This window comes from Crocodylus siamensis, chromosome 3 (assembly GCF_052110815.1).
Source record: "Crocodylus siamensis isolate JL-2025a chromosome 3, ASM5211081v1, whole genome shotgun sequence".
NCBI lineage: Eukaryota > Metazoa > Chordata > Crocodylia > Crocodylidae > Crocodylus > Crocodylus siamensis.
In genome coordinates, this window is record NC_143397.1 from 169,770,996 (window position 1) to 169,915,174 (window position 144,179).

The window sequence follows — 144,179 nt, forward strand, 5'->3', positions numbered from 1 at the left end:
GGAAAACAAGGGGCTTCAGACATGCTGCCGAAACCCTCTCCAACCCGGCCTGATCCTCTTCTCTCCCCCTCCCCCCTTGCTGCAGGAACTGGAGGAGCTGTAGGAAGTGGAGCTGCAGGGAGCCAGCCATGATCGCCACCGGAGGCCTCCTGAGGATCTCTGCCCGGAAACAGGACCCCCTGCGGCCTCCAAGCCAGGTGGCCAAGCGCAAGCACAAGGCCAAGAAGCGCAAGAATGATGTGGTGGTGGTGAAGGGCAAGCTCAAGCTGTGCTCGCTCTCAGGACTCATTGCCCTGTGTGGTATCCTGGTGTTGCTGGTGGGCATCGCCCTGGCCATCATGGGCTACTGGCCCAAGTCAAGCCTGCCTTACCGCCAGGGCAGCTTTGAGGATGCCAGGGCCCTGCTGCCTCTGGGTAGTGCTGTCAAGAACCGCTCCCGGGAGTTAGCAGGCATACACTCTGACACCGCTGGGGATGACTCCTCGGGCAGTGCCAGGAGACCCCCACCACCTCTTGACACTGCCTCTTCCTCCTCCTCGGCGGGCTTCCTCCTGCGCCTCTTCTCGGGCTACTTGCACTCAGACAAACTCAAGGTGTTGGGCCCACTCATCATGGGCATTGGCATCTTCCTTTTCATCTGCGCCAATGCTGTACTGCATGAGAACCGGGACAAAAAGACGAAGGTCATTGACCTACGGGACCTCTACTCCACTGTCATTGATGCCCACAGTCTGCGTGCCAAGGAGGTTGCTGGCACTGTTGTTGCCCCACCTGCCGCCCCAACACCACTCAATGGCTTTGTCAGCTACGCAGCACCCCGCGGTGCCTGGCCCCCTGTCCGCCGCCCCTCCAGCCCTGGCCCCCCACCGCCGCCACCCAGCCTGGCTGAAGCAGTGTACAGTATTTCCTGCGAGCCACCGGACAGCATGGCAGGCTCCCTCGTGGGGTCCACACTGAGCGCCTTCACACTGCTGCCCCTAGCGCAGGGTGAGGAGGACTGGCGGCCACCAAGGGGTGAGCTTGAACGGAGCCTGACTGACCTCCGCGGCTGCCAGGGGCTGGCGCTGGCCCAGGCCAGCCGCCCACTGAGGGTCCTGAGGCGCCAGAGCACCAGCTGCCTGCCCGACGTCTGGGGAGTGCCGTCCCCTGAGCTCCTGCCCCGCCGCCAGGAACAGGACCGTCTGCCACAGGCTTCTTCCAGCCCCTCCCCATCCCCTGAGGTGGGGAGCTCCCCTGACCTCAGCCCCCCTGCCATGCTGGGGGGGTCTCCCCCCTCTGAGCCTTCCAGCAGCAATAAGGGCTACAGCCACCTGGAGGAGGCAGGCACCTCCTTGGAGTCTCTTGCCAACACCCCAGCCAGTAAAACCCTAGACTGTGAGGGGGACCCCAATGTGGAGACAGGGCCCCAGGAGGTGCCCAGCCCACCTCAGACTGCCGAGTCCCCTCCACCAACACAGAGACAATATACCAACAAAGAGAAACTTTTCATGATCTCCAGATCCCACGCACCTCTAGGACTGGAGGACGGGGAGCTAGAAAGCACTGGCATTTAAAGGGAGAGAGAAGGCACCAGGACATCCCCCTTCCCTTGATTATTCCTACCCCCCACTCTCTCCTTGTGGATGTGGGAAACCCGGTCAATAGCCAAAGAGCTGCAGTAGGTTAGGCTTGAATTGCTTTCAAGAAATTCCTGTAGAGGAGGCCAGAAGAGAGAAAGAGAGAAAAAGCAATGTCTTTTCTGTCCCCTTGTGATTGTATGATCCCTGCAAGCCAAATTCTATTAAACATCCAGCAACCAATCCAGTAAATCCTTGGGAAGAAACAAATACACATTTTGGACAAATTGACTGTGCACTTTATATACTTTTTAAAATTATTATTATTATTATTATTATTATGATCATTGCCAAGTGCCCCCTCCACTCCTTTGGTTCTCTCTGCTGCTCATTTGCCACTAGCCGCTTGGAAACTATGAGCTCTTTCTCCAGCTCCAGAGCAACACAGTAGCTAGCTCAGTAAAAGCTAATCTTTCTGTCTCTCTCTTTTGTTTGTTTACTTGTTTGATCACTCCAAAAGTTTGCAGGGCCTTACCCACCAATATAACTTGAAAACAGCCACACTTGTTTAGATTCTGGAGTATGATGACTGAGGAGAGACTGGAGCAGGAAAGAGCTCTGATAATCCAAATTCAACTGTTACATTCCTAAATCCAAAATACCTATTAATACATGACACTTTATTAAGTATTATTACACATGTATTGACTAATAACATTAAACAGGTTTTTTTTTAATAAAATGTTTACAAATAAAAATATCTTCTTTAAACAGTTTTTTCCTCCCCTGCCTCTCCCTCCATAAATGACAAACCAAGGACAATTTTGGTTTTCCAAGTTTTAAAAATTAGAGACAAGGTTTTAGAACAAAGGTCTGTTTCTGTTCTTCCCAGAATAATGATGATTTAGCAGTATGCTGGAAACATGGATACTCTGAGCAAACTCTGCTTCAAGTCAGCCAGCAGATTGTCTCTTTTTAACTTTTCTAGCTACAATTTTGACAATTGAAGAATCTGAGATTTTGCCATTCTAAAGAGAAAGGTTGATTGTGGTTTTACCTTGTAATACAATTACATTTTTCATGAGTAACATATTAGTCTTTAATGGTAGCTTGTTATTTCTGAATCTTACTTTCTTTTAAAACAGTTGCTTTTAGAGGCTTTTTTCCTGCAATTCAGGCTCAAACCTTGCACTTAACTTCAAGCATATTATTCAGAGTATTAAATTTCCGAGGGAGAAATCATGGCTTCCATTGAAGTCAATGGGATTTTGTCATGGCTTCTGATGGGGAAAAGGATTTTTCCTTGAATAAGTGAGGAAGCGTTTCTGAATATCAGATAATGGGTGAATAAATCAGCATTTTGATAATTGGGAGACATTTATTTTTCATACTTAAGATATGCAAGTGATTACTTGCTTGACCATAAAAAGACATCTAAGTATTAAGATAATTTGCTATTATGTGATAATATATCAAATATATATTTAATAGGGATAGGACACTTATTTTGTTAATGTAGAATAATTAAAGTTAAAATAGATGTAGATAATAAATTGGCCTTTTTCTGTGAAAGCTTTTATAATAGGCTGTTATTTAATACCTGTTAATTATATTGGTATGTAATTAGATTACAATACATTGTAATATTCAACATACAGACCATGAGAATTAAGCATAAAATGTAATCCTGCAAAAATGCTTACAGAATAGAAAAAATAATTTTAAAAGATATCAAACAATAGACTGCCATCTTGAGGCTCTAAAGTATGAATTCTAGGGAATGCACTTTTCTTTTTTTTTCTGCAATTGCAAGGTACAGGCATCAGAGTCTCTCCTATTGTCAATGCCAATTAACCATATAATCTTTATTTATGCACTGTTCCTTTTAAAACTGTTCTCTCATTGCTTGACCTAATAGCCTCAAACTAGCCTCAGTATGTAGAGTTTTTTAGAATTCCTACCTGAGCATTTTAGTTTTCTATAGAAATTTAGGTTACACATTTCTTTTTTCAGGTGGGGTTTCATAGTTTCGAGGGTCAGAAGGGACCTGAGCAGATCATCTAGTCTGACCCCCTGCCATGGCAGGAAAGAATACTGGGGTCAAATGACCCCAGCAAGGTGTTCATCTAGCCTCCTCTTAAAGACCCCCAGGGTAGGAGCCTGCACCACTTCTCTTGGAAGCTGGTTCCAGACCCTAGCCGCCCTGACCGTGAAGTAGCGCCTCCTCATATCTAACCTAAATCTACCCTCTGCCAGCTTGTGACCGTTATTCCTGGTCATTCCTGGTGGTGCTCGGGGGAACAGGGACTCCCCCAACGCCTGCTGATCTCCCCTGACTAGTTTATAACAGGCCACAAGATTCCCCCCTCAGCCTTCTCTTTTGGAGGCTGAACATGTTCAGGTCCCGTAGCCTTCCCTCATAGGGCCTGCCCTGCTGCCCCCTGATCATGCGAATGGCCCTCCTCTGGACCCTCTCCAGGCTGTCCACATCCCTCTTGAAGTGCGGCACCCAGAACTGGATGCAATACTCCAGCTGTGGCCTGACCAGTGCTGCCTAGAGGGGGAGGATCACCTCCTTGGACCTGCTCGAGATGCATCTGTGGATGCATGCCAAGGTGCGGTTGGCCTTCCTGACTGCCTCTCCACACTGCCGGCCCATGTTCATCTTGGCGTCAATGATGACCCCCAGATCCTTTTCCGCCTCCGTGCTGACAAGAGGGGAGTTCCCTAACCTGTAGGTATGGTGCCGGTTGTTCCTCCCCAGGTGCATCACCTTGCACTTGTCTGTGTTGAAACCCATCCTATTCTCATCGGGGTGGGAGGACTAAGTTCATTTGAGTGACAAGGTTCTTATTTGAACATTTACTTCATTAGTGCCAAAATGTATCTGGTGCAGCTCAGTAAGGATAACCTAATCCATTCCAGTGTTAAAACAAACAAACAAACAAACAAACAGGTATCACTTCTTTGTATATTCTCTTCTCTAAGAGTTTGCCCTCTGGCTCTTAGCGTCCTTCCCGAAACTGCACCTAGATCTAATCCTTCTACTGACTTTCAAGGCCTAATTTGATTTATTTTGGCTTCTCCCCTACCCTTGTCCTTTTCCAAACCTGCCTTCTTCCAGACTGGACATCCCACTTCTCCTTCCAGCCTCTTCCTCCACACCTTGCAACCACTTCTTCCACAGGCTTTGGCAGTATAGTCCCATAATATTGCCCATCTCATATTTACCCTGTCTTCTGACTGACCTCAAACTAACATGGCTAACCACCTCTCTCTCTTTCTTGCATACATTTTGGTATTTTCAAAATATGTGCATCTCAAATGCATCTACTGAACTGGAAAGAGGAAGAGGTCCACAAAGACCTATTGCCCCAACTGTTATATAGAAAAGTTCTCAGGAAAAATTTGGTGTCTGCCTCAACTCGTAGGACAGATCGCTCACAAAAGCGCAGCTGCTTAGAATGCAGGTTTTTGTTTTAAGTTAATCTGCAAGACAGAGACTAGTTATTCAGTTACTTAAATGCAAGGAAGATTTCATAGCACTTCATATCCATACCTTTTTAACTTCCTTTATATCAGCCTATGGGTCTGATATAAAGAAGAAGATAACTGCAGGAGGGTAAACGTACTGGGGACTGACATTAACAGCTGAAGTGTATACAGACAGACATGAACACTATAGGTTTTGAAGCCTTTTATATTATGTTTTAGCCTTCGAGAAGATATTCAGTATATAAATTTAATGGATGACTTATTTACATTATGGGTGTTTGTTTTGTTTTACCTATTTTCCTTTTTTTTTTCTTTTCAATCAAAGCTATAAGCCATCTGATTTCTAGGTAAAACTGTTAATACAGCGCACATCTGCTGTACTGTGGAAGACAACATGCAGGCTTTATTTAAACTGTTTTACATTGTGGTTTGGTCAGAACCTTCTCCACACACCATACCCACAAACAGTGAGTCATAGCCTGTGTACAACCATTGACCAACTTACTGGTAATATAAGCAGTCCCTTTTTATCCCTACACTCCATGACACAGAAGCTGTGTTTGTAATAACCAGCATAGAAAGGGAAGCAACGGGTGACTTAAAAAACCCTACACACACAAACAAGAATCTTCGCATAAAAACAATTAAACAGGGCATAATATGCAGGTTCATTATTGATGATCTACTGAGTTAAGACCAGAGTTATTATGGTATGAATGAGAGCTTTTAATGGCATTTTCTATTATTAGTTAACATTTTCTTTCTTGTTAGACAAGTCTATAATAAACAATGCGATGTATTTTCACTGCAAAGGTTAGTTTTTAATATAGAAATAACCTCCTTATGTTAGTAAAAACTTATGCTTTTATATTTATAGTAAAATGAATACAAATTAGTGTTGTCCTTAACATTATTTGCATCTTAACCAGATCACCAATTAACATCTTTCACTAGTACCTTGTTGACTCATTCAAGTCCCTATTTATTTCAGTTTCAACATGAAAAAGAGAAAAGAAAATACCCCAGGCTCCAGGCATACCAAATTAGAACAAAGATAAAAATTAGACCTTGCTAGGCGCACATCAAAAATATATAATAGTTCTCAGTAATGGCTGACAATTAACATCTTAAAAAATAAATGAGGGAGAGCACTCTATAAATGTCAACACAACTCATTATTTACAAACTTTCTCTTCAAAATAAACTGATTTTCTTTCTGACTTCTTCAAAATTGTCAAAAGCAATCATCAAAAGACTTTATCTAGCCTATGTAATTGTTTTTTGTCTACTAATAAAGACTCAACAATTTGGGCCCACAGACTGTGAGCAAAATGCAGCATTTGCAGACAAACATCTCTGACAGGATAAATAAGGGTCTCAGTTTCTTTTCTCAGTGACAGAAAAGAAACTGCATTTAAAAAGTGTGTGCGTGTGTGTAATTTATTAACAAACTACACTTCTTTCAATTTACTAATTTTGAAAATGTTAACACAGTAACATCTAAGCAGTTTATAAATCGCTCACAATAAAGGCCAGGTAGCAGAAGAGAAGAAGGCTACAATGACAGAAGCAAGGAGACAAATCATGCAGTCCAGGGGTAGGAGAGAAACCAAAAGAGTCATGGGAAAAACCAAGTGGAGGAAGAAGGCACTGAGGATTTGAGGGCATGAAGAGCAACATCACTAGAAATGATTTGATGGGAGAGGGTGTGACAGGTACAAGGGCACTATAGTATTCATATACACATTTCAGATTCAAATTTTTATGAATAGTCTTTTATAATCCACAATTTTTGACAAAATTGAAGCAAATGATGGGAAAAAACCTAAAGGGACACAAACCCAGGAAAAGTCATTTCAATATCGTATTTAATATTTTATTTTAGTCATTAAAAATGACTTGAGGGGTTTGCCCACTTTTTTCTGTCTTTAGGTTCTCTTATTTATTATGTAAAGTGTTCCTATCACTGTAGCTTCTAAATATTTCAAGTAAATTAAGTTATCAAGGCATATTTCCACACTAAGATTTCCCAAAAAAGCTTCACTGCTTGGGCACTAAGGAAGAAAGTTTTAGAGTGGGCCCAATTTTTAGAGTACACAATTCACAAAGCAAATTAGGCCATTTAAATTACTTTCAGGTTAAGAACATAACATTTGAGATATTTAAAAAAGAAAAAAAAAAAGAATCACAGACTTTGATCCACAAGAATCTTCCCCTTTGGCTTTTTGTTCTCTTCCATTCCCTGGCAGAGAATGAGCTCTGTTAGATACAAGTGTGGGGCTGCTTCTTTTCTCACTACAGTGAACATGGCTTTGGTGAGACTAAACAGAAATAGCCCCCAATTCAAACTTTATACCCAACCATCTAGCCCTAAACTATGGGATTCCCAAATAAATTTTGCAGATCAAGCCAAATACAGAGTGGTGTGGTAGTAGTATTTAAATGATTCTTTCTTTTCAAAGGGTTAAAACTTGAATTCTGAAGGGAACAAAGTTAGTCAATGAGATTGTTAAAGAACAGGAAGCACCATCAGGTTGTTTTATGGAAATGCATAAATATATTAACAACATATTTTTAACTGTTCACCAGGGAGTAATAAGACCCTGGAAGCTACGCTTATACAGCTAGGGAATTTGAATAAGCAAAAACAAAAACAAAAAAAATCAGAGTAGGAGGTACTTGCACATCCTAACTACTATTCAAACAAGCCATTGTATTTCCTCTTAAATTATGGGCATCTCTTACAAGAGCCTGTCTTTGTCCTTCCATGTAGGCTACAAGTTGTTCAAGTACGAAGTTATCAAGTCTTTCTTCTTTAGCTCAAGTTCTAGCAATACATTCTTTTTTTCTATGGAGACCTCCAGGTTAAGCCCCAGTGTATCAGTCAAAAAGGTGGTTATCATATACATAAGGTTCAATACCTGGATAAAGCCACTTATGAAAACAGATGTCTCCCTGTCCTAGCTTCATTGAAGTAGACCTTCTGCTGGTAAGTCTCTATGGATACAGGGAATCCAACTCATTGTCTGAAAGCAGGGTAAAGGTAGAGGCTTTCAAAGCTGTGCAAGATAAATTCAATTTTTTTTAAAAAAAATTCAGCTTGACCAATATTTCTTTAAAAGTTACAGCTTACTACAACCATATTGTATCTATATTGGGGTGAAATCATTCAGCAGCTCCATGAAGCTACCAATATATATTATTACATAAGACAAACACATTTAAAATGGTGGAATGTTCAAGGGAATGGTGTATTAAGAGTAGCAAGCAACACATTATTTTGGGTTTAACTCAGTTTTAATGCAGGGAGGGGAAACACACTTTCCTTTGTCAGCTAAATCTGATACTGATTATTAGTTTACTGTGGTAGTACAAGAAAAAATAATTTTTCAAAAAGATGAAATCTTGGATACTTTATGAAGTTCAAAAATAGAGTACTTCAAGAAAAGAGAATTCTAAGGTGAACTAAATGCTAATGCTAACACTAACCGCACATCACAGATTAGAGCTGTTTGGAGAACTAAATAAAACTCCTGGGCTAAAGATCCTTGCATATTTGCTTGTGCAATTCTTTCCATTCCAATTACTATTTTAATTCAATCTATGCTTGAAAAAAACCTCCCGATGTATTGGCATGGTTGATTGATCTCAGTTTAAAATTCTGATACACCGGTATCAAAGGAAGAAAGTCACTTACCTTCAAAATGTGTTGTCCATATACACACCTCCCTTGCAGGTACATGCATTTTAGGTGTTATACCACAAGATGGGTTTTTTTTTGGCCAGGGGCTCATCACTTTGGCACTTATCATTCCATGTGTTTTGCAAAAAGAGTGGAACACACATACTGCACTTCAGTTTCTTCCCGACTATGGAATCTGTATGTCAAATGTGGAGGAAGAGGGAATGGAGAGGGAATAAAAGGAACATTCACATGGACTGCACATCTCCCAAGAACTCTGGCTATCGGCAAGGCATTTGTATTTCTCCTTTGAATGGATGGCTATATTCACATTTCCCAGTGAGATATCGCCAAGTAGGGGCTACTTTTTTGGGAGTAGGGATTTCAGAGTCTCAAAAGACTAGAGAAGCACTACCTTGCTAAAAGCATTATCTGATCTAGACGCTTCAGAAGCTGCATGATGTTCTGTGAATACATGCACAGAACTCCAAGGGGACACAGGAAGCTCTGCGCTCCCATGTGGCTTCCCTGGAGGGCTGACAGTGCACTGCTCCCAATCCACACACCACCAACCAGGTGGGCACTCCCATGTGCAGCTTCCCCCAACACCTCCCCACTCCCTCAGCCCCCAGCCACACACCTGCACCTTTCCCCCACATCCGGCTCTTCCCCAGCCCTGACAGTCACCCACATGCACACCTACCACCCAGGGCCCCCCCCCCAGCTCTCCCAGTGCCCCCCAGCCATGACCCACAACCCCCCAGCCCTACCAGAGGGGGCCTTCAGCCCCCTGTGAACTCCACTTACCTTACGCTCCAGGAACCAACAGTGAGCCTGAGCCAAGCCTTTGGTGATGGAGCCTCAGGCCCTGTTCCTCCCCCTCTGGGCAGGGTTGGGGGTTTCCTGCCCTTCCTGCAATCAGCTCTTGCAGGTCGAATCTCTGCCCCCTGCACTGCTCTTTGCAAAAGGGGGAAATCCACAAGTATCTCTGCCAAAAGGCAAAATCCACTTTTTCTCTGATAAAGTCAGAAAATCTGTGGTTTTCTCCGTTTTCCCATCGGAAATAGAAAACCCAGATGCCTGTTGATAACAAACTGAACAGACATTCAGCGTTTGGCTGGCCAAGACTGGCAGCAGCCTGAACTGGCCTATGCCAGGGGGCTGGGGGCACTCATGCACACCAGTCTTTGTGCCAGACGCTGCCAAAAGCTACCGAACCCAGCAGGTCACCAGCTCACACCTGATTAGCTGCTGGACACAAGCCCCCCTGTCAGCCACAGGGAGGGGGAGAGTCAACAGACAACCTCTTTCCAGCTCCAGACCCTCCCACCCACCTCTTCGAGAGGCAGGGGACAGGGGGAATATACCCTCTGGCCTTGTACCAGTCCCCCAGCCAGAGTCTGCATAACACTGGGGGGGAGCAGGCATAGGAGAAGCCCCCACAGCCCCTTCAGAGGCAGGCAGCTGGCAATGGGCCCGGGCTGGGGCAAACCCAATCTGGCTTATCAGTTGCAGAGGGATGAAAAGCCCCCACCTCCCCTTGTGCTGTGCAGGCCCAGGCTAGGGTTATGGGGGGTCTATTCCCCTGCCCCTCTCCTACCGCGTTGGCAGGTACAGGCAAGAAATAGGATAGTGAGCAAAGGCTTTACTGCCTCAGCTCTGTGACAGCAGGGGGCAGGGCTGGAGCAGACAGCCCATCCCAGGGTTGCAAAGCATCCTAGGAGGCTGGGACTGTGAGGTAACTTGAGCCCGGAGGGGATCTGGGACAGAAGTTCCATAAACCGGTTTAACCTAAATAAGTTAACTCCATTCAGGTCTATCATCTTAAACCAGGTTAGGCCTTTCTGAAACCAGTTTATGTGCACTGGTTTTCTGTTCTGCTATAGGCTTTAACCAGTTTGGGATCACTTGAACTGGTTTGCGTGCAACTTCTGCCCCTAGCCCAGGTGAAGAAAGTTATGCCCTTTATCCTCTCAACTCTCAAAAAGTTGAGAACAACTATTTTGTCCATGGCACATTTCACAACCAGGCATGAAGCAAGGCCTCTGCAGGAAGTTGGGGGGGTTGTTTTGTTTTGTTTTCTTTTCTTTTTTTTTTTTTTGGGGGGGGGGAGATATTCAAAGATTAATTTCAGGGCTTAGGTAAAATTCTGTGCCTAATTACCAACCAGGTATTTTTAGTTTGTTCTTAAAAGATACTTCATCCAGAAGAAAGGCTCTATAGGGTGGCATTCTGCTATTACTTCTCAGATCTTCCCCAGCCTGCTTACTGAGGTGATGATCAAGAAAGCAGTCATTGACAAATATCATGAACACAATGACATTGGTATGAATGGCAATCCTATGACTGCTGGAAAGACCAGACTGCATTTATACTGTAGGCCCAGACCTCATATTTGTAAAAAAATACCTCATTCAGACTTTAAGCATTTTAGCTGAATGGTGCAAAGAAACAGCATCTCACAGCCTATGAGGATGGCAGAGGAAGAGAGGTTAAGGCCAGAATTTCTGTTAGCTGCAGCTTAAGAAAACTTAGGGATAAAATGGTCTCTCTGGGGTTCAGCAAGTAGTCCATGATGACAGGCATGAAGTTTTCTTCTGGTACTAGAGAACTTGTACTACACTCAAAAAGGGATCTCATCTACTTTCTCCAAAGTTTTCCTGTTACTGGACATATCACAAACCAATTGAAGGCAGAATTGCCTTACACTCAGCTATCCAGCTTTCAGGCTTTAAGATAGAGGTATTTCAGGTCTGAGCCAAGAATTTTCTCCCCACCTGGGATAAAATTTATTATGGACTTCATTTATAGCCAGGGCTACTCCACCCTCTCACCTCAGTGACACGTACTTTGATTCCTTCCACAACAGTGTGAACAGTGATAACTGGCCTCTTCAGAAGGTCTTAAAGCCCTCTAAAACCATATAGCTGTAGCATGCTTTGCAGTTATTGGTTCACTTAGGAAGCTGTCATGGGAGAAAGTCAGAGTAAGATTTCCCATGTATAAGCTAGATTGTAGTGTGAGACATATCTTCCTACCTTAGGCTAGGCAAGGTAGGCAACCAGAATGGACAAAACTCTTGAAATCAAGGGACTCCGGGGAAAGTAGGATTTGTCCTAGTTGTCATCTCACCCCTTGCAAGTTCAGTGGTCAATATAGCTATTTGGCAGGGTGCATACAACCACAGCCATGACAGATTAATCACAGCCTCCTTCACCTCTAACATTTGGACTTTACTTTTCTCTTCTGCCAAATTTCAATTTTATCTAGCCCCTAATTTTAAATTACTTCACTTCCTTACTGCATCTCTCAATCTTGGTATTCTTTTTTCATTTCTTTACATCGTAAACCATCTAAACAGACAAAAAAAAAAAATCTTCCTATCGATGCCCTCTTATCTCCCACAAATCTAGTCTGCTGCTAACGTTTCAGAGTGTCAGAAGATATAAAGAGGGCAAGTGAAGCCACAAGAACAGGAGCATGGTTGTTTTGCCATAGTAATAGAAGGAGAATTTTTATTTCTGAATCTTCATAAAGGATCTTGATAAATTACAGAACTTGGCTTTAGACATTAAAGTGAAATCCAAAAAGGTAAATGCAAGGTGCTACACATATGGAAGAAATAAAAAAACTAGCACATACAGAATGGGATATTAACTGACATGGAAACAGCACTGTCCAGAAGACCATAGTTTTTTTTGTGGGTCACCAACATGAGTGAGCAATATAATGATGTCACAAAAAAAATAAAGGAAATTTTAGCCTGCATTAACAAAATACCGTGTTCAAGACATACTGGGTGAAAGTACCACTCTACTCAGTGCTGATTAGGCCTATGTCCAGTTCTGTGAATCACTCTTTAAGAAGAATTAAAGAAAAAGTAAGAAGATCCAAATTGAGAGCAACAAAGATGATGAAGCAGAAGGCAAGCCATATAAGAAAAGACTGAGAGAACCAGGTACATTTAGTTCAAAGAAAAAGAGATTAGAGAAGAGGGTGTGGGGGGGGAAAGGAGCATCAAGAAGAGGCTGAATAAGCATCTTTTTGGATGAATGTAGAAATAGCACATTCTACATTTGCATATAGACTACATGACACTTGAGGTATCTTCCATCCCTAGGATTCTGTGTTAAAGGTAGGAGGAATGATAAGTAAAAGGTGTTTCACAGTAATGTTAGCAACCCAGTCAGAGAGGTTGTCTTTTTTTCCTTGGATGGAAAGTGAGTGTAGACAAACAAGTACCAGAAACATCAAGTGAGAAGAGAGGGAAATAGGTATGTGGAACAGCTACATGTGCCACTATCTATATGCTGTGGCTGCTTCATAAGCGTGGACCCTATTTGCCTCTTTTTCAATAAGAGTTGACCAATCCCTGCTGTGTTTACCAATACATGGTGATAGGCAAGGATTTTTTGATGTGATATCTTTTGTTGGACTAACTGTATAGTTGGGATACAGTTAGACAAGCTTTTGAAATGCAAAGCATTCTTCTTCACTGTGACATTATCACTACATGGTGATGACACTTCTGAACCGTTATCTTCATGGTTGCAGCACATTGCCTTTGCTGTGTGCTCCCTGCTCAGCCATAGTTACTTTAATGCTAGCAGAATACAGAAATGGAGCTTTTCTGCCTGCCTCTCCCACACTTTTTAAAATTGAATTGTAATACAGTGGATGAAATGCAAACACCAAGCCTGCTTCTACCCAATTATACGTGCTAAAACTGGTCCATCTGCACATCACACATGTCATCAGAGGCCTTTTGTTCTGGAGTGCCAAGTTGTTTGCACTACTAACTCTCTTTGCTTTTGCTTCTCCTGCATTGAGGATCCAAAGGAATGATGCGGCTGCCCCCAAAAATAAATTAAAAAAAAAAAATACATAAATAAAAGAAACTTGACACGTTTAAAACTAATTATCTTTTTTGCAGAAATATTAAGATAAATGTTTACTGAATTTTTCATTCCACCAATACATTTGCTTATGTCTTAAACACAGACATTTGTCTATATTTAAATCAACATTTTATACAGCTTAATGATAAACCAGCAAGTTCAATCCCATATAGGCAATATTTAAGACATTTTTCAGTAAGCAATGATTTCTGGCAAGCTACTGTAATTAGGTTTCCAAAATGTTCAACACAATATTATGTTTGGTTTTACAGTTGTACATAAATTACTCTGGTATTTTAAGTATTTTTAAGTAACCCAGCTACCATGAAACAGAGTGATACCAAATTCCATCTCTGCCCTCCTTCCCCCCATTTTTTTTGGAAGTGGGAATAGGAAAGGGGAGGGAGGGTTGTAGAAGGGAAACTATTCTATGTGACAAATAGGTGTTTGAAGTGCAGGCCCTATAATTGAGGAGATCTGGTAGGGTAGTGCTCTTCTGTAAAGACAGCCCATCTTTGCATGGGGTATGAAAACCTAATGCTAGGACTTATGGAGAGATTGTATGGACACTAGAACACATCCATGGACAGATGGACGTGAGCAGTGTTACGTATGAGGCCTTTAGCCATTTGTCAGCTCCTGAACAAACGCTAATCTACAGATGTTACCCCTCCTGATAGCCCCCTTCCCCTACAATATCTCCACACCCCTGTAGTATATTTACAGTTTCTTCCATCCCAGTCTCCATTTTTCCACCCATGCACAGAAAATTGTATATACATTTTTGTTCAGATTTACACACACAAATACATTTACTATGTATATGTCTTCCCTCAAAACTATTGCTGCCTAAAAGATAGGATGGGCCAGCCATAGAATTTTCTAAATATGGTTGTCATCGTTAAAATTCAATATTTCGTGTCCTTTCAGAGGCTGGAAGCAAGGATTTGACCCCAGTGGGTTTTGGAGTTTTCACTTCAAATGCCTTTGGAAGGATTTGGGCTGAACACATTATAAACTTAGGATACTGGGGACAACACCCCTGCACGCTTTGAGTCATTGTGAGATGATTTTATGGCTTCCTCTGAAGTTTGCATTTAGAAAACTAGTAACTTACAAAAGAATGAAACACACAAAGTGTGTTAAAGTTTGCTAAAAAAACATGGGGTTTTTTTCTGTAACACTGGTCTGCCTGCGTTTGGAATGCCCTGCATAATTCAGTGGTGACCGACATTTGAGCAGCATGCCTATTTGAAACACATGCTGACAAGACTATGCCCTCCCACTTAATCACCGATTATATATTCACCCTGTCTCACACCCCACAGACACACAACTTCATTTGAATACATGTTGATCTCATGTACTAAAATCTACATCAACAATCAAAACTTGATTTAAAATAGAGTATCATACCTATTTTACAATAATGCCTTCAAAAATATGTAAACTGGGGGAGAAGGGTTGCTGGGGTTTGTTTGATTTTTTTTTTGTTGCTATTTTGAACTAGGCCTCTCAGCTGGCAGTATAATTTTTACCCCCTTACAAAACTACTGATTTCTGAAAATGTGTATAATTCTGTTATGAAATTTTCAACAATGAATAAGTTGTAAAATTGAATAGAAATAATTGACTCAAAGTGCCTTATGCTCACAGCAACAATAATGGTCAAACTTCTTTAACACCTGATCCTACTTTATTAGTATTACAGCTAATGCCCAAAGGCCTCAATCAAGCTTGGAACTGTGTAGTGTTAGGAGCTGTTCAAATAGCCAGGGAATTCAGCACCAGAACAGAAAATAACAGCCCAGCATTTTCAGAGAGGCTACAACCTGACTGCCTTGGTGCCTCAGCAGCATGCACTTAAAACAAAAATGTATGTACATTGTAGCACAATTGCCAATTGTTCCACAAGTGAAAAAATAACTTGTGCCAAAATGTATATGCTTGAGAGAGACTGTGTATGCAAGTCATCATGTTTATGCACAATGGTATATACAAGTTTTGTATGCTGCAAATGACTAAGCCAAGTGTTGAAAACTGTGGTATAACACATGGGATAACATATGCACTCAATGTAAAACAGGTGTCTTAGATGCAGTAGGAAATGAGGGAATGGCTGTTCCCATCATAGCAATGATTTAAAGGCATAAACATGGTATTTAGAGAACCATGAAAGATATGTTGATGTACTGTATACCTGCCAACATTTACAGAATGAGCAGTAACATACAGCCAAAGCCAAGTGCCAAGCCTTCCAGAGCTTGTGAAGCAGCAGGAAAGCCTTAAAGGAATGGAGACCTAAAACATATGGAATAAGCGTCTATCACAGCAAACTGCAGCTATGGAGGCCAGACATATGGCTACTACTCTGCATTAACATTGCTGCTATAACCAAAGCCCAAAAGTACAGACAACGTGCTGCTAGCACAAGTTTCAAATTAGAAAGCATTGTTCTTGTGCGACTTGTGTGCTGCTGATCCTAATTGTTTGCTGTATGCATTCCATCTTCAGGGACCTTTGGGTATGTCTTGCACAGCCGTCTGAAGGGCATCTGATACACAGTTTGTTTTAAAAGACCTAGCTCAGATGCTAGAGGCTGCCTAGGCATAGCAGAACAAGTCTCACCAGAATCATTTAACCTGCCCTTTGGCATAGTACGTTGCATTGTAGTCCACAGCAGTCACAAATCCTTAGCGTGAGACTCCATGTTCTGGAAACTAACAAGGGGTACAAATAATTTGTTTGTATTCCATGTCACTTAATAGATTATCATCAGACACATATCTATAATATTAGAACCAAGCCAGGACAGACGAATGGCATATAACGTCAGATCCTGCTCTTCTGTTACCAGAATCAGTTGCAAGACATCACACAACAGCTACAGCAACTACTTGTATGATTTCTCTCTTATTCTGTCCTTTGGTCCAGGCGATTTTTTTTTCATTCTACTCCATAAATTCCTTGATGCATACTCAGTGGGACACTTGCCACAACCCCATTTTGTGCTGGCTCTTACTTTTTCAAGCAGCATTCCAGCAATACACTTTAATATTGCAGCACACCAAAAAGCCCAATTCTAGGCCTCAATCCCATGGTATTTAAATGGGGGGGGAGGGGAGAGAATAAAGTTCCTGCTCAAGAAGCTTACCAGCTAAGCACAAGACTAAGACACAACAGATGGTTATAGACAGAGAAATAAACAATAAGACAGTGTAGTCAGCACAGCAGGCAGTAGCAGCAGAGTAGTCACCCAAGTATTTCCATTTCTTTCTGTAGGTAATTCCAAAGGACAGCCTACAATGAATTAGCTTTGCATGTGCTTACAGGGAACCCCTTTCCACCCATGAAAAAACCAGCATGGGAGGACAAGCATATAGAGCCCTTGTACACATGATGGAGGGTGGAGTTTCCACAGTCTCAGTCTGTCTCCCTTACAGTGACACGAAGGGTGTCAATTTATGCTGTCACTGTTACAGGTACAAAAGAAAAAAATCTCCAAATTACATCATGTGCTATTTAATGTTAAATACGGTAGGGGGTGTCATGTAACATTTCAACCCTGCTTACCTCTTCATACTAAGTTACAGCAGGGGGCACTAAACTACAGCTTGCACAACACGATATGTGCAGGTCAGCAACAGTTGTTTAATTTTATTAATTGGCATTTTACGTGCATGTAATTTCATAATGAAAGTACTGATTCTCAGGAATGTAACTGTGCTCCTGTGATGCTACGTGCCTGGCATAGTTCAAGCATCCCAATCCTTAACATACCAATATACCCTAGCTGTCAGTAGAGTGAATTTGGAGACAACTAACACAAAAAGGTTTCTTTTAAATATTTATTTAATTTAATGAGTGAACTTTAAAAAAGGAAGTCATCACAAGATTGATTCATGTCGGGCTTTGCAGCTAGACCTGGTGTGCTAAAACATTCATTACACAAAAATCCTGCAAATTACACTGCAAATTACCTGAAAGTACTAGTGAATTTTAGCAGCACCTGGTGGGCAAGGGGGCTCAAAACATGTACTTTGGTGAGTTGACGTGTACACCACAGATTTTTTTTTGTCCACAATGGCACAATTTGCCACAATCAAACTAAAATACATCGGAGCTGGTCTAAGTTGCCATGCTCCAGGACAGTTGGACATAACAAAACCTCATGCATGTATACATGGTGATGTCATTATGCTAGCCAAATGGTGATTTTGTCACATGTACATGAGCAAATCCTTATGTGTACAAATGCCCATAGGCACTTATTTGAGAATCTCATAACCAGTATACAGAGGCTAGCATCAAATGCAAGTTGCAAGAGAGAGTTCTCACATGCAAACAAGAGATGATGGCCAGTGGAGAAATATCCAGAGACAGGAGTAACGGGGCACAGTGCCAAGCTAAGAAAATGATCTGTATATAGGAACATTCTGAATGGATACAAGCATGATAAACTTATATTTGTCGTAGCCAGAGAAAAAGATATTGTAGTGACTCAGATCTGAAGGAAAGATGGGGAGCATGGTGACCACAGCCAGGGCAGGAGCCAGAGCCCCAAACCTACATGTTAACCCCTTGCAGGCTGCATGCAGTCCACAGACCACCAGTTGGACAGCCCTGATCTAAAACTTGCCAAGGAAGCAGAGTCCACATCATGTCATGGCAGCTCATTCCAGTGTTTCTAATTTAGTCTGCAGCAAAGACTGGAAAAAAACTGAACTGATTTCTTCTTCGTTTCCCTCCCAGTACCCACAGAAGACAGAAGACACCATGGCCTTTTTAAAAGCCTTTCACACGTTGAATAGCAGTCTTCTGTGGTCTTCCCCCGCTCCCTCCCCCAGAGAAAAAACAAACAACACACAAATTTCTTCAGCCTTTCCCAATAGGAAGGCTGGATTCTAAACTTCTTGTATTTTTTGCCCTCATGTAAACTCTCACCAGTTTACCTTTTTAAAAATGTGGTCCTAACACTAGACATTGTATCCTAGTTAAAGTCTCACCAAGAACAAGTAGAGCAGAATTATCAGTGCATCTTACACAAATAATTCCTATGAATACTTCCCCAACTGACCTTTGCCTTGTGTTTTAGTGGCAGCACCACTCACATTAATCTGTGGTCCAATATAGACTCCAGATCTTTTTCTGCTCTACTGTTGCCTAGCCTGTTACAAAAATCAGGAATATAGAGAAATTTTAAGCCATTTAAGTGTAACACTTTGCCCTTGTTGATTTCAGACCATCTCTCCCATTGTCAAAATCATTTTGAAATCTGACCCTGATCCCCAAACGGCTTGCAAATTATTTCCCCCACCCTGGTATCATCCACAAGTTATAAAACATACTCTCTATTTCATCACCTTTCCTGAGGTTGCTCATGAGAAAGTTTGGTGGAACAGTTTCCAAAACATTATTTAAGTCAACATGCAACATACCTACTACTTTCCCCTTATGTACTATACTGGTTATCTTGTCAAAGACGACAATTAGAGTTGTTTGACATGTTCAATTCTTGACAACCCAGGGTGAATGTTTCTTGTCACTTGTCTTCCAGATACTTGCAAACTGGTTGTTTAATCATTCATTCTGGTAGCCTGACTTTGATCTGTCCCAAAGGATATTTGATCTATAATCCAATAGGCCATCCTTTCCAAGTTTGCCTGGCTTCCCCATCCTCCACAAGTTCTCAAAAGATAAAATCACTAATGGTTCAGAGAGGTCTTCTTTCTAGATTGTTCAAGAAATAAGCTGAATTTCATCAGGCTCTGCTGACTTCAACACATTTTCTCCCTTAGTTCATATCATATATATATTTTACCCCTTAGTTCATCCTTTTCTTTTAAATTCTGGCCTGCAGGCTGAGTTCCTTATTAAAAATTAACACCTTTAAAAGTATTCAGTTAGTTTTTTTTTCTTTCCCCAAAACTAACACAGAACATTGAGTACTTCATTGTTCCATGAATCATCTCTTATTTTGCTTTGCTTTCCTAGCTAATAGCGGACCTACATATCCCTTTGGAGTTCCCCTCCTTTTAAACTGGTTTAAATGATTAGAAACTGGTTTAAACCTGTAACAGAACAGATATTCAATATGTATAAACCAGTCTGAAAATGGCTGAAACTGGTTTAAAATAAACCTGGTTGAATATAGAATCAGACTCAACTAATTTGGCTCAAACGGGTTTATGCAATATCTGTCCCAGCCCCCTCTGGTTTAAGATAAACCAGACACCCCCAGCATCCTGGCATGCTTTCTTGGCTGGGCAGGGCTCTCTGCTCCACAGCAAGGCTGGCCCCTCCCCTCTGCTCCCTGGCTGCAGCACTTGAGACTGCGGACTACTTCCCCTCTTCCCTCACCACTCCCTACTAAGCAGAAATGCCCCCCTCTCCTCTGCCTTGCTGAGGAGTTGTCTGTGTATTAGATAGTAGACCACATGCTGGCTACAGTTAGTGCTGAATCAACAGGTAGAATCAACATGTAGCTGGTATTGTCCTTCTGTTGTTTTCTTAATTGGATGATAAACACTGTTATCAATTCCCTGCTGGGCTAATCAGAGCTCCTGCTGGAGCCACACCCCTCTCAGCTGCATGCTGTGGAAGGAAAGGAGAGGACTTCTCTAGCACCCCCTAGCTTCTAGCCTGAGCCACTGCAGGTATATGCTTGCATTCCTGGGATGTCTGCCCAGTTAGAAAACTGATTTAGCCTAGCCAGGTTAGACTAACCTGCAAAGATTGAATCACCTCAGGCTTTTTGAATGTCTGTCCCTAGCCTTAGTGTATTTACAAAACCTTTTCTTGTTGCCTTATTTCCTTAGATAATGAAAAATCATTTTCCACCTTAGTCCAATTTTATCCCTCCATGCTTGTGCTACTCCCCATTTCATAGTTTGTAGGGTCAGAAGGGACCCGAGTAGATCATCTAGTCCAACCCCCTGCCATGGCAGGAAAGAGTACTGAGGTCAAACAACCCCAGCAAGGTGTACTTCTAGCCTCCTCTTAAAGACCCCCAGGGTAGGAGCCAGCACCACTTCTCTTGGAAGTTGGTTCCAGATCCTAGACGCCCTGACCGTGAAGTAGCACCTCCTGATATCTAGCCTAAATCTACCCTCTGCCAGCTTGTGACTGTTATTCCTGGTCACTCCTGGCAGTGCTTGGGGGAACAGAGACTTCCCCAGTGCCTGCTGATCCCCCCCAACTAGTTTATTACAGGCCACTAGATCCCTCCCCATAGCCTTCTCTTCTGGAGGCTGAACAGGTTCAGGTCCCGTAGCCTCTCCTCATAAGGCCTGCCCTGCTGCCCCCTGATCATGCGAGTGGCCCTCCTCTGGACCCTCTCCATGCTGTCGACATCCCTCCTGAAGTGCGGCACCCAGACCGGACACAGTACTCCAGCTGTGGCCTGACCAGTGCCGCATAGAGGGGGAGGATCACCTCCTTGGACCTGCTTGAGATGCATCTGTGGATGCATGACAAGGTGCGGTTGGCCTTCCTAACTGCCTCTCCACACTGCCGGCCCATGTTCATCTTGGAGTCAATGATGACCCCCAGATCCCTTTCCACCTCCATGCTGACAAGAGGGGAGTTCCCCAACCTGTAGGTATGGTGCCGGTTGTTCCTCCCCAGGTGCATCACTTTGCACTTGTCTGTGTTGAATCCCATCCTATTTCTCATCCGCCCACCCTTGTAACCTGTCTAGGTCCGATTGCAGCCTATTCCTCCCTTCTAGCATGCCCACATCCCCCCACATCTTAGTGTCATCAGCAAATTTGAACAGGGTGCTTTTTACCCCCTGGTCAAAGTCACTGATGAAGATGTTGAACAGTGCAGGCCCAAGGACCGAGCCCTGCGGTACCCCACTGCCCACATCCCTCCAGGTTGAAAATGACCCATCCACCACCACTCTCTGGGTGTGGCCCTCCAGCCAGTTGGAGACCCAATTGACTGTGTGGGTGTCAACACCACAGTCCCCAAGTTTCTTAATGAGAACAGGGTGAGATAGTGTCAAAGGCCTTCCGAAAGTCCAGGAAGACTATGTCCACTGCTACCCCTGCATCTAATGGATTTGGCGATCTGATCATAGAAGGCCACCAGGTTGGTCTGACAGGACCTGCCATTAATGAACCCGTGTTGGTTGCCCCTAAGCATGATCTCCCCTGCTGGCCCCTCATGGATATGCACCAGAATAATTCTCTCAAAATGCTTGCCCAGGATCAAGGTAAGACTAACTGGCCTATAGTTTCCGGGCTCCTCCTTCTTCCCCTTTTTGAAGATGGGAACCACTTTGGCCCTCTTCCAGTCCTCTGGCACCACACCAGAGCACCACGAGTGCTCGTAAAGCCGTGCCAGGGGTCCTGCAATGACCTCAGTCAATTCCCTTAGTACTCTAGGATGGAGATCGTCCAGACCAGCTGACTTGAATACATCCAGTCCCTCCAGAAGTTCCCTAACTCGTTCCTTACTGACCTTTGGCCTAGGTGTGCCTCCCCTGGGGCCTGAGGGGGGCCCCAGCAGGGGGGTGACTGTTCCGGTCCCTGCTTAGGAAAATGGAGGCAAAGAAATCATTAAATATGTTGGCTTTGTCGTCTGATGTGACAACCAAATTTCCTAACGTGTCCTGCAAGAGCCCCGCATTACCCGGAACCTTCTTTTTACCCCCTATGTATTTAAAAAGGAATTCTTATTGGCCTTAATCTGGGAAGCTTGTCCCAGTTCCATTTCTGCCTTGGCCTTCCTGACTGCCCCCCTACACCCTCAAGCAACTGCAGTATAGTCATCCCTTAGGATGGCCCCTCCTTTCCATTGGGTGTATGTCTCCCTTTTAGCTGGGAGACATTCCCGGATGCTTTTGGTGAGCCATGGGGGCTTGCGTGCCCTCCTGCTCCCTTTGATCCGTATTGGGATTACTTCCCTTTGGGCTTGGAGGATCGTCTCCTTAAGGAGCGACCACTCTCCTTCGACACCTGGCTCCCCTCCCCTCCAGGACCTCAGTACTTCCCCGACTATTCTCCTTAGCTCACTGAAGTCTGCCCTCCTGAAATCTAGGGCTGCTGCCTTGCTGCAGGCCTTTGCCACCTTGCGCTAGATGGTAAATTCCAGCAGGTGATGATCATTGTCACCCAGGTGGTCGAGCACCCACAGCCCCCTCACCAGGTCCAACAAGGCATCTCCCCTGGCGGGGCTGTACACCTCCTGGGATGGATGGAGGTCCTGCATTCTGGCTAAGAACCTACATGAGCACTCAGATCTGGCTGACTACTCTTCCCAGCAGATGTCCGGGAAGTTCAGGTCCCCCATGACTACCACATCCTTTGACTTCACTACCTCTGTGAGCTGACCCAAGAATTCCTGGTCAAGCTCTTCCCCTTGGTTGGGAGGTCTGTAGTAGACCCCCACTGTTAAGTCTCTTTCCCCTTGACTGCCTTGTATTCTAACCCAAAGCACTTCAGAGTACCCTTCCTCTGATTCTTTGTTAATTGATGAGGATGGGTATTCCTCCTTAATGTAGAGTGCCACGCCCCCACTTTTCCTTCCTATCCTGTCCCTCCTTTACAGCCTATAGCCCTTGACATTCACCACCCCTTTTAGTTACGCACCTTGTTTCCACTTTCTGTATAATTTCTTTGGAAACTGAAGTCATTGAAGAACTTCTGGAGAATCCATAATGGTCTCTTAGTATACTTCCTATCTTCTCAGAAGACTTTATTATTGTGCTTTTAATATAGCCTTTTAGTAACCACCAGCTCTCCTGCTCTCTCTCAAATCATCTTCCCAAGAGACCCTGCCTGGTTTCCCGAGACCACCTTTCTGAAGGCCATTATCCTTATTCTTCTACTATTGTACCTTCTGTCCCTGAAGAGAGTGAACCTTAATTCTGCATACAAGTAATCATGAATTAATATCCACCATTAGATTTTCAATCAATTAATCAGTATCCACCATAAATGAATTAAAAACTCCAGCTCCCCTATAACCATATTAATTCACTTATGAGGCTTTTTCCCCAAACAGTATGGGGGGAAGGGATAAGCCACCCATCTTCTATTCACATACAATGACACCTCATTAAAATACATTGGCTATCATTAAACTACTGCCAAAAGCAGCATGTGCTCAGCAATGGAAATCAACTATGAAGGTGATTAAATGAACTCAACACTGAGCACAACCATAAAACACATGGCCCATATTGGGCAAACAGGCAGTTGTTCCCCCAGGACAAAACTGACACTGGGACTGGTGTAATACCAGGATGGCTCCGGGAGGGCCAGAGCCAGCCCTGACACCCTCCCTTTGGTGCCAAAAATGTTCCATCTTAGCCAAAAGACTTGATGGAAACATACCACAAGGATAGGTTAACATATCCCATCTAAATAAGATATGCAGTAATGCCTATTGAAAGCAGTCCCTTTCAGTACCAACTCTTTTTTTTTTTTTCCAAGTCATGTAGTGGTTCACCATGGAATGCATTTAGACTTCCTCTTCACTCCCACAGCTGAAACATGTCTTTCTTTCCCATTTCCAATGGTTCCTGTTTCTTCACTAACTCAGAAGCCCTCTGCTGCCTTTGCTTTCAGCCTGTCACATAATTAGCGTGGCAGCACCCTCCATGTGGTGAACCAGATCAGGTTGCTCTTTATCTGCATATTATATCTGTATATAAATTTTGGAGGATCCCTGGACTTGCCTGGTTCCAGACAGCAGGGGAGAGGGGGGGGAAACGACAGGTAATTAGCACATGGATCTTTTGTTGGAGGTGGGAAGAGAGGTAATTTGGAGTATACACATACAGCAGTGCTGAGCTCTGGAGTCACCATGGCTTGAAACACTCTGCTAGGGCCCAGCCCAATAAACTATATGGTAAATTACAAGTCTTTTGCCTTTAGTTTAATGTCGTGCATAGTTTGTACTACATACAAGTAGGTACAAAAATGCTCCTTAAAAAAAGTGCATTTATAGAGTACCTGCGCTAAAATGTGCAACAATTAAAATATAGAGAGAGAGTTAGTTCATCCAGAATGGGGGCATATATATATAAAAATGCCCCCATTCTGGATGAACTAACTCTGCAAATTACTAAGCATATTCATTTCAGTCAGTGTTTTCAAATCTGCTCCTCACTGCCATGTGCCCAGGGAGAGCAAGGTCTGATGGTAAGGACAAAAGGAAAAGGGCTGCCAAGGGAGAAAGTTGGAGGAAGCGGAGAGCAAAGGGCTACCCAACTCCTCAGATCTATTTTCTGTGCTGCAGCAGTTGGGTAAGAACAAATACAAGGTGAACCTCTGATAGATTCTACACCTGGAAAATTATATCAAGTTTATAAATTTTCCATATATGGAATCATATTGTTCAAGGGAGGGACAGGGCTGTTTTATATTTGACTAAATAAGGTAGTTTCCCCCACTTCAAGGAGAGGGAGCAGGGGAAAAAGAAAGAAAGAAAACCCACAGTTCCCTACCCGTTGTAAGAGTTTGATAGACTGTGTCATGCCATATTGTTTTTATAACAGATATCTGTGTAGTTAGTGTTCCCCATTAATTTATCAGAAGTATTCAGAGGACAGGACCCCATCAAATCACCCCTTTATTAGGATGTACTCCTTTTCTTTCCCATCTACTGTGGCCTCATTTTACAGACCATGTGGCTTGTGGATACCTCCTACCAAAAAATCACCTCCATCTTTTCCCTCTGTCTTCTCCCAGAAATACTCTACAGATATACAAGCTCTTTCTATACCCACACACACAACTGTTCAGCAGATTGGTCTGTTATTCTTGTCACATCTCACTTTTGACTTCCTTGCATTCCATGGTTCATAGCATTCATAGATGTTAACCCTGCACAGTGCCTGAACAGATGACAAGTTAGGGAGTGGCGATTTTGTGAAACTACATTATAGCATTGTAAAAAAAAAAAAAAAAAAAAAAAAAAAAAAAAAAAAAAACCACCCTGTAAATTTTCCTGATACCAGTCAAGCAGTCCTTTTGAGGTGATCACTCCTAGTTCAAGAAGGAATTCATTTTCCATGCAGGATGAAATTCCATTACTGAAAAGCCATTTGGGACTGGCAGCTTTGCAGACCCAAATCCTCTTCCTTTGCAGACCCACAGAAAGTTCCACCTGGTCTTAAGTTAATCCTTCAGTTCTCTTGTTCATTGTTGCAAAACTGTAGATCAAGAACACTCAACCTCTAAACAGGGAGTAAACATAATTTCTTGTCAGCTCTTCAGCTATTTGCTCCAAATGCATCCTACAGTATGCTGTGATTGAGTACATCCCACCCCGACCCCAAGGTCAAGACTTTTATACGTGATAAGCTCCTGACTCAAAGTACTTCTGGGAAAAAACCCAGGATCACTTCTATTCTTTTTTAGAAGAGTGTTCAAATTGCATATGCAATTTCCAACAGGGAAATCAAGCAAATCTGCCAGTGAATGGTGTTCCATTTATAAAAGACATTTTGGTATAAACAATGTCTATTTACACTTGTAGAAACAATTATAAACCTGCCATTGGAGAAGGCACTTCTATCTATTCTGATGAGACAGAAAACTTAACTGATCAAAGCGCAGGATATGAACATTTCCGATTCTCTGTTAAAGCACAGGTGAGAGAGCAGACTGGCTATCATCTCTAAAGCACCCCTCACCCCCCACCCCACCCTCTGTTAGTTCTCTGCCTGCAGCAAACTCTGTGGACCATCCACCAGCTGGGGATAACGAGATAGCGTTACATACCACTCTCTCCCCTTCCCTGATGGTCCTGCCTCAGGAAACAGTCCTTGTAATTTTCTATATGCAAAGACACCCCCAGAGTCAGGAAAATGCCCACCAATGGAATTGTAATCAGTCTCTGTTCTCTTTACACCAGATGAGTGTCAGAAAAATGTGCCTCTTAAAGTCCTTGAAGCTAGCAAAGATGGTTTCAATTTATTCTTGATTTAACCCCAGTGTTATTAAAGCTTAAACTATTACATTATTTTCCTCACTTCATCATCTTAGTCAAATTGACTCTCATATGAGAAAGTTAGGTTGTACTCCCTCTGGCCCAGACACCAAAAGTAACAGAAACCTTCTTAGAAGCTTCTTCTCATCTTAACCATACACTTTAGTTTAAGTTCTTCAGGGTATGTGCAACATAAAAACACAACCAACAGGCAATATTTCATACAAGTTTTTTTTCCCCTCGAGTCACACTACCATTTCTATAGCTCAAGCCACAGAAGAAACTGAATTCAGTTTTAGCTAAAAGCAAAGTATTGTGTTTATCCTCTATATGAGCACTAGTGGTTATAAATAAATAAATAAAGTCACAAAAGGGAAAAAAACCCAGAGAATTTAGGAGACTTAAAAGGGATAATTATATCTGTTATGGATCCAGATAGAAGAGTAAACGCATGGATCATTAAGAATGAGTGAAACTTGCTTCAAGACCTAGATTTTGTAATGTAATTTTCAAACAGTTGCCATAAACTGAGATAATTCATCAGCTTCAGTATTACATAATTACTTAAATTTTAAGCTGTCTCCCACCTGCCCTGCCCACATCATAAATGTACAATAATCAAATGCATTTCCAATTAATTTAGTGCGAGAAAAATACCAGAGTGGGAACAAGAAATGGGTATCCACAGCTAAAACACAAAATAAAACATGCCAATGAAATTCAATGTTTGTAATAGCATAATTTCATTACAGGCTGTAGAAAGTGAGGAAATGTGGGCAGAATTATGTAAAAGAATTGACACAATTAAGCAGTTCAAGCCTGTACATGATAAACATTTTGCACTATACAAGTTGCTCTGAATTGTCAAGAATAGTAATATTTATTTTAAACTCAATGTTCCAAAATAAGAGCACTATATTTCTAAAAAAGAAGGTAATCTATTTTCAGCTCAGCCAGAAATGTCATAATAAATCAGAGGTAACATTTAAAAAAACACCCCAAACCTTAACTATAAACCTGCATAATCTACATAACACTTAAAAAACAAACAGAAAAAAGCAGCAAATCTTTCACAAATACAGTGAATCACAGGTTTCAACACACATTTGCTACACTCCACTGCCATCTGTCTATATAAAGAGATAATTAGTATTTTCAGGAACAAGAAATAGAGTTTACAGTGGAGTATGCTGGGTTCCAAATCACGTTCATAAGATGCATGAGTATAGCATTTCTCTTTCCAAATATGAATCTCAGTTCCTCAATGAAGGTTATATATTTCTGAAAAAGGGCCCACATTACTAAAAAGAATCTTTTGAGGGAAAAAAATGCTATATATGGCTTTCATATATAAAATTAAGAGCATAAGATACTCAGAGCTTAAATTCCTGAAAATTAGTCATCCTTTTCTTACACAATTTTATTTAAAACAAAAGCAGCTCTTTTTCAAGCGTATTCCTACTAGCATGGTAGAATACAAATCACACTTCTGAGATACTTAACAAGAGAATTTGGGAATGAAATAGAAACTTCACACATTTGGCTCAGGTTCATCCTCTGTTGTTACTTTACAGCTTCAATGGAGTGATCTAAGGGTGAATCTAGGCCCTGTTCAGGAGAGAGACCCAATAATATAGAACCAAGGAGGAGGGGCATCTAGTACAAAATGACACAAAATGGCTGCATTAAGCAAAATCTCTCTCATATACAACATCCTCTTGCTGCAGGAATCATTATAGATAATGAGTAGTACTTAAGTCTAATGACAAGCAAAACATTTTATAAACAACAATGTTATTTTGATTCATCACAGGCACTATATTGCCCAAAGATGAGCATTTTCACACTGGGCGTGGAATTACAAACACCCAATGCCTAATTTCCTCCCCTTCCCCCAAAGAAAAAAAATCCCACAACCTCTGAACATATTTCACTTATTTTAAGTAGCCATATACTGAGAAACAGAGCTTTGACAAAACCAAATAATTCTTTCATGAGCACCCAGTGCAGAAGTAGAGGAGTATCTTATTATACAAGTGCTTTAATTGATCTATTCTCTCCACATTCATGACATCCTCCTTTACAGGTTTCTAAAACTAAGAACTATTAAATGTTGTAAGAATGAAATTCTCACTTGCAAATCCTTAAGCAGTTCACTTCCATTATGTTTCACTTGCAGCTATTTTTCTGTTAGTGCCATCTACTGGTTTAAATCTGTCATTAGGTTCTAAATCTTTGCTCATGTAAATTAAACATCAGGCTTTCTATAAAACAAATCTTATTTACCTTATTCATGGAAATCATCATACACCACCATTAGTGGGCCTTCATTAAGGCAAGTAAGGATTTGGCCCATAGACTTTTACTATAACATCCCAAGAAAGAAAGTTAATATATTTATTCCCTTTTTAATACAAATTCTCAGTCCAGAACACCACTTTTTTTTTTTTTTTTTTATTTAAAAAGGTAAATGCTGTGGACCTCCTTTACCTATACTACCTTTGCAAAACACTCTATTAAAGATGGGGTGAGGGAGAATCAAAGATTTTGGTGTTTTTGTAGAATTTAAATGTGCTGCTTGTCCAATCCAGAGTATTTTCTCAAATCACCACTATCCAAAAAAATTAAAAAATAAAATATACATTTCAAACTTCATACAAACTAAAATCACCTACCAAATATGGGCATGACATTAGTGTTTATCCATGTAATGGCTCCTTCAGAATGATATCAATTCACCACTTGTAAAAAGGGCCAAGTCCTGCAAAACTGTCTCGTCTTGAAAAGTGAGAAATGTTTGAGGCTTTCAGTGTTTGCTGATCAAGCCATAGGTTTACTTCAAAACCCATTTTATTATTTCAAGGCAAATGTTCAGTCACATATCGCCTACAGAATTCTTTGTTCAAGTTTTTGTTAAATTATTTAGAAAGATGTATCCAACTTCTGATGAAAAGTAATTCACCATCCAAATGGCATGCCGAGCAGGTAAGTTATCAAAATCTCTCTCTTTATACAGCAGTTTTCCTTGATTGATCAACATCACTGATTATGGAAACATTTACATTTCACCAAAGATTGAAACAGCCTGTCTTATGCTGTGAAGTCAGGCTGACCAAATGCCATTTCTGTTATATGAACTCATTGCAAATTACCATCTGTAAGTTTTGTTTCTCCTTGTCCCTCATCCTTACCTTGTAATGCATCAGGATCTACTGGCAAGTGATCAGGCATCGACTTAGAGCTGAATTCTCTCTCTGCAAGGAATGTTTCATCTTTAGCTTCAGGCCATACATCTAGCTCATTGATTTTCTTCTCCTCACTTGTGACTGGAGCTTCAGCAAGATTTTCAGATTGTTTGTCATCAACTTCTGTTACACATGCTGCAGATTTATAGCCTGCAGTAACTGTTCCAGTTCTGACCTCTGCAGCACTGCTAGGAAGAGTGTCAATGGATCTCTCCCCCAAATCTTCTGTCTGCACTTCTTGCTCTTTATTCTCCTCTATATTGCTGGAGCCTACATTAATTGAGCATTCACAGTGATAATAACCAGATTCCTGTTTCTTCTTATGCATAGCACAAAGATCAATTTGACTGAAGACTTCTGTGCCAAAAAAGCTATCTTCATATTCCTTATATAGATCCGAATTTATTTTTCTGAAGCCCTAAATGTTAAGGAAGTATTTTAAAAAAGATGCCAGTATAACGTTAAGCGTATAAGAACATTAAATATTTAATACAATATGAACAATATTTTCCCCCTCCAGGACCTGGTAACATTTAGTTATGTTTATAAATATTGGAAAAAAGCAACATGAAAAACAAACCTTAGAGATATAAAAAGTAATGAAATAGAGGCCTCGAGTAAAACAAGTTATTAGCACCGCTTATACATTACAGACACATACACTTTCTTCCCCCCCAACTCCCTGCCCCCTTTTCTTCCCCAAACAGAACATTATGGGGTCATTTCCTCAATGTCCCAGATAAAAAAGCATGAAACCTAGATAAAATATAGTCTGTCACCATTCTTTAAATGTATTATTCTGTCTAGTTTTAAAATGTGCCTTAAGTAATTTTGCAAAAGTGATGTCCATTGGGAAACTATTTCTACCATCTCCTTAATCACCTTCAGGAAGGTTTCTCCATTTCACCTGAAGTTTTCTTTGCTCAATTTCCCCCCATTACCACCTTGTACACCTGAATAATTCATCTCCCTCCTTGGTGTTAACACTTTACAATGGTACGTAAATAGTACACCAGAGATAGGTTACAAAGAAAGCTCTTTCCCTTTCACCCAGAAGCAGAAAGTGTTAAAAATATTCAGCTCCATAGCCTATTGTAAAAGCAAACTCATTTCAGCAAGCTGAAAATGAAAAAGGGGTGGGGGTGAGGGGTAAAACCACAACAGCACCATCTCTTAGAAAAAAGTGTTCATCCCTGCTGATGTCTTGGCAGCTGAATCCTACAGCAGTCAGTGTATAAATGGAAAATGTCAATATATTAGAGTGCTTCAAGGAATAAGTATGTTTTCTTCAGACCCTTATTAATAAAAGTAATGACTGCCATTTTGTCACGATCAAGTAGCATGTTCAATGATCTTTGTAATTTAAGACTTGATATTAAAAATGTTTCAGTCAACAGCCCCCAGAATCTCCACTGACAAAAAGTGAGTAATTTTTCTGCAATTCTCTTTAATCGACAAATTCAAAATATAGCTGTTAGTTCCCCTTTACAAAGGCTAGTAAGAAGGTTTGAATAATTTTACAATTATTCAGTCCCTCAGGGTTTTAAGTCATTCAGTGATGTGCTGGCAATATTTTAATAAGGAGCTCACAAGAAAGCTTTTAGCCTTTAACAAACCACATGTGCATCAGGAGTGCATGTGCAAATGAAGCAAGGGGTAGATGAATTAGTGAAGTCAGGGCAGTAATCCCAACCTTTCCGTCAACCTAACAGGAGAATTCCAACAGGACTCTTGGGAGCCCTCTGTAGAGCATTCACATGGGGAAGTCTGTACCAATTTCTCTCAGCTCAGTCTGAACATCAGTAATATTAAGACAGTAAAATAACTATGAAAATAAAGCATTCCTGAACCTACCACTAACGGTAACATTCTCGTTGAAAAATTGCCTAATTTGTAACATGGAAATATCATGAAAACTGTAAAAAGAGCGTCAGTGCCACAATAATGCTAGAAGTGGTTTCAAAATTTGACATAATGTTATGATATTTAAAACAGAGAGCAGACAGTCATAAACTTGCATCTATTAATTGTAACTCCTTCCCTGTGATCACTTATCATACCAAATTACCCATTTAAACTTGGAGCTCCACCACCAAGAGTGCACATGAAGGCTTTCCAACTAGGTATAAAAATTGTGGTTAGGGTTTTGTGTATTACTTTCACAAACTTTATGCACATATAATTTGAATATCTGTATGAAAAAGAATGTGTTTGAGAAATGTGACCAATATCATCACTAAACACAGACAAAATTCATACCTAGGAGGGAGCAGGCATAGGATTTCTCTTTCAATATTCAGCATTGTGATCTTCTGCCATAAAAGTGTTTTGCACCAGAATAGTAGAGTTATTTTACCAAGTTGTATAGAGGTAGCTAGCCATGTTAGTTTGAAGTTAGGCAGAAGGTATAGTAGGATGGCACTGTATTCAGATAAGCCAGGCTTTCATAGGCTACAGCCTACTTTGAAGGAATTGCTATGAATATTATGTGATGTATGGATTTGTCAGATGTATTGGTAAGTCCATTCTCAGAATCTGACAATGTAAGCTATAGGTAGTAGAAGTTCATGCCTCTCTGAACAAGTGAACCTATTTATAAGGTGCCATCTTGACCTGCCTTTTTCTATCGACAATGGACACATTTGAATCTGGATCCTAGATGGATGGTTTGTAACCCAGTTAGTTTGCAAAGGGCCATTAAATTAAAAGAGGAGCCACTCAACTTCTTTACCGGAGCTTTCATTTCAAAAAGAGTGCCATTTCTCCAATTAGATGGAGCATATCAACTGTTCGACCCACCTGACCAAGGAATTGGCAAACTTTGAAATAAAAAGTACAAACAACTGGAGTATCTTACCAGTCCAAGGCCCATGTGCAGACATTAAGTTTCTCCTGGAAGAACCACTGCTCTCCCAGGAGAAACCACAAGTGTACAAATATTCATGATTTCTCCTTCAGCAGAAATGACTGTTCTGAGAGAAAAATAACCAGAGGGTTAGGGTTAAATCACTCCCAAGAGAGTTTCTCCTGAGAGTGTGAATTTCCATACACATCCTCTTCTGAGAAAAGCCACAGCAGTGTTCCAGCATCCCAGGGTGCTTTGCTCCCATCTCACTCCTTCCTCTGGGAGACAGCATGTCACTTGCTAGACTCTACTGCTCCAGCCAAGCAGGGAGAAGAACACACCCTTCTCTTCACAATCCTCATATTGCACTGCAGAGAGATGCAGGCCGACTCTGAGCAGTGTAGGTCAGCCAATCAGGTCTTCCCCATGACACTGCTGCCATATCATCTTTAGGTAGACTGAGGGAGTCCGCAGAGCATGCTGATGTGTGTGCAGAGGCCCCCTGGCTGCACAGCATCCATGTCACAAGCTCTTTACTCTCCAGGGGCTCAGCATCTGAACGTTGCTTCAGATGTCTCTGGGTAAGTTTTTCAATCAGATCAACCTGGAATAATTTTCCCAGATCATATGAACACATATAACAGTTTATTCTAGCTACATATTCCCCAGCTGTTCATAAATCTGATGGAGGAAAAAAAGGTGGTGGCAGGGGAGGTAAGGAAAGTAACTGCAGGAAGCATCCAAACTCTCCTGTATTCACTGTTTTGCACTTTATAACTTAAACCTTAGCAAAGTAGATGTGAAGTGTTAATAAAAATCAGACTAGTAGCACTTTACAAATTTGATTTAAGTGACTATACAAATGTAAGACAATGAATAATTAAGATTCTCAGCAATGGGGACCCTGTCCATTTGCTCATTACATGCTGTATTAGTACTCTTACTATGTTAATTGCAACCTTTCCCTCAACCTTCGTCTAGCCCCAAACTAACTTCAACAGCAATTAGATCAGGCCTTAAGTCAAGTTAAATGAGATGATTCTTATCGTATTTGTCATGTGTAGTTAAAGGGGAAAGGTAAAAAAAAAACAACAAACCAAACAAGATCCATGCCCATTATTTTACATTCAGATTAAAAAGCTAAATTAGCAAATTCACCCAGTTGACAGCACATTGGAGACTTAGTTTTGCCAAATAGCACACAGCTAAGATCAGCCAATTGACATGGCATGTTGCTTATTTGGTTAGTTGGCTGTGTGCTGCTCAACACACCCATCCTGTTTCCCAGACTCTGGATCCGCTTTACTTATAATACTCTGTGGAGATAAAGCTTAATGCTTGGAAAAGTAATTTAAAGAGGGTCAAATACGCAGGTCTTCAATAGCTAGAATCATGCCACACATATGGACTGTTGTCAATAGAAGTTTTTTCCACATATTAAACAGAGAAAGATAACAAGCATCTCAAACTTCACATAAAAAACCCACTCAAAGTGCATTTCTATAACAGTGAAGTGGCAATTTACTAAAAGAAAATGTAATTATAACCAGTAGATGGCATCATAATAACTAAAATAATATTTTGTCCTTTTTAAAAAAACACCAACATCAAGTTGTTTTTTTCTTTTCAGGCTGTAATCTATGCCCTTTCCTTTGCCACTAAGTTTTTTATACATAAAAATAATTTTTAACCATTCTATTCTTTGGCTGATATGTAATTTTTATTTATTTTTTAACATATGTAGAACCTGACCTCCCAGTTTCATTTGCCAAAGCATATGCTATCTGTAAATAACACTTAATTGTAATACTACTGCATATAAAAGAGAGGCAGTGTCAGAAAGAAACAATCCCAAGTGCCACAGACATATCCTGATATCATGGTTTCTTTTAGATTTCAATAGTATGGTAAAGAGTGTAGTTCACTCCTGCTAAAGCTGCTATTTCATAAGATTGTCAGATTCAACTATGTATCAGTTCAAGGTCAGCCCAGCTTATCTGGTCACACAAGGTCTGTCCAATGCACACAGTTTGCGATGCCACAGCAATTAATGCCACCACTATTCTACCATGACCAAGTTTCTGGACCCAAGGTGAGCCTGCAGCTAAGATGACGACATCTCTGCAGGCCAGATCTGGCCCACAGGCCATATTTGGTCACCCGTCTTCTAAAAAGAAAATTAGAGATTCTGATGTCATTCATTGTTGGAGGAGCTTAAAAGACATTAACACCAGGCCTACAATGTCTAAACCATGCAGTAGGAATCATCCATACAGAGCAGATAAGATCAGGGCTTTAGAGTCATGTCCTGCAACAGAATCAACATCCTCAACTGCTACTGAACTAACCAAGCACCCTCAACACTTTTCCAAACAACATTCAGCGTTTCAGAGGATTGGACCTTTAAGTATCTTGAAATAAACGCATCTTATAGAAGTCCTTCAAAAGGAGACGGGGAGGTGGGGGTAGGAAAAGAGGGAGAAATTACCACAGGCATGTCATTTGGAAAATTCTAGTGTTCATAGAATCAGAGAAGTAGGGATGGAAAGGAACTTCCCAGAGGTCATCGATTCCAACCCCCTGCCTGAGGTAGGGTCATCCCTATCCAAACCATCCTATACAATCCATAATCTAAACTCTACATAAGACTACCATGAACCCTGACAACACAGACATAACACCTTAACCTGCCACAGGTAAAGCAAGGGAACCATGGCAGCCAATGTCCTGCTTTTATATACTGAAAACCTTAGTGTGCATGCATACAAAAATGGCAAAGATCCAGTTCACATGTGTAACTGGCCCTGGGTCTGACCATAAACAGCAACCAACAGGAGGGTTTGTGGCAGTGTGGTGGGACTACTCATGACAGGGTTGCTCGCAATACCACAATATTGCAACTTCCAGAACAAGGCAAATATAGGGTTCCCCAAAACCCTAGCCCCCAATATCTAGTGGGCATTCCTCGGTTGAAAAAAGGCTAAAGGACATCACCCCGACAAACACGCCTTCGCCGAGATATTTGGCAGTCAGCAACAGCTGTTAACTGCTGCACTCTGGCAGAAGCTACAACTATCAAAGCACTGAACATCTAGACAGAGTCTGAAGACCAGACCAAGTCTCAATGGTCTAAAGGAGTGTGTGTGTGTGGGGGGGGGGGGGGGGGAAATAGGTGTGGACAGCCTCCACTCCTCCATACTCTTTCCTAGGCACACTGAAGGTCTTAGTGTGACCTACACTAGCCAAAACAATAAAAGCAGCTTGCAAGCTGGAATATTCAAACTCAGATTTATGGAAGACTGCACTATTAAACTATGAATTGGTTAGACTTGGAACGGACATCGTCAGAACTGCATTATCAGAAACTCAGCTCTCAGATACAAGTTCTATCCAAAATAGAGTTTACACCATATTCTGGCATAGGAAACCAGCAGGAAAAAAAATGAGAGAACAGGTAATAGGCGTTGCTATTAGAAACAGCTTACTATTTTTCTGTGAAAGCCCCATTGCTGTATCTATTCAACTCATGACACTCAGAGTGCATACACAGGAGAATGACTTCATCATGTTGTTTAGCAGCTATGCATCTCCCCTTCAAGCTAGCAATGAAGACAAGAATGCTTTCTACCAACAACTTGGAGAGAGACAAAATCTCAGAGAAATGAGACCATTCTAATACTTTACAAGCTCAATGCATGAGTTGGATGTAGTTTTAAGAATTGCCCTGGTATTCTAGGCAAAACACAGAGTTGGTAATATGAATGAAAATGGCCAGAGAGTGCTAGCACTTTGTACAAGTCAATGTCTATGTGTTACCAACACCTACTTCTCTGGAAAAAAAATTCATAAGATAGACATTGTGTGCGAGGGTAGAGAAATCACAAGACAGACAGCCCAAGATCAGGACAGTGGTACCAATTAGTACAGGTACCAATTAGTGCTAGTACTGAGCAGATATAACCAACTGAAAGAAATCCTGCATACGAGGTCTTATCACAGTTCTGACTGTGACAGTAACAATGCCTTAAACTGCTTCCAAGTCAGAATTAGTGTCAAAAGGATCCACCGTAGCAAAACAACCAATCATCTTCAGATAAACATCAGCCAAAACTAAAAAAGACATAGAAAAATGCATACTATTCAGATGAATATGTTGTAAAAGCAAGCTTACCTAACAACTCAGACACTGAAGCTTGGGACAGTTAAAAAAAAACTAATATGTACAATACTGCTGTAACAATATATGACAAAAAATGTCATAAAAATACAGATGGGTTTGAAGTGCACCCCAAAATACTTCTACCACTGGCTGAGAACAAAAGGACAGTGTTAACCAACTAAAAGAAATTTCCCAACACTATAACTGTAGAAAATCTGAGAAAGGTTTAAAGAGAAATGCAAAGAGAGGCTAAGGTGTGCGCCAAGATTTTTGTCCAAAACTCTGTAATGATATTCAGAAAGCAGCTGACACAGGTGATAGGTTGTGGAATATACAAAGGCATGAAATGAGCAATTGGTCCAGTCAAGAAGAAAAACAGCTCTGCTAAAAGACAAATAGGAATGCTATTACTGATAAACAAAAACAACTTGAGCATCAGATTGAATACAATGGAGTTATATACTCCAGTGAAACTCAGATCAAACACAAAGAGCTTGAAGGACTACCACAGTTCAAAGTCTACATTAGAAGATTTGCAAAAAGCCATTAAATCAATTCCTGGGAACAAGGCATCCAGCAATGACTTTTTGCCTGCTGAAGATCTAGAAGTGCGCCAATTAAGAATTACTTTGAAACTTCATGAAGTTATACTACTTTGCTGGAAAAAGGAAGTTGTACCACAAGATTTCAAAGATGCTCAGTTTGTCCAATTATACAAAACAGAATAAATAGAAGCAACTGTCATAACTACAGAAGTATCTCCCTGTTGAACATCATCAGAAATTGTTACTCGCATCATGCTCCCTAGGTTGCAATCTCTGGGTGAAAGAATCCATCATGGAAGTCAATACAGTTTTTGTTCAGGATGCTCCACCATTGATATATTTTCAGTCAAGCAACTGCAAGAGAAGTGCAGAGAAAAACAATGAATACCACTCTACATAGCCTTCATTGATCTGACAAAAGCCTTTGATATGGTCAACAGACAGACCCTTTATATTGTTCTGAAGAAACTGGGTCGTCTCCCCTAACTGTAGAATATCATTTGCCCATTACTTAAAGATATGAAGGCAACTGTAGTGTTTGAAAACAAAGAATCAAACACCTTTGTTGAGGTAAAAAAACAAGGGTGCAACTTAGCCCCCATACTTTTTAATGTCAACTTTGAATTCATGAAGAAGTGGGAATGAAGAGACAGAAATTATGGCATTTATCTTTGAAGCAGACTAGACAGAGGCTTGTTCAACATCACAAGGTTTAGAGCAAAAACCAGGGTGAAAAAACTGGCTCTGAGAGATTTCTTGTTTGCAGATGAAGCGACCTTGGTTACCCACAGTCAACTTTCCCTGCAAAATCTCTTGGGCAGATTTTCTGAGTCATGCAAGAGCTTTGGAATAGTCATGGCAATTAGTCTGAAAACAACCATGATCATGTACCAAGGGGTGAAAGAGCCAATAGCTAACATCATTCTGAAGGATAAGTCTCTTGGTGCTGTTGACAATTTTTGCTGCCTGATTCTATGATCAGCAGGAATCTTGACCTTCAGACTGAACTAATAGAATCAGAAAAGCAGCTAAGAATTTTGGGCTATTACAGAAACGTGCATGGATTAACAGCAAACTAACAAGAAGATGTGAATCTATGAGACTTGTGAGATGTCATTCCTGCTTTATGGTTCAGAAACATGGACTATGTATGGTAGGCATATCAAGTGACTAAACAGCTTCCACATGAAGTGTCTGCTGAAGATCCTGAAAGTAAAGTGGGAGGACAGAATACCAAACAGAGGTACTACAGCATGCAGGATTGATGCACTTAGAAACCGCTATCAAGAAGGGGAGGTTACGATGGATCAGCCAAGTCAGGAAGAAGACTGTATCCCCAAGAATATTTTGTACAGTGAGATTCAAGATGGTTCTAGAAAGCAAAAGTCACCCTCTAGGGTGGTGCCAGAATGTGTGCCAAAATTATACGAATAAGTCATTCAATATCAAGGTAGAAATCTGGGAGGAGCATACAGAATCCCATCCAATCTGGAAGGAAAATCTGGCATCATGTGCAGCTCAGCATGAAGCCACTTCAAACCAAAGGATGGAAGCAAAGCAAGCAAGAAGCAAGCAGCAGGCTGTAAATTTGCATTCCAACACAACACGTGGATCTGTGAAACTTGTAACAAGCTGTGTCACTCTCAAATTGGTCATCAGCCACAAATGGATTCATCAGATTTCTGACTAGACCCGTTATGTGTACACCATGATCTGGAGGATTGATAGTTGCCTACTACAGAAGAGTGAAATTGGCTGCCATGGTTCCCTTGCTTTACCTGTGGCAGATTAGGGTGTTATGTTTGTGTTGTCAGGGCTGAGGACAGTCTTATGTAGAATTTAGATTATTAAAAATATAGGCAGCGTTCCCTCTAAGCTGTGCGGCATACACGGCCGCTCAGGCGCGAAGAATTAAAAAGGTATTAATATGCAGACATACATACATACATAATGCAGAATTAGGTTGCTGAAAATAGACTGTTTACATTGAGGAACATATGCAGTAGATTCCATTTTAAAACTAAGCTTGCTGCTAAGCAAATTTCAGTTTTAGGAAAGAAATAAACTATGATGATTATATTTTCTTCCTGCATTAGGCATCAATGGTTCCCAAGTTCAGATAGTTCCCCACAGATAATAAAAACCTTGATCACATCTCTCATAGGGAAGGCAAATATCAAGTCAATCTGAAGAACCTGACGGGTGCAAATGCAAGGTCGTTTTCTTCTGCTATTATAGCATTTTCCGTTTTCTTTGTGCATGTAATTTTAGTTTGCATTATATTGACCTCATAAATACAAAGACTATTCCTGGAAACTAGCAGGACAATATTCCACAAGGGAAAGAGCAATCTAATCACAGAGTTGTTTTTTACTTTAATTGTAAGTGATAAAAGCAGTCAAATCCCCTACCATACCGCAATAAAGGTTAGATCAGCACATCATATATTTATATTGCAAAAGAAACCAGCAGTTTGGCTTCCAATGTGACATTAATCTTGTTTTCAGCTAAATACTTTACAAAAGGTACCCTGCTGGTATGGAAGCAGTTCAGTGTAGCTCTCTTTTACAGACAATATTGGACATGGCAGAAAAAGCACACTATGTTTTCTACAATGAAGACAGAACAAACGGTTTCTCTCAAATGTTTAGGAAGATAGATATGTCCAATATTATTCCCTTTGTACTAGCTTACAAACTAGCATAGTCAAGTGTAGGAAATTATGTATTTCAAGGGATGCAATGAAAATTGCTTTTCCAGTAGTCATTAAAAGCCTCTTCAGAAGGGAAAGCAGCTTTAAAACAAAGCCCAGTGGAAAGAATTTGCATCAGCTTAAATTACCTTCCTTCTTAGTGCAGGTGCTTTGGAAAGCTTCAGAAAAGTAAGGTGTGGCTTGAAGTCTTTGCTCCCAGAAATATTCAGATTCATTTCACCAAAACACTCTTCCACAATTTCTAGAAAACAAATCATTGGAAAGACAGAGATACAAGATGTCAAATAGAAATAATTTTCATGAATGTGGCACGTGCATGGAAAATATAACCTGGGGACATTGGCTTACCATGCTGCCATGACTCTTCGAATTTAATATATTTTTAAGTTAAACATTTTGGTGAATAGAAAAAGTACAACAGGCCTGGGCTACAATACACAAAGCAAGAAAAAAGGTGCTTTGTTATGGGAAGTCTGTGTATAGAGTCCAAAGTGAGTTCAAGGAGCCATGTGTCTACAACTACCTTAAGAAAAAACAGTACACAGAACTGAGCAGCAACAAATGGAGAACAGAATGACATAGATATATTCCAAGATCCCACATGAAGAAAAAGAAGGGGTCAGGATATTTTCTGTTTGCAAGAGATTGCAAGACAAGGCAAGGAAAAAGTAGCAAAATAAGAGTAATATCTTATGGAAGGATGCAACATCTAGAAAAATTGCAATAGAGAAATCTGCATGACGACTACACAGTCTTTTCTAGCTCATGTTTCCTGTTCTTTTCTAGTTTGTCCTACTGAACAGTGAAGCTGTCTAATTATAAGATAGTTTGCTATTGATAGTAATTCCACTAAAATGCATTTCTGGTTCACTGGCTTCATGTCTATCCAGTAAATCAAGTCAAAGCAGACCTTTATAAGAGCATCACAACTGATTTGATAAGTTTCTTGAAGAAAAGGAATATACAACATGACTATACCTTTGAATCTCTTATTAGAAAGCAATACAGCATTTTATTTTCTGATAACGGGAAAGATTGGATAGGAAGATGAGACGACTGGCCGGGTGGGGTGGGGGTGTTTAAGATCAGCTACGGCAAATTCAGAGGCATAACGACCAGGTTCTGCTCCCTGGACAGCAGCAGCAGCCACAGTGGCATCAGCAGGGGCACCTGGGCCAGCAGCTGCCATTCTTGTACTACCACCCCCACACACACACACTATGTGGGGGCTTGGGGCTGGTGCATGATTAAGTGAATATTTTTTTCTTGCTCTGCAAAACAATTGTTCAAAACTAGATAATTCTGTGGAACGTGACATGCTTTCATCAATAAGAAAATAAGTCCAAAGCAACACTAGCTTCAGCTTTTTCCTGAACCCTTGTTGATTCAAAGGCTGTACACGGACGAACCAAGCATATGAATTAAAAAAAGGAAAGGGGACTTGCATGAAATAGTTGCAACAGATCAGCTGACACGCACTCTTGCCTGGTATCTACTCCTATTCCACAATAAAAGGAAACTTAACCAGACCAATTTAGCCTAGAATCAAGCAGCTGCTACATTATTACATTTACAACTTCATTTCCACTAACCACAGGATGAAGCAGACAAAATAGATATGATGTCAGCCTGAAATGCAGCATGTCCTCCCCCACTACTAAATTAATGTTTTGTCTGTCCATAATTAAAGATCCACTTCTAAGAACCTGTCTATCCTAGATTACATCTCATCCTACCAAAGCAATTTACCCCACCTCCTCCAGATGACCACAGTAGAGTCTGAGGATATCTGCAGAATTCAAATGCCATTTCTTCCAGGCTTTAAAATCTGGTAGAAATGTTGTAATAAAAGCCATATCTTACCTCTAAACTCTGTCAATCATTAAATTGCTGTAGTGCTAAGGCTTTGATTAGGGGCAGAGATGGACCATTAAGTAGTTAATACCATAAAGAGTATTTCACATACCTCCCAAGTACATTCACCAATTTTCTTTCTTCATCTTGCTGCATTCACCTCAGTCACCATCAGAAACAATTTAACAGCCACCTCTGCATATTTGGAACTGCTTGTGTATCATTTGTTGCCTTATACCCTTGCATGTAATTTAATCTGAATGGCAGTACCTAATGCATTCAAGTATCCTATCCCACGCAGGGTATTTATCCTAACTATGCTCTCACCTCAGTGTCTGCTCATTCTGCAAACAACTGTACTATGTTCTGGAGTTGGAATATAAATAAAAAGGTCAAATGACCGATTTCTGTACTGTACCTCTACTCCAGACATTTTCACTTCCTGCTCTTCATTGGGGCTGATCAATATTTAACTGTTTTTTTTCCCCATTGTCCAGTCTCCCTCTTTCCCTTAACCATCTCTCACAAACCACAAATCGAAAAGCAGGGAACATGTGGGAAAGCTCTTCCAGTGACAATATACTTACCAGGGGTGTAGGTTGTAGCCATGTTGGTCTAAAGACATAGGCAGATGAGGTTCTTTGGGTGAATCTGATATCTTTTTAGACCAACTTAAATAGTTGGGGAAAAAATGTTGGCAAGCTTTTGGGTTTAAAAACCCTTCATCAGCCTGAGGAAGTCTCTGCAGTTGCTGTGTGCTCTTCCAGGATAGAACGAATAGTAAAGCCGAACGAATAGGGGCTAGGCTGGTATGCATGCAAGACAGGCAGTCAGTAAAGATGTGAGTTGAGGAGTCAGTGGGTGAGAGTCAGTTACTTTGTCTTTCCCTCCGATTTCCTTCAAAATCCTTCCCCTTTCTTTCAAATGTCGTATCCTTAGCCCTTCCAAACCTCACACTTTATTAAACTTCTCTGCTCTCCCATAATAATATACCAGCAATTTCCATGCCCACTGCCCCTTCTACCCTGTCCCATATAGGCCCATCCTCTGCAGCCATTTCCTCACCCAAAGTCTGCAAAAGTTTCCCATTTTCCCCACTTTCTTCTGATGCTTCCTTCACCACCATTCTAACATAGCGTGCATCGATAAATGACGTCTCTGTCTGGCAATTCCCACCCTCCATGCTCTTGTCCCTTATATAATTCCTTCCTGACAGTCTGTTCCTTCTGGGGTTCTAAAATGAACAGACAAATCAGTCTCTGGATTTTCCTGCTTTGAATCCACAATGGAGGATATACTATACTCACAAACACCACAATGGGTTGCAACACCCGTTTCACCAGCTTCACCTTTCCTGCATATGACAAACCTCTTGTGCTCCAAATCTCCAAAATTTTCCTAACCTGTGACCCTCTCTTCCCATGCTTTGATGCCTTTTCCCTTCTATATTGAGAACCACTATGATTTTTATCTGATTCTTAACCATTCACATGCTAAACTTCCCTACATCTCCCCAATTTCTGATCCCCAACACCTCACTCTTAGCCTTGTTAACTTTCGCCCCTGAAGCTTCCTCACAGTCTTCCATGTTTCAGGATTCTCTCTAATGAGACTATCCATATACAGTGAGCATTTCACTCCCCTCCTCACCTCCAAAATATTAACTCTACTGATTATTTTGTACCCCCTTATCCTCTGTGCCAGAGGTTCCATGGTGCATATAAAAGATCCCGGGTGACAAGGGCACCCTTGCCTCACCCCTGTTTGTATCTGAAAGGCATGACTCAAGTCTCCCTTCCCCAGGACCTGACTGTGCTATGTCATATAACAATTCCACCCAGACCGCCAACTTTTCCAGGAATCCCGTTTTCAGCAGCACCTCAAACAAAAAAAAAAAAAGCAAACCCAAAACGTATGACAGGGTAACATGAGGCTTTCTTGAGATCAAAATTTGCTAGCACCATATTCCATTTTCTATCTTTCACGTATGCCAGCGCATCTCTCAGTACCCAGCGTGTTTGCACGATTCTTTTCCCTTCCACTGCACGTTTGATCTTCTCATATGACCTGATCCAGAACACTTCTCATTTGTATTGTTATGACTTCTGCCAGGATTTTATAATCTGTATTCAATAATGTGATCGCCTCAAGAGCTGGAGGCCATTCTTAAATCTCTCATCTTATATAGTAGCATCACTACTCAGCCTGCAAAGCCCTCCCCAAATCCTTCTTTCTTCCATTCGCTCTCTGAAGAATTCCACCAAATCCTTTCCCACTCGCAGACAGAATTTCACATAAAATTCAGCTGGAAGTCCATCCTTTCCTGGTGACCTGTTTCCTTTTAAAAGTTCGCAAACATTTTCCTACTTCTATTATCCTTATTTCCCCTCCGAACTCATACTTCCTTTCATGCTCCACCTTCTCCTTGATGTCCACCAAGAAGACTGTTCACTATCAATTTTCCACTTTCTGTACAAATCCTCATTAGAAGTCTGCCACAGTGTTTCATACCACCTTCTGGCCTTCCACACAGTCTCCATTCTTCTTTTTCACTCCCCTCCCTTTCCATAGGTGTGTATACGTTAAACAAAGCTACCTCTATCTCTTGCACCTCCAACAACACCCTCTGCATTCTTCCTTCTACTGGCACTTGCACAACTTTAACCCCCAGTTTTTTTAATAAACATCACCAACCCTGCCACCTGGTTTGCATTTGTCCCTGCACACCATAACTGCCCCAAATGACATCTCTTTTTTAGATAGCCACTCTTGATCTGAGGCCACAAGAGATCAAGAAGCAATATGCTGATTGAGAAACTACCACAAGGATAGGCCAGTACAGCCCATCTGAGCAAGCTATTCTATAGTGCCTATTAAGCGCAGTCTCCCTCAGTCACAACACTTTCAAGCATGGTAAGCCACAATATTGCATATAGTTCACCCAGAATCCCTTCTACCCTTTCTCTTCGCTTTGTGCATATGATTAATGTGGCCCCATCCTTCATGAGGTGAAGCCAAATCAAGTCTGTATATACATTTTGGAGTTTCCTAGGACTGGTGACAAGAACACCTGGCTGCAGCATTATTTATTATTAGGGGGATAATTAAACACATGCATCCTTTGTGAGTAGGGTATCTGAAATGCACACACACTAAACAGTGCTGAGCTGTAGGGTCACCATGACCCAAAATGTTGTTGATCCTGTTGGGGCCCAGACTAATTATGTGGTAAATAATGAACCCTTTGGTTTCAGACTAATATTATCCATAGTCTGTACTATATATTAGATAGATCTCAAAGTATTATTTAAAAATGTGTTAATAGAGTACCTGTGCTAAAACTTGCAGCAGTTTCAAAAAAAGTAACATACATCAGTTCTAGACAAATCTGTGTGGGTTCTGTATGAAAATTACTACAGCTGTGTTTAATTTCAAGGCTATTGTTTTCAAAATTTTCTCCTCATGTCCACGTGCTCAGAGAGGAGGGCATGATAGCAAGGAAGAGGAAGAGCCTGGCACGGGAAACAGCTGGAGGGAAGCAGAGAGCAAAGGGACTACCTGACCCCCCCAGATTTATTTTCCCTGATATAGCAGTGGGAAGGGGACAAATTAAAAGTCAAATCTCCAGTAATTAGATTTTATACCTGGAAAATTATAACAAATTTATAAATTTTCCATATACAGAACCTATGGGGCGGGGTGGGGTCATCTTATAATCAGAGTTGTTTTCTATTCAAGTAAATACAGTAAACAATGCCCTGCTCTAAACAGTTTTTGTTCACATGAATATTAGGATGTATATACAGAAGAGAATATATGAACTTGGCCAAGCTGATTTAAAAACAAAACAAACAAATAAACAAACTTGTGACATTTGGAATTGCTTCTTCCACCAGTTACCCACAGATTTATACTGCTGACTTGAAAGGATTGGTAACCAAGATGAAATGTATTGCTACAACAATTTGGTAGTTTATGAGTTGTTTTTTCACAAAGGGTTGGGTTGCATTTGTTGCAACAAGGAACCCTTTTGCTAGCTGCAAAAAGAAGATTGGCGATTTGAGGGATATTGAGATTGGGCAAGTCCGGTCAGAAGAGAGTACAGCATCATGGTGGCAGTCTTTTTAGGAGATTACTCCAACATGTCTCAGGCATGTGTAAGCCATTTAACAGTGAATGTCACATATACTAGATTTCATAATAGCACACTGGTTAAGGGCTATGTTGACCTTCACTTCTGGGCTAAGTACAAACAGTCAAAAAGCCTGAGGCTGAATTGATTCAGTCCTTGCAGGTTAGTCTGAGCTGCAAAGACTGAACCAACAAAGCAAATGAACAGACATTCACTTTTGATTCAGGAAATGTAGCCACATGCCTGCAGTGGCTTAAGCCAGGAGGCACTAGAGCATGGCTCTTTGGCATATAGTCAGCATGGGCTGTATATTCATTTCCTCTTCCTGCTGCCCCAGAGGTTTCTAGGATTTGCAGTCCACACATCACAGCAGCTGGACTCTTCAGGGTTGCTCATCACTTCCTCTTCTTGCTTCCAGGTGCCTCTGGGATTTGTAGTCCACAGTCACAGCTAGCACTGACCAAGTGGGGCAGGGAAGTTTAACTCCTTCCCTCCATTACACAGGGGAAAGGAAGTTTACAGGGGCAACAAGTACGGGGAGCACGTATACCCCATGTGCGTGATGCACTCCCTGCAAAAAAGGCACTGCTGACACTGTCAGTGGTGCCTGCGGGTGGTCACCACTCACTGATGCCAACACCATCAGTGGCATCTGCAGGTAGTCCATCATCGCTGGCTACCACCGCTGGTGCCTGTGGGTCGCCAGCCCTTGGTTGGCACTTGCAGGCCCCACCCCCGCCAACAGTGCCAGTGGTGTCTGCAGGCACTCCACACTTACTGCCACCATGCTCCCACCACTGCCAGTACAGCATGCCCCCCACAGCCACCAGAGTCATGTGCCATTCATGGAAGTTTAATCCCCCTCCCTAGCCCCAGACCTGATCCAGGTTTTGTATGGAGAGGCTAGCGAAGTCAGTGAGCCAGCCCTCACTGTTCCAGCTAGGGAGCAGAGGGGTGGGCCCAGCTCTGCTTTCTAGAGCAGATACCACAGCCCAGCTCAGGGCTGAAAAGCAAGCATGCAGGGGGACTTCAATTTAACTAAAACCAGGAAGGGGTCTAGGGTACAAGTTTCATAAAGGAGGTTTGACACCCCCCCCCCCCCAAAAAAAAAAAAAAAAAAAACCATCAGTAGTCTGATGCTACATTCAACCAGGTTTCTCTCAAACCAGTTTCAGCCATTTTGAAACTTGTTTAATGTGCACTGAGCTTCTGCTCTGTTACAGGTTTAACTCTATTTCTGATCACTTAAAACCAGTTTGCATAACTTCTGTCCCTAGCCCTGAGGATTACTCAAAAAAACCTGTCCAATTTAGAAAAAATTCTACTTAAACCTACTTTGAAGAGTTAGTCATTAGCTCTGTAATAACTGCTTGAGATGACTGTAGCATAAGTTTTAAGTAACCCACAAAAATGGAGATTTTATAAATAGTTATTTATTCACTTCATAAATTTCATTTCTACATAATATGATTACTTGTTGTATGGAGCTGGGGGAGGAAAACCAGTTTCCAGAACAGACCCAGAGATCTATGGCTGCTTACAGATGTTAAAAAAAAAGAGCTTTATTTTCAGCTCAATACCCCACTACCCCTCCCCATGCACTGAGCACAGCATATGCCCAGAAGAAGCATTGTGTTAATTTGATTCAGCTCACCCAACATCTGTATAGATTAGGTGCTTCAGCAAGGCTTTTTGGCACTTTTATGTAGTAGCTGATTGAATCACCTTTACATAAAAGATGCCAAAAATCTCTGCTGAAGCACCCAATCCATACAGATGCTAGGATGCTGGGGAAAAAAAGAGTCAAACTGATGCATTTCCTTTTCTGGTAAAGCACAGTTTGTTTGGTTTTTTCACATCTGTTGGCAGCCTATGGGTACCAAGTTTTAAGGCATTAGGTTTTACATCAAAGAGACAAAGTTTATTTTAGAGGCCAACTCCAGAATATAAATACTAGAGAAAGGGGATATGTAAATATTTGTTTCCATGTGTTACAAATCCTCTGAAAATTTCACTAAATTCAGAATTACATAATGCTGACCCACTCCGACCAAAAATCACTATTGGTAAGACCATTCCAACTCAGTGCTTAACCAAGCTGGTAGTAAGCTACCTGAACAAATCAATCATTCTTACCGAATGGATTTTCCTTCTGGAAGCCTGTCCAAAAAGCAATGCTTAATCTACGCCCCACTCAAAAGAGAGAGAGAAAAGAAGTGGGGCGACAGAGAAACAGAGAGGATTTGCTTTTTGTGTTTGCAGGAATTGCTTTGTACTGGGATAATCAGCTGGGAATGCATTTAAGTCAGAAATATATTTCAAGGAAGAGACTCCAGGCTTGTCTTCACTGATCCTGGTACTGTGGCAGAAAAAACACCTTAGCCACCAGCTCAGTGGGTAAGTCACAGAAATTGGGCAACGTAGCCAGCTTCAAGCAGGCCTGAGCACTACGGCTATGTGAAGTTTTGGTTCCCAATTTGATTTGGCGGAGATTCGTCCCAATTTGGTGGCCAGATCTCCAAATCTGAATCAAATCAGGAGACCCTTCAATCTCTCCAAATCAAATGGGAACCCTCTGAATTGATTCAGAGAGATTTGGAAAGATTTCACGATTTCAGACGTAGACACAGCTTTAAAATTTTTTTTTTTTTTTTTAAACATACCTCAAGGTACCAGGCAGCTTGTGAATGCTGCGATGGTGGGGTGCATGGAGCATCCCACAGGGGCACAGGGGACTCCCCAGTACACTTGGCAACAGACCCAGAAGCACTTCATCCATTTCTGGGTCCACTGAGGAGTGAGGGTCCCCCCTGCGTGCCACCCAGCTGGTGCCTCTTGGCCCCACTTGGATTATTGCCGAGCTCGGGGAACATGGACAGGCTCCCCCATGGGCTCGGCCCCAAAAGCAAACTGGAAATACTTCCAGTCCACTTCCAGGTTCACTTCTGAGCACACGGTTCCACCCCCCCCCCCCCCCCCGGGGCTTCTGTGGGATGCTCCATCTGCCCCAGCATTACAGCATTTACAAGCTGCACCTGGTACCTCAAAGTATGTAGAAAAACAAAAACAAAAACAAAAAACAAACATTTAAAGCTGTGTCTATGTACAAATTGCTGATTCTCTGAATCAGCATCAAATCTTCAGATTTCAGCCCAATCGAAATCGGGGACAGTGATCCAAATCAACAAATTGAATCATCATCCCCAATTTGGGCCAAATCCAAAAATTTAATATAGCCTGTTTCACACGCCCATACTGAGCACATGTCCCAGGACCACCCCTGGCTTTGTATCCTGGTCCTGCATTTTGGAGCTTACTCAAGGGTCAGCATAAACTACACCCTTTGTTTTTTGTATCCTGCATGGGAGCAAATGGCCAAGACAGGCATCTTGGTACTGGTCCTAAACTCACAATGGAGACAGTACAGTCGAATTGGCATGACCTTTGATGAATATTTTCAAGTCTCATTATGTGCTTAGAGGATAAAGAGAAGGCATACTACATTCCTTGAGTGTTTTCTGAGTAGCAAGAGCACTGGTAACAGAGGTCATAGTTCAAAAACTTGCAGGCTGTTTCATGGGCAAGCAAGTTTTGAAGTAGTACAGGCAATCAATGAACAATCATATCTTAGAAACCAAGCACTGAAAGCATATGCCTGGGGTTTGCAATCAAAATTATTCTCATCTTGATAGAATGGGGGAAGGATTAATATCACTGGGACTAGATCCTTTGTTTCCAGAACTCCTGAAGTTTCTAAGTTATCCAGGCAGGCAATCCAGGTGGAAGTTTGTGCCCCTATATTGTAACCAAGTTTTAAATTACTGCAACTTCAGTTATCTTCTATGACAACTATATATAGGGTGCACAGTCCTGGAACAGGTCAAAATTGGGGGCTGGCTGGGGAAGCCCCATGCATCTCTGCTTGTATGATGTGGCATAACTGATTGGCAGTAAAAATAATACCCCTCTGTAAAAAAGATAATGGGTAAGGGATAAATGGCAACAATGGCAGGGGGACTTTGAGAAGAGAGTCAGTTTTACAAGGTTTATTTGGAGGGGTATATTGCAGAGTACAGTATATGCAGCGTTTATTTTGATAGGCGTTCAAGAACATGCTGTAATATGTTGTTTTGAGGGGATGCAGGAGAGCGTTAAATTTAGAAAGTACCAGGATTGGCGGATGAATAAGTAAAAGGGGCACATGTTGTGGATTTATCCAACACAATCAGGATAATTTTGTCTTTAGACAAATGTATCAAGGGCATATCAAAAAAGAAATAGTTTGGGCATAAAGAAATTTGTTGAGGTTCTATTCCAAATAAGCAAAGACAGTGTCAGACTATTTTTAACAAAAGCACAGCTGGCTTGGTCTAAAATTATCTACATCCATACCAGAGGATAATCAAAGAAGATGAAGGCTAGAGTCCAGCAAAAGGTAATGGATAGAAGTGCCAAATTTTATTTAACAGAGATGCAGAGACAAACAGTTTAGAGAGACATTTCCCACCTAGATACAATACTATCCATTTATTAGAGAAGGGGAAAAACAGTTAAGAGGGGAAGAGCCAGCATAATTTAAGAATTCAAGAATGGGAGAGGGGGGAAAGGAAGGAGTGGAGGAGGGGAAAAAATAAATCTTCTGTTTATGAATTAAATATCATAATGAACAAATGTAGTAGCTAACTAAATAGCCTTAATACTCAAGCAGAAGTTTACAAAAAACATACACCTCACATTTGGTTTTTGGTAAAGTGTATGCATTATCCTCTTATTCATCACCAATTATGGAACTCTGTTTTCCTTTAAAGAGGGGAAATATTTTGACAGAAGTCAGATACAAACATATGGCCAATTCTGTGCTGAACACGTTTTGAGAAACATTTGTTGGAAGAAGCTATTTTTGGCCAAGTATGAAGTTGGCAAAAAATGCCATCATATATTGATTATTTCTGCTCTGCTGGAATTGGGACTCCAAAAGCTCAGACTAGGCTCTGCACTGCAGGCTAAAATAGCTTTTAGAAACTTAAGAAGAGACAGTCTGAAGCCTTTCTGAATGCAGAAAGCAAACAGAAATGCTTATCAGACATTCTTCCCTGAGAATAAAGATTCCATAGGTTTTCTGTCATTTTTTTTCCCATGAATTAGTTTCTAGCTATTTTTGCTTAAATAAATTAAGTATTCTTAAGAATTTTGTACATGGTAAAAGAGTGAACAGTAAATCACATTCTTGCATGAAAATTAGGTCACACTTCTATAGCAACTTCAGTCTAAAGGATCCTAAAGTGCTTCACAAACATCAGGCAAGGTTGGGTAGATGTGATCTCTTTTATTAGACCAACTAAATAGTTGGGGAAAAAGTTCTTTGCAAGCTTTCCAGGGACAAATACCATGCATCCCAACTACAGAAATGCAGCCATCTCTGGGACCAATGATAGCAGGCAAGAATTACCAGCATTTTTTCTGCAAGTTAACTCAGCATGGGGGAAGCAAATACTCACTTGCAGAGCAATCTCATTAACATTTGGAGATTCTACACTTTCTAGTAAGCCTTTTTAGTCTCCTCTTTAAAAGACACACACATGCGCACAGTCTTGAAGACAGAATACTTGAGAATATTCAACAGCTCCCGTTTCCTCTTCTCCAACAGACTTGTTGAATTACCTTTACAACTTAACTGAGGCACAGAAAAGTTTCCCCATACTTGTGCATAAAAAACTTATTCCATCCCTCCCTTGAGAGGAAGCCATGATTAAACTATATAGAAAAAAGGGTCTTAAACAACAGTGGGGAAAAGTGTCTGTTTACAAAGCAAAAATAAAAATGTGAAAACCTCCCCACAGGAGTCCCAGCCATCCCTGACTATTTAAGATGACCCTAAAAATATTGGGGGAAAAAATAAAATCATACACAAGTGGCAGGTCAGTTTAAATAAATGCTTACCTGCAATTTTACTTAGCATTTGTTGTTCATCCTCTGACATTTTTACATATACCACTTGGTTGTTGAATTGCCCAATTCCATGAAAGGTCATGTTAAGGAGTTCACCCTGTAAGATGGCTTCTATTTTAGCTTTGCTCTGTTTCAGTGCCAAGACAGCCCTTAAAAATAAATAAAATCAACACCTTAAAAGGGAGATTCACTTGACAGGTTAATAATCACCCAGAGAGTATAACACTAGAGCTATGCGAGATTGCTACGATGCTTCTGATTTTTGGCAAGGAGGCCATTCTTCAGCATTACAGAAGGTATGAGAGCAAAATGCATTTTTGCTGTAAGGTTCAATACAATCACTTGGATTACAGATAGAAGATACGAAAGTGGTTTGAGTAAACCGAGATGCATTACACCCTTAAATAGCCTTTTCAAGCACTTAGAGTTTGATACATCTACCGTGTTTCCCCAATACTGTTAGTACATCAGAAGTATACTACATTGTTCTTTCAGACTGAAATCACACAAAAGAACGAACTTTGATTTTTTGTGCTATCATTAAATGTTACTGTTACAACTTAACCTATTTTTCTGTAGTGTTAAAACTAAAACAATCCTTGATCCCAGTGGGAGATCGTTTAACCTATGGATGATGGACAGAAGCCATTACAAATCCAAAACAATGTTTTTGGAAAGGCTACAATAATTGGGCAAGTGCATAAGCTGATATTTAAAACAACTTGCTAAAGCTAGGTACCTTGCATATTACATTGCTAACATGCTTTAATTACCTTGCTAAATCAGGCACTGATGTTTAAACAAGAGGTTTGTCATTATTCAGGGGGTTTGCAATTTAGATGCAACTGAACTGTCAGTTACAGTTTGTCCTCTAAATGCACATCCTGCCTCTTTAAAAACTCAAGCTGTATAAACTCATGCTGGAGGTCACTGGTATGTCATCCAAGATGGCAGCTGCCACAGGTAGAAAATAGGGTTAAGGGACACCTACCTGTCAATTACATAAATTTTTAGTGCATTTGATTTATAGAATCAAATTGTCCAAATATTTAGTAAACTATTGCATTGTATAATCTATGGTTAGTCTTCAGATGTAGCAAATGTGAATGTTAATACCCCTGACATTGTTCTGTGCATGCAGAAGGCACTTAATATTTTACTGACACCATGGACTGTCTATATTAGAGAGTCTTCCCTACCAAAGGACACTATTGTTTCTGTTTCAATACAAAAGCTGCTAATCTAGGACTTGCTAGAAGACAAGAACTTTTGGAGGGGCTACTACACAGAATCTCTCACCATAGCTACGGATGTGACATCATTCAGATTAAGGGATAAAATCACCATTCGGAATAACAATGTAATGAAATTTGCCGGAGGAATTTTTGCTCTACAGTGAGACATTTCATTTTCCACAGGCTCAGCTTCTGCTTCAATGATTTAGGATTGAGAAGTAAGGCTGTGTGTAGACAAAATGAGGGGCACATGTGCACAACACTTTAAAGCAGATTAAATGCTTTTGCACCTCTTTAATGATGTTGGAGTTTGCGCATGTTGGCAGTGTATTGTGCAACAATTCCAGCTGCTGTAGCAAATTTGGCAGTGTAATGGACCTTAAATGACTTGGGGCACAGCAAACCAAAACACTCCTCAAGGAGCTTTAGTTCACTGCCTTATAGCTGCAGAGTGGAGCACTGGGCTCCATGCAGATCTGGGACTCTGCAGGAAGCCCATGCAGGCAGCCTGGCAGCAGCCCAGGAAGGCAAGCTCCACCCAAGAAAACAAAACCAGATTGTGGCTTTTTTTGTTTGTTTGTTTTTTTCCTGGAGCCTGCCTGCCTGAGCTGCACAGGAGCCTGATACTTCCCTCTGCAGCTGTGGTACCCCCGGGACCACCCGAGCCATGTGCCTGCAGGCAGGAGCCGCCACTGCCATGGAGAGAAGCACCAGCCCCCTGCCTGCAGCCCAGAGACCACTCCACTAGCTGGCAGCTCACCCTCCCCTCCCCACCGCTGGAGAGGCAGGTAAGTCAGGCACATGCCCTGCTGATATGGGGCTTTACTTGGCCCCAAATTGAAGCAGTGCTTTTAAAAACCCACCACTTCAATCTAGCCCCCCCCACACACACACACGCTTTATCTACACGCCCTAAAATACTCGCTCACAAAATGCAATTGGATCCTTTCATGTGCTTAACACAAAGCACCAGCTCAAGGAAGAACCTGTGCAGTACAGATCTACTAATAAGAAGAGGGTAAAACATGGAGAGAGTTTGGTGGGAAGACTTCTTTTCATTAGATATAACCATTCCTGTGTGTACATGCACACATTTTTAGTTTCATTGACGCGTGTTAGTTTCAATCACCTCTTCAGCCACCTGTTCACAGTCATATCATGTCCTCAGCCTCTAGGAGGACAGCCCCCCCAATTAGAAGCTATAGCAGAAATCACACTATTAAAGGCTTTCCCTTCACACCCCTTCTTGCAAGCTTACCAAAAAGGGCTATACAAAAAAAACAAAAACAAACCTCATTTCAGACAAATTACTGTCTGATGGGTCCTAAGAAGATTCATAGTCTGTCTACATAAATAAAGATCAATTTTCTTTCAACCAGTTGAGTTTCCCCAAATTAAAATGGAAAATTACTTTTAAATACATTCGGAATCATTTCAGCTGGCTATGCTGAAGTCCTTCTTATAAAGACTAATAGCCATTCAAAATAGGGCTCCCTTGCAATTCAGTTTCTTCTTCTCTTTAGGTTTTATGGAAGACTAAAGGCATCTCAGGAGCTAAGACTTTCCATTTAATCCAGTCATAGCTTCCAAGAATCTATAGTCACTCCAAATACTCAGAAGAGTCAGCATTCTACATTTAATTATCACAAAGTAGTATTTAGATGCATGGTGCTGCTTCCCCCCACCCCATACATTGGCAGGATCTTCTCCTTTTAAAAAATTAAAGCTCCAATGTTACATTGTATCTGTATTTCATAACAGCAGTGCTTAGCAAACCAGCTAGCTTAGCACTGTATTTATGAATAATTATAATGACTAGTGCCTAGAAAAATTTTTCCCCTTTGGCTCTTTTGAATGGAAAGGCCATGGAGTCATTTTAAAGAAACTTTTCTTTGCATTTATTTTAATTCTTACTTTTTTACTTCTTCCTCTGTTCTCAGATGAGCAACAATGATGGTAAGATGCATAGTCTGAACAGGAATTAAAGCTCTCAGCAAGGCAGGTTCTTTAGTAAATATGAGTTCCTGTACATCTTCAATTTTGTCTAAAATCTGCAATGCAGTAAACAGATGAAAAGCATATCATTTTAAAACTAAAAGAATCCAGAGTTTGAGAAAGAAAGAAATGAACATCTCAGGAACGAGTTACCTTCCCATGGACAAAAGTAATTCTGAGATTTGTGAAGGTCCTGCAACTGGGTTCTTCAGGCCAAGAAGATATGCATTTATACTTGGAATCTTGTCCTTCGCTACATTTGCAGCGCCTCTTGAACTTAAAAGGTGATTAAAGGTGTAAACCCAAGCAGAATTTGCACCTTGAGGTAAACCAATTCAAAAAAATCAGCCAATATGCTTTCTTTTTTGAAAGCCTGTGGGCCAAATTCAGAACTCACATAAGCCAAGCAAACTCCATGGATCTTATACCAGTTCTAAGTTTGACCATAAATGTGCTACAATAAAAGCTAGCAGTGATGTGTAAATATTAATGTGAGTTGTGCAGTTGTCAGTTGTTAATAGACTGTAGAAATTGAATAGCATTCCCATAATTAATCTTATACCATTTTCTGATTACAAGTTTGATCACAGATTTAATTGATGTCTCTTCCCAAAAGGGAACTGGAATAGCCAACCCATAGTTCAACAGATTAAATGTGCTTTTCTCCAAGAATGACATTTTATAGGAATTGACCATGCAGTTCTGGGTCTTGACATGATGAGACCTAGAGTTTTTTTTCTGAAAGTCTTTGATAAGGATGGAGGGGCTGGGAAGAGAGAGAGAGAGAGATGGTAGTACACATGAAGATTATAAAATTTCTGTTTATACATTTTTATAATTTTCAAATGGTTCCAAAGAGTAAGCTATAATTCCAGATTATGTATTCAGGAATATACAAAAGCAAGTATCTGTACATAAATATATATTAAAGACATATGGTTCAGTGAAATGACTTAGCATTAGCACATGAATTATCTACTTTATTATGTGAAACAAAAATCAAGTTACTCCCAAGAAGAGAGGATTGGCATATTTGTAGCAAAATCAAAAAATGCTGTACAATAATAATGGATATTTGCTGAGCTTCAATATAAATCCACACATAGGAAGGCAACCAATTTGAAGGTATGAAACAACACTGAGCTACTTGAATTCTTACAAGTTTTTGGATAGTTTCTCACAGTGAATAACACTTCCTTCTGCAGCCAGGTAATTTATTAGAAATACAGATAAGTAGTACCTTATTCTATCACCAAACTGCCTTGAGTGTGGCACACCCCCCTCAGGTTGTAGGCAGACTGATAAGAATCAAACATTTTTCTTCAGCGATACCTTAGTTGTTTGCAGTATCAGATGAGCAGAGAAAACCAATGCCTTGAGTTCTACCGAGCAGGTTAAGTCTTGCATAGCAAAGTGCACCTCTACACCACCCTCTCAAGTATTCTGGAGGTGAGAAAAAAGTCACTCTGCCCATTGTGCTGTTTAGGGGCACTCTTCTGGTGGAAACCAACGTAGGTCCGGAAAGTCTCTTTTTTACTTGATTGTTAACATGCTTGGGGATTTGCATGGTTTTTGTTATCGGGGAGGGAAACAAGTTAGGTATGGCTTTGGATGAAGGTGGTGACACTCACACTTTCTGTAGCAGAGGGGTTGCTGGCTTGGAGGGAACACTGCAGGAGGGTGGGGGAGAAAAAAAAATTTCCCCTGGGGATGAGTCAGGGCAGTGGGAGTGGGTAGGAAGAGATTTCTTGCATCAGGATGCAAGTGGTAGTTGGGGTTGGCGAGAGGTTTTTTTTGCATCAAGGTTGGGCAGGAAAATAGCTCTCTGGTTTTGGGGAGCTGTATGGGGAATCATGGTTGTGTGCTTATTATAAACTGATGAGCCTTTTGGGTAGGGTAGGGTATAAATCTAATGACCAAACCATCTTATGCAGACTACTCTCCATTATGAAAGGGACCTACAAAATACCTCCTGCTCCCTGAAAGACTGATGTGGGTAAAACCCTGAACCAGTGGTTTTCAGTCTTTCTTCATTGGAGTCTCCAAAAAATTTTCAAAGTGGAGGTGCAGAACCCTTTGAATTAAGATATATGGACACCCACATTTACAATTGATCATAGTCATCTTTTGCAGACTACAGACTGTCAAAGGGGAACAGCAAGGGTCCACGAACCACAGGTTGAAAACTACTGCTATATTAAATCCCATCAGAGCTTTCTTCTTACACCTTCTGCTAACCTCATCCCCATCATAGTATCTAACAAACAATAGCAGCAATTTCTGCTAAAGCAAAATCACTGGCAGACATTATTTCCATCAAGCAACAGGTGTCATGCCCCATGACCTGCTTCATGTGTGCAGGACAGGCTATCCAAAGTGGGGAAAAGGTGTCCTGGAAATGTGCTTGGCCAAACTCACCAGCAAGGGGAGCTAGAAGCTAGCTATCACTCCCCTCACAATCAAGGGGAGCTGGAAAGGGGCTTTCATTCCCTCCCCCCCCCACACACACACACACACACACACACCCTTTAGCTATGCTGCTAGTGAAAAGTGAGCTCTGAGCTTCCCTGACCCTTGTCCAAATCAAGGGAGATCCACGTGAAGACAGAAGGCAGCAAGACTCAACCTCCCACAGACCTTGGGAGGGGTTTTAGTTTGCACTTCTTGTCTTTCCCCATGCTGTCTCCACTGGCAGCTTTCCAAGCAAACTGTCTCCCCTTCTGTCAGATTACTATTATATGCAAGTAAAGCATGTCATGTTGAACATCTCTCTCCTGCTTCTCACAGGAAAAGGTACTCGTGGCTCTTTAAGAGAAGCAACTTTGAAGACTGGTTGGGGAAAGAGAGGAGAAGTCGGTCATGATCTCTCTTACTGGAGGCATCCTGGGGCAGGAGAATTCAGAAAAGAGTCACTGACTCCTTGTGAGGGGGGGCAAGGGAAAAGGAGCAGCAAACCCTGGGATGCTGGGAAAAAAGTGTTTGGTCATGTCTGTCACCCCACATCTTATATGCCACATGTTCAAGTTAAAGCCTGATAGAAGCCAAAACACAAAGAAGTCTTTGTGGCTAGTTGGCCATTTTTACTCTGATAATTATTTGTAATATGTCTAAGTTTTATTGTGCATTTAACTGGTATGTTGTACTGGTATATTAATATAATGCATCAGGGCCTCGAGTTCAAATTTAGAAAGAAAAAAAAAAAAAGACAGGCTACTAATCACTTAAAATATAAGAAGAAGGGTCCCAGCCCTCCCCCCTTCCCCTGCAACCACAGTAATACTGAGTCAAAACCAGTTCAAGTGAAGTTTATTGCCTTAAGTTAGTAAAATGCTCCTTGGAACTCCATGTCACAAGGGGTGCATGTCTGCAGTACCAACCTTCCAGAAGTGGCAGTGTGGCCTCTCTTCTGTCCAGGAAAAAACAGAAAGATGGCAGGAAGCCCCATGCCCTCATGGTCAAACAACTTCTTTAGCCTAGGGACAGCTGTTGCATTGGTCCCCAAATAGACTAAGCCTGTGTTGGTCAGTAGCTGAATATGCTGCCATCTTTCTGCCATTGATTCAATTATTCAATCCTGGGATAACTATACCTGACACACTTTGCAATATCCTGGGATAAATTGTTACTACCTCTTATCCAGGAAACTTTAAAAAAGGGCAACAGATTGATGCTGTATTTATCCCAGGGTAAACCATTTTATTCCAAGATAAACTCGTACAAACATCTGTTTTCAGCCTTAGGGGCACAAGTAAAATGAAAAGAGAAATAAAGATTCTACTTGGGCACTATGGAGTATACAAGACATGTCTTTGTACACACACACACACAAAAGAACTTCCTGGGTCAGAGACCATTCTTTAAAATTAGACAACTAGCATTAAAATCGGTCACAAAACAGATCAAGTTTGTGACAGGGTGCTTGGTGCATGCCTGTCATCTTAAGAAGAGAGTCTGCTGGAAGAGCAGACTGCAAGGGGGGCGGGGGGGAGTCTATTAAGGAGTCAGCTGACCAGAAGTAGGCCAGACTTGAGGCATGTAAAACCAGGGCCTGAGCTGGGCAGGCAGTCTACCTCTGTCTATCTGCATCTTCCCAGAGATCATGGGCCTTAAACACCCCCCCCCCCCACCCCATGTGGGGCCAAAGTTTGAAAGATACAACTGATTTTTTTTTTTTTTTGGTGGGACAACCAAGGAAGAAAATGGTAGGAGTGATGTGGGGATCAAAGGTTCAAAGTGTGAAAAACAGTCCACAGAAAGAGGAGCTCCCGGAAGCAAGGCTTCCGATAACTGCCAAGCTGGTGCAAGCAGCATTGAACCCAGGAACAGACAGGTTTGGGAAAAACAGCAGGAGAGCCCATGGCCTGGAGATGGGCAGAAAGCAGAGGACCAGGGTGCCCAAAAGTCCAGACAGCAAGTAGATGAGAGCCCAAGAGTAGCAAAGCAGGCCTTGGAACAGACAGGTCTTGGGTGCTGGGCCCCTGGCCCTCATCCCAAGACAGGGCAAAAAGATATACTTGGTGGTTGTGGAAGACAGACAGATAGACCAGAAGAACAAACCCAGCAGGAGGGAGAGGTAGAGGGCCCAGGAAGGAAGAGGTACTAGGACTAGAATGTCTGGAGCCTCAGGGGCAGGGGGAAGAAGACCAAGAGGGTTCAGTGTCCAGGGGTTACTAGAGCACATCATCAGGTCTGGAGCTGGGGCAAGGGGTTTAGGAGGAAGGGGGTACTAAGAAAGCCAGAGAAGGTCCAATGCCTCCCCAGGAGGGTCTGGTGCCCAGAGGGGACTAGGGTGTGTTGAGGGAAGCTCCAGTGCCTGGGGCCTACCAGAGGGCAGGGTGTGGGGAACAAAACAGCTGAGCAGAGAGAGAGAGAGAGAGAGAGAGAGAGAGAAAGCAGTGTCAGCAAGGCTAAAGCACCCAGGAGTAGAAAGGAGTGGGGCTGGGAGCCTGTAGCCCAGGGGAGGTCATCCATTACCAGATCACCTACAAGACATGGGAGCAGGTACTGTGGAGGATGGAGCACACAAAAAATATAGATGTTAAGTCAATGACCAAACATCTGTGGTCCTAGGAGTAAAATTAGGTTTGAGAAGCTCTCAGATAAACCTCCCTTTTATCCGAAACTGGTGACAAAGGCATGGCAGACAAGTAAAAAGGGAGAGAGCCCCTAGGGAATCAGTCAATCTGGCAAGGGCTGAGCATGGGGCAACATGACCACCCCTGGGTGGAACATTTGCTACAGTCACATCTTAAAATGAAGTACTTTGCCCTCAGTACTCCTGTTACAAGAGGGATCTAACTGTCGGAGGAGCTGAACTCTAGAAACCCTCTTCCAATTTCCAGCTTCAGCTATGCCTATTTGATACATGTTAGTTCTTTTCTCTTGCCTGCATTTAGACCTATGCTTATTCACTCATTGAGGAGCAATACAGCATCCATTTAATGAATCACAGAAAGTTACAACGATCTTCTGCCATGTCCTTGTGATAACCCCAAAGCAAAGATCATAAAAATCATGATCTGTCAAGATCAAGGCATATGCATAACCTTGTTCTCTCAAATGCAAAGTTGTTTTTTAGAAAATGAAAAACACCCCAGCCAGAAACTTTAAAAAAAAAGAAGAAATCCTACAAAAAAGATTATGTAGTCTTTCTTGCACTGGAGAAAGAATGAGAACACAAAGATATAGCAGATGTTCAGTCACATTTTAATGCACATCTGGAAAGCATTTGAATAGTATGGTGATGACTGTAGTATGAGAAAAGTTATGCAGAACAGAGAAAAGGTCAAATTATATACTGCAAACAATTAGATGATGGGGTGAAGGGTGAGGGTAGGATGCACCATAAGCGGCAATGCAAATTAAGAATAGTGGCATACAGATGAACAAACAAAAAAACCACAGACAGGTAGCTGTATGTACCACAGAAAAAACTTAACAGTTTCAGGACTGTTCTCCTATGTACATGTAAAAAGGATTCTTTTCTGGTGGGCACCAGTTAGATATACAAGGTTGTTGGTGAGACAGTCCACTGAAACCTATCTATCTAAATATCGAGAAATAAGTTTGTAGGGTGTTCTCTCATTTATTAAATTTAAATCTACAGAGGTAGATGTTCATGGCTTCATGCTTAAGAAATCTTCAAAATCCTATGGGGATGTCAAGACCAATAGCCATCTCAACCTCAAAACATAGAACAGCAGCCACATTTCACTGATTGCACAGCAGTCAGTCAAAGTTTAAAAAAAAAAATCTTAATTCCAGCAAGTTTTGGCTTCATCTATAGAGAAAGCATTGCTGGGGGGCGGGGGGGTGGATGAACCAATAAGAGCTGCAAAAAACACTCCACACAACACACACAAAATCGGGGGGGGGGGGGGGGGGGGGGAAGAGGAGTAAGGAGGTCAAAAAAATCAGAAACCAATCCTTTATACCAGTTCCCAGAAACTGGAGATGAAAGTTTTGATGACAAGATTATAGAAGATCAAAGGGCTGTTAAGTATTACCCAAGGTTACAAAGAGGATATTTTGAAAAGATTTTCAAACTGGCTTTAAAAAAAAAATTGTCATCCAAAAAAGAAGAATAGTTCAGTAAGTTTACAGTTTGAAAAAAATTAGCCAATGGTTTCCTGCATCTGGTACAGAGACAAATTAAGGAGAAGCAGTTATGCCAAATGTAGAGGCCTTTCAACCAGTTATCCATGGCTAAGAGATGGGTCTGCACCTTCAGCTGGTTACAAAGATGTTCCTGGCAGGGGTGGGGAGTCCATTTAAGAAACCACTTACCTTACCCTTAAAATAGATGGTCAGTGAAGTTACTGCCCCTGTTCCCTGCTGAGTATAGGCCTCTACCCTGAACTACAATAAAACCAAATTTAACAGAAACTCAAGTCCCAGCAGCATAGTCAGGATCCTAAGTCTGATCGTAGGAAGGTGAGCACATACAGACCCTTTCTATAATTTATAGGGAACTGGGGCTATTCGTTCCAGCTGATGTCTCCACTGGAACAACCTGCTAAGTCATTTCAGGCGTGGTTAACCAAGTTAGGCAATAAATGGCATTTATAGTGCAGCATCTAATCTTGTTGTTCTCATTTGCACAATTTTGCTTCGAACATGCAAAAACATGTTGGACTAAAATAAACCAACCAACCCCTGCATCTATCCTGGAGAAAAAGAAGGCTCAGAAAAAGATATTTGTTCCTCCAAAGCAAGTGGCACCCATATTATATAACGTGGGAATAAGACACATTTATGCCAACTATTCAGCTGATAATGTGCAAAATTATTCCTTCATCATAAGCAGTTTAAATAAATCTTGTACTTGACACATCATCTAAAGGAGGATTCAGAGTAAAAGTCTTACCACAGTTTTCTTAAGACAGGATGGAATTTTGAACTATTTTCTTAACCTTGCAAATGGGTTCAGTTTCAGCTTGTGACAGGCCTTGAAATTATTGTGAAGTGATTTGCTAGATCCCTCTCCAAAAAGGCATTTGCAGATACAGTGCATCTATACTTGAGTTTGTTTTCAAAGCCAAATTTTTGGTACAATACTAAGAGTGATGGTGTAAGCTACCACTTCCACATCATACAGTACAACTAGAAAAATACTATACAGAGATTTGCAAAATATTCAGACACATATACCACCCCTGATTAGAGGGAACCACAGAACGTTAAAAAAAAAAAAAAACTAAACATGAAAGCAATGGCGGGGGGGGGGCAGCAGGGAAGAGAATTGGAATTAGACACTGTTTTAAGAAAAAAAAAAAAGTATGGAAGTGGTGCTAGCAATGGATACAACAGCATTTTAGTCATCCAATAATGTTCATTTTGCTTCATTCAGTTTCACAATACCTGGTCATTTGTTACTGGAATAGAGACAAAATAATTTGGCATCTCCCGTGGCAGTTTGTTAGATGTGGGTGGTTTATCTTGCCCTCTGTCTTCCTCCTGCTGCTGTTCCTGCACTTGGTCCATCACCTTTGGTCCTATAGTCTCTCTCCCTTCCACTTCTTGGGCCAGCCTCGGGGGAACCACTGCTTTGGATCCTTCTTCCTCTTGGCTCTGGTCTTGTGCCTTCTTCTCTGGCCCTTCTCGACTTGGCACTTGAAATGACTCGGAAAGAACAGAAGTAACGACATCTTCCTCTTGCTTCACCTCATCTTGGTTCTCTTGCTGCTCCTGCTCTGCGGCCTGGGACTTTCCCTCACCTTGGCCCTCAGCCTGGGGTGATGCCACCCGTGGCCTTTCTTGGTCATGGCCTATCTGTGGCTGTACCTGGACAGTCACCTGGAAACCCACCCTACCTTGACCCTGCTGCTGTGGCTGCACCTGTACAGTCACTGCACCCTGGCCTTGTTGCCATTGTTGCAATTGCACAGTCACTTGTGGCACTTCCCATCGTTGGCTCAGCAGCTGCACCTGTGGCTGCACATTCACAGTCACCTGTGGGAACTCCAGTCCCTGTACTTGTACAGTCACCTGCGGGGCCATGCCTCCTTGCCCCTGCTGTTGTTGCTGTGGCTGCATGCAGACGGCTGCCTTTGAATCTGTGTCAGCTTGGTGTTGGTTCTGAGGTGTCTTGGGGTATTTGCTGCTGGGTCGTTTGTGCTCCTTCAGGAGCATTGGCCTATGGTGCCAGACCTTTCTTCCCCAGAGCTGGTTCCTCCTCCAAAAGCACTTCCTCCTCTTTTTACATTTGAAATGGCTTTTTAACGGAACTGGAAAAAAAAAAAAGGCAAAAAACACTTCCATCAGTTATGTCATCCAGATATAGCTGCATATCTATGATTTAGTATGGACTCAATTCTACAGTCTTAATTGTGGGGACTGTAGATATACCACTGCACTACAATTAATTTACTACATACAAAGATGCAAAGCACTCAGAAATGCCAGAAACAGCCCTGCAACTCTTTTGCATACTCATTACGATATAAATCCTACATACTCAAATGCTGTTTCTTACACTGAAGTAGGCTTCCTATCCTCAACATCTAGCATGTCCTCCTTTACCCTGTACATCTCCCTCACACCCATTCTTCTTCCTTTTCACTCTTGAGCAATCCAATCAGGCATCTTTCCTCACTTCACACTACCAAAATAACAGGCAGGGCAATAAAAGCATAAAAAAAAAAAGACAATTGTTCTTGTGGGTAATTGCAGTATCTGACCCCTAGCAGCCCTGGAAGCCAAGAGGAGTAATTATAGGAAGAATTCCAGCTTAAACAACACAACAACAAAAAAGAAAACCAAAAAAAAAATTTGAGCATGCTCTGTCCTTAAGCAGCAGCAATGCAGATGGAGTCTTCCAAGGACTTCACTGCTCATCCTCAGTTAATAAATTACTTATCTTCTGTAAATTGCTATTTACTCATAACAGTCAAGTTTGGGTGGATTTCATGGGCGCAAAAAAATAAAAACAGAAAAAAAAAACCACTCTGTGCACCACTCCCCATAAACCCTAGGGCAATGATCTTGCCAAAAAAAAAAATCAAAGCTATCCCTTCAGCTCATGGAGGCACTGTAGTTTTTCAATGGTATGGTTAAAATTATGGGGAATTGTATGAAAATTTCATTGTCCAAAGAAACTGAACTTTTCATCAGATCCTTACAATGTAATCCTTGGGATGAAACTTTACAATCTGAGTAAATTAGGAATAGCTGAAGCTGGGGTCTTAATGCAAGTGGTAAGCAGCCTGAACTATAAGTAATAGTGACAAGTCCTTATGTGCAATGTTATACTTGTCGTCAAACAGCTCAGGTTGCAGAATAAAAACTTAGTAAGTGTCCTGATTTGGCATGGAAAAAAATCTTGTGCTCTTTTGGATGGAGGTGTTTTCATGAAGGGTTAACTCTTTTATTAAAAGCAAATTCAGTTGTCACAAGTGTTGCCTTATGTCTTTTATCTTAGAAGATGATGATGGGTAGAAGACTATAAGTTCATACAAGATAATACTTCCCAGAAGTTAGTTATTTCAAATCTGATGTCCAGTAAAAACTGTGGTTCAAGTCAAATGCTTAAAAAAAAAAAAAGTGATACTTCTATACAAAAGGAAACATCATAATTGTTAGCTAGCTAGAAGTCAGACATTACTTGTGACTGATAGGCTTTATCAAAAGATTGGATTTCAAGAAGAGTATTAAATCATTGCCATATTAAGTCACTGATTGCCGAGTAGATAGCCTGGGATGAAGTGCTGAAGAGGCATTATGCTTACTTTCAAATATCTCTCTGATGTCAGCCTTAAGAAAGGGGAGCTCTGCCATTGCAGCAATGTCCTCATTTCTCAAGTGAGAAACTGGAAGAAACCAAAACATGAAATCTCAATATTAATATTAGGTTACATGTATGTAACTTCTGTGATAGACTTATGTTTGTTCATAAGTTACCAGTGTACATGCAAAGTGAAGCGATGAAAAACCAGTGAGTATTAGTCTTCCTTCCTTCCTTCCTCTCAATTTAGCTCTTAGCTGAAGCCACGCCAAACTACAAACTTACACCTCAAAGGTATTATAGTAAGAGTCTTAGTAAGTAGATAGTGTTTCCCAACTGGAGAATATGAATCATATTATTAAATATTTTAGAAACATTGTAAGTAGTATTTGGAATACTTTATTTTTAAACAAATGTTATTAGGTAGGTAGTAAATTAAACTAGTGTTTCTATTTTGTTGCCATTTAACTACAAGGCTCCCACATAATTTGCTCTATGCTTTAGCATACCCCTATAAGTCCTCTTTTTCTGAAAGACGCTTAAACAGCTAAATTGTGCAACCAGGACTCTGCTCCGTTCCACACTCTGCAGCTCCAGAGACCCTGCCAAGTGCTTGTGGGCAAAGTTCTGAAGTAAGTGTCTGGGCAGCCCTAGAGCTGGATACCTTCCAGCCCTTGGGCAATAGTTACCTACTTCTCACTTGATAGTAAAAACAAAAATCTATAAATGGTAATCCAAATTGATGCCAACACCTGCACCAACGTATAAAAGTTCTGGGGAAGAGTATTTTAAAGTCTTTGGCTGCATCCAGATGTGCATGGATATTTGGTTCCATACAGACAACTAGTGACAGCTCACTTTGTACTGCTGCTAGTTGTCCCTGGGGAATACCCATGCTAGGCACACTCTGTCATGTAGCAAGTTACCCCTGGGCTGGCCCCAGCCTTATCAGAGGTCCTGAGGGCCTCCCAGGGCTGCAGCCATGTCACTCCTACCATGGGGAACCTGGCCAGCAGCAAGAAGTGTGGCTCTGGCTTTGGGTGCCCCACACTGCTACCACATGTGCCACTGGATATCCAGGGGCCAAAAAGCCAACCCTCCGCAATTATTCCTTACAGTGCAGAGAGCAGCTGAACATGTGGCACCACAGAGGGCTGCCATGCCACATACCTCATTGGTTAGCCCTGTTCAGAAAGAGTCAGAATGACATGCATCTTGGAAAATTTAAGTAGGAGTCTGACACACAGCTATTGTTCAACACCCATAATGCTTAAAAATTCAAAATGGCTGCCAGGAAGCCATTGTATACTAGTATTCTCTCCTTTGCTCTCCTCAGTAAAGCAGAAATCTTGAAAAACAAAAATAAATACTTTTAAATAGAGCTAAGCCAATTTAGACAAATGTCAAAAGACCAGGCCAGGTTTGCTGGGGAAAAACAGGTCATTTTCTACAGCAACACTGCCTCTAGTCCACTGAGAATTGTTGATAAAAATTGGTGGATTTCAAAAGCATTTTCCCTGCAAAACCCCAGGGTTCCAGTAGGTTATCATGGGTTCTGCAAAGAGACTAAGGATAATGACAGAACAGACCAGGAGGCTGAGCTGCCACTGCTCACAAGATAAGGGTAAAGGGTTCCACAGCTGAAGTGCTATAAAACGGTTTTGCAACTCTAAATTGGAAAACCACTGGTTTAAAATATGAAGGCTCAACCCCTGGCCTGCAGGCCAGAGCCAGCCACCAGAACCATGTCATCTAGTCCATGGGTCTGAAAGTTTGGCAGCAGGGAAGCAATGGCTGTTTCTCTACTGCTAAAGTTTCTGGACCTGCCAGAAACTGCAGTGGGTTAGTATGGCATGGCTATGCTATCCCATTGATTCACTGTGCAGGGCCTGATCCCAGTGCTCGAGGCCAAGTAGGAATACTGCAGGGCACTAGGGCCCAATCCTGGCATACAAGGACCAGCAGAGGCATGCAAGACCCTGTCCTGACCCACAGACAGGCCTATGGGCCAGAAGGTTGAGCACCACTGGTTAAAAATCATGCAATCTTAGTTTATGATATTAAAGATTAATACGGTTATAAAGTGGTACTCATTAGACATTGTGGGGGATGTGGGGGGGGGAAAATGAATGCTTTCCGCTTTATCAAAGGGGACACCAAGTTTCTGGGTGAAGAAACTTTCTACAGGATTTTACAAGGTGTTACAGTAGGTGGGAAGCCTACTGTGCATACAAGCGTAATTGACTTGACTATGAGAGTGGCAATATCTTGACAACACTTCCCGTGACCAAGAGGGACGAGGTGGGGGTCAGAGATCCAACTGTAATGGTCTTTTAAAATTGCATGTTTTCAGTATGTTTAATAGCCTGCTATAAATCATCACAGTAGGTCACAAAAATGTTTTCCATTTGGTTTCCAATTAAAACTAAATTGAAAGCATGTCAGCAGATAAGAATGCAGAATGGATTCAGTGAGAGCATCTAGTTTTTACTACTCTGTTGCACCCTAGGAAGTATAAAAAATGGTCTGCAGTTGACAAGGGATGGTGTGGTAGAAAAAGAACTGAGGAAGTCAGGGTTAGAAAGAGACAGACTCATCTGCTGCTATAAATGATTTGCTATTACAATCCTTTCGTCCTTTGTCATTCCTCAACAATTTGTTGTAGGTTTATTTTCCTAGGGGAAAGCAAAGAGTGAATAGGAATAAGAGCATCTGATGCACCTGACAGGTAGCCACAATAAGAATTCAGGTCAGGCCAGTTAGTGTAAAACTAAAGCTTCCAAAAGTTGAATATGTTAGAGATTTAAGGTCTAAACCAAGCCATTTTGGAGTGAGGAGAATTTATCCAAAATCTTCTCTATATTTGTTAATTAAGAGAAACTGAAGGAGTGGTTCTCACCAATTCAGTACAGCAACAGCTAACATACAAAGTTTGTGACCTGTTCTATGACACAGAAGCTTTGAAGGAACAGGGTTTAAACAAAAAATATCCAGAAGCTAACAAAGATTCTACCAAATAATTATAGTTCATACTTGCACACACTGGATACAACCAGACCTCTGCAAAGGCAATACATACTTTATACAGACAGTTTTTCCCTCAGTGACTTATTAAAATTCAACACATTGTCAGAACATACTGAATGAGTTGCTCCCAAAGTACAGCTGAAAGATTAAAAAAAGTTTGACTTATTTAATAAGCCATTATTAGCATATTCATACATAAAGCAGGGTTTAGCATTTTGCACATTCTACAAATATAAAATTATGTTTGACAAAGCAGATCGTCATTTACTGGATTCAGACAAGATTTATTTTTTGGATTTTTTTTTTTAAAAAAAAAAAACCCCACAATTGAAACTGAACAGGGATTTTAATTAACTGATTTTTAAAAGAGAGTGTCATTTGCTTTGTCAGCTATTGTTTATCTGACATCCTGTCTGAGAGTGAAGAGAGATCATAATTATACTCAATGTTTGAGATTTAGTCACAAGTTTTTCTAGAAAATTAAAACGTGTAACGAAATAGCCCTTGTGTTTGTGTCAGTAAAGTGGATGCTGCAGTGGCTACCTCTCTTCACGTGGTCCATTGAGCAGCCATTAGATTACAATTCGTTGGAATTGTGCTGAGCTATAATTCATACTGAAAGCCAAGGTTGTGTCTCGTTTCACTGACCCCATAAACTATTTGGTATTTTTGCAGCTGCATTTTTGGAAACTCTTGCCCACAGCCATAACTGAGAAAGCATTTAGAATTCTCATTGGACTGGCTAAAATGAAGCAAGAAGTAAATTTAAGACCAACTGCAAAAAGGAACCTGCCTGCATGTATTTCAAGTGATACTGACACTCATCACCAATGTTCACATCTTTCTTTTGGTAGGAGAAGAAAAAAAAAATGCAATTATTTCTGTATTTTAAGATACCTGCCCTCTACAGAACTAACAGTAAGAGATAAGCATATATAGATGTTATAAAAATATGCCGTTTCATCAAAACCAAGATGCTTGGTAGGAATGCATCAGGTCTCAGCAAAATAAAACAAAAACAAAACAACTTTTGCCATAGAGGTTTAGAGTCCTGAGAAGAGAAAGACAGACTGTTGGTAATACACTTTGAAATGTGGGAAATTTTGGTTCAAGTCCCTATGCTACCTGAAAAGTATGATCTGGGATGAGAAGTACAGTTCTCCATCAGCCAGAAAAGATTCATATTTCTCTCATTTCAGGCATTTCCTACCCACCATAAAAAAAACAAAAAAACAAAAAAAAACAAAACACAAAAAACCAGATGGGCCATGTATTCACATCTTCTTTCTGCTGCCTACAAGGTCTCTGGGATCTGCAGTCCACAGCCACAGCAGCAGGGCTCTGCAAGTTTGCTTGTCACTTCTTGCTTCCAGGTGTCTCTGGGATTTGTAGTACAGGTCACAGCCAGCACTAAGTGAGTGGGGCAGGGCAACTCCATACTCAAGGGAAAGGGAGTTTAACCCCCCCCCCCTTTCTGGCCCCAGACTCCAGCTGGGGTTTGCCTGGGGGGTGGGGAGGAGGCATGCAGGTAGCAAGTGAACCAGCCCTCACTGCTCCAACTAGGGAGCAGATGAGCAGGCCAGCCCCGCTGTCTGGAGCAGACAGCACAGCCCAGGGCTGAAAAGCATGCTGGGGGACTGTGATTTAAAAACTTTAACTAGGAAGGGGTCTGGGACAGAATTGTCATAAACCGACTTGACTTAAAATCAGTTAAGTCTGATACTACATTCAGCCAAGTTCATCTTAAACCAGGTCTGGCCATTTTGAAAATGGTTTAAATGTGCACCACACTTCTATTCTGTTATAGGTTTAAAACAAGTTTGTGATCACTTAAACTGGTTTGTGATCAACTTCTGTCCATAGCTTTCAAGTCAGGGGTGGACAAAATGGCAGATCCGGCCAGCAGCACACTATCTCCCAGCAGCCCCTGCCCACGTCTGGGGCATGTCTTCATGAAGGCCCCAGCCACAGCTGCACTGTGATGGCACAAGGCTGGGGTTGCCATTGAGACCAGCTCCAGCCACACTGGCAGGGCAGGGGGCTGCGCCACAGCCTGTGGGATCTTGTGGTGGGGGAAGCTTGGTCCAGACCCAGGGCAGAGTCACAATCCACTGCTTGTGGACTCCTGCCTAGAGACTGCAGGCTGCAGATCGCAGCTCTGCCCTGGCCCCCAACCATGCTGCCCCCATCACAGGATCTTAGAGGCTTCGAAGCAGCCCCCTGCCAGCACAACTGGGGCCAGCCTCTGTGGTGACCCCAGCCTCGCACTATCACAGCACAGCTGCAGCTGGGTTCTCTATGGAGGCTGGCCCCAGCCACGCGGGCAGTAGTAGCTGCTGGGCAACAGAGTCTACGGCTGGCTGGATCCAGCCCACGGACCACATTTTGCCCACCCCTGCTTTAAGTGTATAGCAAAGACAAGCCCAGCACTATTAGTTTCATTCTTACATCTTGCAGTTTTAAAGTATTCCACTCACTTGAAGCATTGTGCAAGTTAGTGTTGTAAAGCTAGGTAAATCGGTTTTCAGTTCTGCTAGAATGACAACTTTTAGACAAAAGTAAGGTATAAGCAGTAATTGAAGTGGCATGAAGTTACAGGCTTTACCATGACCAGCTGCAACAGTAATCCTTATCTAAAGAATTTACTCAGTAGAATGGTTTCTCTTGTATACCTAATATTCACTTTAAAAAGATGATTGAAAATGCAATGTGCACATGAATATGAATCTCTCAAAAGGATATGCAATCAGACACAATATTTGTAAGCACCAAGCCCTTAAGTGAGAAGGCATCATGAATTTTAGAATAAGTAGTTAATAAATACAAACAACCATTCTGTTTAAAACAATAAAACATGTCCTTCTAAGCTAAGTACCAAGATGCATATTCTGCAAGTTGTTCCAGACTCATACCTGCATGGAACACCACTGCAATACTCAACTTTAACTCTAGCCTTGGCACCTGAAATGCAGAATTGAGAGAGTTATCACCTCTGCATCCTTGTCCCAGTGCATGGGACACATTAGGGACTTCAGAATGGGGCCTACAGAAAAATCAGCAATGTTCCCTCTAAGAAGTGGTCTGCTGGTAAGTGTCCCAAAGTAAGTGTCCAGGGTTTGGGCCACCCCCCTTCTACATGCCGACTGCTGCTCAGAGCAGCACAGCGGAGTGGTGTCTGGCCCAGCTCTCCTACACCATACCTGCTCATTTTCCTCGCTTTTATCTCTGTTCTCTTACTACTGTCATGATCCTGCTTTGGGACCTGATTGTGATTTTTTACAAGGTAGGCTCAGAAATCAAGCCAGTATTTTCAAAACTTCCAATTGCATCTTGAGGCCACTCGTGTTTGCTTGTTCAGTGGCAGATCCTGGCAGTGCTTTTCTGTGGCAGGCTGGGAATTCTGCTTCCAGTTTTCTATTTGTAGGCTGTGGACCATGACTTTGCATTTATTTTTCTTGGAACTGTGAAGCATGAACTTCCATCTATTTTTCAGGTACCTACACCCCAATTTTGTATCTGTATTTTTTCCCCTTCTCCATGGAGAATGAATTCAGTTTCCCTGTGATTTACATCTTAAGATACAATCTAGTTTTGGAGGCTGTGTCTTTAAGTGCACATATTTATACATAAATTTTATTGCAGGTTTTCAGAGCAACAAGAGCTGGTGGTTGGGTTTTACTTTTTTTTTTTTTTTTGGCAGAGATTGTGATTTTTGATGCCAAATACAGATAACTTCTGCTCCATCATCATGACTCTGACAGATGTCATGGTGCAAACAGTGCCCTCTGATTGCATGGGTTATTGATCTTACAAGCTGTAAGCAGGCAGCATCTCCTCCCTAAGGTGAAGCAAGGCAGGGATGGGGGCCAGCGCAGGCCCTGGGAAACTGCTTCACCCCCCAGCCCTGATGCCATGTGCCTCCTCGCTCCCTGAGGGGAGTGGAGCAGTTCCCAGAGCTGGCAGAGCTCACACAAGCCCCCAGTCTCCATCTCGAGGAGAAGCCACTTGCTCTACATAGGGAGCAAGGAGCTTATCTTCAGTGAGTGTCCCACGCTGGCCCCAGTGCTTCAGCCACACTTCACATCCAGCTCCTCTCCAGGCAGGTGCATGACAAGATTTTTACTTGTGTGTGACCATGCCCATGCACAGCTTAGAGGAAATACTGGAAGTCAGCACACTGAACAAAAGCCACCTCATTTGCACCATATAGCTGCTTTCAGCTAGCCAATAAGGGAACAGTGAAGAGAGATTCATCCAAGATCCCACCTCCTCCTGATACTTCACTCAGGGCTTCAGAAGAGCATGTTGACCCACTTAGTTCAGGACTGCTTGTTCTCTCTCAAAACATAAGTACCCATGCTCTCTCTTTTGAAGGACTGAGCAGGGCTCACCTCTTCTTCTAAAGGAGGTCTGGAGGAAGGAGATGTTCACCTTTCATTTAGTAGCTTAGTGGTTAGAGCAGGTCTCCCAGAAGCTGGGAACATGGGTTTAGTTACCTTCTCAGGCTGAGGATATTCAAATCCTTTTTTTTTTTTTTTAAACCTTGCACAAGTGACCCAACTACCAGACCAAAAACCAATTCTGAGAGATGAAGCAACTCTCCATCCTTCTACAGACATTGTACTACTGTGCAAAAAAAAAAAAAAAAAAAAAAACACACACACAACAAAAATTAAGGGTGTAAACACACATTATGATTACTGTGGAACAAGTCAACTTTGTAGTAAAATTGGAATGATCTCCATACACAGCCCAACTATGGTAAGTTTCTTCTTTCCCCCCAGGGAAGTGTTACCACATGGGGGCAAAGGGGTGGCAGTGGCAGAAGAGCTATGATCATTTAGTAGAGAGTAAGCTTTCAGCCAAGATATAGAATGAATCTTAGGATGGGACAATTGATTGGTAGCATTAAGGGGGGGGAAAAAAAAAAAAAAAAAAAAAAGAACAAGTCAGATAAATTGTTATCATTTTCAATTGCCTTAAAAAAAAGAACCCATGATTTAAACAAAAGAAGAACATGCCTCGAAAAAAATTCAGATTTATATCATTAGTATTTTGTTGTAGTACCCGCAAACACTTCCTTGCAAGTATTTTAAGCATGTAAGCAGTGTAGATCTTATACAATTTTAAGCCATAACCTCAACAACTTTTTCCACCCTGTGAACAGACTTCTATAGAGTAGTACACTTTCTGCAGGTTATCCTGAATAGGTCAGGCTCTCCCCAGTGCAGGTTATACAAGTTACTGCTTTTCTGAGGAAGCACACCAGCAGGCCCCACAAGAAAAATCTATGAAAAGGCTTCTTATTCAGACTTATCAAAGCAGAGGTAGTTTCTTGAGTTGTTTATAACTAGGAATACAGTCTAAAGTACATGTCTTTTGTCATTAAGAGGAACACTGCTCCTTAAGAAACAAACAAACAAAAAAGCACTTCAGATCTGCACTTGGGCAAAGAATAGAAACAATCAACAATACCAGAGCAACTGGCATACTTTGTTTTATTCAGTTCCATATTTGTATGTTAGACCACAAATACACCATCTAAAATTAAACAAAAGCTGCTATTTTGCTCTCCAGAACTATGCCATTATAGAAGTCTCTTTAGAAGACTCTGTTCAACACATTAAATTGTTTTCCTTAGTAAGTTAATTCTGTATTACTATTCCTTCCTGTTTTTGGTCGAAAGCCAGAACTTCAGACTGCAGTGAAGTATACCAGTATAAAATGGTATTGTATCACAGAAGTGCAAGTTAATCTTTTGGTGTTTAATTTTAGATGCAGTGTTTGTGTAAGCATAAGAGTAGGGAATTTAACAACACAATTTTCTGAAACAATGTTGAAGAGAGTCACTCAGTCACTTCTAATGCAGAAGAAAAAAGGGGGGGGGTTCCAAAATAAGGAGAACAGCATTAGCCGCAAGCACTATTTTCTCTCGTCAAACTGTAGATCACCTCTTCCCCAAGCATCTCCCAGATGCCTTCTTGCCTAGTTTCTACTAATCATAGCAACATACCCATTTTCTGCACATAATTTCACCAGTAGCTCTGACCAAGCCTATTTAAATCCATCATTCATGTTGTCACCATTTTTTGTTCAGTTTTTAATAACTGATTTGGAAGTGCGAAGCTATTTTCATTATTAATGGATGATACACAAAAACTGTGCACTTTCATTCGATATGCAAGCAGTCACTTGGATCATAATTCTTTGTTATGAACCATTTGTACCACTTTCTTTAGTTCCTTATCTAAACTGAGTAGGTCAGGTAGGCACTAATGTTAGCTGCTTTTCCAAAGATAGTAAATCTCATGAACCATGCAAAACAAAGCTGCTTCCCTTCATGCCACCCCAGCAGCTGATACCTTCCCCACCCAGTGGGCTAGGAGGCCAGGCCATAGCAGCAGCAAGGGGAGCCATCATTTAATTTATTTTTAAATGTGGAGGTGGGGAGGGGGCTTGGTTGACTCCCCTACCTTGGGGGTCTTTAAGAGAAGGCTGGATAGGCATCTCGCTGGGATCATCTGACTCCAGCATGCTTTCCTGCCTAGGGAGGAGGTCAGACTCAATCTGTTGAGGTCCTTTCTGACCATAGCATCTATGGACTTCTTTGGAACTCACAGCCAATGCCATTTTTCACGGCAATCATGAAGATTGCCATTTTTGTGGTTTCTGTGAAATTTGCAGAACCACAATTAAAAGTAGGTCCCTAAATACAACTTCTTTATTCTAATGCATCTCGCTGAGAAGTTGGCGACAGGGAAAGCAGCTCATTCTCCAATGGGTCTCAAAATGATTTTACTACTGCTTCTAAATGTTCTAAAAAGAGTTAAAAGCTATTCAGCTGCTGCTGTTGCATGCAGCTTTTGCTTGCTGTGGCTTTTGGCAGTACATTAAGAAGGTTCATATGCACTGGTACTGTTAAAGGGTAAGTTTACAAAACAATGGAAGTGGCATAAGAATCATAATTCTTTTGTATTTACTCTCATTAAAAGCCTCCCATGCAGTAAGAGACAGCCCAGAGGTCCACAACAGAAAACACTATTTTGCAGTCCAGCCAGCTCCACTACACCATTTATACAGGCATTTCAATATAGCAAAACACCAAACAAACCATACTACAGCAGAAAGACTACAAGGAGAAAAAATTCACAGTAATTACCATGGATTTTGGTAAGGATGACCAGCAGAGACTGTGTGACCAATCCATTTTGGATGTTACAACATCTCTTTGGATACAAGCCCGTTAGCACTCTAGAGCTTTAAAGTGAACAGGCTAGTTTTTGTAGAAAAATAAGTCTAGCAGGGAGTTCACAGAAAGGAATACTTATAGGAATTATCTAGTGCTACAAGATGAGCAACAGTGCACAATACACAAATATTCCACAATTCTGAATTTGCATGGACAGAGTTCTTTTCTCCAGGATTACAAGTGCGGCTCACCCAGAGAAGACAAAAGGAAACACTGCTGTGCAATGTAGCTCATGCCTCTAACAATGTGTTCAATGATTTGTCACAACTACAGAAAAGAAATTTATAGATGTTATTCAGGCTTATTATGGGATTTAAAGAGGCAGTAGATCAGCTTTCTACAGAAACAGCTGATGGCACAGAGAGGTCACAAAATTATGGAACTGATAGTGAAAATAGCAAGGCATGGCACTATTTAAAAAACAAAACAACAACAAAACCAGAAACATACATAAAACAAAAGCAGCCAACTAACCCACCCTCTGTTCCATCTCTTATTTCTACTGATTTCTCACACTTATGGTTAAGTGGGAAAACAGATCAGCAATAAACCTGGAAGATGGTATACAGTGCACCCACAGCAAGTCTGCAGATGACATCAAGCTGTAGGAAGTAGTAGATACCTTGGAAGGTGGGGTTAGGATTCAGAGCAACTTGGACAAATTGGAGGATTGGGCCAAAAGGGATCCTGTGTGGTTCAACAAGGACAAGTGCAAAGTGCTGCACTTGGGACAGAACAATCCTGCACATGCAGCAGCTCTGCAGAAAAGGACTGGGGGGGTGGGGGGTCACAGTGGACAAGAAGCTGATTGAGTCATTAGCATGCCTTCAACTACCTGCAGGGGGATTAGAAAGAGGATGGAGCTAGTCTGTTCTCGGGGTGGCAGACAAGAAGCAACATTGCAGCAAGAGAAGTTTAGGTTAGATATTAAGAAGAATTTTCTCACTAGGAGGAAAGAAAACCCCAGAAGAGGATAGCCACAGGTGGTGGAAGCTCCATCCTTGAAGGTTTTTAAAATTTGGCTGGATAAAGCTTTGGCTAGGACAATCATCCTTTGATCGAGGTGTTGGTCTAGACAACCTTCCGAGGTCCCTTCTAACCCTAGCTTTCTATAGACCCACATGGGGCACAGCACAGGGCCAGATCCAGTCCATAGATACTCTTTCTCCACTCTTCCCAACATCCCTGGTCCAGGGGTGGCTCCTTCCAGTCTGGGACCCACACTGCATGCAGTGCAGATCCTAGAGCAGCCAGAACGGGCATTGCATGCAGCACAAGTCTGGCCAGAGCAGCAGTCATCCTGGGCAGACTGTACCACACATGCTGCCTGCTCTATCCAAGCCAGGTATGCAGCATGGGGCATGGATCCCAAAACTGCTCTCATTGCTGCTCCAGCCAGACTGTGCCACATGTGTGGCCTATTCCAGCTGCTCAGAGATCTTCGCTGTATGCAGCACAGGTCTCAGGCCCTCTGGAGCAGCTGCTGGATCTGGTATGCTGGGGGAGAGGGGTCCATGGCCCCAGTGCAGAGCGGCCCCATGCCACTTATCTGGACCAGATAAACACTAACACAGGGGTGTCAAACTTAAAATTAGTTGGTGAAATAGTTGGTTAAAGAAATTAGCCAAGAAGTGGTTAAAGTAGGGGGATGGGGAAAATGAGAATATTGCTGATCTTTTTATTCTTCCTGGTGTTTGCCATCATAATTTCAATGTAAATGCAAGAATGCTGACACAGCTTTATTTGTTAGTAGCAACCAAGGACTGCACCCACTTTACAGGCACTATTGTTGCTAGCTAAATACATTACAAGACTCTAAAGCTCCAGATTCTTAGAAGGTGTTTGGGTATCTAAATCTTATTCAGATCAGTAGGAGAAAGCCATCTGGGCCTCTGCACCTATAAACAGCTGGGTTAACATAAATAAAGATGTCTTGTAGGACAAAAAAAAAATAGCTATTTGAAGAAAAATAATACTTTTGTAGTCCAGTTCTCTTACAACATGCAGGTACTTAGTTTTTTGCAGTTCAGGTGAACTGCAGCAAACCTCTCCCCTCAGTTTTGTTTACTGCTGTTGTCTGGCTTGTTTTTATTCTCCCAAAGATCTTGGCTGAGCATGCTTGTTCAAAAAAGCATCACACACACACGCAAACAATTGCAACAGATTATTTTTAAGCCTCTAAACAAGGATTATTCCTATCTATACCAACAGGCAGCACTATGATATATTTCCTGGTCTCAGGGAGGACACCCCAGGGGATTTCCCCTTGGGAAGAAAAAGCAGTATCATATCCCACATTGCTGAATTAAAACAACACACTGAAAACTTTCCAAATGACAGTCATTTTTTTCCCCAGACAGAGAAGATTAATTTAGCTCCAGCCCACACAGAGTCAGTTGTTAGACTACACCAGGCTCTTTTCCATAAAACCCTTAGTAGTATCATCCATTTCCTAAATAATTAAAAAGCAGCTCTTTTATGGACTTGTAGTGTGGGTTTTACATGTCCAATAAGCTTATATAACCAGTCAAAGATCTTCAGAAATTAGGAATGTAGCAAGAAAGATGTTACAGAATTAGCTAAATATATACCCAACAACTACCCACCTTCTGGTACTGGTAGTAGGCTTTCACTGTAGGAAGTCTTCACATCAGCACAAGCATTTAGGTCAGAGGACCCAGCTGGATACACTGCCATGAAATTGTTAATTCATCCCTACAGCAGCATAGGCAGAGCTACTGCCCTGTGGTGGGTTTTTATACCATGCCTGACTCACCCGCTGTAATCTTTGTAATCATGACCTACTTGCACCTGTGGGGAATAAATCAGTCAATCATGGAGCAAACCTTCTACCAGCCATTGTCTTTGGGGGAGATGGAAGGTGAGAGATTGATATATGTGATGCACTGAGCAAAATCTCAAAGGTTGGAGTCTACAGAGTCCTTGATGCAGCCTGCAACAGTGTATAGACAAATTAACCTTCTCTCATTATAAAGTACTTCCTATTCTGACCTGTTTGGGGTTTTTTTTCTGGTGAGATCCAGAGACCCCCAATGAATGCAGCCACATAAGCATTAATGAATGACTGCCTGGGGGATGATTTTGAACCACTTCCATAAAAATCATTTCATCCCCATGATCTCCTATTCTCAGTAGTAATCTCTGCCTGGTAATCATTAAGAAAAGTCGCCTTTTGCCATTTAGATATGAACTGGAAATGAGTAAAGAAATATAAAGAGAAAACATGCTTTAGAACTGCAACATGGGTGCCTGCCACAAGCGACAAGGGGAGCTTGGTCAGGGAGAAGAAATCAACAGATCAGATAAGGGAATGGGATAGAAATAGCTCTTGAGTAGGGTGTGAGGCTAATTTGTTGTACATCTGAGAAAAAAGGTTGGCCTGGCTGTTCTAGGAAAAAACCCCAGAGTCAAGGTTCTCTTTTGAAGGGAGAAAATAATCACAGCTAGTTAGACTAGTTTATGAAGTTTTTCCAGCATTTTTAGATGTTAGCAGCTTGGCAGTAAAAGAGGTGACCTTCTGAATAACTAAGCAGAACAAGGAACAATTACTGCCTAAGCAAATTAACCTTTCAGGTAGGCAAAAAGTATAGCAAAACTAGTTTGTTGAATTTTGACATTTTATAAACTACTAATGTTAGTTTCCTCTCTGTAAATATGCCACAAGAGGAACACGGGATACTAAGTGCAGGAAAAAAAAATCAAACATTATATCATAACTAGTGTTGTCAGTTTTTCCAGTGTATCAGGGTTGTTATTTTTTTGGCCATAATTCTGCACTAGCACATTATCATGCACTACCAACAGGAGCCACTCACTGCATTGGAAATTTCACATCAAAACCATAATTACAGGAAAGCTTCTTGAAGAATTGCCAATAAAACAGTAAAGATCCTGAAACCTTCTCACACAATGTAGCAAAATACTTATTGATGCTATATGCTTGATTATGATCTCAGTTGCACTTTTGTAAATGAAAAGTAATGACATTTAAATCAATGGACCTGATTCCCCACTCTGTTATAACAGTTGCATGGCAGTGTAACTCCATTGATTTGAATCCCTATGTGACTAAAATGTGTCCTGTGATATTACTGTATCTCCCCAGGCTCTACCTGGTGTGATATCAATAGTAAGATGTGGAATTTTCACTCATAAGAAAGGAACAACACTTCTGGCATTGTTTTTTTGTCTTGCCTCAAAGACAAACAATAATCATCAGTATTTCTTTTCTTTTTTTTCAAAGCTTATCTTCAATAACATTCTTTTATGGCTATCCAAATAGATTGTTTCCAATTTTAATCAACTGAAGCCTCATTTGTTCCTCCATCATAAGCACAGTCACTTAAACAACTGACTCAAAATGTCAGTTAAAAAAAGCTGTGTAAAGTTTGAACAAAAGCTTCTGCATCTTCTTCTATCCTAAGTTTTGGCTGGCTGTGCAGAATTTCCTCATGATATGCATATGATAATTAGTTCTTGCACATCACTTGTCATTTTCAAAATATTACCAGAATAATCTTGACCTAAGTGAGATGTATTTAGAGGAATGTCTTGGTTTCTGAATTACTTATACTCCTTACAAGTTAGATTCATCCAGCATGTGCAGAAACAATATGTCATAAACATTTAAGATATATTAATACAGGAAGTTTTATATTATGTTTTAAAATAACTTTCCCAATGTAAAATATACTGACATGCTTCTTTGAATGAAAAAGTTAAAGTTAATAGAATATGACTGATTTCCTGATGGGTGCAATATAGAACACTAAGTTTAATTTTAAATTTAATTCTACTATCCTACCTACTCCATAATTATTTACATTTGTGCAAACTGTGTATAAAGCACTATCAAATCAAAAAACCCACTCCACTGGTAGCACTGGTAAAAGCCACTAAGCAAGGTCTAAGGTAATGGAGAATCAAAAACTGAGGTTTTGCTTTCAAAACTGTCACAGATCAATACAATAGAAAACACAATGGTGATAAACACAATAAACTAAAGGAACTTGGGACTTCCTGATCTTTATGCACATTTCTCACTTCAGAGTTGCCCTCACAGAAACTTTGTCCAACATATTTTTCTGAAACTGCATTTACATTTAGTGGAAATTTAGTACATTTACATTGAGCTTCACATTTAGTGGAAACAAGCAATAGCAGCTCTAAAGCAGCCATTTTGCAGCTGGCTTCATCTTTATCATTTACAACTAGTAACACCTGTTGTGCTTTTCCTTCCAGCTTGCTATGACACTAATACATTCTTAAACAACATCTTTCTCAGGCTGACAAAGGACTGGTATTGATGGACACTAATAAGCACTGAATGTAGGTTTGCTTGTATGCAAAAAGCAACTGCTTTGTGAAGCCTAATAATGGAATGTAATTTGCAGAGCCATAAAGAGTTCCTGGCTTTAAAAATATATCTCTTTAAGAAGGTACTGACATCTGTAACCCGGTACAAACACCGCAGAATCAGAACAGGAAGCCCAACAGTTAATCCATTTTCCTACTACCTCCCCTGATATTATTTCTATAACTCTCTCCATTTCCCAGGGAATTATTTGGCTGTTTGTGCAAGTTAGATGTGTGTGAGAATCCACAGCTGCAGAAGCCCATTGATATGTAGTGGTGAGCAAATAACTGCATTTTTTTCAGTGCTCAGCTGTTTAAAATATACTGAATGCAAAATCATTGGTAAGTTACAATGTGTTAAATTACTCTAATTAAAGGCTTCTGTAGTATGACATAGTTCATGATATTTTATTGCAAATTATAGCTCATGTACCTACCATAGCAAACAGGCGCTATTTCTTTATCTTTTTATGCAGAAACTAAAAAGAATAGAAAGAATCAAACTTCTCAAGCTAATTGCAGACTTTTACTGAGTGAAATCCTTTGACAAATTTTGAGCACCTCTAAAATCAGACATAGAGGTATACAGCTGGTATGAACAGCTTTCTCTGACTGGTAACAGAAAAAAATGTCTCTCAATGGGAGGTTCAAGCTGCTTCTATTATTATTTGAAGTCTTGGCTGGAAAATAAAAAGGGTTACCCTCCTCAGAGGAGGTGTGACAGAGCAAATGCTATTAAGAACAAAGTTTTATGAACTGTACCTACAAGAAGATCGTGTATGATCTGAAGATGTAAAGTTAAACTAATGTTTTTATTTTACATCTATTTTCTGTTGATGTAAAGAACAGCATAGCAGAACCTATAAAGTTTATCTTTTGATGACCAAAAATAGAAGAAAGTTTGGCAGAGTAGCTTCCTGAGTGTGTTTCTTTCTAAGTCTGATTTTAAATCACATATAGACTAGGGACAGACATTACACATAAACCAGTTTAAGTGATCAGAAACTGGTTTAAACCTGGAACACAACAGATGTTCAGTGCACATAACCCAGTTTGAAAATGGCTGAAACCAGCTGGAGATAAACCTGGTTGAATGTAGCATCAGACTTAACTTATTTGGGTCAAACCAGTTTATGTAATGTCTGTCCCAGACTCCTTGCTGGTTTAAGTTAGAACTTACTCTTCCAGCATGCTGGCATGCTTTCTGGGCTGAGCAGGGCTCTCTGCTCCACAGCAGGGCTGGCGCCTCCCCTCTGCTCCTGGGTTGGAGCTTGGCACAGACTTTGCAGGCACAGCAGGGTCTGCTGGCTTCCCCATACCCCTCCCTCTCAACACTCACTGCTTAAACAGAGATCCCTTCCTCCTCTCTGCCACAGCAGGGACCATAGCCAGCATGTGGTATGCTAGTTAATGCCAAGAGAGGGGTGTGTGTGTGTGTGTGTGTGAGTACTCCAATATCACTAGGATAGGCAGACAGAACAGTGCCCGCTTAGGGCTTTTGGAGCTAACAGGTCAGCCAGTAAGCTGTTTAAGAATTTTGAAGCTAGCCCAGGCCCTGGGGGCTGGCAACACTCCCACCCCTTGGGCAGCCAACAGGGAAAAGCCTGGGAGGGTGCAGGCAGACACCCCTAATGCGAGAGTCCTGCTGGGGCCTGGCCACGCCCCCATCAGCTCAGCTCCCTGCAGAAGGGAAGGGAGGGCTGCTCTAGCACCCCCTGGCTTCTCGTCTGAGCCACTGCAGACATGTGCCTGAATTTCCTCAGTCCAGAAAGAATGTCTGTCCAGTTTCAAACCAGTTCAGCCTAATCAGGTTAAACTAACCTGCAAAGATTGAATCAATTCAGGCTCAGGCTTTTTGCACGTCTGTCTCTAGCCATAATGTCTGAGTTGGTCCCACATCCTATTCTACTTCTAAGTGAAGTGTCATTTTTTGTGACTTCATGGTATAAGCACAACCCAATTCCACACTTCCTAAATCCATGAAAACCATGTGCTGTATCTAAGTTTGTTACACATCTTAATCTTACCCTGAATATATGATATTTACATGCTTTCACCTGGGCCTCATGGTTACAATGCATTTCCACAAAGATTCCTGCAGATTGCAGCAATCAGGTAGGCATGGCTCAAACAATGCAGATTGCAGCAATCAGAGGGTTCCAATCTGATTTGGAGAGATGAAATGGTCTCCTGATTCAATTTGGATTTAGAGATTTGGCCACTGAATCAGGCTGAATCTCCACTGAATCAAATCAGGGACTGAAGCTTCACACAGCCTTAGTTACTATCTCACTCAGTCACAGGGAGAAGGTGTTTCATCGTTTCATAATTTCTAGAGTCAGAATGGACCTGAACAGATCATCAAGTCCCATCCCCTGCCCTGGGCAGGAACGAGTGCTGGGACCATAATAGCCCAGCTGGATATCTATCCAACCTCCTCTTGAAGACCCCCAAGGTAGGGGACAGCACCACCTCTCTTGGGAGCCCATTCCAGAGTCAGGCAGCCCTAACTGTAAAGTAATGCCTCCTGATATCAAGCCTGAACCTGCTGTCAATCAATTTGTGGCCGTTATTCCTTGTTATGTCAGGTGAACAAAAAGGTCTCACCACCCTTGTACAGTGGGAGATTAGTGTCCAGACTCAGGCTTGAATGTGCAACCTTCCCACTCAGTACCCAGCAGCCAAACCCCTAACCTGGAGAGCCTAGCCCACTAGGGAACAACTAGAGTGTTGCTACCTTACTCAGTCACAGTGCACTCATGTATGTGCACTGAACATCTGCTATGTTCCAAGTTTAAAACAGTTTCTGATCACTTAAACTGGTTTATGTGTGATCTTCTTTCCCAGGCAGGCTTGTGGTATCTAAAAGCAATACAAATTTTCCCTTTTTCTCTTGGTAAGACTGATATGGATCTTGCACAAAGGATCTCTGGATAGTCCGTCTCTTGAATTTGAATCACTTTTTAGACATTGGAACTGTGACACATCTGTTTTCTGGGTGGGAGGGAGGGTAAGGGCTGTGAGATGGAGCAGAGGCAGTGGGAATGGGCATAGAGGGAAGAAGCTGATCGCATTGCTTGTATGTGGTCTGTTGCCTGTGCACGTGAGCTCCAGATTGGCTGTGGATTGTTGGTCTCTTGTTACCAAGATACTACCTATGTGTTGTTGTCTGTGGTACCTTGAGATGAGTTCTGTGGCCACAGTGGACTTCAGTAGCAATCTATGCCAACTGTTCTCTGGCTAGGGTCTCCATGGATGTTTTACATGAAAAAAGGGAGGAGAACAGTGCAAGAGTACTCAGGGGATATTGTAGCACCACAGATTTCCTCCAGCTGTCTCTCCCTTCCCCGATGAAGTTCTCAATATAAAGCAATTTTGAAGTAAATAATCTCTGCCCTCCCTGCTCTCTGAGCATTTGCATGTGTCTGTTTAATGTTTGGACATGTAGTTCAACTTAACAATCATGGCATCCGCCTTTGTGCCCTAAGTCCAGTAGTGCAAGCTATGCAATCACCTACTTGCAGAGGTATAGTATTATGAAGATGGTAATTTTGGGCATGCCTGTATGCTCCCACTCAGCATTTCAATAGTTTGTGCTTTCTTGAGAAATAATTCCCTTTATGTTCTCAGAGCTGCTTCTGAGGAAGCCAATTTATTTTCCTCTTAGGCACTGGTTTGTGGTGGTTCCCTTGATTAAGCTCTGTAGGTCCCTGTCTGAAATGTCCTGTAGTCTGACAGTGAACCATTGATAACCGCTCCTTGAATGTGGGTTGTCAAGCAGTTATGGACCCACCTTCTGAGGATTTTACTTTAGATTTCATATTCACCTAATTATCTTATAATGTCATATAGAACAGTGTTGAAAACCATATTAAAACAACATCTATCACTTGAACTGCTTTCTTTTATCAAGGAAGCCAGTTATCTTACCAGAGACATAATATTTATTATGGTTTGATACAATTGGGCTCTTTCTTATCTAATTGATAGACTGATTGTTTATTTCTTATTGTATCTTTCCAGGTATCAAAGTCTCACTGGTCTTCAGGAATATAAGTCCTCCTTAATTTTCCAAGTTGTCATTGTCCCTCACTAGCTTTTCCTTGAAAAGGACTTTTGATGTTCCGTAGTTCTCTGGGTACTGAGCTGTCCTTCATGAGTTCTTGAAGATAATCCACTTTAAAATTGCTTTATACTGAGAACTTCATCAGATCTGCCAACTGAAATACATCTCATTTTTCTAAATATTCTTTGATCTGTTCTTTCCTATCCATGCTTCTGTTCTCTTCTTGAAAAGAATAGTTTTTAGATACCTGGCCACATAGACTCTTAAACATAGATCTGTACAGGGTTAAAATATGGCTGGAATTCCAAATGTGCATTCTATATTTTATACATTACCCAAACTCTGTTCCCATATAGCCAATGAGAATTTTGCATGGACTAAAAAAGAGGACTGGGATTTTGTCTAATGCATTCATAATGAACCCCATCTCAAAAAACATTCAAGAAAAAGAGATCTACTGAAGACGCTAAGAATACAATATGATGTCCTGTTTTTTCCTTTAATTCTCTCATTTTTCTGAAATTTGCTACAAAAATATAAAATATATGTATTTGTTTAAGAATTGATTGCTTTTAAATATAAACATTGATAAACATCAGTATCCGATTCTGAATATTTTACTTTTTATTGCTTTTCTAGTTACACATAATAGAGTTAGGAGAAGAGGAAGCAAAGAATCTGTCCTTCATGGGTAACTTACTTTCAGCAGAAGGAAATGAAGAAATATTTGTCATCATTCTTACTGATCTCACATTGCATTATCACAAGCTGGAAAGTCAAGCTATTTATTGACTGAACTCTGGATAGCCACCTCTGATTAGCTAAGCCTTCCCTGGCAAATGTTACAGTTGAGTGAAAATACTGCAGGCTGTCAAAGAGTAGGATGATGTGATGTTACAAAGCAGCTGTCCTTTTATTATTTTCTAAATATATTTAAATAATTAAAGTTAACCATAATGTATATTATATATGTTAAAACAGAGGGTTTTGACTAACACTTTCAGGATGGTGATTTTCTCATTCTTTTTGGTAAAATAGTGTCTATTTTTAAAAATTCTTTACCATACTTTAGTTAAAAAGATTCAAGTTGAAGAAAAGTACAGAAATGGAAATACTCAAAATAAGGTAAATTATTTGAGTGTATCTGCGTGTAACTCTACAGAATTGTTGCCATTAAATTCAAGGAACCTAGAGTTTCATCTGTCAAGAATCATAGCAACCAGTCTGGTCCAGGATGACTGGCCAGAATGGGTTTCTGTATGCTTCCTGACTGGCTGTGAGGGGCAGGAGAATGGAAATTTCAGCCCACCTGGGGTTAAGGTCATCAGAAGTACCTCAGAGTATTATCTGCCTTGCTCCAGGACACGCTACTTCCAATTCCTGACTCAGTTCCCTGGCTATTGGCTTTCTTATCCAGCTTGTCCTTTGGCTGTATGACTGAAGTTTTAGATCCCAGCTCTTACCAATGGGTATGACCACTCACATTTTAGTGGTGTAACATTGCTTTCTAATTTCATGCTGGATGTGGACAAACATATCCATGCCAATTTAAATCACTAAGCCTATATGGAAGAGTGCAGGGCTATATAGAGACACCCAAGCTAGCATGGGCCCTGAAGCTGGATCTGCCAAGTAATAAGTATGATGTTTTACTCAAGCTTCTAGTACACAAGCTAACATATTCGAAAGCTACCTCTGATATCTCAATGAGACACTGCATTGTACCATATCAACATAGATTATAGAGTCATCTTATATACTTTGTGTACCTATAACTCACCAAAATCAAGCTTTTGATGGGCAAGGCGTGTAAGCATGGGTCCTGCATTGCTAAATATAATTAGTTATTGTTCCAACCCACTTAATCATCTCTGCTCTTGTCAATGCATAGCAGAGTCCCATTCATATCAATAAGGTTTTCAAAGGTATTGAGATCTGCTTTTCCAGGTCTGATTAAAATCAGGATTTAATACTGATGTTGAATACACTCCTCCAAACGTTTCCTTCCTCCCCCCAGCACTGCCCCCACTCCCCTTAATAAAATCATTTCCTCACTTTGTATCACCTCAGCCACAGTGCTAGAAAACTGGTGGACCTTCACTGGGATTTTTCCTAAGCCTCTTAAATTCATTACATCTTAAATCCACTAGATTAATATTCACAGAATTTTCTGTTTAAAATTGCTGCTTTGGTTGGGCTTTTTCTGTGAGAAAACCTGCAAAATTACTGCTTGGAATGAAATGCAAAGTAACAGTAACAACATCTTGGATTAACAAACATCAATTTTAAAAATAGCTTCTTTTAATTACCAGGCTCGAAATCAGAAACTCAATACAACATCAAGAGGCTGCTTTTTCTATTGAATGTGAATAATTATTAAAAGTGAGATGTCTTATAACCCTTTAATTTACACCTTCTCCAGGCAGTTCACTGAATCATTTACAATTTTAACTACTTTCTATTTTTTCTATATGGTTTTAAATTATTTTACAAAGCCTGAAATAAATGTAGAAGCCTAATCCAAAATTACTTGGCAAGCTATGCTGATATTGAGAGCAGTGCTAGTTGCCAAAGGCCTGACTCTCAACTATATCAGACCAGTTTTCCAAATAATTTCAGGCACCTAAATCCATTTTAAATCTGTCTTTTCAGCAAAGTGAACCAGCTGGGTAAGATTTGCTACTGTCATGCTCCCCGACCACAAACCTACATACTTCAGAAAATAAGGAAAGTGAAGTCATCATGTAGCTTTATCACTAAATGCATTTAAAACTTGGGTGGAAAAATGTGCCTGTATTAAAATGTAAATCTCTGGTTTTGTCTCAAGAGACACAAGTTTCACTTTATTTGATTACAATCTATCAAGAAAAAGCATTTTCATAGATTCACACAAGAGCTTTACTGTTGTCAGTGATGCCATCAAGCTAGCAAAGTTCTGTATTATTAAGATACTTCCCCCATGCTACTGATACTCTTAATTTGGTGGACCATGTTGGTTTCTTTCTTTATTAGTAAAAAAGAAATGTAGGTCACCCCGATTTAGTTGAAGTCAGTTTTCTCCCAATATGCAGATAGCAAGCTGGATTTGCATGTGGAGATATGGCAGCGCTCCTTCCAGAAAATTTTTAACTTGTAATTCTGCATTTTGTGAAACAGTCAGGAGAGTTTTCATTCTTAAATAAGCAATGCTAACTGAACCAAAGATTGACTTTCAAGTTTGCTTCTAATAGGAAGCAATCATTTAATCGGAATTATATAAACTCCTATGGAAGTGGCTTCTATGTTCTGTTTATCAGGAAGTGGCTTCAATGTTCTGTTTATCAGGAAGTGGCTTCAATGTTCTGTTTATCAGGTCAATTTTAATTGCATTTTACTTTCAGCAGAATATGAAAACTAGTACACTTCTTTGGTGTACATTTTGCCTCATCTGCCCCACTTGTTTTAGTAAAAAAAAACTCTCAAAACTGAACAAAAACATTCTATTTCACTTGAATGTCTCCTGCTACGTCAGGTGTTATCAGATCACTAAGAAATGTCAGATACTCTGCCTCTGGAACACATAATTTTAATGGAATGATGGGATACAATCCCTTATCCAGTGATGCTTGGTTCAGGGACCAGACCTACTTGTCAGTACAGAAGGAGCCCAAGCTCCTGGGTCCCCCCTGCATTGGCAAGTTGAAAGTGGTTGTCCACAATTTGGCTGAACCTGAGCAGTCTCAGGGCCAGGACCAACAATCAGCTGATGGTTTGAGCCTTCCATATAGTCCCAGGGCTGAGGCCAACAATTGTAGGTCCCAGCCCAGGCTGGAGCCAATTGCAGACTGAAGGAGTCCCCAGGGCTAGGCCCAACAATCAGCTAGGCCCAGCAACCAAGGCCATTTCCACACCCCAAAGCAGCCCAAGGGCTGCGCCTGACAATCAGCTGATTGTCAGTACCAGCCTTAGGATCTCACCAGTGTCTTGAGCCAGCTCTGTTCCCCTGCCACACACTCTATTTAAGGCACCATAAAAATGAGCCACACAAAAGCTTCACATCTTTTGTGAAACATTTTTGTCATTGGTTTCCACTTTTGTCATGCAATGAATTCATAGATTCATAGATTGTTAGGGGCTGGAAGGGACCTCCCAAAATCATTGGGTCCATAGAATCATAGAAGTAGGGTCAGAAGGGACCTTGTAGATCTTCAAGTCTGACCCCCCACCTGGGTGGGAGAAAAACTGGGCTCAAATGACTCCAGCCAGTTAGGCATCAAGCCTCTTCTTAAAGATCCCCAGGGTAGGAGCCAGCACCACTTCCCTTGGAAGTTAGTTCCAGATCCTAGCTGCCATGACTGTGAAATAGTTCTTGCAGATGTCTAATCTAAACCTACTCTCCAACAACTTATGGCCGTTATTCCTTGTTATGCCAGGGGGTACTAGGGGAAACAAGGTCTCTCCCAAACCCTTCTGGTCCCCTCTAGTAAGTTTATAGACTGTCACCAGGTCCCCCCTCAGCCTTCTCTTGTGAAGGCTGAACAGGTTCAGGTCCCACAGTCTCTCATTGTAGGGTCTGCCCTGTTATCTCCAGATCATGCGGGTGGCCCTCCTTTGGACCCTCTCAGTGTTGTCCACATCCCTTCTGAAGTGGAGTGCACAGAACTGGACACAGTACTCCAGCTGTGGCCTGACTAGTGTCGCGTAGAGGGGGAGGATCACCTCCTTGTCCCTGCTAGAGATGCACCTGTGGATGCACGACAAGGTCCGGTTAGCCCTGCCAACCGTGACCTCGCATTGTCAGCCCATGTTCATCTTGGAGTCCATAATGACTCCAAGATCCCTTTCTGCCTCCGTGCTCTCAAGAAGGGAGTTTCCCATCTTATAAATGTGCTGCTGGTTACTACTGCCCAAGTGCAGCACCCTGCACTTGTAAGTATTGAAATGCATCCTGTTTATGTTAGCCCACCCCTGTAAACTATCCAGGTCTTGCTGCAGTCTTTCCCTCCATACTAGTGTGCTCACCTCACCCCAAATTTTGGTATCATCAGCGAATTTAAACAGGGTGCTTTTCACCCTGTCGTCCAAATCGCTGATAAAGAGATTGAACAGTGCAGGCCCAAGGACCGAGCCCTGGGGGACTCCGTTGCCCACTTCTCCCCAGGTCAAATACGACCCATTCACCACTACCCTCTGAGTGCGACCCTTCAGTCAATCTGCAATACATCTGACTGTGTAGGCATCAGTGCCACAGTCACCCAATTTTTTAATGAGGATGGGGTGGGAGACGGTGTCAAAGGCCTTGTTGAAGTCCAGAAAGACTACATCCGTGGCGACACCTGCATCCAAGGCTTTTGTGACCTGATCATAAAAGGCAATCAGGTTGGTCTGACATGACCTGCCCCTAATGAAACCGTGCCGGTTGCCCTTGAGCATCATCTCTGAGGCCGGCCCATCACAGATGTGCTCCTTGATGATCTTCTAAAAGAGTTTCCCTAGGATTGAGGTAAGACTGATGGGCTTATAGTTGCCCAGGTCCTCCCTCATCCCTTTTTTAAAGATGGGGACCACACTGGAAATCTTCCAATCATCTGGCACCTGGCCTGAGCACCATGAGCGCTCGTAAAGCTGTGCCAAGGGCCCTGCAATAACCCCTGATAGCTCCCTCAACACCCTGGGGTGGAGAGCATCTGGACCTGCTGATTTGAACACATTGAGCCCCTCCAGAAGCTCTCTAACCCGATCCTCCCCAACCTGAGTTCTGGAGGCATTCCCCTCGAGTCTGTGGGGAAGTCCCAGTCCCTGCCCAAGAAAACGGAGGTGAAGAATTGGTTAAAGAGGTCTGCTTTCTCCTCTGGCGCAACCAACAGATTGCCCAGAGGATCTTGCAGGGGCCCCACATTTCCTGGTGCTTTCTTCATCCTCCCTATATATTTGAAAAAGGACTTTTTATTATCTTTGATTTTGGATGCTAGTCCTAGCTCTGTGTCCACCTTAGCTTTCCTGACAACCCCTCTACAGGGCCGAGCAGAGGAGGTATACTCCTCTTTGGTGATAGCACCCCCCTTCCACCGGTTGTACAGTGCCTTTTTGGCAATCAGGCATTCCCGGACAGCCTTGGTGAGCCAGGGGGGCTTTCAGGCACTCTTGCCCCCCTTGCTTCTTGTTAGGATGGTCACCCCTTGGGCCCTAAGTATCGTCTCCTTAAGGAACGACCACTCATCTTAGGCACTGAGTTCCCGTGCTCTCGAGAACCTCAATGCCTCTCCCACTAATCTTAACTTGTTGAAGTTGGCCCTCTTGAAGTCTAGGGCTACCACCTTGTTGCAGGCCCTTGACACCCTCTGCTGGATGGTGAATTCCAGCAAGCGATGATTGCTATCGCCCAGGTGGTCAAGAACCTGGAGGCCCCTTACCAGGTCATCGCCCGTGGCCAGGACCAGGTCCAATAGAGCATTTCCTCTGGTGGGACTGTACACCTCGTGAATTAAGTGGAGGTCCTGTATCTCGGCCAGGAACCTCCTGAAACGGTCCAACCTGGCTGACTGTTCCTCCCAGCAGATGTCCGGGTAATTTAAATCACCCACAACAACTACAGCCCTTGCCTTAAGTGCCTCTGTAAGCTGGCCCAAAAATTCCTGGTCCAGCTCCTCCCCTTGGCTGGGGGGTCTGTAGTAGACCCCCACAGTTAGATACCTCTCCCCACGGCCCCCTTGTATGTTGACCCAGAGCACTTCAGCTTGCCCCTCCTCTGACCCCATTCTGCAGGCAGAGGATGTGTATTGCTCCTTGACATAGAACGCCACACCCCCACCTTTCCTTCTTTCTCTATCCCGCCTGTAAAGCCTATAGCCCCTAATGCTAACTGCCCAGTCATGGGATGAATCCCACCACGTTTCTGTAAGTCCTATTATGTCTGGGTCTGAACTGGCTATTCTGAGGGTGAGTTCCTCCTGTTTATTCCCCACACTATGAGCATTGGTGTATAGACATTTAAGGCCTTGCCTAGCTGCATGTGCCACCCCCTGATTTGGGAGACTGTCCAGACCCCTGTTTCTTACCTGGGCACTCCTTGCATTTATCACCTGTCTTGCTCAGGTGGTGTCTCATCTTCCTGCAGCCCCCTCCCCCAGCGAGGCTAGTTTAAAGCTCACCGTACGAGATCAGCAAACCTGGAAGAGAAGACACGCTTGCCTTTAGGAGAGAAGTGAAGCCCATCCCACTCCAGCAAGTCCCCCACCCAAAAGCATGGGTTATTATCTAGGAACCCAAGGCCTGCCTGGCGGCACCAACTGCATAAGTGCTGGTTGACCTCGCCAATGCAGGCCTCGTGTCACCATCCTCGCCTACTCACCGGAAGAAGAGAGGAGAATACCACCTGCACCCCTATCTCCTTAAGCTTGTCCCCCAAAGCCTTGAAATCCTTCATAATACAGTCAGGGTTGCCCCTGGCCACGTCATTCATCCCCACATGGATGACAACCATGGGGCACTGGTCTGCAGGTCAGATGTAGGCTGGGATCCTTTCTGTGATGTCTCTAACCCAAGCCCCAGGCATGAAGCAGACCTGTTGTGTCATGGGGTCAGGCCGGCAGATGGGACCTTCCTATCCTCATAGGATGGAGTCTCCAATGACGAGGACCCAGCGTTTCTTCCTGCTGGTGTTTGCTCTCTGCCCATTATTTGTCATGTAGGGAGTGGCATCATCCCCACCAGAGCCAGTATCTCTGTCTTTCTCCATCACAGATGCCAAGGCATCGAACCTGTTCCCCAGGTGAACCTGGGGAACTTCCACCACTCTAGGCCTAGCAACTCTGGATTTGGACACCTTCTGCCACTCGTGCGTTGGATACGTCTCCTGTGGGGGCTGTACAGTGGGTGACCGGGCCTGCAGAGAACAGAAATAGGCATCAATTTTGCTGCTTTTGTTCAGTGGAGGCACCGCTCTGGGCAGCTATCTTGCGCCCTCCTTACGTGAATGCCAGCGCAAACACTAGCGTGCCCTTACAGAGCGTGCCTGTTTGCGCACACTGTTTATGCACGCAGCTCCCTGTCAGGCAAGCTAAGAGGGCTCTGGAGGGCTTCCCCTCCAGATCCACCTCAGCTGCGCTGTACCCTCTGCCCCACTTACCTTAGGGGGAAATCAGCTGTTGCTGCCCCCGCCGCTGTCTCCTCCGCAGCTGCTGCCTTTGCTGCCGAGGTAAGGTGGGTATATGTGTGGCACACATGCGCCCTGCTTCCTCTGCTCCCCTGCAGCCCGCCTGGACTAGGCAGGAAAGACAACTGGGGTCAGGTGACCCCAGCAAAGTGACTGCCCAGTCTCCTCTTGAAGATTTCCAGGTGATTGCACCACCTCTGGGGGGAGTTTATTCCACAGTCTGGACATCCTGACTGGGAAGAAGTTTTTCCTAGAGTTGAGCCTGAAGTGGTCTTCCAGCAGTTTGTGGCCATTACTCCTGGTTTTCCCCAAGGGTGCCCTGGTGAACAGCCGTTCACAGAGCCTTTGAAGTATTCACCTGATGTAGCAGTAAGCTGCTACCAATTCCCATCTCAGCCTTCTCTTTTTTAGGCTGAAGAGGCCAAGTCCCTCATCCTCTCCTCATATGATCTGCCTGGCAAGTCTCTGATCATATAGGTGGCTGTTCTTTGGGCTCTCAAGTTTTTCCACGTCCTTATTGAAATGTGGCACCAGAACTGGATACAGTATTCCAGCTGCAGTCTCACCAGTGCTGAGTACAGTGGAAGAATCATTCCCTTGGTTTTACGTGAGATGCATCAGTTGATGCACACCAGAGTATTGTTTGCCCTTCTGGCTACAGCATTTCACCGACAACTCACGTTCATGTGATGGTTGATTATTACCCCTAGGTACTTTTTGGTCATGGTTCTAGTCAAATTGGTGCCACCTAGCCTGTAGGTGTGTTAGGGATTGTTTGCCCCCAGATGGAGCACTTTACACTTCTCAGTGTTGAATTTCATCTGGTTCTGATTTGTCCAACTCTCCAGCCTGTCCAGGTCAGCCTAAATCTGCAGCCTATCTTCAGGTGTGATCACACTCCCACATAACTTGGTGTCATCCACAAACTTGGCCAGTGAGCTCTTCACCCCCACATCCAAATTTTTGCTGATGATGTTGAAAAGCACTGGACCAAGCACGGACCCTTGAGGGACACCACTGGCCATGTCTCACCAGGACGACATATATCTGTTCATAAGAACTCTCTGGGTCCTAACTCTCAGCCAGTTATTTTCCCACTTAACTGTTGAGCAGTTAAGCCCACAGTCGTCCAATTTCCCCATGAGGATATCATGGGATACTAGATCAAAGGCCTTTTGGAAGTCTAGGTATATAATATCAGCCTCTTCTCCCTTGTCCAGGTGGCGAGATACCTAAATTCCATAATTTTGTGGCAGGGTTACTACTTATAGCACAATTAACAGGATAATCATATCTTAATTGTAACTTGTGCTAGGGGCCTTAGGGTCATAGATTGATCTTAGCATATATGAGTGCACTCACTCACCTACAACACAAATATGGATGCTTATAAATGTGCACCAGGAGTGGCAGGGGGGTGGGGGGTACTTTTATTAGAGTGGCTCCAAGAGCTGTTCTAATTAAAGCACCCAGAACATCATATGTATCAGCACCCCTGCACTGAAAAATGGCAGCAAAGGCTCTAGTTAAAGTTCCCCCGCGTCCATTTTTTAGCACAGAGACATTGATACACATGAACCTGGAATCTGCTGGAGCACAGTTATTGCCATGCTCCGGCAAATTTCATTAATTGAGTCTGCCCCAACACACTGTAATTACAGCATGTCGAAGAAGCCTCCCTGAATGTGTATAGGCATCCTATGTTTGCTAGCACTTCCTCCTGTCTAATTATATATAAATATTGAATAAGAAGGATGATGAAATGGAACTCTGTAAAGTAGAAGCTTGGGGCATTTCTCAAAAAGAAGTAAATGGTACTGCTCAAGGACAGCTCAGAGTAATAAATATTATAAATGCTCTAATATTTTTCCTCCTGTGGAATCCACAGTCATAAAAAGCTGTTTATAGATGTGCTCGTTCAAATTCTAATTAGAACACTTCAGAGCAGACTCAATCAAGTCTGCTTCATGTTCTACGTAGACAGCTCCAGCGTCACCTCATCACATGGTTTAAGCCCCCCTGCATTTCAAAATGGCCATGGGGACACTTTAACTAGACCTCATCAAATGAGCTTTAGATAAAAAGCACCCTGCAGCCATTTTGAAATGTGCAGACTTAGTGCATGTACTGATAAGACATGCTGTCTGGGAACTGTTCTAATTAAAATGCCCCATCCCCGCCTCCTCTGAGCACATGTACAGGCAGCCAAAAAGTTTTAACAAAATAAGAGTGATGAATCATTCTTCAATAACACTTAAGGTGAAATTTTGCATTTCCTCCTCATCGTGCCAATTCCCAAAACTGCAGTTCTGGAAAGAGCAAGGGTTGACTTAGATGGTGTTTTGTCCCCAAATCCCTGAAAGTCACCACACAGGAAGTAGGTAGTATTAGCACTCTGCCCTTCCTGTGCACCAAAGTGAGCTGGGTGCATGGAGAGGAGCACAAAGGGGTCTTATAAATTAATCTCCAACTCTTTCCACCCAAAAAGGACATAGAAGCTTTAGCAGGCTTCTTTGCTGGTGTCTCTACTGCCTTCTAGAACTGTCCAGAAATATTACTGATGAAGCAAACACCATACTTTTGTTTCCCACTCCATACATGCATCCAAGCCCCACAATTAGGCTTGGCGTGAGGCTTGACATGATGTGCCTAAGGTAAAAGATGTAGTGTTAGAATATATTATCTACCATGTTTAATTAATGTGTTTGAAAAGCCTATAGTAAATAGTGTGTGTTTAACGTGAGCTAAGATGGATGCATTAAAGCCTAGAATCTGGGACAGAAGTTCAATAAACCAGTTTAACCTAAATCAGTTAAGTCTGATACTACATCCCTCCAAGTTTATCTTAAACCCATTTTGACCATTTTGAAAGCAGTTTATGTGCACTGAACTTCTGTTGTGTTACACATTTGAACCAGTTTCCAATAATTTATACTAGTTTATGTTTAATTTATGTCCCCAGCTTAGGTGACAACTTCATTTACACTAGATTTTTAAAATGCAATTTTGGCTAATACAGGCATACCTTGTTTTATTGCGCTTCGCTTTATTGCGCTTCGCAGATATTGCGCTTTTACAAATTGAAGGTTTGTGGCAACCCTGCGTCGAGCAAGTCTATTGGCGCCATTTTTCCATCGGCGCCATTTGGCTCAGATGATGGTTAGCATTTTTTAGCAATAAAGTTTTATTTAATTAGGGTATGTACATTGTTTTTTAGACATAATGCTATTGCACACTTAATAGACTACAGTATAGTGTAAACATAACTTTTATATGCACTGGGAAACCAAAAAATTTGTGTGACTCGCTTTATTGCGATATTCGCTTTATTGCGGTGGTCTGGAACCGAACCCGCAATATCTCCGAGGTATGCCTGTACATACAGTAAAAGCTCTGTTATCCAGCATCCCCTGGGAATGGGGGATGCCAGTTAATCAAATATTCCACTTAATCAAATATACAACATCTGCCAGCCTCAGTGTGCTGGGGGGCAGGGAGGGAGGCCCCGCGCAGGCTGCTTTGCCCTGTGCCGTGGGCTGAAGAAGTGGCAAGAACTCTGGTCGCAGTGGCAGAAAAACCCAGAAGTGGTACTTCCGGTTTCACTTTTGCTGCATCCCTCGGATGCCGGTTAATAGAGTTTTCCGGCTAATTATGTGCCAGTTAAAACAGCTTGTGCTGTACTATCATTAGACCTTTTGTCCTACTCCTTTCAGACACAGTGGGACCCTTGGTGCATCTACACATGCACTTAGCTGCAGAGTAGGCTAATTTAGTGCAGTATAAAGCATCACAGTCTACACGTGCAACGCTATTAGACTGCAGCAAGCTAATTTTTGCCTCCAAAAAATAGTACTGTCAGTGACAGTACTGTCTTATGGAGGTGAAGATAATTGCATCTTAACACATGTATAAACACTGACCTGGGTGTAAATTGCACCTGGTGAGCCCAGGCAGCAGGGGGACAACACCTGCCTGCCATCTAGCCATACATTTCTGCTCTTTGGGCATTTTTGTGCTGCAGCCAGCTCTGCTGTCACCCAATGCCATGACCCAGAGCCCAGGGCTGACCCCAGTTTGAGCCAGCTGCCAACTCAGGGCTGCTCCATCCTGGCTCAAACTGCTGCAGTTCCAGATGCACATGTAGATGCTGTGCCTGGGAGTTAACTACATCGTAAACTGCACCAGAATTTATTGAGGCATACTAATTGCACATGTAGATGCACCCGCTAAGAATCATAGGATCATAGAATCATAGAATCAATGAGTCAGAAGGGACCTAGACAGATCATCTAGTCTGACCCCCTGCCATGGGCAGGAAGGAGCACTGGGGGATGGCAGGGGTCATAAGACCCCAGCCAGGTGCTTATCCAGTCTCCTGTTTAAGATCTCCAGGAAAGGTGAGAGCACCACCTCTCTGGGAAGCCTATTCCAGGCTCTGGCCACCCTTACAGTGAAGTAGTTCTTCCTAATATCTAACCTAAACCTATCCTCCCTCAGCTTGTGGCCATTGTTCCTGGTGACTCCAAGGGGGGCCCTGGTGAACAGACTTTCCCTGAGTCCCTGCTGCTCACCCCTGATAAGGTTGTAGACAGCCACAAGATCCTCCCTCAGTCTCCTCTTGCGGAGACTGAAGAGATTCAGGTCCCTCAGCCTCTTCTCATAGGGCTGGCCACAGAGGCCCCCAACCATATGAGTGACCCTCCTCTGGACCCTCTCCAGGTTTTCCACGTTCTTCTTGAAGTGCAGCACACAGTACTCCAGCTGTAGCCTAACCAGCTCTGCATAGAGGGGGAGCAAGACCTCTCTGGACCTGTTAGTGATACCCCTGTTGATGTATGACAGGGTGCGGTTGGCTCTGCCCCTTGCTTCATCGCATTGGTGACTCGTATTCATCCTGGAGTCAATCATGACTCTAAGATCCCTCTCTGCCTCTGTGCTGCTGAGAGGGTCAACCCCTAACCTATAACCATAATGCTGGTTCCCTCTCCCCAGGTGCAGCACCCTGCACTTGTCCTTGTTGAACTGCATCCTGTTCAGATCCACCCAATTCTCCAACCTATCCAGGTCTGCCTGGATGTGGTCCCTGCCTGCTGGTGTATTCACTTTACCCCACAGCTTGGTGTCATCAGCGAACTTGAACAGGGTGCTCTCCACACCCTCGTCCAGGTTGCTAATGAAGATGATGAACAGCACCGGCCCAAGGACTGAGCCCTGGGGGACTCCACTGCCCACACCCTCCCAGCTTGACATCAACCTGTCCACCACCACCCTCTGGGTGAGCCCCTGGAGCCAGTTTGCCACCCACGTGACTGTACATTCATCAGTGCCTCAGCTTGCCCACCAGAATTGGGTGGGACACTGTGTCAAAGGCGTTCTGGAAGTCCAAGAAGATGACATTGACTTCCTCCTTCACATCTAAGCTCTTTGTTACCTGGTCATAGAAAGAGATCAGGTTAGTCAGGCAGGAGCAGCCTTGCACGAACCCATGCTGGTTACCCCTCAACATCACTTCCCCTGCAGGGCTCTCACAAATATGGCCCTTGATAATTTTTTCAAAGACCTTCCCCAGGATAGAAGTGAGGCTGACTGGTCTGTAGTTGCCAGGCTCTTCCTCCATCCCCCTCCCTTCTTGAAAATAGGGACCACATTGGCCTTTTTTCAGTCCTCAGGGACTTGGCCCGAGCACGAGGAGTCCTCGAACAGCTGTGCCAATGGCTCCGCAATGACACCAGCCAATTTCCTCACTACCCGCAGATGAAGGTCATCCAGGCCCGCTGACTTGGACACATCTAAGTCCTCCAGGTAATCCTTAACTAGGTCTGAACTAACAGTTGGGGGACTTGCATCCTTCCTGGGCCTCTCTACGCTATCACCCGAGAGCACCCCATTGTCAGCAGACAGGAACACAGAGGCAAAGAACTTGTTGAAGAGTTCTGCCTTCTCTTGCATGTCCATCACCAACTGCCCTGCCCTGCAATGCCCTGCCCCGTAGGGGTCCAATGTTACTCTGAGACTTCTTCTTGCTACCTATATACTTAAAGAAGGACTTTTTGTTATCTTTAATCCCAGAAGCTAATCTAAGCTCTAGTGCTGCTTTCACCTTCCTCACCAAATCCCTACAAGCTTGGGTCAGGGAGGTGTACTCCTCCTTTGTCCTTGCCCCCTGCTTCCACCACCAGTACACTTTTTTCTTTGACCTCAGGCCAGCCTGGATATCCGTGCTCAGCCATGAAGGTTTCTTGGACCCTTTTCCCGCCTTCCTGCACAGAGGAATTGCGTCCTGCTGAGCCCCAAGGACAGCCTCCTTGATCCTAAATCATAATAATGATTTAGCTGTAAATATTGCCAAAAGGAATAATAGTTCCAAGGTATAGTTCAGTGTTTCTCAACCTTCCCAACTCAAGGCACACCTCATTAGGCCCCAGGCACCCTTCAGAAAATTCCAGCTCTTAGCTTTCATGCTTTTTTTTTTATTACGGAAAAATAGAGCAATGTTTCTATTGCAAAGAGCTGAGAAAGACAAATGAGAATGCTTTTAACACTATGGATTCCTGTTTGAAATCTATGAGTTTTGTGAATCACATAGGTATTTGCACACCAAACAGTGCTAAAAGTACCCCACAGCACTCTTTAAAGGATCTTGTGGCACCCAAAAACAGTTGTGAATCACTAGTCTAGCTCCTTAAAGTACTGTTTTGGTGTGCACAGAGACAGAACAAAAACTACTGCTTCTAAATTGCCACAAGAAGAAATTTGTTGGATATTGGGAAGAGCTTTCTAAATACGGTTGGCCAAGCGCTGAAGCAAATTATCTAGAGAAGTTCTGGAAAATCCATCCTTGAAAGTTTTTAAGAGTAATTTAAACTTAGCTGGGGTTGTTCAGACATGAATGATTCTTTCTTGAGCAGGGGATGGAAATAGATGACCTCTTTAGGTCCCTTCTGATTTTTCTGTGATTCTATGATTAACATCTATGAATAAAAATGAATATGTGATGTCTAAGTAGCTTTAAGGATCTGGGCCCATTAACTTAATCTTCAGGGAGAGAAATTTCACAAACTATTCTGGTGTGTGAACCTCAACTGCATGTATGTAAAGTGCCATGCACATTTGCAGTGCTTTAAAACTTTTTAATATTAGTGGTAGTAAACAGTGTTGTGAAACTCTTCCCCATCCAGTGCAGGTATTTATCTCAGCAGGCAGATTTTGTTTGCTTAGATCCAAATTAGAAAGTATTTAAAGTAGATAGCACATCTTTAAAAATATATTGAATTTTCAATGAAGCTTTACCATTCTGTTGCTGAACTTCACACGTCTCATTTGACTTCAGAGGAAAAAAGGTAAACACTTAAATTTCCCTCACCACTTTACATGGCGCACTTGTAACAGTAAACGAGATGTATTTCTTACAATGTTAGCATGCATTTTAAGTAGGGAACAAATGGGCATTTCCTTTACCAGCAATGAAGTCAAATTCCACATTGCAGTTCATGCATTTTTCCCTCTTTATTGGTAGGAATGTACATTCTTTATGCAAATTGAACTGCTGCAGTTCAGAAAAACAGTTAAATATAAGAGAAAAAGACAGAGCCAAATTACTTCTGTCCACCTTAAGAGGGCTTTTAATGAATTTTACTTACACAGCCCTGAATCTTGCCACATTAAATTCTCACTTCAGCCATGTTCACTTACTTGTTAGTTTAATGGTGGGGTGGCAGGTGATGGTAATGAAAGGAACCAAAAGCAGAATTTGCACTCTGAGACTCAATAGCTGCCTGAATTTAGATAATTTTCCTTATGAGTGACAGCCCATTAAATCCATAAATTGTTTTATTTGTCACTTATAAAAAGTCTTTGCTTAGTCTTTGGGCTGAGGAACTAATGAAACAAGCTTTAGAAAATGTGCAGATTCTATAAAAGTTGAGCTAATATGACATGCAGAGCTTGTCCAATGTGATAATTTTTGATGAGATATAAAGTAGGTTCTGGAATGTGTTTTTCTCTGAAGAATACATATTATTTCTTTTTGCATTCACAAAATGGCTGAAATATGCAGACATGCATAGCAAAATGTTCTAGGCATTCTTTAAAAATTTAGTCTTGAATAATTTTTTTTTAGTTTTTCAGAATTTTTTAATCTCATTCTTGACTGTTACTTGATTTGCAGGTCATGAAAAACTTTGCCCATTTTAGTACCTCACCACTTTTAATTTGATTCATATCACAGAGTCTAAAACAGAAAACTTTTTTGAAATGTTCAGTCGGCAAATAAAATTTAAATGACTGTATTTATGTTAAATCATGGGCTATCTAGAGTCTCCTCCTCTCTCTTGAGGTGTTTTCATGGCTTTTAAATCTCCAAGACACATATTAACCATTTCTTCTAACTTATTGAAAATTATGGTAATCAGGAAAATATTTCGTATTACTCTATAATACATCAATAATACTGAAAACGGTTTATGGCATGTGGTGAGATTAATTTGGTAACATATCAATAAGAAAATGACAAATTAGGGATTTTATTTCATGGGTTTAGAAATTCCTTTTCCACCTATGTTCTTGATATCAAGTTTTTCAAACTCAGATGTCTTATCCTTACTAATACCAGTTGGTGAGCTTATGGAGATTGCTGCAGATGTCCAGTGCATGTTTCTCTGATTCCATTTCAATAATGGGGAAATCAGCTATCTTTACATCTTTTACTGCATCTTATCATCTGTAGTTTGATATGGGTCTGAGGGTGTTACTTTCAATGGGAGTTATTTATAGCCTGCAATGAGATAGCAAGGTCTTCAAAAGTGATAGGAGGTTTGGGTTGCTTCACTTAAAGATATCCCACAAAGGAGCCTAGTTTTAAGAAAGTGCTCAGCTAATGCCTGCAGACAGGCCCTTTACAATGTCTTATTTTGGCCACCCAAAAGCAGGAGCCTACCAAATCACTAACTAGTTTTGAAAATTTTGATCCAAACTTCTATAAAGTTTTTCAAAATGCTGAGCTGTGATTTATAACTTGAGTAAGCAAATTGCTTTAACTTGTGTGAGACTCAAATCAGGAAAGAATATAGCCCTTAATACCTATGAAAGGCATTAAGTGATGCTTGAAAACACAAGAGTTCAAGTTTTTAAACAGTATTCCTAATTCATTTCAAGAATAAATGGAGTGCAAAATACCATTTAAATGCTACAGAAGGAAGTTTCAGTTACTCTGCAAACTATAATAAACCATAAGAATCTTAGATTATTTGAGACAGCATGAAACTTCAGCTCTGTCCACAATCTCAGAAAAGCCTCAGCCAACTTAACTAGTTGGACACTCAGTTTTAGGGTTGAAGGAACCTCAAGAATGATCCAGTCCAACCCTTAAAACAAATGCAGGGTGCATTATTCCTAACCTATCCCTGACAAATATTATCGAACTTCTTCTTTAAAATCTCCAATGATTCCACAGCTTCCCCCCAGCTTGTTCCATTAGCCTACTGTTCTGACAGTCAGGAAGATTTTTCTGAGATTTAATCTAAAGCTATTTCAATGCAGTTCAAATCCATCATTTTGTGTCTTGCCCTCTGCGTTTCTTTTTTACAGAAGTCTTTCAAATATTTTTAAAATGCTATCTTCCCCCTTAACTTCCTTTGCTGCAAACTAAACACATTTAATTTATGTCAGTCTTCTCTCACATGCTTGCATTTCAATCTTTTATCATCTTTGGATCAAGCTGGCGTGATTTGTTTTTAATCAATCCATACTAGTTGCTACCAATCACCCCTTCTTTCTCCTGGTGTTTGGAAACTGGGTGTTTTATAATTTTTCTCCTTTCTTTTCTCAAGTCATGCAAATCGGTCCATAATCCCTTGGGTTCTTCTTTTTTCCTGTATTAAAGAAAGACACTATGTCAGCCTGACTCCAGTCCTCTGGGACCTTACCTGTCATCCATGACTATAAATACTGTTGCCAGCCACTCCAGGATTTCTTCAGCCAGTTCCTTCAGCACTCTGGGATGAATTTCAGTAAGCCCTGCTGACTTGGGCTAGGTACACACATTCAAAAAGCACAAGGTGGAATCGATCAAAGTTACATGGTTTTCTGTAAGCAGTGTAGTTTAGATTGGTTGCAAATACAACGCATATTTTCCCTTTGGTGGGTCTGGTGCAAATCTTAGACCAGCTTCTGCCATTTTAAACCAGCCTGCTTATATGAAACTTCGGGTCTATTGTAGGTATACACTAGGGTTGTGTGAAGCTTCGGTCACTGATTCGATTAGGTGAAGATTCGGCCCAATTCAGCGGACAAATTTCCAAATCCTAATCAAATCAGGAGACCCTTTAATCTCTCCAAATTGAATTGGAACCCTTCAAATCAATTTGAAGAGGTTCAAAGAGCCATAGACACAGCTTTAAATGTTTTTTCTACATACCTCAAGGTACCAGGCGGCTGATGAATACTGAGATGGTGGGGCGGATGGAGTGTCTCAAAGGAGCACAGGGTTGTTCCCAGCATGCTCAGCAGCAGACCCAGAAGTGGACCAGAAGCACTTCTGGTCCACTTCCAGGTCTACCGCTGAGCACATGGGGCACCCCGCCCCGTGCTCCTGTGGGACACTCCATCCACCCCACCATCTCAGCGTTCACAAGCTGCACCTGGTACCTCAAGGTATGTAGAAAAAACATTTAAAGCTGTGTCTAAGGCTGAATCGCTGATTCTCTGAATCAGCATCAATTCTTCAGATTCGGATTCGGCTGAATCAAATTGGGACAATGATCTGAATCAACAAATCAAATCACTGTCCCCCAAAGTGGGCCTAATCTGAGTCCGAACTGAATACAGACCACATCATACACCCTCAGTATACACTGGTTTCCAATCATTTATACTGGTACAAATGTATGTTTGTATCTGGCTGTAGACTCAGTCAAGTTTGTCTGGAGCTCTCTGATGTTCTTTTAATGTATTATTTTTTATTTATTTTGTTTTGTGACGACTAAGGCAAGACAGTCATTATATAGCTTTGCCTCGTACTATAGCTTTGTAATATAACTTTTGTTTACAGCGCACTTTCACTATTTAGCAGTAGACCCACAGCTTCCTTGGTCTTCCTTTTTTGCCTGACATATTTAAAGAACCACTTCTTGTTGTCTTTAAAACCTCTTGCCAGTTGTACCTAATTTTTTTGCCTTTGCTTTTTAGATGTTGTTCCTCCGGGTTCTTGCTTTTCTTCAATTTTTTTCTTTTGTGACTCATCCTTCATTCCATTGACAAAGTTTCTCTTTTGATTTTGTGTGGCCACATCAGTCTCCTGTGTTTTTTCCTAAATTTCCATCATGTTAGACTAGTATCACAGAAATGCACATGAAATTAATAATACATTGCTTAGCATATTTGTATTTTTCTTCAGTGGTGTTAAATAAAAAATGGTGGAATTGATACAATCTTTTTCTTTTTCTTACTTCCATACAATCTTGTTTAGATCCATAAGAGTGTTCCAGTCATTGCAGGCTTGCATTCTCTGATCTCCTCCCTAATGGCATGCTTGGAAGAAAAAACAAAAACATAAAACAAAAACCGAGTTGAAGAGCATTCTTATTTGCATCGTTAAAATTTGCAGTCTCATTGTGATGGAATGTACTTCCAAAATAATCCAGCCACACATCATAGAGCACATTCAGCTGGATGCTTCTACTAAAATAATCAGTAGTAAAAAAGTTAATATTGATATATCAATCACCATTATTTATTTTATAGTCAATATCCCATGGAGAAAAATGGGGAAGCTCACACCTCCATGTTATTTCATCTGTACACAACCACAAAAAAATACCAGACCATCACTTTTCATTTAAAAGGATAGCTCCATTATAATGGGGTTCTTTTTTTGTTCTTTTTTTTTACAGTATACCTTTTGCAGAAAAAAATGAGAAATGCAATCTGTGCTAGAAAGTTTGATGCTCAACTAGCTGCTGAGCACTCCAGCATGATCCAGCAGAATATTTAAATGTGATTTTAACTGAAGTCAATATAGTTTACTCATGCATTTAAGATTAAGCACAGACTTAAGTGCTTTGCTGGATCATGCTATGGTGCTCAGGACCTGGTATAATCAAACCTACTGTGCAAAGAGTCTGTGTTGCATATTTCCTGTGACACTATTCAGAATCAATCTTTGAGATACAATTTTCCATTTCTTCTATTATTTTTTCTTTTGTGTTTCTTTTCCAGATTTTTATTATTCTTGATGTTCCTCAATAAACACACTTCTCCTAAGATGCTGCTGCTTCTCTTTTTTCCATTTGCCCCTTCTACTTCCTCTTTTTCCTGGTTGCTCTATTCTCTAATTGTCTCATTAATGGGCTCAATTTCTCCAGTTTCCTATTAAGTGAGACAAAAGGGGAGACCTGTATAAAGAAGATAGGAGACTTTACCGTGTTGGGATAATAACATTCATTAGGGCTGTGTGAAGCTTTGGGTGCTGATTCGATTTGGAGGAGATTCAGGGGACCAATTTAAAGGTCCGAATCAATTTGGAAAAGATTTGGAGAGCTCTGGTGATTTGAGAAGACCCCGCTGGCTGCAGCAGGGTGCTGGACCCAGACTCCATCCTGGTAAGTAGGGGGCGGGGAAAGGGGGTTGACGGGGGGGAGGGGACCATGGGGGAACCCCTGCCAGGCCCCATCCCCTGCCTGTTTACCCAGCCCCCCTGAGTGCCCCCTGCCCACTCTCCCAGCACCGCCATGGCTGCCCCACCCAGGCCCAGCTCCAGGTTTTATTTTAAAAGGCCCTACTTGTTGGGTACTGCTAGGTGGGGGGGGTGATCCCCACTGCCCCCCACTGCCCCACGCAGCATGGAGGGCTCTTCCACAAGACCTCTGACCCCTGCCCGCTCTCCCAGCTCCCCCCCCTTGACTGCCCAACCTGCTCCAGCTCCCAGCCCTTTAAAAAAAACAAACAAACCCCAGACTTTTCGGCTCCTGCAGTGGCCTCGGGGCTTCTGAGGGCTCATGGAAGAGCCCCCCATTCAGCATGGGGCAGTGGGGGTGGCAGGGATCACCCCCCCCCCCCCGGGTTGGGCAGGAGCCAGTAAGACCAGGGATTTTGTTTTTGTTTTTTTAAAGGGTGGGAGCTGGGGCAGGCAGGGCAGCCATGGGGGGAGAGGCTGGGAGAGCAGGTGGGGGTTGAGGGGTTCATGCCAGAGCCCCACCACATGGTGTGGGGCAGTGGGAGGGCAGTGGGGATTGCTCCCTGCTGGGCAGGATCCAGTGAGTGTGGGCTATTTTTTTTCAAAAAGCTGGGAGCTGGGGCAGGTAGGGTAGGCATTGAAAGCGGGCAAGGGAAGGGCCTGTGTGATTCAGAGATTCGGCTGATTTGGCAGCCTCAAGGCTCTGTCCTGGGACCCATACTGTTCAACATCTTCATTAACGATGTGGACATTGGAGTCAGGAGTGGACTGGCCAAGTTCGCCGATGACACCAAACTTTGGGGCAAAGCATCCACGCCAGAAGATAGGCGGGTGATCCAGGCTGACCTGGACAAGCTCAGCAAATGGGCAGATGAGAACCTGATGGTGTTTAACACCGAAAAATGCAAGGTTCTCCACCTTGGGAGGAAAAACCTGCAGCTTCCTTATAGGCTCGGCAGTGCTACGTTGGTTAGCACTACAGAAGAAAAAGACTTTGGGGTCATCATTGACCACAAGATGAACATGAGCCTGCAATGCGATGCTGCGGCTAGTAAAGCGACCAAAATGCTGGCGTGCATCCATAGATGCTTCTCAAGCAAATCCTGGGACGTCATTCTCCCCTTGTACTTGGCCTTGGTGAGGCCGCAGCTGGAGTACTGTGTCCAGTTTTGGGCTCCACAATTCAAAAAGGATGTGGAGAAGCTTGAGAGAGTCCAGAGGAGAGCCACGCGCATGATCAGAGGTCAGGAAAACAGATCTTACGATGACAGGCTGAGAGACATGGGACTCTTTGGCCTGGAAAAGCGCAGGCTCAGGGGTGATCTGATGGCCACCTATAAGTTTATCAGGGGTGACCACCAGGATCTGGGGGAAAGTCTGTTCACTAGAGCGCCCCAAGGGATGACGAGGTCGAACGGTCACAAACTCCTGCAAGACCGTTTCAGGCTGGACATAAGGAAGCATTTCTTTACTGTCCGAGCCCCCAAGGTCTGGAACAGTCTGCCAGCGGAGGTGGTTCAAGCACCTACATTGAACACCTTCAAGAGTAAATTGGATGCTTATCTTGCTGGGATCCTATGACCCCAGCTGACTTCCTGCCCTTTGGGCAGGGGGCTGGACTCGATGATCTTCCGAGGTCCCTTCCAGCCCTAATGTCTATGAAATCTATGAAATCTATGAACCAAATAATGTTAATTGAATGCAATTAATTTACTGGTCCAGAAGGAGTATAGGGCTTGCACAGACACCCTATTACTTTTATGTAGCTTCTATGTTTCCAATGACATTCATTGTAACTGTTCCTGGCTGTTCCCAGCATATACCATTCTGTGCTGAGTAATCCCTACAGCTGAATTCAGGCTTTAGGGTGAACCAAACATCCTTTTTTGGCTCCTAAAAGGAGATACTTGCATGATGTTTCAAGTCTATACAATAGGAATTCTTCTTAGACTACTCCTTGAAACTTTCTTCCTGCACATTCAGGCTCTTCTGTATGTAGTCCATCCCTTATGCCTTGCTTCCCCTCCCTTACTTCATAGATTTCATACATTTCATAAATTTTAGAGTAGGAAAGGACCTATTGGATCATTGAGTCCAATCCCCTGCCTTGGGCAGGAAAGAGCACTGGGTTTAAATGACCCCAGCCAGGTATTTTTCCAATCTCCTTTTAAATATCTCCAAGGAAGGGGACAGCACCACCTCCCTTGGAAGCATATTGCATATTTTGGCAACCCTAACTGTAAAGAATTTTTTCCTGATGTCCAATCTAAATTTGCTCTCCTTCACTTTGTGGCCATTGTTTCTAGGTACCTGATGGATGCCCTGGTAAACACCACATCTCCTGTTTTCTGCTGTTCTCCCCTGATAAGTTTGTACTTCAACTATTTTACCTATATTCTCCTCATTGTCTTGTTTTCTTTTAGAAATATAGGACTGTAGCAGTTATATGCCAAAGGTAGGCAAAAACCCTATGGCCATGTCCCCATGAGGAGGAGCATGTTGTTGCTGCTGGGAAAAAAAGCAGTAGCACAAATTTGTGCCGCTGCTTTTTGCCCCAGTGCATGCGCCTTCACGTGAGTTTAGTGTGGGAAAAAAATGCTCTGGTTGGGGTAGGGGAGCCTGGGACCAGTACCTGGGCTAGCCCCAGTAGCCCTACCTGGGGTCCTGGTGGCTTCCTGGGGCTCCAGCAGCAGTGATCCAGGTGCACGAGGCCTGGCTGGCACCTGGAGCATGGTTTTGGCTGGCCAGGACTCAGTTTTGGGCAATACATGCTGCTGCCACATGTACCACCCTGCTGTTTTTCTGCATGCTTTTTTTTTATATACCAGTATTTCCCAGTATCTAAATTTGGCTCCAGGCTGCAAATATGCAACGCAGAGAACCAAATCACATGTTCAGGGTGCATTTTGCAGTGCCTCAAAAGTCTGCAGAATATATGTGTGAGCTTGTGTGGACACAGTCCTTGAAAATCTGAGCTGGGGAAAAATCTGGTGGTCTCTTTCCATACAATTCAAACACCTCTCCCTTATATTTGAGGTGTCGTGTAGCTCTCCCCCATCAACATCTCAACCCTTGTTTCTTCTTTATCTAATTATTTATTATTAATTCTGCTACAGAATCTCTAAAAAACTAAGTCAAGGATCCCATTATCACTAGACACTGTTCAAGTAAAAAGCAAAGATGATAGTTTAAACTCCATACAGCGTAGAGTCCAGGCCTTTGCCTTCTGACAGCACTTCTTATGCTCTGCCTCATCCCATCTGAAACATCAAGATATTTACCACTCAGCATCCTTCTTTCAGTGTATCACTGCTTTCAAATTCCTCCTCAGAAGCTACTTCTTTTCCTTAGGTTTCTACTTCTGACTTATGAAGGGGATGTGCCAACTACTCCTCCCTTCTTACCATAATCTACAGACTATTAAAAATGTAATGGTTTCTTACCTCAAGTCTTCAGGCTTTTAAAAAATTTTTTAAGTGTCATGCACATTTTATGAAACCATGTTAATATTTCATGGAGTTGATTGCAAGGTTTTTTACTCTTTTGTTGTTTTTAGAATTTGAAGCATTGTACTTAGTCCTAATTTTCCAGATTTGAACTGTCAACCTTCAGCTAAAAGACAGTATTAAGACTCCTATAAGAACACAGCTCCCTCCTTCTCCACCTACAGATTCCTGTGTTGTTTTTCTAAAAGAGTGCTATATTAATCCGTAGGGTTATAATTCTGAACAAGTCTTTAAATTGATAACAAAGGATATTTTTGACATTTTCTTTAGGATAATTTTAGAAATACATGCCTATTTTGGGGAACATGAGTTAGTAAGAAAAAGAAATGTAGCTATACCATTTGCATTCCAAGCACCCTGATAAATATCTTGCATCAAAGTTGTGTCATAGTCTCAAACCATACCTCTTAACAAAAGAGAAATCTAGTATCAACCTAATAAATATAACTGTATTTACCTACCAGTAACTCTTGCTTTGTAGCACACAATTTGCTTTTTATTCCCTTCCTGTGACTTCAAGAGAGATTTGGAAAACGTGTTTATGAGTTACTTACATTTATGGAATCTATTAAATCAGAGTCTTCTCCTTTGGTATAAAAAGTAGATTAAAACTCAAGTCATTTCATGGTCTGCAAAAAGTGTCAATAAAAGTGAAATAATGTTTGTACAGTTTAGAAAGGCACATTAACCTTTGTGGGGGAAAAAAGCAATTGCATTCTTGTGTCCTTTGGCTTCACAGCAGTAGTTTTTTAATGTATCATGAAAGAGTTGAAAAAACCTGCAGTAAATAGCATGTATACTGATTGTTTCCCCTTGGTAGATTTAAGAAACTCAGCAGTCATCAAAGTAGACAACAGAACTTGCTGGAAGATCATATGTTGTGTCAGTTCTGGCATCTGTTTTGGAGGAATTTTGTCTTTGTCTGAACTACCGTGATCTCCAGTACAGAGTTGCTTTAGAAGTCTTAGCTAGTCTGTGTGTCTACTTTATGTTATGCTGAGTACTCTGCTACTTTGAAGTGTCAAATGCTGCTTGAGATATTTCAGCAATCTGTAAACACATTTCCTTTCACAGATGATTCAAGACAGGACTAGGGGAGGGTGATTTTTTTTCTTTAAGATTACAATCATTGCTGCATTAAGTGGCACAAAATCTCCTAGTCATTCTAGCCTTTGAAAATGATGATCTAAAGTCTGAGTGATTGTCCTCATATTCTTTCTTTGACTGGGTGACTCCAGCTCAGAATGTATCTTCATTGATACAAAATGACTGTGACTGTAAGAAATGAAAGCTGCGTGCATAAAAGAACCTAGAAGTGTGTCTATCTAAAATGGAAAAAGGCAGCGTATGTGGCAGTGTGAAGAATTGTATACAGTTAATCATTTTCCTTCACAGATTTGCTCAGTTCCATATAATAGCTTATTGTAATCTAAAAATTAGTTAATTATGAATGTAATTTTTTCCATTCTTTTTAATTTTAGAAGGACTTTTAGAATTAAAATTCTTCAACTGAACTTGTTTAACATAGAAGATAAAAAATAAAGAATTGCTGCTAATTAAAGATAACAGTAAATCAAACACACAAAACAATCTCATGCTATACTCAGCATGATTACAGCTACCAATATATTGAATAAGTTGAGATAAATTCAGCTGTTAAGGAGAAAATATACTTCTGCTTCTCTGATATTGTAGATATTTCCCTGCTCATTTAACAGCTATCCATTATTTTAAAATACTGTAGTCCCTTTGGAATAGACCTAGGCAACCAGCCTAAACAAAACCATATTTCTCTTTGAATTTTGGCTCTGCTTTCCCATTATGATACAGCACTTCAGGTTATGCATCATAATGTAAGCTAATGAGATACATTATGTAACAAAGAAATGTACTCTACCAGTAAGTGATGCACAGTAACCAGAGCAAATATCTATTTTTTTTTTAGTGGATGATACTATGTATTTAAAATGACACAGGATGGTCTTTCAGAGGGCTGCAGTAGCCTCACATGCCCCCCATACATCTCTAATTGTTTCTTTTATTGAAGTGTATATCAGACCATGATAAAGTGAATCCAACTAATGTATCACACATTAAATCATTATTTATTTTTTCGCATGATAAATTAATAAATGTAGGAGTATTTCTGCATATTGAATTAACTAATTCAAATCCAACCTCATTCCTCTCTGAAAAGACAAGCCAATTTATCTGCCTTCAATTCCCTTGTATTATGGAGAGAAACTTACTATCTTGATATCAAACTACATGCTAATTTAAGGGGGTAAAAATTAAATTCAACTCCATCTTCAAGAAAATCTCTAATTGTAGAAACAGATGCTCATAGAAACAAAACCCCAGAATATATCTTTGGATTTACTCCTTTGAAGCTGATGATAAACCAGGTATGAATTTACACTGAAAACTTCATTTGCAAGTTCACATTGATTTATACTGCATTTAATCACCATGAATCCACATGGTTGTACAAGAAATAATTCCAACCATTGATCTGGTCTAAGGAGTTGATTGGGATTTATGAGGAGATGGTGTATACTTAAAGTAATATCAACAACTGCACCAAACTAAGATACCTTCACAGGTATAGCAGCTCCCAGACTTTCTATTGTGGTTGCCACTTGCTAACATGGACTTCTAAGTAATGATAGCATCCACAGTTAGACAGCTTCCTTCCAGGGGATTTTTAGAATTGCTTTATGGGTATATAGGTTAGCCAGACTAAAGGATGTCTCTTCCATTTGCAGATGATATTCACACACTTTTAATGTTCTGCAAATAGACCAGTGAATGAGCAACATGATTATTTTGTTAGTGACAGAAAGACCTTCCCATATGACAATTATGTTGCTTCTCCTTTAAAAAGAAACATTGGGCATTATTCTTATTTATATTAAAACAAAACTTTGATAGTGCACGAGGAGGGGGCCTTGAAAGTAAGTATATCTTTTTTTATTACAGTTACCTTTGATTTCAGGCATTTTTAAAATTTTTGGAAGTTTAAATGGAATTTTGTATTCATAAGCATCAGGCTTATTATTTTTAAAAGAGTATGGCAGCATTAGAAAGCGACTTGAAGATTAATAAATCAGATTGACAAGATAGGTAGGTATAATTATATCTGAAATATACCCTATATCTCCCACATCTAGGATCTTATGATTAGAAATGACTTTACAGATTTTAGTTTTCCCAATGTGAAATACTCCCTAATTCCATGTTCATGCCAATTTTTTTCACTGCAGTCCATACCAATCTGGAAAAAAATTCAGTTTCAATCTAAAACCATTTAGTACATAACCTCATTCAAAATATGGCAGAAAAGCCTAACTTGGCAGGAAATGTTTACAATATGCAAATGATTAAATCCTTGAATTTATCCAGCTACTATGATAATCAGAACCAAATGTATCTGCGTGTGGTAGAGTCCTGCTACATGTGGATCTTCAGAAAGGCCTAATTTGTCACTTCAATATAGCAGCTATCTTGCTATATGGAATAATAAAAGCATAGGGTCAGAAAACACATTAGAAGTCATCTAATCCAAGTAAAAAATGGCTTTGCCGGAAACAGTACATGTAATGTATGGGGACAGGTATATTTGTTTTACACTGTATTTCATTTGTTCCTGCTTTTAAATGTCATGTTACAAAAGCTGTAACCTTATACATGAAAAAAGAAAGAACTATTTGTACTGGAGTTTTCTAGGTCCCTTCTATTTACATAAAGCAACAAAGCAGAGGGGATTTTATGTTTCTCAAAATGTATGTTTCTAAGAGGAAGAGTTAGAATGGAATAATGAAAGCTTAAAAAAACTTGAATTGTTACTAAAAGTTAAGGGCTTTTGATCCTCCTGAGAAGATGGAGGATCAAAATCACATTGCAGTCCTTGTCATGTATTGCTCAGAGCGGTGGCACCGTAGCTTCCTACATTAAAAACAAACAAAAAAACAAAACCTGTTCAGCAAACATGATGCTAGGGAAGCACTTTAAAATAATTTATCTATGTGTATTTTCTATCAAGTCAAAGAACACTGGGCCAAATTCTGTGTTTCCATTCTTACACATGCTGTGGATCAAGAAGAGCATGAAACTGAAAGAAGCCTCTTAGGCCATCTTGTCCAGTCCTTGCAGTCACAGAGAAAGAGAAACAAATTGGTTCTTTTTAAAGAAATGGACAACAGATGTATTTCTTTATGAAATCTGCCAAGAACTACCTAAGATTACTGCAGTACGAACTGGTTTATTTTGCCCATTTAGCACTAATTTTAATACCATATTTACTTATATATTAGATGACCCTCCTTCCAATAATTAGATTCTAAATATGGAAATTTTATAAAATTGTTAACATTTGCCAGGTATAGAATCCAATTATTGGAGGTTTGTCTGGAATTTGTGCATCTCAGCTGTGCGAGTAAAAAGTAAGTAAAAATTTATGCAGTGTAGTGGTTCACCATGATTTGAAAGAGAGTCAGCACTAAATGGGCTACACTAACCTATCCTTGTGGTAGGTCTCCATCAGTATGTTTGTTCATTATGGGCCATGTGTTTTATAGTCATGCTCAGTGTTGGCTCTATCTTAATTAACTTCATAGTTGATTTCCATTATTGAGCACATGCTGCTTTCAGCTACAGTTTAATGATAGACAATGTATTTAATGTAGTTTCTTTGTATGCAATTGTAAGACAAGAAGCTTTCCCTGCTACCCCCCTCCCCCCATGCTGGGTGGGGGGAAAAAACCTTGTTTTATAGTCAAGTAAATATAGTATTATGTTTTCAATGATAGTCTATTATTATTGTTATATCCCTTGCCATCTATTATTGTATTATGTTACAGCAACCCTGAAGAGATCTTGTTAGGACTGAAGTTCCATTGTGTCCAACATCAGAAAAACCTGTAGGCTTTGCGTTTGCTATGAAAAACTAGCAATCTAATTATGCAGGACAGGAAGGCCTGTATCCTCAGAACATGCACGTGCTTCATCTTATACTTTATTATAATCCTTGTGTGATGGGCTAGCTGGCAGTGACTTAGCCCAGGGGTTTTGAAGGGGTAAAAGATGATTGGAAGACTTGGGATTCCCTTTCCTCACCAATCAGGACCCAGAGACTCATCCTCCATGTCCCCTGATTGGCCCCTTGGGTCACCTGGAGCAGGATAAAAGGGCCAGTGTGGCTGACTCGGAAGAGACCAGCGAGGGACCACAAGGAAGGAGTTTAAAAGAGCTGGCAAAGACCTGAGCCAGAGGGGTGGGAGCAGTTGCCCCAGAAAAGGCTGAAGGAGTGGGCCTGAAGGCAGCAGTTGGTTCCTGGAAGGTCAAGACCCCTAGCAGCTTGGAACACCATTAGCCCTGGTAGCTGTGTGGTACAGTTTCTGCCTCCCATGTGGGAGAGCTGTATTCAAGTTCCAGTTGGGGTGAGTGAGCTAACAGGGAGAAATTATTTGTTGCAGTGGAAAGGGGCCATTATGTTTCCTCCCTTTCTCCTCCTCCAGCTACCTAGGCACTATATTTCTTGTCATTTGACATTTTATATTTTGTGCCTTTTATATTTCACTAACCAGTATTGTTTGTTCTGCTATTCGTGTTTTTATATTTTGGTTAACCCTGTCTTTTGTCAACTGGATGAATATGTCTGTGATTGTAAGTGTCTAACCTTTGTTGAATCCTGCCTCCTCGGGGCATTGTAGTGTCCCCTATACCCCCTGGTTTATACTGGTTATGTTCCCAGTACTGTTCTCTCATTAAAAGATAAATGGTTAAGTCTCCATTGGTGGCCTGGCTCTGCTCTATAGGGGAAGGAGAGTCCCTACATCTCCCACAGCAGTTGTGCACCTGCTTTTATCCCTTCAATTGGAAAGGGAGTACCTCTTGGAGTACTGCCTGGGTTACACTTGTGTAAAAATAAGCATGTAGCACTGGGTTTGATAGGCTATGTAGCAACTAGGGCTATGCAAAATTTCAATGGGTGTTTCATTTTGAAGCTGTTTCGACACATTTCAAACTTGAAACAGTGAAATTGAAACAAAATAAAGGCTTCAAAACAGCTTTGAAATGAAATGAGGGCACTCAAAACATTTCGAGTTTCGAAGCCAGGCTTGCTTGCAGCCAGACAGACACTAAGGAGAGGGAGGGAAGAACTGCTCTGATATTGAAATGTGTAGCTGGCCAGTGACTGTGATCCTTCCCTGCAGTGCCTTCCAATCCCAGTGCTCTGTGGGAGGAATGGAAAACCAGAATAAAAAGCACTTTTTTAACTGAGCTATCTCTGTGCTTTCACACTTGCAAGTGACACGAGTTTTGCTCTGAGCAGTTTGAGGTGCAGTTTCCCATAAACCCCTGTAGATATCTCCTTGAAACTTGGCAGGCTTCATGGCCTCAAAAGGGGCTACCATCCCTGCATTTTTCATCCCACAGTGCCTTAACACACACAAAGTCACACATGTCATGAGTTTTGCTTGTCAGCAGTTTGAGATGCAGTTTCCCAGAAACCCCTGCACCTATCTGCCTTGAAACCTGGCAGGCTTTATGGCCTCAGCAGGGGCTACCATGTCTGCTGTTTCCATCCCACTCCACCTTAACACACACAAACAACATGAGTTTTGCTTATCAGCAACTTGAGGTGCAGTTTCCCAGAAACCATTGTATCTATCTCCTTGAAACTTGACAGGCTTCATGACCTCAGCAGGTACTACAATCTTAGCTGTTTTCATTTCAATTAGGAAAGAAATGACAAAGTTATAGGCATTTTTGTGATTCCCTATTATAGCCTATGAGAGAAATGTCGAAACACATCAAAACAGCGTCAAAACAGTGAAACAGTTTCAATGAAATGAAATGGAACGGTGCTTCAAAACAGCAAAAGGAAACACTGTCCCTTCAAAATGGTGAAACAGAAGTAAAAATGAAATGGTGCTGTTTCGTACAGCCCTAGTAACAACCTACCTGGAACTTTTTGTAGTTTTGTAGTTGTGTAAGACTGGAGGACCGGGTGAAGCTGTAGGGGTTGGAGGAGGCCTCATAGGAGCTCCCCAGCAGTGTGAGGGTTCCTGGTGCCGGAGAGGGCGCCGTGTTTGGGGTGTATCAACCCCAGCTCCAGTGTGGGTGGTATCGGGAGTGTAAAGCCCCAGTGTGGGTGCAGGTGAGAAGCCCCAGTGGGGTGCAAGACCTGGAAAGGGGGTCTGGAGGCCAGGCACAGCTACGGCCACCTGAGCCTTGGTTGCAGGAATCACGAGGCAAGGCCCCAGTGTGGGTGGGAATCACGAGGCAAGGCCCCAGTGCGGGCTGTGAGAACTCAGACAGGGAAGAGGCCCCAGTGCGGGCTGCGAGAGCGTGGGAGACAGTAAGGCCCATTCAGAGCCCCAGAGGTTGGAGTGCACAACTAGACAGAGTCAAGATACATCAAGGCACCGTGCCAAAGAGGGTAGAAAGGCAGCCTCCCTTTAACAATATGACCATCAAAGACGTGGCGGGTGAGATAGCGAGGGTGCATTGAACCCGATTTGGCACAGTAGGTAGGGGGCGCTAGGGGAGTTCACGGCACCCCTAAGTCGCGTCGCTGCCACATACCCCCAGACAAACAACCACCCCCTGGCAAGCCAACCCCGCAATACCACCCACCCCTCACTCTACCCCAACTTACTTCAATCAGCTCCTGGCACCAGTGAACACTGATAAAACTGACACTGGAAGTTGCTTGCAGGATCAGGAGGTTTGGCAGTGTTGTGGGGGTAGGGAATGGGACACTGGCTGGTCCACCTGGGAGCTGACCATCTGGGGGTGAAGGGAGGGGCCAGGGGGCTAAAAATAGCCCAGTTCCAGGTGGGGAGGAAGGGGAGGGAAAGTGCAGCCAGGGCTGGAGCCAGTAGCTGGGCTTCCCCAGCCACAGAGCTGAGCTAAGAGTGTGTACAGAAGTTCAGTTAGATTGGTCTCACTGTACCTGATATAACTTTGTGCATCTCTAAAATACAGTTGAATTATAGTTTCATAGTTTCTAGGGTTGGAAGGGACCTGAGTAGATCATCTAGTCCGACCCCCTGCCATGGCAGGAAAGAGTACTGGGGTCAAACAACCCCAGCAAGGTGTTCATCTAACCTCCTCTTGAAAAGTTCATCTAAACTCCTCTTGAAATTAGATCAGGTAAGCCATTTTTTGACTGATCAAAACTTCCTGGAACTTCTGTACAGTTCACACTTAGATCAACCTAAGTAGGGATCTCTGTAAAGTCCACACATAGGCAAACTAAATTGGATTACGTGGCCATTTTTAATGCAAGATAACGTCTCCCTAACCTCCCTGAATGTCTGTGTGTACTCAAAGATTAAATTTTGTGCACAATATAATAGCTCAAATTCAATTGTTTTGTTTTCCATAATCACTTTTGAAATTCCCTTCACAAACTATAAGCCCCTGTAAGTTGTTAACCTTGCCCATCCTCCCCTACATGGGGAAAACTTGAGCCTCAATGCATTATTATTGTTGTTGTTGTTGCTGTTGTTTTTCTAGTCCTGTATCGTTTGGCTTTTGTGTCTTCCCCCTCTGTATAAACCATCCCCAAGTCCCCCTTCACTAGGCATTTACAAATTAGTTTACAAAAATGTAAGCCATCCTCTATTTCCCCCAGACTGTGGATCCCCTGCCTCCATGTAAAATCTTGTCTCCAAACAGTGTCCACCCCAGGTATGGGTCATAGATTTCATAGACATTAGGGCTGGAAGGGAACTCGGCAGATCATCGAGTCCAGCCCCCGCCCAAAGGGCAGGAAGTCAGCTGGGGTCACAGGATCCCAGCAAGATAAGCATCCAATTTGCTCTTGAAGGTGTTCAATGTAGGTGCTTGAACCACCTCCGATGGCAGGCTGTTCCAGACCTTGGGGGCTCAGACAGTAAAGAAATTCTTCCTTATGTCCAGCCTGAAACGGTCTCGCAGGAGTTTATGACCGTTCAACCTCACCATCCCTTGGGGAGCTCTGGTGAACAAACGTTCCCCCAGATCCTGGTGGTCACCCTTGATAAACTTATAGGTGGCCATCAGATCACCCCTGAGCCTGCGCTTTTCCAGGCTAAAGAGCCCCATGGCTCCCAGCCTGTCATCGTAAGGTCTGTTTTCATGTGCGTGGATCTTCTCTGAACTCAAGCTTCTCCACATCCTTTTTGAATTGTGGAGCCCAAAACTGGATGCAGTACTCTGCATAGCACTGCCGAGCCTATAAGGATGCTGCAGGTTTTTCTTCCCAAGGTGGAGAACCTTGCATTTTTTGGTGTTTAACACCATCAGGTTCTCGTCCACCCATTTGCTGAGCCTGTCCAGGTCAGCCTGGATCACCCGCCTATCTTCTGGCGTGGATGCTTTGCCCCAAAGTTTGGTGTCATCGGTGAACTTGGCCAATCCACTCCTGACTCCAATGTCCACATCATTAATGAAGATGTTGAACAATATGGGTCCAAGGACAGAGCCTTGAGGGACCCCACTGGTCACAGGACACCATAATGAGTGACTGCCATCAATTACTACCCTCTGGGTCTGACCACGGAGCCAATTTCCCAGCCAGCAGATCGTGGTGGACCCAAGGCCACAATTGGCCAGTTTCGCCAAGAGGTGATCGTGGGATACCAGTTTGAAGGCTTTTTTGAAGTCAAGGTATATGACATCAATCTCTTCTCCCTTGTCCATGTGATAGGTCACCTGGTCATAGAAGGAAATGAGACTGGTCAAGCAAGACCTACCCCAGGATAGAAGTCAGGCTGATGGGCCTATAGTTAGTCGGATCCACTTTCCTCCCTTTTTTGAAGATCGGCACCACATTGGCCTTCTTCCAGTCTTTGGGCACTACACCAGAGCGCCAGGAGTTTTCAAAGATCCGTGCCAGGGGCTGGGCTATGACGCTCGCCAGCTCCTTGAGTACCCTGAGGTGTAGATCATCAGGGCCAGCTGACTTGAAGGTATCCAGCTTCTCAAGATGTTCCTTCACAAGGTCAGCATTTATGGAGGGCAGGGGATCTCCCTCACCCGGACCTCCCTGTTCTGTAGTGGGCATGGGCGTCCCATGGGACTGATGAAAGACTGACGCAAAGTACCCATTTAATAGGTTGGCTTTTTCCTGGGAGTCAGTTGTCAGTTGCCCCATCTGGTTCAGCAGGGGTCCAGTGTTGCCCTTGCTTTTCCTCCAGCTCCCCGCATATCTAAAAAAGGACTTTTTGTTGTCCTTGATGCTCAAAGCTAGTTGGAGTTTGGTTGCAGCCTTGGCGTTCCCGGTTTGCTCCCTGCAGAACCGGACCAGTGCAGAATAATCCTCCTTGGGGGTGAATCCCATCCTCCATCCTTTGTAGGCTTTTCTTTTTAGCCTTAGAAGGTCTGCTAGGTCCCTGGAGAGCCAGGGGGGCTGCTGTGCCCTCTTGCTGCCTTTCCTTCGAGATGGAATAGACTTAGCTTGTGCATTGAGGATCGCTCCCTTGATGGAAGTTAAAGTGCCTTCACTCAGCCATTCATGGAGGGCAGAAGTCGATCCCCGTGGGCACCAGAAGCAAAGAGGAAGAAATTCTATTGATGTCTTATGAACATATTTTTGAACGTATTGTCATTGGAGAATGTGCTGTGTGGGCTTGCCTATTGCCTACCTGCTAACACAATTTTCCCCTCATCTTTTCAATATCCAAAAGTCATTCTCCCAGCCACAAAAAGAGCTCAGTCAGCATCTGAGTTCCCAAGGTTATAAAAGGAAAAACTTCTAAGGTGGAAAGAAGGGCTGGGGGGTTGCTAGGCAACATGCCCTTGATTTTCTTCCTCTGAAGGGCCAAGACTGAGAGGTACAATTCTGTTCCTGCCCCCTTGTGGTTCTGGCAGCAAAAATTCATGTGGATATTTTGGAGAGAAAAATGAACATATTAGAAAATGGGAAAAGGATTATACAACCATAGAAACTAGCAGGAGGATGATATAGTGCCTCAATAGGCTTTAAAATTGTTATTCTTAGATTTTTTTTTAAAGGAATCCTGTTGAGCTAAAATCGTGGGCAAGATCAGACTGCATCACCCTAATGCCTGGAGGAAAACTTCTCTGTTGGATCCTATCTTTGTGGAAGGATGGCCAAAAAATTTTTTGTAGGCCCTGCTCCACTAACCCTGAAATCCTGAGAAGGGCAATTCACAAGACCCCCACTTCAGACAGTAGGCAAGGAAAAGGCTAGGAGTACCAAGAGGAGGACAAGTTGGGCGGAGATTAGTGGCAAAGGAGGTATATATTATTTCTATCTAGCCTCAGGGAGGCTCTTTACAAACAGTAATATAGCTGTGTTAACTTTTCAATTAAGTCTCCCCTGGGGGGCAGAGGGTTATAGAAGCAGCTGCTGCTAGGGTGAGTATTTGGACTGCATTTGCTCTGCCACCTGTTGCAAATATTAAATTATGCTGTCTTTTGGAAAGCTAATGGGCAGACTTTAATAGCAAACATAAATGAAAGGTGGTAAAATTGTAGTTCCATCATTTAGGTTTTGACCTGATGCAGCTCAGAGGAAAGACTGCCCAGGGGATAAGGAGGTAGGAAAGTCATTATAAGAGGCTTTTCAAACAAAGAAAAAAAGGGAAAACCTTTTTTGCAAATGCACCCCTGTGTGCATGTGTGTGTGTGTGTGTGAAAAGCATTCTAATAAATTAATAAAGGATTCTACAAGCACTTTTTTCTTCCCTTTTTATTAGAATCCTTCTATGTTAGAAAAGAGAGAGATCTGAACTTCAGCTTCTGTTCTATAGTTTATTTCTAAACACTGCATTTTCCACCAGATTTGGGAGGAATTTTAAAAAATGGAGACAAAATTATAGGCCATCTCATACCTTTAGGAATTGTAATATGTGTTTTTATTAAAGTGAGGAGGAAAAAGTACTGGTAATTTTTAACATTTATATAGTACTTTATAAGCCTAATTCTCCACTATGTTAACATCAGTTTTATGCCACGATTTCTGCATTGATGCCTTCAAAAGAATTACGTTAGTGTAAAATTTGGTGTAAGGGGGTGAAGAATAAGGCCCTACATTTTCAAAGTACTGTAGAAACAACTAGTCAATCAAATTCTGGTTTGTTTGCTTTTAAACGCATACTGTTACTGTGATGGCAGGAAAGTAAATAAAATAATGTAGTTTTTCCTGTGAAGCAAAACTGTGTTTAGTTGCTTCATGATAAGTCTACAAAATGTGAAAAGATTCATTGTTTGTACACCCTTCAACTAGAGGTTATCGATGTGCTTAGGGATATCCCTGAAGATGGAACAGTGCAATTGGTTTTAAAGATTGTATAGCTGAAGCCCATCAGTCGAGAGACACAGAAGTACCTCAGTTCCTCACAAACATAGCCTGACAATAACAGTGCTTTTACTTTTCAAGGCACAGGTCTGTATTCCAGTGCCAAAAAAATAAAATGATAAACTTGGTGCACAAACTTTTAAAATGTCCATACCCAGTACATTTGCTGAAGTCAAGGCTGGACATGGAAGGTGTCAGACCAGCCCTTTATGTAGTATCTTGCCAGTACCCACCCCATCTTTTGATATTTTTAAATAAACTTTTGTAAACATTTTTATTATATGTATACATAAATGATGTTGGTGTATTATTTTCTCATGTGAACAGTAATAGAGAAGGTAAATGAGTACAGCATTTCTCAGGCAGTTTTTGTGTTCATTGAAAGACTACATATGTACTGTCACCAAAAGAATTTTATGAATGATACACTTTGGTCAGTTCAGACTTCTTGCTCTGCCTTTTCTGAAGCAGTCATCTGGTAACCCAACGCCATTTAGCTGTCAGGCCAAATTAAGGCTGTCCAACTTCTCAGTGGCGGGGGGGCTACATTTGCATGGGCTGCAGGTTTCCTGGGCTGCACAACATGACACTTGCTTCCCCTCATCACTGCACTGTCTCGCCCATGCCTTCCCACTGTGTGGGCTGCCTCATGCCACCCCCACATTGCTGTATGGTCACCCCTTCACCCTTCCACCACATGGACTTCCTTACACCCACCCCTCACTGCACGTTTTCCCTGAGCTGCCCCACCACTGGACACCTGGAGCTATTGCTGATTCACAGGCTCTCCTGGCTCACAGGGCCACCTGGATCCTGAAGCCACAGGCTTCCCAGATGAACCATCTTGCCCCCGGGGCCAAAGGCAAAAAATACAAGCCAGAGGAGGGAGTGGGGGGAGACAGGAGCAATGCTGTCTGGTGACAGCAGCAGCTGGAGCAATGTAGGAGCAATATCCAGAGGGAAGTCCAGTTTAACTCCTTGTAGGCTGCATGTGGCCTGTGGGCCACCAGTTGGACAGCCCTGGACAAAACCAAATACCCCCTACAGAAATTTATTGCACAAGAATAAGAGAGCTGAGAGAGTTACAACGCTTCTTTCTCTGAGACCTGATTATTCCTACCATTGAAAGAGGTAGGAATTAGGGATATGCGAAGCAGGCAGTATTCAATTCACATTCTGATTCGGTCTGATTCGGGGGGCGGGGGGCAGTGATTCGATTAACTGATTCAGATCACTGTCCCAATTCAGTTTGGCTGAATCTGAATCTGAATATGCGATTCTGATTTAGAGTATCAGCAATTGGGCCATAGACATAGCTTTATATGTTTGTTCTACATACCTCAAGGTACCAGGTGTGGCTCATGAACACTGAGATGGTGGGGCAGATGAAGCATCCCACAGGAGCACTGGGCAGTCCCTCATGCACTTGGTGGTGAACCTGGAAGTGGGCCGGAAGTACTTCTGGTCCACTTCCAGGTCCGTTGTCAAGATCGCAAGGGACTCCCCCTCCCCCTGAACTCCTGTGGGACTCTCTGTTCAGCCCACCATCTCAGCATTCACTTGGTACCTCGAGGTAGGTAGAAAAACGTAGAAAGCTGTGTTTATGGCCAAATCGTCAAATCCCCCTGAATCAAATCGGAGTCTGCCAATTCCATTCGGAGAGATTAATGGGTCAAATCACCTCCAAATAAGGCCAAATCTCCTCCGAGTTGAATCAACAACTGAAGCTTTGCACAGCCCTAGTAGGAATCCAGTGAAAAAATTAATATGTGATCACCTAATGAAAGACTGTACCATAATGAGAAAAACATGAGGGAGCAGAATTGAGGCACACGGATAACCTTAAATCTGATATTGTCTAAATGTTAAATGCTTGAATTATCTTCAGTGGTATTTTTAGAGACTGTTCCCCCTTCAATGTGGGTTCATAATTAAAAAAAAACAAAAAAAAAAAATAAATCTTCTACCATATGGACTAATTGTCTGGATCATCAGCAGACTCTGAACACTGTCCATTGTGCACATCTTTGCTACTTGACCTAATAAAGTAGGTGGTAGCAGAGGCATAACTGTATAGTTCTGTGCCCTGGTCAGCTATGGTGTACAGAGCAGCGACTGCAGCCAGGCTACCAGCAATGGTGCAGCCACTTAGAGAGCTGTAGTGGTGCCTGGCTGCTATTCTAGTGCCTCTGGAACTGGTGCCCTGGTTGTCTCCTCTTAGTTATGCTACTAACTTGTAGCCTACTGGACCAGCCAGTAGAAGGCAACAAGGTGCAACTGGATTTAACAAGTTTTTGTTGACAAAAGAGTAATGCAGACACACAAGAGTCATAGATCCAATCCAGTTCTGGAGGTGTCTGTTATTCTTCGTTATATACCGTTTTAATAAGCCCTCTCTCCTAGTCAGGCCTCTGGCACCAACCTGGTTTTCCCTATTGGTCTGCTCCCTGTCAACCTCTAGTTCCAGTCCTACTACTATTTGATGCCCACTAATTCTCCATCTATGTTCCCCCCTCTTCAATTTACCCCTCCCATAATTCCTTCTCCAAATGCTCCTATTCTCCTGCCTCTCTCCTCACAGCTCTGAACTCAGATCAGTTGGCTTCCTCCTGTTTGGGCAATAGATAGGTGAACACTAGCAGTGGGATCATGCAGAAGAGACAATCTACCTTTCATAAGTTTCTAAACATAGATTCATAGATTGTAAGGCCAGAAGGGACCCTGGAAGATCATCGGGTCCAGCCCCCTGCACCAAACAGGAAAGAGAACTGGGGGTCAGGTGACCCCATCAAGGTGACTTTTTAGTCTCCTCTTGAAGATTTCCAGGGTAGGTGATTGTACCACCTCTGGAGAGAGCTTATTCCACAGTATGGACACACTGACTGTGAAGAAGTTTTTCTTAATGTTGAGCCTGAATTGGTCTTCCAGGAGTTTGTGGCCATTACTCCTGGTTTTCCCCAAGGATGCCCTGGTGAATAGTTGCTCATCGAGCTCTTGATGTACTCCCCCAGTGCAGTGGTAAGGTGCTACCAGGTCCCCTCTCAGCCTTCTTTTCTTCAGGCTGAAGAGTCCCAGATCCCTCAGCCTTTCCTCATATGGCTTGCCTTTTAAGACTCTGATTATATGGGTGTCCCTTCTTTGGACTCTCTCAAACTTGTCCATGTCCTTGTTAAAGTGTGGTGCAGTACTCCAGCTGCGGTCTCACCAGTGCTAAGTAGAGTGGGAGAATCACCTCCTTGGTTTTGCTGGAGATGCATCGATTGATGTATGCCAAAGTATTATTTGCCCTACTGGCTACAGCATTGCACTGCTGGCTCACATTCATATTGTGGTCTGTGGTACCACAGAGTGCACTGGCTGTTGTAAGGGGCACTTGAAAGGAAAATGCTGATCAACTCTTACAGTGCTAGGACAGAGCATGCTCAGTGCAAGCATACTCTTCAGAGTCAAATCATCAGTCTATAATAAGCTTCTTCTGAGCACATGCAAAGTTCCATTTTCAGAGGTTCAAAACTTGACCAAATATTGCCAGATATTCACAGGAGGAGCTAAAGGCATATCCCTCACATCAGGATGAGTCCCTGATAAATTGCAAGACTGCTCAACAAAATCTCAAGACTCAGCTCAGCAAAACATTTTTAACAATATATTTTCCCCTAGACTCATTAAAGAAGCAGCAGAGCCATACAGAGTAAGTGAAAAATTTAGGGAAGAAATCATTTTGAGACAAACAGCTAACCTGGATTATCTCAACTCAAACAATTAAAGTTCAGCAAAATTGGAAGCAACTGGAAACAGGGTCATATAATGGGGAAATAGGTACCAATTAAATAGAAACAAATAGAATTTGTTTATTACATAGTAATAAATATAATTTATTATTCTTGTTATAAATTATATTTATTATTTATTATTGTCAATAATTATTTGATATTATGACATATTTATTCATAAATATCATTTAAATATAAATGTAGGTACCAGTTTGGCATATAATAAAATATTAGTGTAATAAATACGTTACAGCTTGTAGTCAGGAATGTCTAAGGGAGTCATGAGTTTACTTTCTATATCTTTAATTGTTGGCTGTTAAAAGAGGAAATGTTCAATACTCACTTTTGCAACGCAGATACCAATATAAATAGAAGGCCTGTCTTCCCCCTATTTTAGTTTTGTGTTTCAGTCCACATAACTGCAGAATAGTATTTCCAGAAAGAGTTGTAAACAGATTCAGATCTCACTGGAGAGGATTTCAGTTTTAAAAGTCTGACAGTATATTCTAACATTGAAGAATTCACTTGATGTCCCAAAATTGTAATCCAAAATCTAAACTCAGGTTTTAAAAAAGACTTTCAAAATGAACCAGATCTGTGTTGCCTTTCTGAGTTTGTAGACAGGCAAAAAATAATTCCACCAAGAGATGTAAACTTTCCCCATTCTTCTCAGTTTGGTGTTAACTACAATAGCTAAATATACTATTACAATGCCAGTCTGATTAAAAATGTTGTTGCTGAATTGCTCAGCATAAACATCCTGCTGACGTCAGTATATTCCATTCTGAAATTGCCTCCTTCATTTTTTTTTGGTGCCAAAAGCACCACCTCTTCTCTACCCAGTTATCAAGACCTTCCCTTTCCTTCCTGACAACTCCTAAGCTGCAATACAGTTACGTTTTTTTTCAATACAAAATATGTGATACATTTAAGACTGAACAGTTAAGACTAGGTAAAATATACTGCTATCAAAATGCATGGCACATGTAATAGTTGGTATTTTAATGCTGGATAAAATGAAATATTGATTTGAATATTCATTTTCAGATTGAATTCAATAAAACTTGCATTATTGAGTTTATCTGGAACTGCCACACAAATTTGCAGTCTACCTCAGCAAAATGCCCCAGAGCAGAGGAGCTGTCAGACAATTTCAGTCCAGTTTATCACAGAGTTTGTTATATATTAGCTACAAATGTCATAAAACCAAGAGCATATATAAAAAATCAGTAACCATATGCTGAGATACAGGGATACAAGAAAAAATAAACAAAAGAAAGTATCAAAACAAAGATTTTACCCTATCCCTCCATCTTAGCCCCATCCTTTCACTTTTTATCTTAACAGGTTAGGAATTGACTGATGCTGCTGACCTCTTTGTCAGGGCTTTCTGTAACTTCTCCTGTTAGCCAGAACACTCAGTTTGTTAGCTGAGGACCTAAAGTCACTCCCCATGCCTAGGAAAGTAAAGACAAAAACTTGCTCCCGTGGCAGGACTTAAGTCCTTGGGGAGTCCATTCTATGCATATGAATTCCTGCCCACCAAGTGTGTATCTGTTTACCAGGCCAGAAGTTTTTCCTGCTCCAATCATGACCTCAAGAATATTGACATCCTTTCAGATATACAGGACACGTCTACACATTGCCCTGCAGCGACCTTGTTACTGTGCCGTGCTTTAGTACTTCTTTCTGGAAGTACTAACGCAATGTGCAGTAACTGCCCGTATTGGGCAGTACGCGTGGCACACAGTTAGTTTTTGCTGCTACTTCACCATACCATGCTAAAATGGGAGAGTGTGCCACTACAGCGAAGTAGCTGCTGGTCGTGGGCAGATTTACCTGATTGCTATGTCGCCATAGTGAATCATACAGTGACATAGCATGTTGTTATGGTATATAGACATGCCCAAAGATTGCTAAACCAGTATCCTAACAGTACTGTCTCACTTAATCTCCCTACTGAGATAAATACCTTTCTCTGAATAGCCTGTTTCCAGTTGTTATTCTAGCTATGGACCTCCCGGGTCTGTGTTCAGGCCTGTCCACCTGGCAGCTCATGGGTTGCATGCATCCCATAAAGTGGTTAAATTGCAACCCCTGGCTTCCCACCTGGCTGACAATCCCCCTATTGCTCCAGCTGCAGAAGCAGCCAGGGGCTTCAGGCTCTCTCTCCCCACAGCTTTCCATTCCCCACCCCAGGGGTGGGGCAAAGCAGTAAAGTACAATACAAAGTTCTGGCACCTGAAAAGTGCAGCAGGAAAGCCCATGCCCAGGGGGCTTAGGGTACAGCAGTGCAATGGGAGGACAGGGGCACCTGGGCATGAGGGGACCTCTCAGGTGCATAGTACAGTGTGGGGGAATGCATGGTGTAGTGGCGGGGGCACCCGAGTACATGTTGCAGCACAGCAACATGCATTGCAGATGGGGTAGCACTGGATGTGCAGTATAGCTGGAAGGGCACTGGACAAACAATGCAGCTGGGGATGGGTATGCCGCCCAAGGGACCCAGGACCTCTGTTAGTATATCCCATATTAGTGCGGCTTACAAGGCTTGTGGCCCCTGTCCATTTAGAAGATGAACAGACCTGTTTTAAAATGTAAATTTATCATTGTCTAGAAGGGCCTGACTCAGGTACTTTGAACCACATCTACAAAGGTCTATGTGCCTAGATGTTAAACATACCTATGTCAGATGCTAACTCTGAGTGATGTCTCTCAGCCGTTAGACTTTGATTCTCTCTTAGGTGTCAAACTTATTGTTTAGAGAGCAACACCTACAAATAATTATCGTGTCATGCCATCTTGGCCCTGCTATAACATAAAAGTACATATTTAAGAATGATAATGCTAAACCCATTTCAGCGCTTGGGTGATGTCACACCAGGTATATAAGAACAACTCAGATAAGGTTTTCAGATGTTTCCCCTGGGGCTGCTAAGAGCTGCACATCTGAATTGGGAGCAGAAAACCTGTTTCCTATGAGGGGTCTCCGCCCTCTTCACTGGAGAGGCAACCAAAAGATATGAGACAGGAAAGCCTCAGGTATAGGGAGAGAAAGTCTGTCTCAGAGTCTGAAACTCCTATTTCAGCCCTCTTTCCCCTTTTTTCTGAAGTGGGTTAATACCACAGAGGTATTAATCCCTGGAGCGAACTGCCCAGGAACAGGTCCTAGCAGCTACTGGCCCCAGTGTTTGCAGCTACAGACCTGGGCCCTTTTTGCTGTTTTACAGCTATTGCATTTCAGCCTTGGTATGCAGCTGAACCTCAGCCATGTTTGGCTGGCAGATTTGGGCCAGGGTGAAGCGTGGCATAGTTTGAGCCAAGGTGAGACCTGGCACTTCTTGTTGTATATTCGGGCCTTAGTGCAGTATAGACCTGGTCCCTTTTTGTAGCTTGTGTCCCAGCCAAGCAGTGTGGATAGGTGCTGGCTGTAGTTCAGGCCAAAGCTGAGATAGGCCTAACCTTTCCTTCAAGTTCCATTGCAGTTTTCTGCCCAGCAGAGCTGAGATTGCGACTAGGAATTTTGGGGTGTGGTATGCTAATAAAAACCACAGTTAACCCCTCAAAACCACCCTGTGGAAGTGGAGGTCGGCACTCTACCACTTCCCCAGGAGAAACAGAGCCCCTTGCAATGCAGAGGGACCCACGCTCTAAGCAGGTCCCCACGGTGCAGTGAACCAAGGAGTGGCTCATAGGACTCATGGTGTGGGTCCCCTCTCCAGCCCATTGCTGAAGGCAGGTATAGGAGTGCAGGCCCCAAAACTACTCCCCCCCAATATAAGTGAAGCCTCCCCAAGAGGGTGCCACCTATAGACTGCTCTGTAGTTAGTAGTGTTTTAAATTGCATTTGGTGTTTTTCTCTGTTTTCTGTAATACATCGGTTTCTTGTGTCTATACTGATTGCAAGGAGGGGGTTTTGTTTGTGTGGGACACCCTAGTAATTCATTTAGTGTTCCCAGATTTCTGGGTGGTGGCTCGCACCAAGGAAAAATACATTTACTACCCCAAAATTGAACCTGGCCCCTGTTGCTGCCAGCTGGTGCACAGCAGAAGGGTTACACTTATAACCATGCTAAACAGCAGTTTGAACGTATATCTGAAAGTATGTGGTTTTGACTTACTGTGTAACTTTGCCCCCTGTTGTCTGCAGTTGTCTATCTTTGCATTCATATTTCTCCTGTGATGTTTGATTCTAGAAGTTTGCTTTGTAAAACACTCAAAGTAACATTCTTATATTGGTCATTCTGCCATAAAATGTTTATAGAATTTCTGATATAGCACAAAACTTTCAGATGTAATGAAAAACTAGGAGCTGGCCTGATTGTTGGAAGAAAAGGGTACATCTGAAAACCTGCTGAGAAATACATTTATCATTAATATTGCCAAGAATGTTGCTGCAATATAAATGAATGAGAGAATCTTCAGCCTAATTCTCCACTCCTTACTCAAACATAGGTGTAACTGTTGATGTGACACTACTCCAGTGACATGGAGAGAAGAATCAGGCCTTTTAACTGTAGCTAGCTTTCCTGCGGGACTTTCAGACAAAGTCTCTGTTTCTGAAAGATACGCCTTGCCGATGGCCAAAATTACATGGAGAGATGAAAGAGAGAGCTTTTATATCAAGATATAAATTCTTACTACAATTTGTTTCTCTTTTAGATAATATCGGTGCTGTCAAATCAAACCAAACACTTCTGTACTTTGAAATCAGAAAATATGAGTAACAACAAAGTTCCTAATTAGAAACAGCTCCAGATAGGTCTAACATTCAAACTGAAATTCCCCTTAAACGGCTATACAATATAGTCTGTATTATTGTGTCAAATTTCTCTACTCTGTCATTTTGCTTGGAAAATGGAAAAGCAGCATCTGAACAAAATCCTACTGTATGCTCAAAGTAGACTCTGTGATGTTGGAAATACATTTCATAGATTTCATAGATATTAGGGCTGGAAGGGACCTCGGGAGATCATCGAGTCCAGCCCCCGGCCCAAAGGGCAGGAAGTCAGCTGGGGTCATAGGATCCCAGCAAGATAAGCATCCAATTTACTCTTGAAGGTGTTCAATGTAGGTGCTTGAACCACCTCCGCTGGCAGACTGTTCCAGACCTTGGGGGCTTGGACAGTAAAGAAATGCTTCCTTATGTCCAGCCTGAAACGGTCTTGCAGGAGTTTGTGACCGTTGGACCTCGTCATCCCTTGGGGCGCTCTGGTGAACAAATGTTCCCCCAGATCCTGGTGGTCACCCCTGATAAACTTATAGGTGGCCATCAGATCACCCCTGAGCCTGCGCTTTTCCAGGCTAAAGAGTCCCATGGCTCTCAGCCTGTCATCGTAAGATCTGTTTTCCTGACCTCTGATCATGCGTGTGGCTCTCCTCTGGACTCTCTCAAGCTTCTCCACATCCTTTTTGAATTGTGGAGCCCAAAACTGGACACAGTACTCCAGCTGCAGCCTCACCAAGGCCGAGTACAAGGGGAGAATGACGTCCCGGGATTTGCTTGAGAAGCATCTATGGATGCACGCCAGCATTTTGGTCACTTTACTAGCCGCAGCATCGCATTGCAGGCTCATGTTCATCTTGTGGTCAGTGATGACCCCCAAGTCTCTTTCTTCTGTAGTGCTATCCAACGTAGCACTACCAAGCCTATAAGGAAGCTGCAGGTTTTTCCTCCCAAGGTGGAGAACCTTGCATTTTTCAGTGTTAAACACCATGAGGTTCTCGTCCGCCCATTTGCTGAGCTTGTCCAGGTCAGCCTGGATCATCTGCCTACCTTCTGGCATGGATGCTTTGCCCCAAAGTTTGGTGTCATCGGCGAACTTGGCCAGTCCACTCCTGACTCCAATGTCCACATCATTAATGAAGATGTTGAACAGTACGGGTCCCAGGACAGAGCCTTGAGGGACCCCACTGGTCACAGGGCACCACGATGAGTGACTGCCATAAATTACAACCCTCTGGGTCTGATCACGGAGCCAGTTTCCCAGCCAGCGGATTGTGGTGGAGCCAAGGCCGCAACCGGCCAGTTTGGCCAAGAGGTGATCATGGGATACCAGATCAAAGGCTTTTTTGAAGTCAAGATATATGACATCAATCTCTTCTCCCTCATCCAGGTGATAGGTCACCTGGTCATAGAAGGAAATGAGATTGGTCAAACAAGACCTACCCGCAACAAACCCGTCCTGGCTATCCCTTAGAATGTTAGCCTGGGCCAGTCCATCAAGGATGGCCTCCTTAATGAACTTTTCTAAGATCTTCCCCAGGATAGAAGTCAGGCTAATGGGCCTGTAGTTAGCCGGATCCACTCTCCTCCCTTTCTTGACGATTGGCACCACATTGGCCTTCTTCCAGTCTTCGGGCACTACACCAGAGCGCCAGGAGTTTTCAAAGATCCGCGCCAGGGGCTGGGCTATGACGCTTGCCAGCTCCTTGAGTACCCTGGGGTGCAGACTGTCAGGGCCGGATGACTTGCAGGTATCCAGCTTCTCAAGGTGTTCCTTCACGAGGTCAGCATTTATGGAGGGTAGGAGATCCCCATCACCCGGATCTCCCTGTCCCATAGCAGGCATGGGCATCCCATGGGACTGATGAAAGACTGATGCAAAGTACCTATTTAATAGGTTGGCTTTTTCCTGGGCGTCAGTTGTCAGTTCCCCCATCTGGTTTAGCAGGGGTCCAACATTGCCCTTGCTTTTCCTCCGCCTCCCCACATATCTGAAAAAGGACTTTTTGTTGTCCTTGATGCTTGAAGCTAGTTGGAGTTCAGTTGCAGCCTTGGCTTTCCTAGTTTGCTCCCTGCAGGACCGGACCAGCGCAGAATAATCCTCCTTGGAGGTGAATCCCGTCCTCCATCCTTTGTAGGCTTTCGTTTTTAGCCACAGTAGGTCCGCTAGGTCTCTGGAGAGCCAGGGGGGCTGCTGTGCCTTCTTGCTGCCTTTCCTCCGTGGTGGAATATATTTAGCTTGTGCATTGAGGATCACTTCCTTGAGAAGCAACTTCTTGAATTCCCATCTCCCTGGGGTCATGGTCCCTGAGGGCCTGACCGACAAGCCTCTTGAGCTTGTCAAAGTCGGCTTTTCTGAAGTCAAGGACTTCTGTGTTGCTGACTGACTTGCCAGCTTTACGGCGGATGGTGAAGGTAATCAGCTGTCACCCAGCTTCCCATCGATCACTAGGTCGCTGATTAGGTCGTCCCCCGTAGCCAGTACCAGGTCAAGCAGCGCTTTGCCTCTCGTTGGCCCATAGACTTCTTGAGTCAGGTAGAGGTCATCCACACACGAGAGAAAGCTTTGCGACCACTCGGATTTTGCTGAGTGATCTTCCCACAAGATGTCCAGGTAATTGAAGTCACCCATGACAACCAAGGTCCTGGAGCAAGCGGCCTCAGTCAGTTCCCGGGCGAACTCCTGGTCAAGCTCAGGACTTTGAGTGGGAGGTCTGTAGTAGACTCCCACCGTTGTGTCCCCTGTGCCGTTTTTCCCACGAATTTTTACCCAGAGAGTCTCTAGCTGTCCATGCCGGTTGCCAACATCAGCTTGCAGGGACATGTAGCTTTCCTTCACATAGAGAGCTACACCTCCGCCCCTTTTGTCAACACGATCCCTCCTGTACAGGGTATAGCCCTCTATACCCGTGGTCCAGTCATGGGTGGAGTCCCACCAGGTCTCCGTTATCCCAATGACATCATATTTCTTTGCACTGAGCAGGAGGACAAGCTCCTCCTGCTTGTTACCCAGGCTCCTGGCATTAGTGTACAGGCAGGCAAGTGTGCCCTTAGGGGCTCTTGCCTTGCCCACAGATTGTGCTTGGGCTGGGGCAGGGGTGGGCTCCCTTAAGTGCCTTGGTCTGCTGGTTTTGCAAGGGTCGCTCAGCGGGCCAGCAGTGGCAGTAGTCCCCTCATCCCCCAGTGGGCTTAGTTTAAAGCCCGGTGGAACAGGTCAGCCAGCCTGGCTGAGAAGAGCCTCCTCCCCAGGGGAGAGAGGTGGAGGCCATCTCTTCCCAGCAGCTCGCTGCCTCTCTCGCCAAAGAGCGGGCTGTGGTCATGGAAGCCAAAGCCTTCCCGATGACACCAGATCCGCAGTCTTTGGTTCACTGCGTGGATCCTCCTCTCCCTCCTCAGCCCATAGCCCGAGACTGGGAGGATCGACAAAAACACCACCTGAGCTCCCAGACCCCTAAGCCCCGCTCCCAACTCCCTGTAGCACCTCATGACCTGGCTGGGGGTGCTCTGAGCTGTGTCATTGGTGCCCACGTGAATAAGGAGCATGGAGTAGTGGTCTGTGGGCCGGAGGAGCTGTGGCATCCTCTCGGCAATGTCTCGGATGCGGGCCCCCGGGAAGCAGCAGACTTCCCGGGCTAAGGGGTTGGGGCGGCAGATTGTCCCCTCAGTGCCCCACAGGATGGAGTCTCCCACAACAAACACCTTTCGCTTTGACTTGGGAAGAGCGGGGCCAGTAGCTGTGGTTGAGCCTGGGTTGCCTGCAGGAGCTGGCAACTGAGCAGGCTCTGCTGGGGCTGCAAGAGGTGCGAACCTCTTGCTAAGCTCCGGCGAGGGAGGGGCCTTGGTGCAGCGGGCCTTGGGGCCCTTGACCACCTTGGTCCATGCCCCTGACTGGGCAGAGCGGGAGGTCCCAGAGTCCTCCTTAGTCGTGGAGGGAGACGGTGCTCTACCCTGCGGCTCCCCGGGGAGAAGGGCCTGGCAGTAGGAGTCTATCTCCTGCTCGCAGTCCCTGATGGCACGCAGTCTCTGGACTGTGGCCTGGAGCTCCTCCAGCTGGCGCGCCAGAGACCCCAGTAGGGAGCAGACCCCGCAAGGGGAGGTGGCCATGCTCCCGGGCCCCAGAGCCTGAATAACTAATCAATAAATACTTTAAGATCACAACTCTATTTCCCACCAGTGTCTTCCTTTTTTATAACTGGCATGCAACACTTGAAAACTTTCCTTCTTCAACAGAAGATCATTCTTTATTATGGATTTTGATTTGAATGCATTCTTGTTCTGAATCCATGTCTCTTATCTGGGAAATATAGCATGAGCCCTTAGCTATATTGGACTATGTCCATATCAGGCTGGATTCTGGGTGGCCTGGTTTGAGGCCATTTAGGGATTGAGGTGCTAGCTGGGGTCTGTAGGAACAAGCATTTTCCAGGGACAAACCGGGTCAAGATGCATGGAGGTCAATTTGAGAACAGGATCTGGGAATAAACTGTCAGGAAGCTGCAGATCAGGCAGAAAGCAGAGGCAGAGAACAGAACAGAAGAAGCCAAAAGCCATCTGAAATCAAATTTCTCAGACACTGTTTTGGTTCAGGGCTTTATATGGGGTAACTGGAGGGTCAGCTAACCCCTGCTAGCCACTCTGGTGCCAGTGAGTGGCTGAAGAGCTAGGCCCTGGAGGCTGCAGGAGAGCCTTGAGTAGCAGTGGTGACCAGTTGTTTGATGGCAAGCTGGGATGAGTCACAGTGCTGATCAGGCTGAGGCCTCAGGTTTGAAGCTGTGGCTTAATAATCCATGGGTTTACTACCACTTTTGAAATGCTGACCTAATGAGGAAGAATGGACTGTTAACCAGGAAACTCATCACCTAAGAACCATGTTGCAGGTTACGTTTAGGCCACGTTAACTGCAATTAAAACATAAGCGTCCACACATTTAAGCTGTAAAACGTGTACTAAGAGCAATAGTATGATGCACTTTGAGTTTCTCAAATGTTAGTTGGTGTTAGTGTTAGCTTGAGTTTGGAGCAGTCACACCTTAAGGCTAATAACCTTCTCTGACTGTCCTTTACCTGCCCAGCTGTGACTTGCTGCTAGAAGACTGGTGAGGAAGGACCTGACTAGAAGCCATAACTGTGAGTTGCCACTACAGGGCTGGTGAGGCAGGATGGGCTTCTACCCTACTCTAGGTGGGGGATGGGTGAGATATGGGTTGGTGGAGGTAGGAACATGATTCTGGGATGCAAGGGGTTAATGGTATGTGGGTGTGTAATAAAATGGTCTGCTGTTTTAATAAATTGGGTTTTGGGACTGGGGTGCAGAAGTGCTAGTCATGCTTCCTGGAGTGCCTAGGAGCTGGGAGAAGTGGGGGTAGGTGTTTTTGTGGGAGCCACTTCCCTTGCCCTGAGAGAGAAGCCCCAGCTCATGGGGACCCAATCCAACCCCCTATCTTGTTCCTCCCCCTACCTTCTTGACCCCACTCCTAGACCCATTTATGCCCTGTGACCTGGCTAGCTGGCATATGCTCTGTAGGCTGTTTGAATGGGGTTGAATTCCTGAAGTGGGAAAATCACACCCTAGGGGCAGGAGGGAGAACTGGATTAGTGCCAGTTAGGGGACAGTTTGACCCCAGATGCACACTGCTAATGGTGCAAACTCTGTTTTCTCCAATTACACTTGATGTTACATGTTAGAGAAGAGGGAGGTTTCCTATTTTTTCTGTGCCATGAATTACTTGGCCAAGCAGTGTTCCTCAGGGCTCTGCCTCCTCTTGCACCCTATCCTAGCATCAGCCCGATGTCGTCAGTCTCAATCAGATTTTTAGAATAGCAAACATACCAACAAAATCCTCAAGTACTTGGTGCATACTATGTATAAACCAGAAGCCTTGGTTATCTTCAGTCCTAAGGACTATCTGGCTACCTATATTCAAAGTCCTGTTCCCCTGGCTGGGGCTCTCCTTCACTATCAATTAATAGTGAGTCCACAATTTATATGTTCATTAAGTATTGTGACCTCAGATCACTCATGATTAGACATCCTTTCTTCCACAGAGCAGCAAGTGCTCCTTGCTGCTCAGCTGGCTCAGAAGCAGGTTCAAGTCTCCCTGCCATCAGCTCACAGGTAAATTTATAGATTCCTCCAAGTCTTCACATGTAGGAACTGCAGCCAATTCCTCCCATCCAACCCTGCTGGGACATGCAACTTTGGAAGCCAACCTTTCCTTCTTCCTGACTTCCTCTTCCAGGTCTGTCCTTCATCAAGGTTGGGCACATCTTTATGATGTGTCCTGGCCTCCGCCCTACCAGCTGGAGTCAGCACACATTGATAAAGCACAGCAGCAGCAGGCCAAGCAGCACTCATGTGCCACTGTTGTGTGTACTGGTATGCCTCCAGATTGGGGTTCTCCAAACGTTTCCAGGATGCTGGCTGCCTTGGTGGTTCATGTCTCGCTGCCACAAATACATATTCAGCTATTGTTGAAAATAAAACTCCATGGAGATAATACAAGTTCAAGACCCCAGTGAAATGTGGCAGCTGACACCACATCTGAGCTAGTTCAAGACTCATGTGATATCAGGACTGGGATCAACAATTAGTTGATTGTTGGTTGCAGCCCTGGGACTGCATGGGAGCCCATTCAAGGCCATGAGAGGCACAGACCTGGCTTGCCCTGTGGATCCAAGGACAGGTGAAAATCCAGGAGGAGAAGCTTCTCAGTATCTGCTCTCTGTGCCTCTCTCTATCTGCCAAAAGTGGCAGAGACCCAGCTCACCCCTAACATGCCAGGGGTAGTTTCTCTTAGGCTGAGAAGTGCTAGGCATGCAATAGGGCAGACATGAATGCCAGGGATGAGTGGTGCATATCTTCATTGATGGCTTGTGTAAACTGTGGCACCTGCGTCAAGGTCAGTACTGGGGATAGGCACTAGGGCTGTGTGAAGCTTCAGATGCTGATCCAATTTGGAGGAGATTCGGCCCAATTCGGCAGCTGAATCTCTAAATCCAAATCGAATCAGGAGACCAGTAAAAAGGTCCGAATCAATTTGAAGCTCTCAGAATCAATCTGGAAAAGATTGAGAGCTTCAGAGATTTGGGCAGTCCCCACTCACCACTGTAGGGAGCTGGACCGGGACCCTGTGTCAGTAAGTAGGGGGTGGAGGGGTGTTGGGGGAAGGAACCATAGGGGGACCCGCGCCAGGCCCCCATCCCCTGCCTGCTCTTCCAAGCCCCCTGAGTGCCCTCCAACCCCCACCCACTCTCCCAACACCCCCACCATGGATGCCCTGCCTGGCCCCAGGTCCCAGTTCTCTCTTCTTTTTTTTTTTTTAAAGCCTCCACTCCTAACAGGCTGTGGGTGATCCCCACTGCCCCTCACTGCCCCATGTGGAGGGTTCTGCCATGAGCCCCCATCCTTCACCCGCTCTCCCAGTCCCCTGCCCGCCCCTGCTCCCAGCTCTTTAAAAAAAGAAAAAAGCACACACCAGCTGCTGCAGTGACCACTGGGGCTTCTGGGGGCTCATGGCAGAGCCCTCCCTCATGCAGTACGGGCCAGTGGGGGGGCAGCAGGGATCGCAGGAGCCAGTGAGTGTGGGGATTTTTTTAAAAAAAAAGCTGATGTTGGGGCTGGACAGGGCAACCATAGTGGGGGGGGGGCTCATGGTAGACCCCTCCATGCAACAATGGGCAGTGGGGGGCAGCAGGGATTGCCCTTCCCCACTGCCTGGCTGCAGCTGGTGAATAGAGGCTTTTTTTTTTTTTTAAGAGCCAGGAGGCTGGGGCCAGGCAGGACAGCCATTGATGGGGCTGGGAGAGCAGGCGGGGGACAGGACGTGTTTGATTCAGAGATTTGGCAGATTTGGAGGCGGCCAAATCTCTGAATCAGATTAAGCCAAATCGATCTGGGACAGTGATTCGAGTCACCAAATCAAATCACTGTCCCCCGAATTGGCTGAATCTGAAATGAATACTAGGCACTTTGTACAGGCTTGGTAGGCACAGCCAGCTCCTGTTTTAATACAGCATAGTAAAACTTACTGTGATCTCAGATAAAACAAATGCTAAGCATCCCATGAAACCAGGCCCTAAATATATTGAAGTTGTAATTGAGTCAGATGCATTATAGGAAACGCCTCATGTGAGAGCAGTAGCAGACTCATAGTGATAAATCACTTATCTTGCTGATAAATCAATCCTAGAAGCTTCCATCACTCTATAGCTTCCTTATCACTGTTTATTTTTCTCTGAACTTTCTCCAGTTAGTTAATATTTTCTGTTATTGAAGCAAATGCAATGTACCATGTGTGGCTTCCCCAGAGCCATCCACAAAGAAATACTTATCTCCCTGCTGCACAGCATGATTAAATAAATGGATTGGGCTATGAACACTGTCATATGCAATAAAAATGGCTGTAAATTGTAAATAAAGTGCAATGACACCTAGCAAAATATTGGGTTATATGAAAGAAAGCTAATCCAAAACACAGATCCTGGGTAAGCTCAGCATATGTCCCATTATCACTAAGACCGTCCCATTAAACACCTGTCCTGGGTATTCTCTTGATTTGGTCAAATCAGCACTTTCATCCTGTTTTCAAATGATTGCCCAGAAGAGATATTTAAAATGAGACTGTCCTGGTGAAAACAGCTGTTTCACCCATCCCCCCAGAAGGCTGGCAGTACTCTGAACCCCACTTTCTCTGCCTACTTTCTGGCATGCTCAGCTGATAATTGAGAGCGCTAGGGAGTGCTGAGGGAGGGGAAGGAGTGTCCAGTTTCAACACTTGGGCAATATGGTCACCTTAATCCTGGGAAATTCAATGAGGAGTAAAAACTCCATAAACCAGGGAAGTTTTAGTTGTGGAAAAAAGTCTGTAAACCTTAATCTTCAATGAGCTCTGGAGTGAACCTCATAGGCTGAGTGGTGGGAATGAGAAAGAAGGTACAAACTGCCTGGGTACAAACTGTCTACTTTTCCAAATAAATATTAGTTTAGCGTGTATGATAGATAAGGAATATTTTGTTCTAACCTTACTGACTGGACTGTGAAATATTCTGTTCATGTCACTTGGGGATTCCATAAAGAGAATTACAGACAAAAAAGAAAAATCTCTTTCTGCTTGTGGCCTGTGACTCTTTAGTGAAGAGCTTCTCCAGTCTCGAAAGGAATCTGTTGGAGAGGTGAATGAGTGAGGAGTTGAATTGTATAAATACATTTTGATGAGGCAGTGGAAAGCACAGTGTTACAGATCTACTGAACCACTTTAAAACTGTATCCCAGTCTCTCAGTACTGCTGATATTTGACCTATAATAAAAATAATTGATTTGGCTTCTTTCCTTCCACAAGGAAAACAAGCTAATGCTTTATTATTTGATAAGTGATTTCAATGGAAACATATCTCATTTTTAATAATGTCTTGCCTGTAAAACAGTATAAAATCAATTGTAGAGGTCTCTGTTTAAGGAGAAAGATTCAGAAGGCTTTTTCAAGAGTCCTTAGGTTAACTAAAGTGTTTATACAAGTAATATGATCTTTTTTCCTTTGAAAACTGTTTCTATTGAAAGTATGACATGCTTCAAGTTTTTACAGAAAAAATAATCCAAGATCTGTTATAATTTACGGTGTATTATAGTAAATTTTCCTGCTAAATCCTGTTTAACCAAAACATACAATTAATGTCTTTTTAATTCTTCCAACACTCACTTGCATAATTGCCATGTGATTTTGTTCAGCTCCTTCTTAAGGAATTTCTTTTTTTTCCTATTTTGTTTTGTTCTAATAGAAAAATAACAGTAATGGGATCCACATGAAAGAACATCACAAATATAGAAAGTAGAGTTGTGATGAAGATTTCTGGTTAATTTAGTTCAGTAGAGACAGGAGTCTTGACTCCAAAGTAGCTGACTCAGTGACATCTCTCAGGCTCCTGTCCTGCAACTAAATGCAACCAAGCAGATTTGCATGAACTCTCATTGAAGTCGATAAGTCTCTGCTCAGGTATAAGGTTATACAATTTCAGATGGAGTTCCAGCCTTAGGGGTCTAAATTAATTGAAGTAAAAATTAGTGACAGGAAATTATTAAGGGGCAACTTTACAAATAATTGAAGGTGGATTACTGTGTGGGAGAAAGACCTTCAGTGGCTATTTCTTTTTAAACAAATTAATTTTGTGCTACTTCTTGTGTTTACTTTCTCAGATATTCTAGAGCAGTGATGGGAATGTTAATGGAAATAGCATTTTTAAACTAAACATCACATAATACTCATAGGTAGCAAGTTTGAATGCATAAATGCTGGGATTTGCATTAGTCAGGAAACAACCATATAATATGTTCTATAGCAGATATCTAAATAGCTAACCAATATCTCAATATCTAACAACTCAAATATAATTACCGGGTGCATCTACATGAGTTGATAACTACGCAGTAGCCTAATAAGACTGTGCAGTAGTGTGCCAGGCAAAACCCATGCTAATACACTACTGCACAATAGTATTAGGCTACTGCGCAGTTAACATCCAAAAAAACCTGTGTGCCAGTGCTACTGTGCAGCTGCACGAGTTACTGCACACTGATTTAGTACTTGGTTATCCATTATATATTTTATTTATAATATATAAATATTATATATTATAAATAATACTTGGTTATCCATTGTATATTTTATTTAATACCAAATACTATTTGGTTATCATTTTCACTACATCCAATTAATCTGGTTTAGTGAATATGGCCCTCTTTCTATTTCTGATGAAATAGGCAAATATGAGAATCATTACCATCTTGCTCAATAGCACAAAACTAAGGAGCTTATACTATGATGCCTGCTTTTTGACTAGATAAGGTCTATCCATCTACAAAAATTCCTTAACATAAACGACTTATTGGGGCAGTTTCTGTATCACGTATTATATGGGGAAAACCATCTTGCTGACTTTAACTTCCCAACCCAAAAGACCCATTAACATCTGGGGCAGCCTTTGGTATGAGGCCAAAGCAAGGTGCACCCACATAGCATATGAAATTGTTTGTCTGTACATATAAAATGTGTATGAGGGACCCTGGAAGCTTCCTTTATACTTCTTCATACTCATGGAAGATGGATCTCATTTTGGCTGATAATTTGGAATACTCCAGGAGAATGATAAATGCCAACATAAATCCTGTGCACTAATATTTAAATATATAAATATATATATGGCCTCTTTATGGAAGATCATAGTTAGGATTCAAATCTCAGACTTCCTTTATGATTCTCTGAAAGAATAATCCTATTATTTAATAGGGCCATAGTTAGATTGGTGTAAATGGATAAAGTTCCACTGAGCTCAGTGGATAAGCACACTCTTAAAATTAATTTGAATTGTACCTTTACCTAACAGCATCAACCTCAGCAACACAAATTCTGGACCATAGTCTGTGGCAAATTTTTGGAGCAATATTTGACAGCTTGAAATTTTATAAACAAGGTCAAACATCTAATACCTCCTGTCCCAAGGCATTTTTTCATTCTGGAATGATCATGTTTTCTAAACCAGACAGAATATAATTTTAAATTGAGAAGCAAATAAAATGGGTAGTTTATTATGTTATCTTTCAAGAACATTTGGCATTGACATATATGTATGATTGACTGAATAAATTTAGGACCTTAATTATACAATTTTGAAGTCTAGTGTGTTTGGTTTATTTTTTGGAGTCTTTTATTTTGAGTTACACCTTCACTCTTCCTAGATGGATTGGGTATAATAGTTGTGCCAATGACTTATTGATTTTTTTTTTCAGGACTCAGTCAAAAGTGTTTTCATCTTTCAGAAAATGTATTTCACAGTGGGGAAAAAAGTGTTCCAAAGCATTAAGTTGGGCTCCTACTGTCACTTTTTTGCTTAAAAATCCTTATAACTTTATGAGACAGTAATTCTGTAAGAATATTTTGCAGGTTAGGGATTCTGTTCTTAAGGATATTGAACAAAACCAGTGCAGTTCCTTCAGGCCCCTTGTGCTGATACATGTAATGTCAACATCAAGTGAATTGAAATTTCTGTATAATTTGCTTTAGGGGTAAGATAAGTCTTTCTTTCCATGGCAAGAATAATTCCATGGTGTCATGAATTCTTCTTCAGCAGAAGAAATATTATGGCAAGAGGACAAAGAGGATTCACCATACTGATGGACTTGCCTGTCAAGTGTCGTCCTTCAGAAAAAATGCCCTCTGAAAATCAAGAACTATTAACCATTTTGCTTCTGCCTTATTATAAAAATAATTGAAACTCCCAAAAATATACAATGGTTACCATAAATTATTAGCCTTACTATGGCAATGGAAGTATATGCTTAAAATTAGGAATATGTTTACATGCGCTTTCCTTAGCAGGCTGTTTTCCTGAACTGATACCTATTTCATTAGAAGATCACAAAGAAAATTATGAACTTTAATAAATAAAAAAAATGTCCTACCATCAAGAATAGGAACATTTAAAAAGCTAAGTGACTATTTTAGGCAGTAGATTAGTTTTGAAAATTCATCATGTCCTCTTAAATGACATACATACAGGTTTATTAGTATCATAGTAATTCCTCCTGCCAAAGCCTGATTAACCGAGACATACAATTTGTCTTTTTTCTTCTTCCACCACCTACTTGCATAATCTTTTACAGAAAGTGCTGATAACACCTTTAAGAGTTATCATGGCAATATGGGGCCCAATCCTCAGCCACTTCGAATAACTATAGCTCCATTTGAAAGAGTTATACCAATTTAAACCATCTGAAGATGTGGTGCATGGCGTGCAACATTTCAAGGCTCAGTTGAAAGCACCTCAGAAATATTTTTAGCACATAGATTTGTGTGTGAAAACTAAATTGGTAAAACAAGCCATAACAACTGCAAACAAAAGCAATAGCTAGGTAAGATACACCATGGTTCAGCCAGTAAGGTATTGGAATGAAAATACCATATCCACTGAGTCAACAAAAAGTTAAAATTTTCAGATAACCAATACGTATATAGATATATGTATAGAATTAACATTTTATAAATTCTTTGTGTGTGGAGGGACTGCTACCTCACTCTTCACTAAAGTCATGTTTCAGATGTGTATAGTGCTTTGCCTTCAAAGAATTCACTATACCCAGTCTTTACAATAACAGTCAAGCTGGAAATCAAATGTAGAACAGATGGCACCTTCTGACCTTTTATATCCATTTCCTGTGGGTCAGAGTGTGAAAAAATAGCCAATGTATGCCCTAAGTTTATATCTCTTGGTTTCCCAACAAAACTTTGCATCACTATAATTTTTTTTAGAAGCACGCCACTTATTTTACTTCTTTAGTGATGGAAAAATGCTTCTATCCACTTAAATAATTAATAAAGAATCTAATTGTGTTAAAAAAGAAATTAATCTGGGTCTATCCAATTCATTGCTTCCAAAATTGTATATATTTGATTCTAGTTCATGGAAGTAATAAAATCTATGGAAGTGCACAAATATGCCAAAAGTATATTATTTGAGAATAATAAATTATTTGTTTCTTGATGACTTACCTTTTATTTGCATGACCTGCTGGTTTGAAATCTAAAACAAGTCCCTTCTGAACATGATAAGTATAAAGCCTACATAGAATCCTGATATGATAATTGTATAGCCACATGGATATTTATTCTTTAGTCAAGCCAGAGATATATTTTTATATTAAATCATTAGTAGTCCATTTACTACATCATTGATGCCTACAAAACTGGTACAACTGCTGCTTTTTTTTAACAATATATGAGCATTTACTTCTCAGTGAACCTCCTCATTCCCTTTCAGAATTTAGAATCTTAGTTGTTCAGGAGTCATAGTAAAGACTATAGCACAAATGCTTAGATGA

The 144,179-nt window shown here is 42.3% G+C and overlaps 2 protein-coding genes across 2 annotated transcripts in view; one reads left to right on the forward strand and one right to left on the reverse strand.

Annotated features, from left to right (window-relative positions):
* Positions 1-6,313, forward strand: part of TMEM200C (transmembrane protein 200C) — a 10,138-nt gene extending 3,825 nt beyond the window's left edge. Inside the window, exon 2 of the mRNA XM_090039727.1 lies at positions 86-6,313. Coding sequence (XP_089895853.1) covers positions 129-1,553 — 1,425 coding nt within the window. The 5' untranslated portion in view covers positions 86-128 and the 3' untranslated portion in view covers positions 1,554-6,313. The remainder of the gene's footprint in view (positions 1-85) is intronic.
* A 23,401-nt stretch (positions 6,314-29,714) lies between these two features.
* On the reverse strand, positions 29,715-78,443 carry LOC149869105 (uncharacterized). Its single transcript, XM_090037305.1, has 7 exons — positions 78,353-78,443; positions 65,475-65,555; positions 63,109-63,974; positions 55,168-55,304; positions 52,010-52,167; positions 40,212-40,324; positions 29,715-30,239 (listed from the first exon to the last, which is right to left on the reverse strand). Exons 1-7 carry the CDS (start codon positions 78,441-78,443, stop codon positions 29,715-29,717), a joined length of 1,971 nt encoding a protein of 656 aa, XP_089893431.1.
* Positions 78,444-144,179: the final 65,736 nt, after the last annotated feature.

What these genes read in the sequence shown, in the direction of transcription:
- LOC149869105 (XM_090037305.1), bottom strand. Translation starts at nt 78,443, where the DNA reads ATGGCAGTGTATCCAGCTGGGTCCTCTGACCTAAATGCTTGTGCTGAT. An exon ending in CCTACTACCAGTACCAGAAG is followed by an intron (nt 65,556 to 78,352) that starts GTGGGTAGTTGT and finishes GGTTTCTTCCAG; the next exon opens with TTTCTCACTTGAGAAATGAG. An exon ending in CATCAGAGAGATATTTGAAA is followed by an intron (nt 63,975 to 65,474) that starts GTAAGCATAATG and finishes TTTTTTTTCCAG; the next exon opens with TTCCGTTAAAAAGCCATTTC.